The following is a 141,502-nucleotide window of genomic DNA, read 5'->3' as shown; positions in this document are numbered from 1 at the left end:
GCGAAATCTCTGTGGCACAGATACAGGAAGTGAGTTGAAGTTGAAGTCTCTTGCTTTGATGTCCCATTGTCTTTGCCCTGAGATGAGTGCTCTGACTTACATATAGCATTATCTTGATGAGCACTGTTTCATTTTCTCTCCTGGTCAGTGACTAATCCATGTGACAGGAAGAAGTGTGAATGGCTGTGTCTGCTCAGCCCCAGTGGACCAGTGTGTGTCTGCCCCAACGGACGGACACTGGACAATGGCACATGTGTGGAGTTGCCCACCCCCACACTGTCTCCCCTCGGTGAGTACACACACACACACACACACACACACACACACTGACCTGGGCACATGAATCCTTCTACTGTAGGGATGACGTATTTTTGTAGGCCAACCCAGAAGTCATGCACTTCCTGGTTCCCTCGTCCGGAAGGCAATGGGATTTTTGTATGTGCATTTGGGGTAAATGCCTGAAATAAGGTCTGTGGTTACTTACTTGGACAAAGGTCTGTGGTTGATGAAGGTTTCAGCGAGATCTTCACAAATGAGGACCCCCCTTATGATTTTTGAATGTGATTTTCAAAAAAACGCTTCAAAAGTCATAGAAGTGGTCCTCATCTGTGAAGATTATCACGCTGAACACAAGGGTCGTTTCATGAACGCTTGTTAACCACTTATTTCAGGCATTTAACCAAAGTCCCCATACAAAAATCCCATTGACTTTGAGACTAGGGAACCGGAAGTGCTCACATCCGGGTCTGGACTCATTACTGCGGTACTGTATTCTTGAGAACCTCCTGTGGTCCACAGCTCCTCCCAGTGGTCCCTGCACTGTGCAGTGTTTGAACGGGGGCAGCTGTTTCCTGAATGCCCGCAAGCAGCCCAAGTGTCGCTGCCAGCCCAATTATGGAGGAGACCGGTGTGAGATTGACCAGTGCAGAGACTACTGCCAGAATGGAGGCACATGCACAGCTTCCCCTACAGGTGAGATATTGACATCACAAGCTGTTTTTTTCTTGTCTTGTCTGTCTTTGTCTCATATAACCATAATAATGACATAAGCCATGACACAGAAGATTCTAATGTTATAGTTTTAGTATGAAGAATATTAATAGGACAAATCAGCGTGACATCACTTGACACCCAGAAATGCTGAACCCTGCGGCAGTTAATAGTGTGAGTTGTGCCAAACAAACGTTAATATCTCAAAAACTATACATCACATCGCTTATATTTTGACATTCTGAGTGAGAGCAGAATTAGCTCAAGAGTTTGATGTATAATATATGCATGTCGTCTTAAAGTTGTGTGAACTGTCGCAGTTTTAAAAATGTAAACAGAGTTAACTGGCTAGAGTCAGACACACAAGCCTCGCGCCACTTGGGCTCCATAGGGTTCCATTGCCGTTGCCACGCAGTGATGCGTTTGTTTACCAAAATGCTGCTCGGCTGACCCCTCGTATACTCCGAGGCGATTCAAATTGCTTTACAGAATAATAAAAAAACAGTAAAAGATGTACAATTAAAAAGTGCAAAAGTACAGACAAGAGATACAAATGATAAAAGAGAAGAAAAAGTTAAAATGCATATAAAAGATCAAACAAAATTCATTGCATTAAAATAATCAAATCAACTCAAATAGAAAGCTATTTTTACCCCCCTAAAGGAAGCACAGAATGAAGCACTCTCACACTGGTGACACTGTCAACCAGTAGACATTTAAGTGTGCGGCCTTACCAAAGATAACCCCAAATAAACCTTTTGTCGGCCTACAGGATAATGACATACACTGAAATGCACTGTTTATACAACAATAAGTAGGCTCAAATGTGTTTTTTTAGAACAAGCCTAATTGTTTGTGGTAGAGCTGGTCCAATAATATACAGTACAGGAGGAGTAGTTTGACAAGTTAAAGCCAGCCTTGTCTGTCTGCCATGTCTAATGAGCTTTTCCATCATGTCTCCTCCTGTCCTGTCTGTTCCTCTCCATGTCTCCTCCTGTCCTGTCTGTTCCTCTCCATGTCTCCTCCTGTCCTGTCTGTTCCTCTCCATGTCTCCTCCTGTCCTGTCTGTTCCTCTCCATCATGTCTCCTCCTGTCCTGTCTGTTCCTCTCCATGTCTCCTCCTGTCCTGTCTGTTCCTCTCCATGTCTCCTCCTCTCCTGTCTGTTCCTCTCCATGTCTCCTCCTGTCCTGTCTGTTCCTCTCCATGTCTCCTCCTGTCCTGTCTGTTCCTCTCCATGTCTCCTCCTCTCCTGTCTGTTCCTCTCCATGTCTCCTCCTCTCCTGTCTGTTCCTCTCCATGTCTCCTCCTGTCCTGTCTGTTCCTCTCCATGTCTCCTCCTCTCCTGTCTGTTCCTCTCCATGTCTCCTCCTGTCCTGTCTGTTCCTCTCCATGTCTCCTCCTGTCCTGTCTGTTCCTCTCCATGTCTCCTCCTCTCCTGTCTGTTCCTCTCCATGTCTCCTCCTCTCCTGTCTGTTCTTCTCCATGTCTCCTCCTGTCCTGTCTGTTCCTCTCCATGTCTCCTCCTGTCCTGTCTGTTCCTCTCCATGTCTCCTCCTGTCCTGTCTGTTCCTCTCCATGTCTCCTCCTCTCCTGTCTGTTCCTCTCCATGTCTCCTCCTCTCCTGTCTGTTCCTCTCCATGTCTCCTCCTCTCCTGTCTGTTCCTCTCCATGTCTCCTCCTGTCCTGTCTGTTCCTCTCCATCATGTCTCCTCCTGCCCTGTCTGTTCCTCTCCATCATGTCTCCTCCTGTCCTGTCTGTTCCTCTCCATGTCTCCTCCTGTCCTGTCTGTTCCTCTCCATCATGTCTCCTCCTGTCCTGTCTGTTCCTCTCCATGTCTCCTCCTGTCCTGTCTGTTCCTCTCCAGGCTCTCCTGCGTGTCGCTGTCTGACGGGCTTCACGGGTCCAAACTGTAACGTGCGCACCTGTAAGGATTACTGCCAGAACGGAGGCAACTGTACCGTCAGCGCCGGGAACCAGGCCAGCTGCCGCTGCCCCCCGGACTTCCTGGGAGACCAGTGCCAGTATAGTGAGTGTTCCCACTTCCCACTCTATAGAGAGGCAAAGTGGAACGTCACTTCCTGCTTCAGCACTGTACCAGAGATTTTCATCCGCCATTTATTTTCCCATAGACATTTCGTAAGATGCTTATAAAATAGTTTTACTTCGTCGAACCGAACGGTTCAGCTAACGCTATAATCGGGAGAGACCATAGAACATTTCACTCGGACCAAAACTTTAAAAAAAACAACATCGAAAAAATATTTTCTTTAAACCCGCTTTTTTTTAACGTTTTGGTCCCAGTGAAATGTTATGCGATCTCTCCTGTTTCTAAATATATCTGTACCATTTGGTTTGAACCAGTATTTTTATACGCATTTTACGAAATGTGTATGGGAAAATAAATGGCGGATGAAAATCTCTGGTACAGTGCTGAAGCAGGAAGTATGCGGTCACTTTGCCTCTCTATATGGAATGTTTCTGTAACCATTTCCTCCTCCTTATAATAAAGTCTGAATTGCAGTTATGTGCCAAGTTATGATGTGGTGTGCAAGGAGTAAACTGACATGTGTCTGTGTGCGTGTGTGTGTGTGTGTGTGTGTGTGTGCGTGTGTGTGTGTGCGTGCGTGCGTGCGCGTGTGTGTGTGTGTGTGTGCGTGCGTGCGTGCGTGTGTGTGTGTGCGTGCATGTGTGCGCGTGTGTGTGTGTGTGAGCAGGCAGCTGTGAAGGCCACTGCCTTAATAGGGGTACATGTCTACAGAGTGCTGATGGCTCTAAACAGTGCCGCTGTCTGCCCAAATACATCGGCAGCAAATGTGAGATTGACAAGTGTCACTACTGCCGTGACGGCAAGTGCATCCCCACCAACATCTACCAGCCCACAGGGGCGGTCACCTGCATGTAAGTGCACACACAGAGACACACTTACATTATGCACACACAGAGACACACTTACATTATGCACACACAGAGACACACTTACATTATGCACACACAGAGACACACTTACATTATGCACACACACAGAGACACACTTACATTATGCACACACAGAGACACACTTACATTATGCACACACAGAGACACACTTACATTATGCACACACAGAGACACACTTACATTATGCACACACAGAGACACACTTACATTATGCACACACAGAGACACACTTACATTATGCACACACAGAGACACACTTACATTATGCACACACAGAGACACACTTACATTATGCACACACACACTAGAGCCCGACCGATACTGGATTTTTGAGGCCGATGCCGATACCGATATTAGGGAGTAAAAAAATTCCGATATTGATATATCGGCCGATACTCTTATATTATATATACCCATTATATTACACAGTTTTTTGCAATGATCCCTCAAATATCAAACACTTGACAAAGATATGACTTGACATGACTTGAGATATGTAATGTAGACAGGATATTTTACAGCTTATCAATACACTTTATTGTCCAGAATTACATCAATGCAATGAAACTGTAAACTTCACTGGGAATTTAATAATTATAAATAACTAGAAATAGAAAAACACAAATAGAACAAATATAAAATATAACTTGAGTAAAGAAAAAATATCAAATATACACAACATGCTGTCTATAACTTAAAAACAAAAAAGAATATCGTCAATATCGGCCAACATATCGGCCGATACCGATCTATCGGTTATCGGCCAATTTCGGTGGACCGATATAACACACAGAGACTCATGCATACAAAGTTGTCAAGTCAAATGTTATTTGTAGCACACGACTGATCAAATAAAATGAGAACGTAAATGTTATCATACATAAAACATACATACTGTGCATACATGCATTCCATTTGTTGCAAAAATAGAAACTAATCATGCGTTGTCCATCCTGGTCTACTCCAGCACATTGTTACACATATTATTTTCTGTCTCCCACACATGTAGCTGCACCAACGGCAGAGTCCAGCCCAGCTGCTACACATGTGATACGAACGAGTACTGTGCGAATGGCCAGTGCTCCCTGAACCCCCTCACTCACCTTCCAGAGTGCAGGTGAGGTGCAGCAGACCAGACACTGTGTATACATTCACATTTACATTGCACCTCAATGATTTGTCACAATGAAGTCCAGGTATCTCTGTGAGAGGTCCCACGTGTCATGTGTTCTTCTTCTGTCTCTTCCTGTGTGGAGGTGTTCACCTGGCTGGACGGGGCGTCGCTGTGAGGTGGTGGCCACCACTCAGGACCCCACGGAGTCAGGTGGACGTAAGTCGCCTCTTCCACCATGACATCAAATCATCAGAATTACAAAGAGATTTGATTTGAATAATGATTCTCTGTGGACCATCTAAGTATATATATATATGTGTGTGTGTGCGTGTGTTGTGTGTCCGTGTGTGTGTATTTTGTGCGTGTGTGTGTGTGTGTGTGTGTGTGTGTGTGTGTGTGTGTGTGTGTGTGTGTGTAGGCACAGCCTCCATAGTGATCCCTGTGCTGCTCCTGTTGCTGCTGGTTCTGTTGGCTGCAGGAGCGTTGGTCTGGTACAGGAAAAGGATGAGAGGGTGAGTAACAGTCTAACAAGTTCAGTCCTGGAGCGAATCTCTTGTTTTTGTTTTTTATCAAGCCCCCCATTTCTCCCCAATTGTTGCTCCACCCCGTCTGCTGATCTGGGTAGTGTTATATTCCCACATACTGCCTCCGATAATTGTGCAGTCGCTAGTCATTTATTTTACCTGACAGCGAGGAGTTTCGCTGGCAGGACGTCACGTGTGGAAGAATCACGCTATTCCCCCCTAGTTCCCCTCCCCCCAAACAGGCACCCCGACCGACCAGAGGAGGCACTAGTGCAGGGACCAGGACACATACACTTAATCCGGCTTCCCACTCGCAGACACGGCCAATTGTGCCGATATGGATGCCCAACCAAGCTGGAGGTAGCATGGGGGCTCCAACCTGCGACCCTTGTTTTGGTAGGCAGGGAATCTGCCTACTCTGCACCTCTCCTCTCCTCTCCTCTTCTCTTCTCTTCTCCTCTCCTCTCTTCTCTTCTCCTCCTCTCCTCTCCTCTCCTCTCTTCTCCTCTCCTCTCCTCTCCTCTCCTCTCTTCTCTTCTCCTCCTCTCCTCTCCTCTCCTCTCCTCTCTGTAATGGCGTCTCTTCTGTTCCTCAGGTCTAGCAGGCCCGGCAAACCCGGCTCCGGACGCTCGCGGTAACGGTTGCCAGGGTTACGCTTCCTCTCTATCATCTCATCCAAATCGACATGCCGTCTCTCTCTTTCCTTCACCCATGAGTCTTGGTTGCTGTGCAGTGTTTGGTCCTGTGGTGAACATATTGAAGCAGATCTATTGATTAGTTGCTATGAATAGATCTGTCTGTCTGTGGTCCCGGAGTTCCAGTCAGTGCTGTAGATCCCCCATACTGTTACCCATCATATTGTGGCAGATTGTACTGTACCGTGCTGTGGTTTGTACAGTGGTAGAGTCTCTCTTAGTGAGAGGTTGACACTGCAACAGCATTCTTCCAAGCTCATATTGGAAAATGCAACGTGAAACCCCAGCATTTACTAAGAGGTAGACATTTACAGTATATTTTAGAGTATCCAGGGTTTTATTGTCTGCTTACTTTGGTCAACCCCTACAGGTTGGTCTGTACAGTAAGAACCCATATGCAGGACCAGCGTGTCTGGATCTGTCTCTGGCTAGATGAATGCTGGGTTTGTGTGTAGGTGGCTGTGCTGTGGCTTATTTCCATAGCCTGGATGGTGGTGCGAGTCATTCATCACATGGCTGTATCCCTGCTTGCACTGTTGAGACTCCTAAACTCCATTGATAAGAGACGGGCTTATGACTGTGACCTTCATGTCTTGTGTAGGGCCAAGTTATGACTGTGACCTTCATGTCTTGTGTAGGGCCAAGGGCTTCCAGCACCAACGCATGAGTAATGGTGCCATGAACGTGGAGATTGGAAACCCGGCCTATAAGATCTACGAGGGCGAGCCGGACGACGACGCTGGGGAGCTGCTAGATGCAGACTTCACACTAGACCCAGACAAGGTACAGAGAAATAGGAGGCGTGCGTGCACACACACACACACACACACACACACACACACACACACACACACACACACACCTGTTTGTTTTTATTTATTTAACCTTTATTTAACCAGATAAAAGCTTGAGATCAAATACCTCTTTTTCGAGCAACACCTGGCCAAAAATGGCAGCATAAAAGCAAGAAACTAAAAAACAAAAACAAAAAACAGACCAATAAAAAAAACACAGATGGACAAAACATCAGGATGGACAGTGAACACAAAAGTAGGGAGGGAAATCAAATAGAGCAAGCAGTAGCCTAAGCATTTTGTTGTGAAGCAATTACACACTCCCAAGTCAGCTGTTAAAAAGTCTGTAAGTTGTGCTTTAAAAACCTGCACTGTTACGAGCGACTGAAGCTTCAGAGTTTTTTGAAGTCCATTCCAGGAAGAGGGAGCAGAAAATGTGAAGGCCCCCTTCCCAAACTAGATCCACTAGAACGCAGGCTATAAGATACATTCGATGTGGGGGTCAGATGTGAACAGAGATATAAGGGTAACAGACCAATGAAAGCCTTATAGATAAATTTGGTGATGACGTTTATGTAATGGTCTGTTCTGGACTCTCCCCAGCCCACCAACTTCACAAACCCAGTATACGCCACTCTGTACATGGGAGCTCACAACAGCCGCAACTCTCTGGCCAGCACGGACGAGAAGAAGGAGCTGCTGTCGCGTGGGGATGAGGAGCCCCTGGTGGACCCACTGGCATAGACTGTCCACTGGCATAGACTGTCCACTGGCATAGACTGTCCACTGGCCCGGGTCATGCTTTTCCAAACACACCACCCCTCTTTTGCCTTTTAACAAACAAATGGGAAGGAAAGAAGAAGAAAAGAGAGAAAATCAACAAAAAGTGTGAACACTGTATAAAATGTACAAAAAAAAATGAAGGACTACTTTTGTATGTGATTGCAGTATTATATTTTGTTCTTTTGAGATTCCTCTGGTCAAAAATGAATAACATTTTCTACGAGAGATTTTTAATTTACACTTGTCCCTTCCCTTTTACCCAAATAGCCACTACCTCTGTGCAAAATGAAATGGAAACAAGAAAATCAGAAGAAAAGATGTTATCATTGGAGCAATTTTAATTTTTTATTTTTGTATGAATTGTATAGAGAAAAAAAAAACATTGTTCCATTTCACCAGTGCCAACTGTTTGTTGTTTGTGTTGACTTTGAGCGGGGAAGGCAAACTCAAAGTTTTATAAATCGGTACCAATGCTGTCTTGATGACAGCTTGTTGGCAAGACTGTGTGAAACAGAAATCGCGTTTGTGTATAGCACATGCAAAATGTCAATACCAGATGGCAACTACAGTATTTCCACATCATTTTCTCAGAGAACAATGTTCATGAAATGATTGTGTTTCATTCCTTGCACAGAATTCATATTTTACGGTATAGCACATCCCGTAAGATGTAAAGCAGGTCGATGTATGTATGTTTTTTAGTACATCCTATGGTGTTTAGAGCTCATGTGTTATTGAACTGAGAGGGAGGCATTTTGTTAGAGTTGGAGAATGAGGAAGTTGATAAGGGGTTAAACATTCCAGAGGGGTGGATGGGGATTTGAGATTCAAAGAGATGATAATGGTGAATGCCTCCATGGGGGAGGGCAGTGTACGCCCTGACCACAGCAGGCCAGCACTAACCATGAAGGGGACAAACCACAAATGAACAGTGTTTTTGTGTGTGCACCCTTTAGTTGACTGTTACAGGGGTCTTCCTCAAGCTGAAGGAGAGGAGGGCTATCGGTAATGGGAGGAGCAAGGATCAAGTTGTCGTCTTTTAGTTCTCCAGTCTGTTTTTGTGTAGACCAGCATCAAATGTCCCATCTGGTTTTGGGGAGATTGATATTTCTACCTTTAGAAGATCGAGGACTGTGCTTTCTCAGTTCTGTAAGGCCTCAGTAGATTCTTTTCTTTTGGTCTGTAGCATCACTCTTGTGTTCTTCTGCCTCTCCTCTGTGCCCTGCTGCTGCTAACGCTACCGTTCTGGTCGCTCTGACGTGTCCTTATGCTCGGCCTCTGTCCCAAAATGCTGCTTCTGTCAGAAGGTGGTCAGCCATATCTTAATGCATGTGAAAAGTAACAACAATCGTTAACGTACCGAGAATAACAAAGTCCTTATTTCGCTTACCTGTCAGCAAGTGTTCTTTTGATTTATGCTGTTGCGAATGTTTTGTCTTTAATTGAGAGAGAAGTACAATCATTTTACCTAAAGAACATTTTTGCAAAATCATACATGCATTTTTATTTTAATTAAGTTGTTTTTGATTAGTCCTTGTTTTTGTTTTTTTTTATGAAAAATGACACATAGCTTTTATAGTACACAATGCATGGAGGCTCAGACTTTCTTCTGGAAAGAGAATAATGTTTAATTTTTGCTGGAGTACTTTACAAACTAAACAACAGATATTGTTATAAATAAAATTTTAAAAATTGTACAGAAATGAAACGGATGCCTTTTTGTCTCTTGTCTGCAAGCTTTGATGATATAGTTGTATGTACGAGTACGAGTAAAAGGCAAAGCAAATTTTTTTACTTTCTTTTATGTATAATTAGTACTCATGTCTTTTCTTGGTGTTTGTGTTCAAGATGGGAACCTCTACAAGACCCAGGCTTTGTGTTTTTGCAGTGCACAGTGCTTTGGGGATTATGGTATCCATGCTTTAGGCCAGGGGTGGGCAACTATTTTTCATGGGGGGCCACATGAGAAATCCAGATTGTTGCCGGGGGCCGAACAAATATTGTCATGCCGTAACCCAGGGATGGGCAACTTTGATGATAGAGAGGGCCACAAAAAAAGTCCTCGCTACCAGATTTTGCTGAGGGCTGAACGGCGCCAGCGCGAAAAATTTTGGGCATTTGAAGCCAGGTTTAGAGGAATAACTCATTTTAAATTAACAGTTGTGATGTCATTATTCAGTCTTAACCACCAATATTTGATCCTTTTCTCACTCACTCCTATGTCACCACACTCTCCCTGCAGGGCTTGAAATTAACTTTTTTCACCACCTGCCAATATGGCTGCTAGATTTTAAAGTTACCAGCCAATTAGAATTTCCACTATCCGAAATGTTTTTCTTGAAATAAACCAGCATATGAGTGGGTTAATTTAAGCATAAGTATCAGTAAGTGGCCGGGATTCTCAAAGCCTGTGTTGAGGGTCACACGAACATGCACTCTTGAAGCTAAATAAATCCAAAACCAACAAGTTAATTATTTAAATTTCTACCTCAATGTAGAACAGCCATTTCTTACACATGAGATTACTTTTGGCCTTTTAGTCATAAAGATTATTGAAAGATATTCCATATTCCAGACTGAAATGCTATAACAGAAGAATATTGGCCAGAATGACATGAACATTTGGACACTTATTCAGCGGGTATCTTGCATGTTGCGTTCAGGTGCACTGTAAAAAAGGGAAAAAAAAAGGAAAAAAAAGCCCATAGTTAATGAACTAATCATGTACAAAAGACACACAGTCACATATTTTATATACTGTATATGTTGTAAGCCAAATTTTTGCCATCACAGCTGCTTTTTACATGTATGGGATAATACAGGCTAATATACAAGGTGTCCCAAGCTCTGAGTCATTATAAACTCAATTAGCTACAGAAGCTAATGTTCACATTCAGTCCTTGTATATTTCTCTCATGTGTTCATCATTCCTTTCCTCCTCTGTGTGTGTGTGATTGAGAAATGAGATGCAGGTGGTGTTCATCCTAATTGGCCTGGTCAGGTGTCAGATTGCTGCTGGCTGATTGGCTGGTGGAGAGCATTTAAGCCAGCTGATGCCATCCTGTCGCCCCTTGCTCTCCTCATTCCCAACGATGATGGCTGCTGTGCTGACTGCTGTGTTCTGTCAGGTAGGAACTGTGTGTAGACCTACTTTAGTAGTTCTGCAGAACTTTATTAAGATGTGTCTTTATCTTGGTAGACCTGTGCAGTCTAAACTGTAAATAGTTACCTTCCAGATCTACACTTTTGTACACTGTAAATAACACTTACCAAAGTAGCAGAAAGTAGGGGGAGAAGCCCTTTAGTTTTTTGTAACATTTTCTCATGTTTATTTTGTAGGAGCTTATAGGTAAGAGCTGTGTCTTATTTAATCCATCATTTTCTTTTCTTAGGTAAATAAGGTTGGGGATTAGTTTGATTGGTTAGTTGTGTTGGGGCCATGCTGTGCTCTGAAACTAAACCTGCTACTTGTGAACTTGTGATGGTGGTTTGGCTGATCATCCTTGGGAGTGGGAAGAGTGGGGGCACTTTTGTGTTGCGGTCCGGTTCCCCGAGGCCGGTTCCTAACATAATTGGGTGCTCGTCTGCTTTTCTCATTCATCAGCACGTCGTCTGTGAGTGTGTGTATGTATATATATATTTTATATGTTTGTCTGATGGCAGTCTTTGTGCAGGTGGTAAATGGTGTTAGTAAAGGTGCCTTTGCATGGAGCTGAGGAAGCTCATGGTGGTAAAGCTGGTGGAGATGTTTGTTGGAGGAGGAGCTGGTCAGAGGGGATCAGTAAGACTAAGGAGGGGCATGACAAGGCAGGGCCGTCAGTAGCACCGTTTCTCCTTTCTGTGTAGACTGCTACCCTACAAGAGTCTCCGTACATAGACTTGCCTGTCACTCTGACTCCCAAGCCATCTAAATCAGCGATACAGATGTATTTACAAGTGTCACAGAAACATTTCAAAGCCACGTATTGAGAAGAAGGGTTCATAGCTTCTCGACGTCGGGGTTAGAAAGCTCGTCGCTGCTCATAAATGCCTCTTTTCATCTGAAGTCTGTGCTGGTGATATTTTTACCGAGCTTTCGGCCAGAGTGGCGCTGTTGAGCGCTCTGACGGCTGGGAGCTCTAACCTGGAAAAAATATCACCAGCACAGACTTCAGATGAAAAGAGGCATTTATGAGCAGCGTCGAGCTTTCAAACCCCGACGTCGAGAAGCGATGAACCCTTCTCAATATGTGGCTTTGAAATGTTTCTGTGACACTTGTAAATATGTCTGTATCACTGATTTAGACGGCTTGGGAGTCAGAGTCACAGGCAAGTCTATGTACGGAGACGGGACTCTTGTAGGGTAGCATAGTCTACACCAGGGGTGGGCAACTGTTTTTCATGGGGGGCCACATGAGAAACCCAGATTGTTGCCGGGGGCCGAACAAATATTGTCACGCCGTAACCCATGGATGGGCAACTTTGATGATAGAGAGGGCCACAAAAAAATGTCCTCGCTACCAGTTTTTGCTGAGGGCTGAACGGCGCCAGCGCGAAACATTTTGGGCATTTGAAGCCAGGTTTAGAGGAATAACTCATTTTAAATTAACAGTTGTGATTATTGTTGTCTCACTGATTAATGTCATTATTCAGTCTTAACCACCAATATTTGATCCTTTTCTCACTCACTCCTATGTCACCACCCGCTCTCCCTCTTCAGTGCTTGAAATTAACTTTTTTGACCACCTGTCAATATGGCTGCTAGATTTTAAAGTTACCAGCCAATTCGAATTTCCACTAGCCGAAATGTTTTTCTTGAAATAAACCAGAATATGAGTGGGTTACTTTAAGCTTAAGTATCAGTAAGTGGCCCGGGATTCTCAAAGCCTGTGTTGAGGGTCACACAAGAACAAAAATGCACTCTTGAAGCTAAATAAATCCAAAACCAACAAGTTAATTATTTAAATTTCTACTTCAATGTAGAACAGTCATTTCTTACACATGAGATTACTTTTAGCCTTTTAGTCATAAATATTATTGAAATATATTCCATATTCCAGACTGAAATGCTATAACAGAAGAGTATTGGCCAGAATGACATGAACATTTGGACACTTATTCAGCGGGTATCTTGCATGTTGCATTCAGGTGCACTGTAAAAAAAAAAAAAAAAAAAAAAATTTTTTTTTTTTTTTGCAATTCCATCGCGGGCCACACAGGGGGCGCCCGCGGGCCGCATACGGCCCGCGGGCCGTATGTTGCCCATGTATGGTCTACACAGAAAGAGGAGAAACGGTACTACTGACGGCCCTGCCTTGTCACGCCCCTCCTCAGTCTTACTGGTCCCCTCTGACCGGCTCCTCCAACAAACCTCTCTCCACCAGCTTTACCACCATGAGCTTCCTCAGCTCCATGCACACCATTTACCACCTGCACAAAGACTGCCCACCAGACAAACAATATAAAATATATATATATATACTCAGACGACGTGCTGACGGAACGAGAAAAGCGGACAAGCCCCCAATTATGTTAGGAACCGGCCTCGGGGAACGGGACCGCAACACATGTGCCCCCACTCTTCCCACTCCCAAGGATGATCAGCCAAACCACCATCACAAGTTCAAAAGTCGCAGGTTTAGTTTCAGAGCACAGCATGGCCCCAACAACACACTAATCCCCAACCTTAAACTTACCAAAGAAAAGGATGGATTAAATAAAAGACAGCTCTCACCAAGCTCCTACAAAATAAACATGAGAAACTGTTACAAAAAACTAAAGGGCTTCTCCCTCCTACTTTACTTGGGTAAGATGTTGGTGTACAAAAGTGTAGAGCTGGAAGTAGCTCTTTCCAGTTTAGACTGCACAGGTCCACCAAGATAACACATCTGTAAGTTCTGAAGAACTAAGTAGGCCTACACAGTTCCTACCTGCCAGAACACAGCAAAGAGTCAACAGAGAGCCATCATAGTTGGGAATTCGGAGTACAGTGAGTGGACTCATAGTTCAATCACACACTGAGGAAAGGAATGACGTGAACACATGACAAAGACTTATCAATTTTAATTCTGTAGCTTATTGAGTTTTGAATGATAAACCAAACATTATATTTCACCAACTTCCTGTTTCTGCACTGTTGAATGTGTTTGGGGATGCCAACAATGATGGCTGCTCTGCTGACTCTTTGTTCTGTCAAGTAGGAACTGTGTGTAGGTCTACTTTTGTAGTTCTTTCGAACATTTAGATCTGTCCTTGTCTACGTAGTCTTGTGCAGTCTAAACTGTAAATAGCTACCTTCCACATCTATACTTTCTTAAACTAAATAACTCTTACCCAAGTAGCAGAAAGTAGGAGGGAGAAGCCCTTTAGTTTTGTAACATTTTCTCATGTTTATTTTGTAGGAGCTTATAGGTGAGAGCTGTGTCTTTTTTAATCCATCCTTTTCTTAGGTAAGGTTAAGGTTGGGGATTAGTTTGATTTGTTGATGTTGGGGCTATGCTGTGCTCTGAAACTAAACCTGCTACTTGTGAACTTGTGATGGTGGTTTGGCTGATCATCTTTGGGAGTGGGAAGAGTGGGGGCACTTTTGGTGTTGCCGTCCCCTTCCCCGAGGCCGGTTCCCAACATAATTAGGGGGTCGCCCGCTTTTCTCGTTAGTCAGCACGTCGTCCGAGTGTATATATATATATATATATTTTTTCTTTTTATACGTTTGTCTGGTGGGCAGTCTTTGTGCAGGTGGTAAATGGTGTGTATGGAGCTGAGGAAGCTCATGGTGGTAAAGCTGGTGGAGATGTTTGTTGGAGGAGGAGCCGGTCAGAGGGGACCAGTAAGACTGAGGAGGGGTGTGACGAGGCAGGGCCATCAGTAGCACCGTTTCTCCTCTTTCTGTGTAGACTATGCTACCCTACAAGAGTCCCGTCTCCGTACATAGACTTGCCTGTGACTGACTCCCAAGCCGTCTAAATCAGTGATACAGACGTATTTACAAGTGTCACAGAAACATTTCAAAGCCACATATTGAGAAGAAGAGTTCATAGCTTCTCGACGTCGGGGTTAGAAAGCTTGACGCTGCTCATAAATGCCTCTTTTCATCTGAAGTCTGTGCTGGTGATATTTTTTCCCAGTTAGAGCTCTCAGCCATCACAGCGCCACTCTGGCCAAAGGCTCGGTAAAAAATATCACCAGCGCAGACTTCAGATTAAAAGCATTTATGAGCAGCGTCAAGCTTTCTAACCCCGACGTCGAGAAGCTATGAACTCTTCTTCTCAATATGTGGCTTTGAAATGTTTCTGTGATACTTGTAAATACGTGTGTATCACTGATTTAGACAGCTTGGGAGTCAGAGTCACAGGCAAGTCTATGTATGGAGACGGGACTCTTGTAGGGTAGCATAGTCTACACAGAAAGGAGAATCGGTGCTACTGACGGCCCTGCCTCGTCACACCCCTCCTCAGTCTTACTGGTCCCTCTATGACCGGCTCCTCCTCCAACAAACATCTCCACCAGCTTTACCACCATGAGCTTCCTCAGCTCCATGCAAAGGCACCTTTGACTAACACCATTTACCACCTGCACAAAGACTGCCCACCAGACAAACATAAAATATATATATATATATACACACACACACTCACAGACGACGTGCTGACGAGAAAAGTGGACTAGCCCCCAATTATGTTAGGAACCGGCCTCAGGGAACCGGACCGCAACACAAAAGTGCCCCCACTCTTCCCACTCCCAAAGATGATCAGTCAAACATGGTCACAAGTTCACAAGTAGCAGGTTTAGTTTCAGAGCACAGCATGGCCCCAACACAACCAATCAAACTAATCCCCAACCTTAAACTTAATTAAGAAAAGGATGGATTAAATAAAAGACGGCTCTTAGCTATAAGCTCCTACAAAACATGAGAAAATGTTACAAAAAACTAAAGGGCTTCTCCGTCCTACTTCCTGCTACTTGGGTAAATGTTATTTACAGTGTACAAAAGTGTAGATCTGGAAGGTAGCTATTTACAATTTAGACTGCACAGGTCTACCAAGATAACGACACATCTTAAAGTTCTGAAGAACTACTAAAGTAGGTCTACACACAGTTCCTACCTGACAGAACACAGTGCAGAGCAGCCATCATCGTTGGGAATGAGGCGAGCAAGGGGCAGCAGGATGGCATCAGCTGGCTTAAATGCTCTCCACCAGCCAATCAGCCAGCAGCAATCTGACACCTGACCAGGCCAATTAGGACGAACACCACCTGCATCTCATTTCTCAATCACACACTGAAGCACACTGCAATACACACACACACACACACACACACACAGAGGAGGAAAGGAATGATGTTAAATCTTAAAATTGGAAGCCTTACTTCCAAAATGCCCAGTGAAAGAAATAAGATGCATGCTTTTTATGATGACATCTGAAGGTACTTACGGTACAAGGTTTAGCCCGACCCAAAATTGAAAAAGTAGTTTTAGTTTTCAAACCAAATTTAATCTATATTAGTTAATCGATCAAAAATGGTCAATTAACTAAATTAACAGCTTTTTGGGACAGTACAAAAAATCCAAGTCTATCAAACTCATTAGAAAAAAATTCTCTCATTCTCCCCCTCTCCTCTAATCTCTCTCTCACTCTGCCCCCCTCTCTTGATGAGACAGAGGCTTCATCAGCAGATAAAAATCAAGTCCTGTTTGTTGCATGGACTATGAGGCTATGATTAGGCGACTTTTGCAATTTAGTAAAATCTAACATTTTAAGATGTGGTGGCGCTGATGGTAATAATAGCTCGTGGAAATGTCCTGCCCGTAGCTTTCTGACAATGTGACCCCCTGAACAATATAGTTGAATAGAAAGAGCACACTGGTCCTGCCAGAAAGGGAAGGATGAAAAAGTGCCAAAACTAACGTGCTGGCACAGGGGAAAAGAAGATGACTCAGGACCTTCGACACACCCATACAGGAAAAGTGCTGTAACTGTCCAATCAGTTCCGAGCTAACAGCCTCTGACAACCCTGTAAACTCTGTGTACACAAACGCCTAACCAACCATTCTGTTTATAAACTAGCCCATAAAACAGGCAGAATGTTATACAAGTTACATGTTGTTTGCAAGGGTCACTTCAACTGGATTTCTCAATTAGTATGAGGCATATTGAAAACAAGACTTACACTGAGTAAACAATATATGAGGAGACTTTATTATCAATAGCAGACACTACATTAACACATAACAGTGACAAAAAAAATCCAATCCAATTGAACTGAATGGGAATGTTAGGTGTGCTCTCAAACAAATGATAAATATGCCAGTCCCATATGAATGGCAGTTGTCAGCACTCCATATGCATCCTGTGTGAGACACTAGAGACTATAAAAATTACCAGGGGATCATCTCATTTCAGATATTAAAAGATTTTTGGTTGACATGAGTGACTGACTGTGAAGATGGAACACCAGATTATGATGAAAATCAAACAAGGAGCATATTCAAATTCAAGCATATTCCTATCCTAACCTTGAAAACATGATGGTTAAAATCAAGCATTTTCCAAACTTTCAAGACTGTATATCTCAATGGTATGAACCCATAAACACAAGACAGCACAAAAAGCACAAAACATCCAGATACATAAACACTCAAATCCCCCCTCCATCCACGGGAAGATTACTGTAACGATTTCATTTAAGTGTAACTTACCCCCAAAACACTTTTTTTCAGCTTTTAACCAATATATATGACTTTGGGGGTGGTGTGTGAAGAATTCTGGTCAGAATTTCCATATTTGAGACCATACTGTTACCATTGTACCATTTGTATCATTTTCAGCCGCATAAGTGCTCTCTATGGGTTCAACCCTGCTTTTTTTTTGCCCTCAAAACTGCACAAAATGTGGTATATGACAAAAACCTTTACCACAGACTGAGCAATTAAATTGTTTATCTCCTGTGTGGATTATCATGTGTGTCTTCATGCTTTCTTTACGGGTAAAACCTTTACCACAGACTGAGCACTTAAATTGTTTCTCACCTGTGTGGCCTTCTATCATGTGTGTCTTCATGCTTTCTTTACGGGTAAAACCTTTACCACAGACTGAGCAATTAAATTGTTTCTCACCTGTGTGCGTGGACTATCATGTGTCTCTTCAGGTTTGTTTTTCGACCAAAACCTTTACCACAGACTGAGCAATTAAATTGTTTCTCACCTGTGTGGACTATCATGTGTTTCTTCAGGTTTCCTTTTCGACCAAAACCTTTACCACAGACTGAGCAATTAAATTGTTTATCACCTGTATGGCCTATCATGTGTGTCTTCAGGGTGCTTTTTTGACCAAAACCTTTACCACAGACTGAGCAATTAAATTGTGTATCACCTGTGTGGACTAGCATGTGTGTCTTCAGGGTGCTTTTTCGACCAAAACCTTTACCACAGACTGAGCAATTAAATTGTGTATCACCTGTGTGGACTATCATGTGTGTCTTCAAGTCACTTTTACAACTAACACCTTTACCACAGACTGAGCAATTCAATTTCTCTCCTGTGTGGACTATCATGTGTCTCTTCAAGCTTTCTTTAAGACCAAAACCTTTACCGCAGACTGAGCAATTAAATTGTTTATCTCGTGTGTGGACTATCATGTGTCTCTTCAAGCTTTCTTTAAGACCAAAACCTTTACCACAGACTGAACAATTAAATTGTTTATCTCCTGTGTGGATTATCATGTGTGTCTTCAAGTGTCCTTTATGCCCAAAACCTTTACCACAGACTGAGCAATAAAATTGTTTCTCACCTGTGTGGACTATTATGTGTGTCTTCAAGTGTGCTTCATTACCAAATCTTTTACCACAAACTGAGCAGCTGAAGCTGTTTTTCTCTGAGTATAAACCTGACTGAGGTTCACTAGTTTCCATCCATTCATCATCACTGTCTTCAGTCTCAGAAGAGTCTTTAGTCTTGTCATCACTAGTTGGTTCTGAATTACTACCTGGATATAAGTTCCTGGCTGGCTCTGATACTCCACAGTCCTCTCCATCACCCTCTGTTTTCATATGTTCAGCTGAGCTGCTGGGTAGAAGCTCTGCCTCTCTGTTCTCCTCAGTTCGCCTTTGATGAAGCTGTGAGGACTGAGGTTTCTCTTCCTCATCTTCACTCTTCACAGGGACAGCAGTGAATGGGAACATGGTGATATCAGCCTCCTCCAGCCCTTGAAGCTCTTCTCCCTCCCGACTGGTCAAGAGTTCCTCTTGTTCCTCTTTAATGTGTGGGGCCTCTGGGTCCTCCTGAAGCTGCTCTCGCTCCTGACTGATCCAGAGTTCCTCCTGCTCTTCTTTGATATCTGGGTGCTCCGGGCATTCCTGGTCCAGACTGGGGCTCCACTCCTGTAGCTCATGATAAACGTCTTTAATGACCAACAGCTGCTGGAAGTCTGGAGGTATGGCTACTCTATGTAACCGCACTACAGGATTTAAAACAGTGTCTCGCAGCTCTGCCTCTCTGTTCTCCTCAGTTCGGCTTTGATGAAGCTGTGAGGACTGAGGTTTCTCTTCCTCATCTTCACTCTTCACAGGGACAGCAGTGAATGGGAACATGGTGATATCAGCCTCCTCCAGACCTTCCTCCTGTTCTTCCTTAATGTGTGGGGGCTCTGGGTCCTCCTGAAGCTGCTCTCCATCCTGACTGATCCAGAGTTCCTCCTGTTCCTCTTTGATATGTGGGTGCTTTTGGCATTCCTGGTCCAGACTGGGGCTCCACTCCTGTAGCTCATGAGAAACGTCTTTAATGACCAACAGCTGCTGGAAGTCTGGAGGTATGGCTACTCTATGTAACCGCACTACAGGATTTAAAACAGTGTCTCGCAGCTTTCGTTGTTGCTCGTTCTTTTTTGAATGAGGAGATTCAAGCCTGACAGACTGAATTGTTAACTCGTCACGCTCCATTTCTTTCTTCAGAAGCAGTTAACTCAGTGGAGTGGGAAGAACTGAAGGTCTGGACTCAGGCAAAAAAGCTTCCTCCTCGTAGGCTACTCTGCTATTATTCTTTCAAACAGTCCAAATATCTCTTCAACGGCCTCAGTTAGTCACCAGTTCACCAACGCTGTCAGGTTTTGGACATTAGACATTTCCATAGTGACACAGGAACTTTTCCTCCTGGACGATTTACTGATAAACGCTGTTCTCAAAGCTCCCACAACGTTAGCTCGAATAGCTCCACAGCTAACTAAACCATTCATCTGAGTCCATAAGAGTAGCGTCTTCTTCCTCTCCGTGCTAAACGGAGCCTCGACTCCAGTTCGTGATTATATAATCCATACAGTCTTCTGGTGGTCAATTACAGCTGTAAACTATGAAAGGGGGGACGTACGGTACCCAGAACAACGCGGTAGCTTGAGCGAACTAAAAAAACTGGCGAGGTTAGCCCATTAGCCTCATTGTTAGCCTCGTTGCGATTCTGCATTCGCCATCAGCCTCACCAACAAGGCCCGGAAACCCCTTCCACCAGGACCTCACCAGCCCCCCCCCCCCACACACACACACAAACTCACTACCTCCTCCTAAACTCAGCTGCCCCCCCCCCCCATAAAACTGTAGCCTAACTCATATCTAATTTAATGCCTGTTTAAATGGGACTGTAAATTCATGTAAATTCCCTGCACATTTAATGCCTATTTAACTTAGACTGTAAATTTCATGTACATTCAATGTAACTCAACTCTGACTGTAAATTCGTGTAAATCTACTGCCTATTTAACGCCTACTTAACTCTGTAAATCTTTAGTTATCTTTCCTACTTCTTATCTCTGTATATTGATGTGACCGGCATAGTACAGACAGACAAGACAAATTCCTCCTATGTAACTTACTGTGGCAATAAAAGTGATTCTGATTCTGATTTGTTCTGCTGGTCTATTTTCATTCAAACTTTAAACTAGATGTTCATCTTAGTGTTCTTATGTTCATTATTATGTTGGTCTCATAGTTAGATTTCTACTTGGATTTAGTACAAAAAACAAAAAAACAAACTTGATCATGCTTTTACTTTGAAGGCAAAATCACTAACCCGGAAGTAAAATTTCTGCTGGAGCTGAAAAAAAATCGCACTTGACGCTGCTTCGTTCCTTCCTCAACAAAACACGTCACCACCACAATACCCAAAGTTCCTTGCGGCAAGACATCAATATGGCATAATAAAAGCCTGATGTTTGACACACAAATCTCTCTGTTGCAACATCAGCGCGCAGCGCTTGGCGGCAGCAGAGCAACGCGTGCGACATCTTGGCCCCTGGAGACAAACCAATGGTTAAACCTGTCTGTCAGCATCCAGTAAAACGTCCCGCATATAAAAGTGGGCTACCTCTGCCAGTTGAACAATGAAGAAATGTAATAAATAGCCTATTGCATACTATTTTATTTACTTAGGCCTACTTATTCATTCAATCTATGAAAGAATCAAAGCAGAAACATGTTGGCTGTTTGTAAACATTCATTCTGAATTTAATTTATTAAATAATAGGCCTACAGCACTTTGAAATCATGGGTTCAGATTTACAATTTCAATTGACTGATTTATTTAGGCTATTTATTTTTTAAAGAAAACATAGCCTACATTGAAAGCTTGGCTCCAAGTGTCCTTAAAGCTGCATTACAGTTGCTGTAAAAATTAATTGACTACAACAGTGTATCCAGACCATTTCTAGAATCTAAAAAAGAAAAATGTCAATGTAGAATTTGCAATCATGTAACCTATAAATCTACCCATAACAAACATTCAAGTAAATGTAAATTAATGTAAAAACGTAGCAGAAATGCCTGGAGAAACTAAACCTGGATAGAAAAGTTTCGTGATTCTAATTTGAGATTATACATTTTCTATGTGACATCAATGTTTGAAGCTTATTGGATCTAGATCAGTGGTTCTCAAACTTTTTTGGCTTCAGGATGCCCTTTCCCTCCAAGTAGGCTACCCCCTTTACCCAACTACAACATTGTGCTTAGAAAACTGCAAGAGAACACTATAGCGCAATTAATTTATGATAACCTACCTTTTGAAGAATACAACATTAATAACATTACAAAATAAGAAATGGAGTGAAAGAGTTGCAATAAGTGTCTCCTAGACACTTTGATTTGACATTTGATTTATTCTTAGATTTTTCCATTTTCAAAGAACTCCCTGTACTACCGACATGTAGCCTACCCATAGGGATATGTGTATCCCATTTTGGGGACCACTGATGTAGCTTATATATTTTATAGTCTAAACCACCCAAACTTAGGGTCGCGAACCTAAGTGGGGTCGCCTGGAATTCAAATAGGGTCGCCTGATTATGATTATTTTTTTACACCACACACAATTTAATATTACCGAACATGATTAGGGTCACTCACTTGCGATTTATTTCTTTTAGTCTTGAGTTTTAAGTGATAATCTCTAAGATGTCAGTTTTGTTCTCTTGGGTGACACCTATGGCGGTGGGTGGTAATTGCAGGTGAGAGCCAAACAGTGTAATGTCACATATTATGTCACTTTATACTGCAAAGGCTTCATCCAAATGGACATAGCCTCAATCAACATTGTGAGTGACTTTTTTTTAGATGAAAATCTTTTACATTATAACTTTAAATCAGGATTCTGAGAATAAAGTCAGAATTCCAAGTTACTGTCAGAATTTTGAGAAAAAATTCATCATTTTTAGATGTCATAATTTTCAGATTAAAGTCACAATTCTGCAGGGAAAACGAACCATATGTGACATGTCACTGATGACATTATCAATGGTCTACCGGAATTTGAAATATCTAGGGTCCCTAGATTTTTGTGACGTCAAAATAGGGTCACAAGCCAAAAAAGTTTGGGAACCCCTGGTCTAAACAGTGAAATCCCTCTGTCTGCATCAAATACAGGTTTTCAATCAATCAATTCAATCATTGTGCTGCAGTTGTTGATGCAAGGGAGCCCGGCCAATATGGCGGCGGTGCTGCTTTGACCAGCACCTCTAGCGTCAGAGGAATCCGCTCTTTCCTTCCATGCTCTTTGATATGGGTTCAATAAAACTTAAGATATTCACATCCTGTAAATGAGACCATGTGTAGGCCTACTGTAGACACACAAATACAAACTGAATTTATATAACCACATTTTATTTTCATTCTCTTCTTCTGAGAAAAAGGTGTATTGAATCAAGAAAAAACACAGCTCACAAAGGAAGATAATTATGCACTAATAGTTTAAAATCAACATTCTGTATTTTTAGACATATTATCAAGCTGTTACATTATGCAAGTGAACTTCAAAACAATGCTTACTGAAGAAGAATTTAGAAGAAGAAATAACACAGTACATAAATTATATTTTGATTTGGACTATTACGTATGTATTATATTCCAAGAATAATTTTGAAAAGAATCGTCCCTGAATTTCTTTAATATGTATTCTTCTGTGTGAAATGAGCCATGCAACTACAACCCTTGTCAGCTTTGTTGAATCAAGTGTTCACTTGATGCCTTTATCCTTCAGCTCCTCTGTGACTCTGCTCAGGTAGGTAGGGTCAGGGTATCCAAAGCTGTGGAAAGACAGTATTGGTTAATATGGCCGTGAGTCAAATTTGGAGTCAAACACATTTACAACACATCTGGAGACTTGATACTAAACAAAAGTAACTGATATTGAAAAGATTTGGCTTCTGTACCTCTCTGGTCCTCCGTGAGTGCTGGTCTTGTGGTGAATGTCGTTCCAGGTCACCTGGTCCTCAAATCCAGTGGTTCTGGAGGTCCCAACTGTGAAAATTAGCTTCTGGTCAAACGCTCTCTTCAGTAGCCGCGCCACCTCTCTGCCCTCCTTGTTGTCTGGTAGATAAGCTTTTCTATTAACCCCAGAATAGTGCCTTCCAGGGTTGGGATGTTTTTCCTGAAAAGGAAGTGAGGAAGGGGAAGACATGGGTGACATCTATTAGATAAAGCTAATATTAACCATGTTAGAGATTAAGGATACAAAATGTACATACAATGGACATTATAGTATGATGCTTTAAACAAATAAGTGATGATATTTACCGTCTGTTTTCCACTTGGAATATCATAGCTGATGACTAGTGTGCCACAGTCTGGGAATCCAGGGAGGCTTCCCAGTGTGCGATCTCTAGAACATAACATGCGCCCTTCAGGCTGGTCTCCCTCCACCTTCCCAAAGACAGCTTTACACACAGGACAGATGGGCCCCCGGGTCTTCACTGCCTGTGTCAGACATTCCTTGCAAAATTCATGGCTACATTTGAGTTTTTCCTTGTTGGTAAATGTATCCATGCATATAGGACATGTTTCTTCTTTATTCTCTCCTCCACTGCCTCCTGCTGTGGCACTTCCCTCTTCCATGGCTGCTCCAACACTGGACACGGTGTATCTTGAGTATCCAATCCTCTGCTTGTCTTCCTCTTTAAAGACAGGTCCACCTAAGGTCTTCTCTAGCTCATAAACAGCTGGGCCCAAGGTTTCTGGGACGCCAGTGATCGTCCAGGTACCATTTTTCCTGCCTGCTTCAATACCAGGGTGTTTAGACCGTATCTCTCCTACTTTGGCCTTGTCAGGGAGCAGAAGGGAGCATCTCATGGTTGATGTTGCAACCTTCTGGTAGAGGCGCAGCAGAGCTCTGAGGGCGTGGCTCTCCAGGGCTGCAGCTTCAGCACTGGTACTAGGGTGAGCTTTTATGTTGACTTTACCCTGAGAGATGTCTGAATCGTTGAACGACACGCGGAACTTAGCGTTGATGTCAGCTATTTTCTGATGAAAGACAGTAGTCATCACCTTCCAGTGGCTCTCATCCATGGTTAGTCCAGCACGAACCAGAGGGTCTTTGATGTCCATGCCAATCTTCTGCAATGTGGCTTGCGGACCCCAGCCAGATGCTCCAAAATAAATGTCAGCATTTGTTTTTGGCTGGATATTTAAGGACTTACGGACGGATTCTTGACTCTTGAGTGGCCCGCACACAGTGACTTCTTCAGAGGATACAGTAAGCACAAGCTTGGCCTCGTCTCTCTGGGTGATTTTCAGTGTGTCTTTCCAGCCGTTTGGATCTGCATCCTTGAGGGGGAAAGTGAAGCCACTGGACTGACCTAAGCAATTCTGGACGAGGTTTGTGAACTCGGAGAGAGCACTGTTTGGATCTCCTCCAACCTTCTGCTCTGCTTCAATGGACACGTTTACGTCAGCTCTGATTCGAACTCCATTCTTTCTCTCTATACGTTTCAGTTCCGCCTTGTAGACCTGGTTCACATACATGAAATGGCCCAGTGAAAGACAGCATGTCGCTGTCTCCTGTCCTGCAGCAGCTGTAGGAATCCCTTCCTCCACTTGGACTTTCACCTGGATAAAAATACAGTGTATGACTTAACTAAAGAACATTCATTTTTGTGTATTTACATTTTAATTGACACTAATTTGCTACACAGTACATACATCTGGTGTGGCTGATGGTAATGCAGATGTAACATTCATTGAATTACGGTCTGGTATGTCATCCTGGTATGTCAGCTCTGATGCCATTGGATGAATAGATTTTATTGTGACTGTTTTCTGGTCTTTGCGAGTCAGTATTGCTCCTCTAAGAAGTGTGTCCTGGGCTTAAAACAGAAGAGAAAAACATGATTAATTTGGTCCAAAAGACATAAAAGGATAATCTATCATACTCAATTACAAAACCAATATTAAACCTGCGATTTAGGACCTTGTAACTAATCCTGAAACTAACGCGTGCTACGCGGAGATTTCCACGAGGCGTAATGATGTAAACAAACAGCCACACAGGGACAGCTGGTTTTCACCTCTTTCCAAAAGCTTGTTGTCAAAGTCGGCCTGAGTCATGTCAAATCAATGAGAGCGAGCAAAGAACGCTTTCAACCAGTAAACTTACGACCTACCTCTTCACTCCTCATTGAGGGACATGTACTGTAACCTTCAGTGGGAGACAAACCTGGCAAAGCGAGACTGGTAGCTGCCAATATTTCTCTGTAGGTATGTTTATTTTAGCCATTAGCCTTTATAACTCTAACCCTATTATTAGGCTACTAACACTAACCCTATTATTAATAACACTAACCCAAACTCTATTATTTATAATTGACTGGAGCACACAAAATCACTGGCAAACAAATTTAATAAGGTACAATAACTAACTAACCTTTCGACGCGAGCAGCGTCTTTTTCAGAGTAAAAAAGAACAAAAAGACACCTTTTTGACTCTGAAGAAGACGCTGCTCGCGTCGAAACCTTAGTTTTTGCACCTTATTCAATTTGTTCGCCAGTGATTTCGTGTGCTCCAGTCATCTTTACCTTTCCAGTATTCTGTCCTCGTCTGAGAGCACCGACCTCCCTTTGTGGAGGGGCTGTAGCACAAGAGATTCCTTCTACTCTATTATTTATAACCGTAACCTATTATTACTAACCCTAACCCTAATATTCATAAATCTAACCCTAACCCTAATAGGGTTTGTCCTTAAGGGCTTCCGTCACCAGTAGTTTTGTATGTGTTGATAAAATGCGTTGCTGTTACAATCTAGTGTTCAGGGAAAAAATTGCTTAGTGCAATTAAATGAAACAAATTGACCAAGATTTTTTTTTAGAGTCCACATAAAACCGGCCGGTCACGTGAACTCACATTTCATTTCGTTCTACCAGACCATCTGGCTCACTGTTTTGTAACACCTTAGAAATAAACATTTGAACATAGACATACCTAAAGCAGGTGTAATCTACATACCTAAAGCAGGTGTAATCTACATACCTAAAGCAGGTGTAATCTACATACCTAAAGCAGGTGTAATCTTTATCACAGCGCTCCCATCTTCTGAGACACTTAGAACAGAGCAATCGGTGGCATTTTCTGTCTTTTTGTTGAACCATCTCTGAAGAGCCGTTTCAAGCTCCACTTTACTTTTCTGCGGTTGACTTTTCTCTGACCACTCGACGTAGACCGTAAATAGAGCTCCCTCTGTCGTCTTTCTTGAAGTCTGTACCTGAAAACATGTAAATAAATTACCATCTTACAACTTGCACCACAGCACAAAATCCTCAATGACATCAAGTGAATAAAAGGTCTGGCTTGAAAATGATCTGCAATTTAATTAATTCAAAGAGTCAAAAGGCATGACTCTCAAACTGGTTCAAGTTGAGTTCCTCTGAAAATATAGTGCATTTTAGTACTGTAAAAACGGAAGAAAAAAACGATGGTGAAAGATACCAACAGAAACCAAAAATTGCGTAATTGATTAATTTTGTTCCTAAATCCTTATTTCATCATTGTAATTTAATGACTGTGAAGTTAGTTCCTTAGTCACAGCTTAATATTTATAAGTTACACCTTAAGAAAATGTAAAAATGTGAATACAGCAGAAACCAATGACTAACTTGATGCACACCAACCTGGTTGCCATGCATGTGGATCTTTTTAAAGGTTAAGGCAAACGTTTTGTAATGCATTGCTTACCGTCAACAAATCCTATGAAATGAACAAACCGGACAGTTACTTACAGGTTGACGGCTAAAACCGCTATGTGGGAAGACAAAGTAACGGGAGTAGAGAAAATGCATTGTTGATTTTGTTATTTTCATAGGATTTGTTGATGGTAAGTAATACATTAAAATACACCATTAAAATAAAGCTTTTAAAACTGTTTTTAAACAAAGTGCATTAAATTTGACTGGAAGTAACATGCCACTTGAAAGGTTTGTTTGATCAAAGCTCTCTTTTGGCTAGAAGAGCATTACTTTATCACAATAATTGGGTTTCCATTCAAATGTATCGCAGAAATAATGCGCGTTTCCATCCACTGCTATTATGCGAATTATAGAGCTGTCAATCACCTCGTGTTTGAGGCTGTCAGCCTCTGCTGATCTGTCTGCATGTGAATAAGGGCTCGGTATTGTAAAACTACATAATATTTTTGGATGCTCTTGGTCCCTATCAAAGGAGAACAACATTGTGCGTCGGTAAGGTGCATTTTTATTGTGATTGATAATGTGTATGTCGCTAGAGACCATTCCAAATGATAAGTGCAGTTGATTGCTACGGCGAGACGGAGTCCCTGCACCAGACTGGTAAAGTGAGCACTGCACAGTAGGCAGTTATGTCAGTAGATGTGCCTAGATGAGGTGGATCTCCATTGTAATGCTTTACTGGTGCATGTGACGCAGCAGTAACTTTATTCAGGGTATTAGATGACTGACAGACACCCACCTCAGCAAGAGGCCCATCAAAGTTTGCTGAAGGTTGTTGGGTTCTACTGTTGTCTGATGCTTTGGCTGTAGAAAGGTCTGGCTGCTACACCAACAAAGAGAGAAGAAGAAGTAAAAAACATAGAACACCATTGTTTCAGACTGACATACTGCAATACCTTTAGACCTCAAATAATAACTGTTGTTCTGAACGTTAATATCTCCTTAAGAGATTCACTGTGAGCTTTGCAGCTACAGCATGGCCTGGCTGAATGCTCGATTCTGATTGGGTCCATTTGAAAAGGTGGTCTGAGGAACGATTGGTCGTGCCCGGGGATGGAACACTTGCGACCGTACCGAACCACGTAGACAACACACGGGCGAGGATGCACTCCAGTTGATGACGCAAGTGTACTCTGCAAGTGTTCCGTTCTGTTCCCAAGCATGGAAACAATTTGGTAATGTGAAAGCTGACCAGAGGGGTGAGAGGGGAGGAGGGGCAATCATATTCCTACTCGGGCACGGAACGGAACAACAGTAATCGTTCCCAGTGAGAAAGCACCATAACACATCGCTGCTAGGAATATCAGACCAGTGACATGCACATACCCACGTCAGTCATATCAATTCCCACAAGGGTGCCGTGTGTAGTGTCGTGCTGCACGATTTGGGGAAAAGGTGCGATTTGCGATTATTGTGGACAATATTGTGATTTGCGATTGTGATTGCGATATAATAAACAAATGGTATCTAGGGATGTGCCGGTATGGGTTTTTGACGGTATAACCTTGGACAAAAATACCACGGTTTCATGGTATCACAGACGAAAATACATGAAATCTATTAAAAAATATTAAAAATAAATAAATAAAACAATTTGAAATAAAATTATCTTTAAAAAAAAATTTTTTTTTGGATCAGAATACAGCATATATTTTTTATAATAAAATCTTTACAAATTATATAGCCATGTACTCTTCACAACATCCTGTGATATCAGTCTGTTGTTTGAGACATTTGCCTGCCTCAAACATAGAAAAAAGAAACACAACAGAAAAATATAAACTGCAGCACGTGTTACAGCACATAGGCTATTTAAGATGGCTCAGACTGCAAAGTTAGTTACATGTCTGTCCAGTAATACAATGAGTAATACACACCCAGTTTATTTCTTTTGTAGTGACAGATTGCAGATGGACTTAAACACCACACTCACGTTACCTTTTTTTAAGAGAACCTGGTGACGCCGTTACATGCAGACTTTACGTGCAGACACTGAAGGCGTCATCTGCAGGCTGACTGACAGGAGTGTTTTCATTTCTCTGCTCTCAACACGGTTATCTCTTCATTACATAACATTACATTACGTCATTTGGCAGACGCTTTTATCCAAAGCGACTTACAATAACACATTTTTGTCAGCAATAGAGAAATCAACTATGCAACACAGTCTATGACAGGTGCTTATATGCAGAACTAGTGCATCTAGTTCATCACAGCGGCTCATTACGTGCTGTTCACTTAAACGTGGACTAGTTCTTCATATAAGCACCTGCAGCTCTCTCCTTCTTTTACCGACTTTCTCACTAATCACATGGCTGTTTACATGCTTTTCTGATCAGCTAGTTACTTAGCTTAGGCAGCTGTTAGCGACCATGGCTAATCTCTCTCGGTAAAATGATATATGTTTTTGTGTTAACGTTAGGCATAACATTACTGTATAATTGGAGGAGTGGGAGAAGTCTCCCGCTAGTGTTGATGTCCAGTGTGATGGCAGAGAAATGTGTTTGTTTATGGGGGGGCGGGGGTGGGGGTTGGGGGGAGAATAACTAAACTAATATCCATAGAAGAAATGAGGTGAAACAGCCATATGTTGTGTAAAGAAACACGCACGCACAGAAATCCCCTGCACCTGGCTGTTATGTGATCTGATCTCTATGGTAATGGTTTGAAGCAGGAGTGTTCAGAATGTCGGACACCTACCTCAGGAGGCCCAAAGCTTGCTGACGGTTGGGTTCCACTGTTGTCTGACTCATAGGCTGTATAAAGGTCTACCTACACCAACAAAGAGAGAAGAAGAAAACCAAATCAAATCATAGACCAACACTGTTTCAAACGGAGATAAATGCAATACCTTTAACATTACAGCTCAAATAATAACTACTGTTCTGAACTTTAGTACCAGTATACGGAGCCAGTGTGATCTTTGCAGGTATGTAGCACGTTACCACATAAAACATAAATCTTTAAATTACATTGGTATTCTAGTGTTCACAATCATGTTTACAATTAAAGCTTTTTTAGAAGCATTTCATGTGTTATGTGAAAGTATGTGACTAGATGAGTTGGATCTCCATTGCAATGGTTTACCAGCTCATGGGAGGCTGCACCCGATCATATTCAATAACTACAGATACCTACCTCATCAGCAAGCTTATCAGAGTTTACTGAATGTGGCTGGGGTCCACTGTTGTCTGACTCTGACTACACCAAAAAAGAGAGAAGAATTTATATATCAACCGCTGTGCAGGCTCACTTGCTCTTATGACATCACTGATGATGTCACAACTTTGCATCACTGATGACATCACAATTGCTCTTATGACATCCCTGATTATGTCATAATGCCACGGCCGAGCCCGCCCAGCAGCTCGACCGCAGGGCGGGCTCAACTGCTCTTATGACATCTCTGATGAATGACATCACTGATGATGTCACAACTTCACATCTTATGACATCACTGATTACATCATCAGTGATGTAACTATGACATAATCAGTCAGACAAAAATTGAAACAGAGAACATCACTGATGATGTCACAACTTCACATCTTATGACATCACTGATTACATCATCAGTGATGTAACTATGACATAATCAGTCAGACAAAAATTGAAACAGAGACACATTGCCAAATTCATATTATACTGTATTTTATATATATATATATATATATATATATATATATATATATATATATATATATATATATATATATATATATATATATATATATATACTGTATGAGAGAGAGATATATAGAGAGGCCAACACTGTTGGTGGCCACAGCTTGAAACAGTGTCACTGTTTCAACCTGAACTTTAGTATCCTCTAGTCACTGTTGTAATCTTTGCAGGTATGTAGCGCATTACCACAGGCAGCACTAAATATTTGGTTCATTGGCAGGCCTGTCTACCAGTGTTGAAAGAAACTCACAGTATCCATGGGCTCCACGTCGTCTGACATTTTGACACGTTCAGTATTCTTCCTTTAAGACACACAGAGTAAACATTTGGGACATAAGGTTACATGATTACACTTGAGTTTGATCAAGAAATCCTCTCTGACGTGAGCTGTCAACAACAGTTCAAACAACAAACTTGAAAACTCAAATTTCGACATGTTGAAGAAATATCGCTACTTTCGGTTATGCCAGGCTCTGTAGACTCCTGACAGTATCCAGGCGTCCCATTCCGATCCCGTACACTTTTAACACGTTCTGACTACTCGTAAAAGTCTTAACTTTTGACGTCTGCAGGTAGCCCGGTTAACGGGGCTAGTCTGCAGGCTGAATAAATATAAAATAGACTTACTTCACTCCACCTGGCGTTAAATGCAGTCTCTCTGTCTGGCTGGTCTGACTCACTCTTCCCAATAAATGAAAGCGAAAGTATGTCGCACTAGAGGTCGCCACTCCCCCAGGTTGATACGTCACTTATTTGCAATCTTAGCTCGCCTTATCTCCCTCAAACATGTCTAAAGACTCAAATATCCATGCACTGTAATGAGTCCATAATGGGATATTTGAATAGTCCATTTAAATTAGACATTTTTTTCAATTGTTTTTCTAAAGTATACACTTATTTCTGGACTAATACATGCTCTATTTTTTTTAAACAATCTATTGTTTAAATATATGACTTATTAGTCCCAGCAATATTTAAAAGCTGATAAAAGCCAAAAGTCATTGAGATGTGCAAAATCTATTTATTGTGATTTTATTATACCATCTTTCCACAAACAGTACATTCCATCTGATCCACAATCTCTGCAAATATACACAAAAAGGAGACGCATACTGTAATTTAATGGTGACATAGGTTTAACAAAATACACGTCTTAACTGTAGAAAAAATGAAATAAAAATCAATTATTTTCAAAAGCATTTTCAAACATATAAATGTTGCATTGAAAGACAAAGCAAAGTGCTGTGAAATATAAAATAATGTAGCCCTGTGATAGCACAGATCTAAAATACTGAAATGGCATTTGCATTCATGGATAAATAAGTTAGGCTCCGTTTGAAACAAGAAATACCGTGGTTGTATGCATCTGCCAACAAGTCAGCAATCTACATCCATGTCTGTCCAGACTCATACAAGCACAAATACCTTAAAGCCCACAGCACAGTGGTGTGGCCATTTAGCCTTATGAGACTTTAGGCAATATTTGGGAGTACCTCAACAACACGGCTAATCGTTTTCAATATGGAAAATGGTCCTACCCCTATACCCCAAAACCACCCACATCCCAGAACCACTCCCTGGACCCGCCCCTCGAACCTTGACTCTCTATGACAGGGGTGTCAAACATGCGGCCCGGGGGCTAGATCCGGCCCCCCAAAGGGTCCAATCCGGCCCAAAGGTTGACTTTGCAGTCGGAATTATTTTTTGACTTTGCAAAATTGCACTGAGAAGTCCTTCAATCCAATGTGATGCACTTGTGAAGGCTAAGAGGTACCAGGTTTCAGGAGCAAGTTAAATATTAAGTCGCCTATTCATGTTATCTGTATTAATCTCTAAATGGTCAGCTATTTTCATTACCTTTGCTATAGAGAATTACACAGTTGCCATCAATTGTAATCAGGGGTGTAGTGATAAATACAGAGGTGGGTAAACTATCCAAGGTGAGTAGTTTATCCACCTTGTTTGCCCTCATTGATTGATATAGTTGATCTGAAAATCTGCCTCATTTCAACGGGGTGGGTAAATTGCGTTTAGCCCCCACTGCATGCACCCCTGATTGTAATGTACAGTACAGACAGTCAATGTGCTTGATGGTAGCTGAGATAACCCTACGTGTTGTGTAGGGTGTTGTACCTGTAATTCTTTACACTAAAATAAACAGGGGAATTTTGAGGTTTTGTCATTTATAGGTTAATTTTGATTATTGATTTTCATTGTCTGTCCCACTTGACACCAAATTGGGTCTCATGTGGCCCCTGGACTAAAATGAGTTTGACACCCCCCTGCCCTAGATTGAGATTCCCTCAACCCACCCCTCGAATCCTGACTCTCTATGACCTTCGTATCCCTAGCTACAGCCCCTTTTCCCCAGCCCAGCCCAGCCACCTTCCTTGACGCCCACACCCCCTCCCACCCCCCACATCCCTTACCCACCCCTCGAATCCCAACTCTCTACGACCTTCCTATCCTTAGCTAAGGCCACTTTTACTTAGCCCCGCCCCCGTTCTTTGATGAAACGGGCAGTCATGAGGTCCCAGTGACCTTGAACTTTGACCACCAAAATCAAATCAGTTCCTCCTCGAGTCCAAGTTGATGTTTGAGCTAAATCTGAAGAATTCCCTCAAGCCGTTCCTGACATATCGCATTAACGAGCATGAAACGGGCAGTTGTTAGGTCACAATGACCTGGAACTTTGACCACCAAAATCTACTGGTCATGAGGTCACAGTGATCTTGAAATTTGACCTTTTTTGACCGCAGAAATCGAATCAGCTCATCCGGCTTGAGTCCAAGTGGACATTTGAGCCAAATTCGAAGAGATTCCGTCAAGGCGTTCCTGAGATATCACGTTAACGAACATCGGACGGACGGACAACCCGAAAACATAATAATGCCTCCGGCTCGGCTACCGGCGGCGGAGGCATAGGAAAGTCAACAGAATTCTTGCAGAAACGAGAAAAGCAAACCGCAAACACAACATATACATTTATAACAACTCTCTGGGACTGTGCATACTTGCTCCACCAAATCGTGCAACTCTTTCTCTCTTTGCAACTCAATTTCTTCATTAAATAAAATAAACTTCAATTAAAACGAGCTAGTCATCCTGATCAGAACCAGGCAGTTCAGCCTACCTTTCTTTGATATGGGAATATACTGTATCAATGGAGTATTGATGCGTGTGAATATAGTACAATCCAATTCTATGCTATATGTTAACAGACAGACAGGTGAGTGCTATATGTTAACAGACAGACAGGTGAGTGCCATTATGTTAACAGACAGGTGAGTGCAGGTAAGGCTGCCACAGTGCTATGTGGAGGTGGGAAGGAGAAAGGCATCAGCGTGAGTTGCAGCAGTGGCACAACGCCAAGGTGACCGATGACATCATCATCATACCACGACATCAGCAGACAGATCCACTATTCAGCTTCGTCTTTCAGATCAAACCTGGGGCAAAACAGACAGACAACCGTTATATCAAAACAGCAGCAAATTAAATCATCGATCAAACTATGAAAAAAAAGAAGACGAGGAAAGCGTGGGCACAGGTAATAGTCTGGGGAAGGTTCAGTCTGTTCTGAGGCTGCAACCGGCGGTTTGAAACTCACCACTCTGTGACACCAGAAGCCAGGTCCATTTGAGCCAGCTCTATCTGCACCTATAAGGAGCAGGGATGGCATGTTAACATGTGTATAAGCAATATTTCTGCATGTTATATCAACACACTGCACGAGTCATTCAGAGAGCTTATTAAAGGTGAAAGAAATCACACTGCTAAGGCTGGGGACACTGGATACTTATTATCATTAGGATTATTAGGATTTATACCCGATTATTATACCAATCAGAGGCTTGGTCCATGCAGATTATCTGGTGGTGTGAGGAGTTTACATTCTTAACCTCACAGACTGATTTGAGCCATCCTGATAATATCAAACATGTGTGATATTTACAACTCAACATCTGGACGTGTCCTGTGGTGTTTGGGAAGCATAGATTCAATCCAACAGTGAGACTATAGCCAATAAGAGCCGAGCTTACAGTGAGGTGAAGCCGAAAAGTTGTATTACAAACATTATATCAATGATAATAATGCATACCAATTTATGGTCCTTGATATGACGTTCTTTGAGAACCCCTGTGAGTGTGCTAACTGGCCTAGCTAACATTACCTTTTTTATTTTTCTAATGGTCTAGTAGTGCGAGCATATTTATGACTGGGTCTTCCAGTGTGTCTCCAGCCTGGAGGTGCGGCCTCAGACTGACCTGTCCAATGAGGTCTCTGCTCCTGAACGAGGCAGAGTTGTTCTTCACTGATACACTGAGGTGCCTGAATCTCGCCTCCTCCACAGGCAGATCATACTCGAACCTTCAAGAAGAAACCACCAATACATTATCAGTAATTAGACTGAACATATACTTTGTCAAAGCCTAAGAACAGCCAATACAATCCGTTACCTCTCATTGTATTCGGGGTTGAGGTCCCTCTTCTTCACGGCCGTCTTCTTCTTGGTGGCCTTGCTTTTGTCTGGCAGCAGCATGAGGGAGACGTAGGTGTCTACACCATCCTTACTTTGAGACAACAGACCTCTGCACACAGACATGGAAAGCTTTAGCTAAGGCAGCTTGCTAGTTAGGAGTAAGTACCAGTATAGTAGTATAATGCCTCTGGTTAATACGAATACTTGTTTTAATGTGTTGAGATACTTGATTGAATGTGATACTTCTGGGCCTCCTATCACCAGTCTTATACTTTTATCATCTTTAGTGTGAATACAATATGACAGAAAATAAAGCATTTCAGTACGCTATTTGAGGAAGCAGACCTGCAGGCGTGGACAATGATGATGAGCCTTCCCTCCTGCGACGCATAGGAAACAGACAACTTCACCTGCCCATTTCCAGATCCACCAGCAGAGGCAGCACAGGGCAGAGAGCCTGCACTGATCATGTCCACCATTTTGGAATCCAGAATCTAATGAAAACGCAAATGGCTCAGAATCATTGTTCATTAGGTAAAAGTGTGAACATGAATGTGTGTGCGCTCGTTTGTGTGTTCTCCCACCTTGAGTTCAGCCCTCATCAGGATCTGACTCTCAGGTGAAGCGCCATCCAGATGGAGCCACTGATCCAGGACCAGCTGTGGTTCTGACAGCAGCTCTCTGACAGGAACCACCAGGGATCCCATTGGCTGGTCCCAGCCACTGGACAACTACAATGTGTGAGAGACCACAAATGTCACTACAACATTAATACTGCAACACAATACTGAACAAAGGTATAATAACAAATAATGAAAAAACAGCAGCGGAGCTGGAGAACTTTCAAACGATGACACAAATAAACGTCTCACCTTCACAACAAGCATCTGAAGTTTGGGGTCACGGACCAGGAAGTAGAAAGACTCGTTCCACTGAGGAGTGATGGTCCGATCACACAACTTGAGACAGATGGTGAAAAGAGAGAGAGCGTTCTCAGCATGTGAACTCATCAGAGACAGACTGAGAATGGAGAAAGAGACAGACTGAGAATGGAGAAAGAGACAGCACGCGTCTCCACGCGTCTCACCTTGGTTCTGTAGGTCGTTTCACCAAAGACCAGCTCGGCTCCTGCTTTGGGCTCCTTCCCACTCTTCTTCAGCTATAAAGGAAAGAAAGAGGCACTCGAGCTTTATTCTATGAGCCATAGGGAATCTTTGTCAATTGTACAGTTTAGGCTTTTGCACACCAAGTCCGTATTTTCGTCCGAAATTGACGCACGAAAAAAAGAAAGAATACGACCTCATTTGTGTCAATCATCATTGACACACCGAGTCCGACAATTACGTCCGTCGTTTAAGTTTTCGGACGAGGTTCGATTTTCTGCGTTTTTCGCATCAGTCAATAGATTTTTGCGAGCTGGGACCCGTCTGTGTTTTCAGATGACGGATTAAAAAACACGCATACGAAAACAATCGGACTGTGTGTGCAAAGACCTTTAGTATAAAAAAAAAAGTATTTACTGATGATGATACACAAACATCAAAACAAATCACAGTCACATGATTCATTGCGGGTGACTCACAGGCAGTGAGTGTGCTCGCTCCAAATGGACAAAAAGCAGCGCAGCAGAGGGAACCGCCTTGTTGCGGTAAGACTGGAGAGACTGCAGCTGCAGAACCTGGGAAATGGAATATAGCCAGTTAGGCCTGCATCAAAATAATCTGTGGAAATGTGAATCACGTGGCCTGTGTATCTGGAGTGCCCTGTGTATCTGGACTGCCCTGTGTATCTAGACTGCCCTGTGTATCTGGACTGCCCTGTGTATCTGGAGTGCCCTGTGTATCTGGACTGCCCTGTGTATCTGGACTGCCCTGTGTATCTAGACTGCCCTGTGTATCTAGACTGCCCTGTGTATCTGGACTGCCCTGTGTATCTGGACTGCCCTGTGTATCTGGAGCCAGTGCTGGAATGTGACTCAGCAGCATTATCCACAGAACCTATAAAGAAGGAAGAGCCACTGACTGCACCATACCAACGTTCTATGGGACCAGACATTGATGCCAGTTCTACTGAAGCCAATGGGAGATGCATGGAGGAGCACACCCAAGTTACTATTTATGTCATATGACCTTTGATGAAGGAATGCCTCTACCAGATGAAAGAACACACTTAGAGAAGAGGTTCCTGATGGAGTTTTCCTAATGTGCGCAATCGCGTATTTGCTGTTGGTCTCCGGATAGAATCCAAACATGATTTCAAAATCAGTCAGTAGCCTCTTCTCTGAAGTGTGCTCTTTCATCTGGTAGAGGCATTTCTTCACCAAAGGTCATACAACGTAGATATGTTGGCTGTCTAGTGTGCTTCTCCATGCATCTCCCATAGGCTTCAATAGAACTGGCACCAAGCAGATCATTAGAACGTTGGGACGATGTAATGTCTCTTCCTTCTTTATACGTTCCTTGGCATTATCCAGGAAACGGCTTTCTTTAGAGCCACTTCAATATGCCACATTTGGAGAATGTTGGAATACAGAGAGAGGGTGAGGCTAAAAAAGGCAGGTCAGAAGGGTTTAAACGTGGGTGAGGAGGACTGACCTGGTCAAGTCGAACTGAGTGTGAGACTGTAGGAAGCCACTCCAGTATCAAGTGAACCCGGCCAGACTTCACGTCGTTCAGAGGGTACCACTGAAACACAGTTCATGTCGTTCAGAAGGTACCACTGAAACACAGTTCATGTCGTTCAGAGGGTACCACTGAAACACAGTTCATGTCGTTCAGAAGGTACCACTGAAACACAGTTCATGTCGTTCAGAAGGTACCACTGAAACACAGTTCATGTCGTTCAGAGTGTACCACTGAAGCACAGTTCATGTCGTTCAGAGGGTACCACTGAAGCACAGTTCATGTCATTCAGAGGGTACCACTGAAACACATTTCATGTCGTTCAGAGGGTACCACTGAAACACAGTTCATGTCAGATGCAGCAGTAGGGCAACACCCTCTATATGCACACAGGCTGAAGAGGAAAAGGAAGTGGCACACAACAGATCTTATAAAACACCTGGCATGGCTTCAAGTTGCGTTTTATTGACTCACCTGGTCTGTGTACTGGGATCTGATGACCTCATTTAGCCTAATACTGAATCTGTAAAGAAAAAGAAAAAATATATAATATCAGCTTTTTCATGTGCGATACTGTACTATAAGTTGACATACAGTACACGTGTACGTTACTTCGTGATTAAATCTTGCTCCAAATATCCAGGAAGCTCCTTCTTCTCTTAATTGTTATACTTTTGGCTGCTAACCCAATGGGCCAGGAGAGTGCGGGAAAAGATGGAAAACGTGACTGTGACTGATGATCTGATCACTGGCGATCTGATCTGATACCGGGAATGAGGGAACATTTTGTGTTTCAGAATCAGAATCAGAATCACTTTTATTGCCACAATATGCAAGCTGACATACGAGGAATTTGTCTGAGTGTAAGTATGCAGCGTAGCGGTCATATCAATATCAATAGTCAGAGATAAAAAGAAGATATCTCAAAGGCCATTTACACCTGGCGTTAACATGCGTTTTCTGCCATCAGATTGCAATCAGATTGTGTTTTATCACTTGAAATGCCAGGTGTAAACACCCCCAAAACGCATTGAAGAAGGATTGCAATCTGATCGGCCAAACCACCTCCGGACGTGGTCAGGGATGCATTGTGTACACATTGAACACAAGTGTAAATGCAATGTGTCCTCTCAATCTGGATACAGCAACTTTATGCGGATTGAGAGGACAACCATTTCTGCAATCAGATTGCAATCAGATTGCAGAAAACGCATGTTAATGCCAGGTGTAAATGGAATCAGGCTGAAGTGATAAAATACAATCTGATTGCAATCTGATGGCAGAAAACGCATGTTAACGCCAGGTGTAAATGGCCTCGTAAAGTCACAAAGGAAAACTATTCAGGGTGAATGATTCAGATCAGATTAGAGGCATGTTCTTCTGGTTTCCTCTGGAGAGATATGTTCATGTTCCTAAACACTGACTGTACTATAGGCTACCAATCTATAAAAACAAATACATCTGATAAACAGTATTCAGTTTATGTGGATGTTAGGCAACTGTGGAAAATCATTGCAATTGGGGCAAAGTGTTGCTGGGACCAACGGGAATGTTTTTTCTCTCTCTAAGAATATTAACTGACATGAATTGACCTAATGTCCCAGAGTGCTGGTTTTATGTGAACCACTTTAGTTGTTCTCAATCTTGTAATGTGTTTACAACCTGCGATAATGCCTGCCACTAAAGGTCAAAACTTCAGACCGTTCTGGCGCCTGGCTGTGAGAGCTTTACATTCAGTCAAGAAACAGCCTTTTAACTCAAATCTCTGTGATTGTGAAACATCACATTCTATTTTCCCCTTGGTTTGCAATGCGATCATATGAAAAGTCACAGGTGTATCTCTGTTATAATTGTTGCCCCATGCAGATCAATGTACATGACACAGTACTTTTTTATATCTTCAGTACTTAATATAAGTTACTGATTAAACAACACTGTGAAGTAGACGTGGCACACACCTGCCCAGGAAGTCATCAGAGTCTAAATCTTTATCGTAGGCTTCAAACTGGATCTCCTGGACTCCTTGTGCACTCACAACCACCTGGACAAAACGAAACAAACATTCTCAGCTGTACAAATACATTGAGTCCAATCCAAGCTACACACCCAAACCTAGAATATCCCATACCTCATACATCTCGTTCCAGGTCGGGTTGAGATTCTCCTTGATCACGTGACTCTTGAATGCGACCCCCCCGACATTGATCTTGCCATAGGGGTCGCTCTTGCCCTTCACCATGCCCCCCATCAGGTTATCCTTGGCGATCAGACTCTGGGCCTCCAGCAGGTGGATTCTCAGCACCCCCTACAGGACAAAGATTAGAATTGCTGTAAAACGTACCAAGGGCCATTACAGTAGCCTATTGTTATTCTCAGCCAATAGCCAATAGCCAAGATGAAAATCTAGCATTAGGTATTTCGCAGCCATCCTGATTATCCAGCTTGTGAGAGCTGTGCCTAACAATTGTGTGTTATGGTGGACAGAATATGAGAAATCACATTGAAACACTCAATGGAATGAATTCATATCAAGCATATTGCCCATGTACAATGTCATGGGCAGCCAAAAATATAAACAGCAACACCAAAATTATTCCAGACAACTTGTAAGGGGACATTCAAACCAAAAGCGTTTTTGGAGCTGCCAGCGTCTTTCTGCAATACATTCTCTAAACGTGCTCCTCTTTTAATGAACGCACCTGGCGTTTCAGCGCTGGTGGCGTCTGTTGTTTTTGGAGGAGCGCTGTGGGCGTTTTGAAGCTGAAAAAAGTTTAACTTTAGAGGAAAAGCGCCCTGAACGTCTTTTTCACTCCACCTACATTTTATCCTCCCGAGGGATTTTCAACCTCTGCTGCTGCCAGAATTGGCAATAATCTGGCTTTCATGTTGACAGTGAACAACATCAAACAGACAAAACTAGCTGGCTACCATCCTTGTGGTCGTGTTCTGATCTGTACTGCACGCGACTACAGGGGAAAACAAACGGAGCACAAAAAATCGCTCCGTGCGCTGTGTTTTGTGCACAATGGAAGCGCTCTCAACATGATTTTCATAGCGTTCTGACTGAAAAAAACGCTTTTGGTGTGAATGTCCCCTAAGGGTGTCTACTTTCTTACAAATGTGTATTTTAACCATTTGTGCACCCCTGAATAGATGGCATCTTGCATGGGCCCATAGGAACTGGAGATGCTATTCTATAGCATTCAGAAACAATTGTGCCAGTTTGATGTTTCAGAATTTGTTTGTATATTTTGGCAGTCGTGTATTTATAACATTTTGCATTGGCCAGTATGATATAGGCTGTGAAATGGACATTTTGCATAAAACAACAATTGTTTGTCAAACAATGTTTGTGAAAGACATGTTCAGTTTTATTTTGAAAGTTATATGACCTACTCTTATATTCTACCTGGCTTGACACTGTTGGCCATGGAGAAGTTCAATGGACCACATATGTCAGAATAGAGAAATACAAAAATATCTAAAGCAGAACTCTGTATTTTAAAAGAAAAGGAAGTGGCATATTTTGTGTGTGAAAATGGCATGAGGCTTATTCATAAAGACACCTTATGGGCTTAGACCTGTCATCAGTTCCCTCAACTCTCAACTATGGCAAAGTGCTTCTATTGCCGACAAAATATCCAAACCCGCTTATATCCACTAGATCTCTAGGGATAAGTGTTGTTAATAACTGATGACTTTTATTTAGTCAATGTGATACATTATTAGACACACTGCTTAGAGGTGACATTTGCCCTGAATGCTCCTCAACATTTCGAGTAAATATCCACTGTGATGATAAAAATCACAAGATCAAATTTGGCTACACTAAGAGATGGCAAGTCAGCACTTACCCTCTCTTAGCCTAAGTCTAATTTTGGTGTGTGTTTATGAATTGCTTATGGGGCATGCAAATAATCAAAAAGGGGTGGTGATGCTGAGGGGGGGGGGGGGTGGAAATGGTAAAACCAACTGACCTGGTAATCCACAGTTAGAAATAAGAAATCACTCCTGTGCCATGACAGTCACATGACAGTCACGGCCCATAATGTCACACTAACCTTGCTGGTGAGCTGTATGAATAACCCCCTCTGTATCGAATCTGTGAATTCTATCTGCTTCAAATGATTGTTCCTTCATCATCTTTACCCGTTTATTCCTACTCGGGGTCATGGCGGGCTGGAGCCTATCCCAGCATGCATTGGGCAGAAGCACATCATTATATTAATAATCAAGGAGATACAGTAAGCCAAATGCACCTCACTGCCAAAGTCTGGGCCGGGGCTGGTGTGTGGTGGCAGAACTTCACCCGGTTTGGACTCTTCGTCAGAGGGAAGACTAGTCACTGTGCTGTGGGCAAGGTTGTCTATACCAGTCCTACATGCATGCACACGCACACACACACACACACACACACACGCACACACACACACACGCACGCGTACGCGTACGAGCACACACACGCGCACGAGCACACACACAGCGCAGATTTAATAATAATAATAGAGACGGCCGCGTGGTGCTCAACTCAAAAACCCAAAAGACAAACACTAATTGCAAAAAACTAGCTAAAAATAGCCAGTTTCTCTAAGAATGAATCGTAACTTTATTCAGCTATACCGCCTTCATCATCTGTTTACTCATTATTCATTCATGGCTATTTTCCAGTTTGTGTCTTTTTGAAGTAAAAGGGGAAAACAGGGAAAAGCTACAGTATGTGGGCCTCAGTGTAGAGCTCACCCCTCTGTTGGCATTTGCCACGGCTGAACCTCTCCCGGAGCTTCTGCTGTGGCTGACTGTGGGGGGAGCTCCTCCACATCTGACGGCTCCTCCACCAGCTGAGCAAAATCACATTCACGTTACGAAGCTGACAATATACAGTCAAAACATTCACGTGACGAAGCTGACAATATACAGTCAAAACATTCACGTGACGAAGCTGACAATATACAGTCAAAACATTCACGTGACGAAGCTGACAATATACAGTCAAAACATTCACGTGACGAAGCTGACAATATACAGTCAAAACATTCACGTTACGAAGCTGATAATATACAGTCAAAACAGACAGACAGACAGACAGACAGACAAACTGCACTGAAAACATAACCTCCTTTGGCGGAGGTAACAATGATCATGCTGTATGACTCACTGGAGCAACAGGGCAGGTATCAGGGGCAGGTGGAGGCGGTTCGGTGGGGGAAGCCTCTTCCATGGGGGGCGCAGCATCCTCCTCTACCGCTTCAGTGTCTGGAGCCTGGCTGGATACTGCAGCACACCTGACAATACACACTGCTGTTACAAACTGCCACAGCCTGACAGGCACTCAGATGAGACAGCATATTACCCTCCGTTTTAGCTTCACTTCACTGGCTGTGAGCGCTATTCGGTATTGATTTAACAAGTGTATTCATCCCTTCTCTTGAGGACATGTTTTGGACTCGTGCCCAGCTGTCTCTCTGAGCTTTTGAACCGCTTATGAGCCCAACAAGTGTAACCTGAGATCGCTGGGCAGGGATCTTTTGTTTGTTCCACGTAAGCCTGATGTTTCTCCATCAGGGCCCCCCTCCTTAAAAACACTTAAAAACAGCTGGCTTTTACTTTGCACTTTTGTTCGTGTTTTTGTTCACGTTTCACATTTTTATTTATTGTTTACTTTTTGCTCTTGTAAAACCGTTTTGATGAGCGCTCTATAAATAACTGTTAATATTACAACAGGTATCATTTTGTCCTTGCATTTGTTTTTACGGAGTTCTGATAAATGTATTGTCAAGTCAGACACAGTGACATCACTCACTCATCAGATGGCAGCTCAGAGCTTTGTTCCTCCTCAGTGGCTGCTGTGAGTAACTGATCGGTGGCGATGACCGTCTCTTCTTCTTCTGACACAGGCACAGATCCCAGTGGCGCTTCGATCATTTTTGAGTTCAAGATCTGTCAACAATGAATATCCCATTGGCTATTCTGTGTCTCACTGACAATGGAAATAATCGTGTATGTTTGTGTTTGTGTGTGTGTGTGTGTGTGTGTGTGTGTGTGTGTGTGTGTGTGTGTGTGTGTGTGTGTGTGTGTGTGTGTGTGTGTGTGTGTGTGTGTGTGTGTGCGCGTGTGCGTGCGCACGCTCTCCCACCTTGAGTTCAGCCCTCAGCAGGATCTCACTCTCAGGTGAGGCTCCATCCAGGTGGTGCCACTGATCCAGGACCAGCTGTGGTTGTGCCAGTACCTCTCTGACAGGGACCACCAGAGATCCCATTGGTTGGTCCCAGCCACTGGACAGCTGGTTGACATGAGGACAGATTTATAGAGTGAGAATATCAGTCAGAGCTTGAGATGTTCCTGATAATGGTAACGGTTTTCAGTACACTAACCTTCACTACGAGCATCTCCTCTCGGGGGTCACGAACCAAGAAGTAGAAGGCCTCACCCCACTGAGGTGATCTGGAGCGATCGCACACCTTCAGACAGAAACATAGGAGTGGTAAGGCGATAGAAAGCTCTTAAACCAGGCATATAGTGATGTTTAAGGCAAGTGTGAGTTTAGAGTAAAATAGATGATAAAAAAAGACTGTTTTGGCCGTGATTGACAGGTCGCCTGTCCAGTGATCGCGCAGCACCCCGATCACGGACCAATAGCAGGCGGCGCTGTGGCTCTGTGGGAAACCCCTGGTCTCACGTGAGACCCAAGAGGATTCAAGATGGCAGCGGCCAAAATGCCAAACTAGAGGCTTCAAAAACGGAGTCCACAAAACAACGAGTGATGTAACGGTGGCTACGTCCATACAGTCAATGGTTCCAGCAGTATAATGTTAGCTGGGATAGCCAGAGAGTGTGTGTGTGTGTGTGTGTGTGTGTGTGTGTGTGTGTGTGTGTGTGTGTGTGTGTGTGTGTGTGTGTGTGTGTGTGTGTGTGTGTGTGTGTGTGTGTGTGTGTGTGTGTGTGTGTGTGTGTGTGTGTGTGTGTGTGTGTGTAATAATGTGTGATGTCTTGATGAACAGTGTCACACCTTGGTTCTGTAGGTTGTGTCACCAAATACAAGCTCAGCGCCAGCCTTGGGCTCCTTGCCACTCTTCTTTAGCTGCACACACACACACACACACACACACACACACACACACACACACACACACACACACACACACACACACACACACACACACACACACACACACACACACACACACACACACACACACACACACACACACACACACACACACACACAGATACAGATTATCTGAAGGGTTTGAATTCATCGTCTGTGGATGTGAGGTGACCTCCGCCCCAAACAGGGCAAAATAAATATAACTTCCATTCATTTAACAAATTACCACATCACGGCATCATAGTAATAACAGTAAATCTAATAACAGCTACCAACAGCTACAGTATGTTCCACTACAGCCATCTGTGATTTTGATTCCCTTTTTTAAAAAGATGACAGCTTAAAAAAACCTAATTCCGTTTATCAACATATGCTGAAATTACTAATTTTTTTTTTTTTTTATATATTCCCCCCCCCCCTGATTTTTTATCCTATTTTTATCCCCCATTAGTGCTAACGTAATTTCTTTATCCTGGTTGCTACTCCACCCTCTGCCGATCTGGGGAGAGCCGAAACTGGCTCCATGCTTCCTCCGAGACATGGGCAGTTAGCCAGCCGCTTCTTTTCACCTGACAGGGGAAGCTTCACCGGTAGGACATAGCACGTGGGAGGTTCACACTATTCCAACCAGTTCCCCTCCCTCTGAACAGGCGCCCTTAACGACCAGAGGAGGCACCACATTAGCAACCAGGATATTGCATGTTTTTGGTGAAGGGGGTTCCTATATGAAGGAAACCCCCGGGAGGCACGGGGAGAACATGCAAACTCCACACAGAAAGGCCCTAAAGAAAATTACTAAGTTTGACAAACTCTCGTACATCGATAACTAGGACAGAGCACCTATAGACGCTTTTAATTTGACAACATAAACATTCTAAATTGCTCCTAGCTTTACTTCCTGTTGCAATGTTTGCTAATACAATAGCTGACAGGAAATAAGATAGGGTTCAAACTGTTCCCATAGCAACACAATTCCGTGAAAACCGTCTATAGAGTGCCAATCAGACAAGACATTAAAGTCCCTGGAAACCAAAATCCACAAAAACGTTCTAACTATGTTATTTAGGGTCTTATGTTAGTAATTTTGTGCCTCCGAAATTATTATACATTACTTTCAACCCAAAGCCTTAAAATCGACACTTTTCTACAAGATTCTACAAAGTACTTCCTCATTGAAGACAGCAGTGCGCGAGGTGCTAAAACGCAGGAGCTTATGACGTCATAAGCTCTATATAACCTTTGTACACGCGCGCAATCCGCACCCACCCTCCTTTTGTCCGTTCCAGTGACAGCGCTCCCTCGCTGTCCGTCTCCCTCCCACTCTGTGTGCCGTCTGCCAAGCGCTATGCCTCTCTCTCTCTCTCTCTCTCTCTCTCTCTCTCTCTCTCTCTCTCTCTCTCTCTCGGGACTAGTGAGAGAGAGCACAGAGAGAGACACACAGGCTGTTGACGAGGTTACTCTCTCTCACACACACACACACACACACACACACACTCATGCTGGTCCACAGCACGAGTGCTGTGTAACTCGATCTCTTTCTCCGTTTCCCTCCCCCCCCTCTGTCTCGCGCTCTCTCTCGGAAAACCTGCTGCAGATGGGACACGCCCACACAGTCCGCGGGAGAAATACACTCTAAAAAATAATTGATTCCCCATGAGTTTTGCCACGACTGTCAAACCTAAATTTATATACTTTGCGACGTTCATCATCGTTCAAATTTGGCTGGTGGCTTATTAACATAGGGTCCTGTGATGTGATGAACTCAAAATGCTAAATAATAAAGAAATATTTCTGGTTTCCAGGGACTTTAAATAAAATGGGAACAGTGGTGGTACAAACATCTGTTTTTTCCACTGTATGACGTAGGAAGTGACTCACCGGCAGTGAGTGTGCTCTCTCCACGTAGACAAAGAGCAGCGCAGCAGAGGGGACAGCCTTGTTCTGGTAAGCCTGGACAGACTGTAGCTGCAGAACCTGCGGCGGTGAATCACATGGAAATCATGTTAGAATGATTCAGCATTCATGGGGACAGTGAGTCGAGAACAGAGGGGATCATATTTTGAATAGTATAGATGGGGGCGTGTCAAACATACACATTGGCCAGAACGTCAAATCCGGCCGACAGGATGACTTTGCAAAGTGTAAAAAAAATGCACTGAGAAGTCCTTCAATCCAATTTTATGCACTTGTGAAGGCTAAGACAAGAGGTACCAGGTTTCAGGAGCAAATAAAATATGAAGTATTGTAGCCTATTCATGTTTTCTGTATTCATAAACTAAATGGTCAATTATTTTAATTAGAAAAGAAATAAAGTCTGCACGCACTGAAAGTTGACCAAACGGGGGTTCATCAGAATGATGAATTACCCTTGACTATAGAGAATTGCACAGCTGCCATCAATTGATAGTTTGTTTGATGGTAGCTGAGAATGACTTTGACACCCCTGATAAAGGATGAACAGACGAGAAGATTCACCATGAATGAGAAAGATGAATAGATATACAGTACTTAAGAATAAGAGAGGAGAAACAAACAAAAGATGGAGAAAGTCATACTAACTTGATCCAGTTCGTCATTTTTGGACACTGTAGGAACCCACTCCAGTATCAGATGGACTTGACCGGACTTCACATCATTCAGAGTGTACCACTGAAACAAAAGTGTGTCCCCATTGAATCATAGCCCATTATTACTCAATACTCATATGATATTATATATCAAATCATATCATGTCATATCATCATATATCATATCATATAAGAGCAGCATGCATGCAGAGCTCACCTGGTCTGTGTACTGGGACTGGATGATATCTGCCAAACTGACTTCAAGTCTGCTCACGAGAAAGAAGATTGTACACATTTTAGACACAGTTGAACACATTGATCTACTGCAGTGATTCCCAAACTGTGGGCCACGGCCCACTGGTGGGCGTGAGAGTGATGCTTGGTTGGCTTTAGGGGTTGGCTTTTTCCGGAGTGATGATTGTTTGGGGTTAGGGTCAGAGGCGGAGTTAGGTCCCTCCACCCGATCCATTCTAGCATCAACCAACTGATATTTCCCCCATCACTAATATTATTTGCTCAAAGATCTCCCACATTAAATTGCTTGCAGCCTAGGAGACCAAAGCTGATTCCAGGAGTCTCCCAGCAACCCATAAACCTCAGCCTCACCTGCCCAGGAAGTCATCTTTGTCCATGTCTTTATCATACAGCTCTGCCTGAACCTCCAGGCCCGACTGCGGCCTCAGGACCACCTGGGGGGGAAAACAGCAACACAAACACTGAGACGAGGTAGCTAACACTGAGATGAGGTAGCTACTAGCTACTAACACTGAAATGAGGTAGCTAACACATTATATTAACACAAATATTCACATTTCCACCCCTCTGGTACAGCGTACTAGCAAGTGAAATTGCACATCCCTCCCTCCATACCTCATACATCTCGTTCCAGGTGGGGTTGAGATTCTCCTTGATCACGTGACTCTTGAATGCGACCCCCCCGACATTGATCTTGACATAGGGGTCGCTCTTGCCCTTCATGCCCATCCGGCTATCCTTGGCGATCAGACTCTGGGCTTCCAGCAGATGGATTCTCAGCACCCCCTACAGGACAGATGCTACTTAATACACATACATCACTGCAAATTCAAAGGCACTATAGAGAAGATCTGAACCGTTTGGTTTGACGAAGTAAAACTATTTTTATGAGCATTTTACGAAATGTCCATGGGAAAATAAATGGCAGATGGAAATCTCTGGTACAGTGCTGAAGCAGGAAGTAGGCGGTCACTTTGCCTCTCTATATATATATATGGTACCGTGCAGCCTAGAACAGAGCATAAAGTATGAGGCACTACAACCAGCATTAAACATTGGAATGATAACCTTTTTAGAGATGGCATGGTGTCACACCTGTTTCCGCTATGAGCTGCACCACTATAAGTGATCTTACCTCACTGGCAAAGCTGTGCTCTGGGGAGGTATGGGGAGGTTGTACTATGGGAGGGCTTTGGGATTCTTCCCCCTCCTCTTGAACCACTTCAGCTGCCGTCTGCTGTACGTCAACATCCTCAAACACAGAGACTGGCGGAGCAACAGTCGCAGTCTCCACAGTAGGAGTGTCTACTGAACTTGACCTGAAAATAATTTACATAGAGGGAGGGAAACGTAAAGTAAAGGAAACATATAAGACAGATAAGGAAGGTGAGGTTAGAGTGTTTGGATGGACCATCTCACCTCTGCACCGCGTCGGCCTCGGGTCTTCGCTGAGCAGCGGAGGGCTCTGAAGCGGAGGAGGACTTCGCCTTAGCAATGGCACCAGGACATTTGCTGGGGATCAGCATCTACAGTTGAACAACAGAGTCAATATTAACCTGATTGTTTCACTTCACTGACCAGCACTGCAATTGCCCTGATTGTGAAAATCAATATCAGTGCAACCAGGACAAATTACAGGATTGCCTACAGGGTCCCTACACCTTTTACAAAGTCAAATTCAAGGACTTTTGAAGCATTTTCAAGCTTTCCCAGCACCTTACAGCTGTGGTCAATTACAATACATATTTATATACCTATCAAAATGATCATTTCACTTCTTCATCACATTAAATCAGATGTTATTGAGCTATAAACAACCAAAATTATGTTTTGTGACAGCAATGCTGTAATGATTATGTAGTGACCATTAATACCGCAGATGTACACTCACTGAGCACTAAACACCTGTACACCTGCTTATTCGTGCAATTATCCATTCAGCCAATCATGTGGCAGCAGTGCAATGCATAAGATCATGCAGATACTTCAATCATGAGAGACTCGTAATATAATTTTAACAAACTTTATTGAATCAGAATAGACAGTTTGAGTATGGCGTATGACTCCATGATGTGACGCTCCTCTTGCTTATGAGAGAGGGGCGTCAGTGCTGTATGAGATAGGACATCCCGCTCCTCTTGCTTATGAGAGAGGGTGTCGGTGCTGTATGAGATAGGACATCCCCCCTAAGGGGATTTGTTTCCAACAGGAGTCATGACATTGGTGGTGATCTGGGGAGGTGGTGGGCTGAAGCTTTTTGCTCTGGAGATGCTGGATGAATGCGTGATGCTGACACAAGGTGAGTGATGACTGCACAAGTGTGATTTAAGCTGTGGTGATGGGGGCTTTATATAGTACCAGGAGAAGGGCATTTATGATGTCATAACTGATGTCATTTATGATGTCATAACTGATGTCATTTGGGAGAAGGGCATTTATGATGTCATAACTGATGTCATTTATGATGTCATTTATGATGTCATAACTGATGTCATTTGGGACGTCATGGAGAAGGTGACGTCGGAGATGGAGACGTCATTTAGTGACGTCATTTGGGCTGAGGGTTATGACAGCATGGGGTGCTCTATTAATGCCTTATTTGGTCTTCCATGATTGAACTACAGTCTGCGACTACACAGGTAAGCAGCTTCAGGTGATGATGTTCACATCAAACATCAGAATGGGGAAAAACTGGGATCTCAGTGACTTTGACCGTGGTTGTTGGTGCCAGGCGGGCTGGTTGGTTTGAGTTCTGAAACGGCAGTGACTCCGGTCTTTTGTGAGATCAGCAGTTTAACTGCTGATCTCACAACAGTCTCTAGAGTTCACACAGAAGGGTGTGAAAAACAACTGTGGTGAGCAGAAAAGCATCTCAGAATGCAACACGTCGAAATACTTTGGTAGCCGGTTGACACTGAGCTGAAAGCTGATACCTACCTACACTGTATTAGTATGCTGTTCAATTGCTCGGTGAGTGTATTAGAAAATAAACAAGATGTTTTTCTTAACAAGTTTTGCTACTCCCCTTGCTCTCATATTAAATTCAATCAATATCAATTTACCCTCACTGGTTGAACTTCTGAATACAGATTTTAATAGCCTACAGTACACCCAGTGGACACTACCTTCTACCTTTACAAAGTTTATACTGTTCAGTTTCGTTGAGATTTTCGAGAATATGTAGCATAAAATTGAAATATTCAAGTAAAGTACAAGTACCTCAAAATTAAGTACAGTATTTGTATAAATGTACTTAGTTACTGTCCACCTCTGGTCATCATAAAAGTAAACTTTATGGCGGAACAATAGTATTGGATTGTAGTATAGTAAGAGATGATGACAGGACAACATGGGGGTAAATGATGCAGCGCCTGTAACTTAGTTTACATTTCCAAACTATCTGTAAAGCGTAAATAAGCCAACAGTTAGCTACTCGCTGGCTGGCTATACATGGTCTACCTTTTTTACATTTTCAGTTGTGGGAAGCTACTATGGCATTTAAAGGTAATGTTAGCTGTTACGTTGCATATTCCATAAATGGGCGTGTCGTAATTGACATGCAATATACCAGTACTACCATATTGTAACACCCTCAATCCCTCTCTAAACTCGCCTATCATTTATTAACCTGTCGCTAGTCTCTCCCTAGACTCAAATATTACATTGGATCGCTGTGCTCTGCATGACATGCACCTTGAAAACACCACATTAAAATTCAAGTTCAAATTCAACGATTTCCAGCCCCCGTAGGAACCCTAAAAAGCCTGAAGTCTTATGGCCCCTCGATATGTATGGCATATAGGGAAAGAGGGGCGCATACAGACAGAAAGACAGAGAGAGACAAAGACAGAGAAACAGACACAAATAAATGCAGATATACTGTAGATACGAAGGAAGAGACTGAGCGAAAGAGACAGAGCGTTTCCCCCACCTTGAGTTCAGCCCTCAGCAGGATCTGACTCTCAGGTGAGGCTCCATCCAGATGGAGCCACTGGTCCAGAGCCAGCTGTGGTTCTGACAGCAGATCTTTGATAGGAACCACCAGGGAACCAATGGCCAAGGTCCAGGTGTGGGACAACTGGAGGAAGACAAAGCAGTATGGATGCACATAAACATGATTTCTATCTGTACTACAACTACAACTACAACACAACAACAACAACATCATCATCAACAAAAACGTACTTTCAACTTTGATTATTATCTAATATGTACTGAAGCCAGCTTACCTTAAGTACAAGAATATCTTCTCTGGGTTCACGAACCAGGAAGTGGAATGCCTCATTCCACTGAGGTGATGTGGTGCGATCACACACCTTCAGAGATGTCAGAGACAGTCAAAATTACTGACAGATATGATGTCACTCTTGCAGTATTACAATTAGTGCTATAGAATGTACCTTACAACCGCACTCTATCCTATTCACCTTATTCACCATGCCCACTTTTTCTCTCTTCCGCGTTCAACGCAAACGTATTTGTTCTTCCGGTTCAGCGCTAGTTGCCTACTGTGGCTAATATTAGCCGCTAGTTAGTTATGTTATATGGCAGTAAAATGCCACTGAATGACCAAATTGATATAACTTTTAACCATTTCGAGTAACACTGTTTCCATACGGATCACCAGCGTTAGTTTGTTGTTTATAACGTGGCTATATTCATACCGTTTTCTATCTCGGATGCGTTATTTCGAATCCCACATAGGTTACGCCTGGCGCAACCTATGTGGGTTTCAGGAGAAACACTCTCGACTCCACTAACGTCATCTTTAGAGCACAATATTCCTGGAATGCAAGTTTAACTAAACAGTTACATGTCCTCTGCATTCTACATAAAATTAAGATATTACGGGTTGTTTTATTTTGTATGTTACATCTTATTGGCCAAGATATGTTAGTTTATGGGGGAGTAATTCTGCCAGTTTAGGAGGGGAGTGTGGGCGGCCATCTTGCCTGCGGGGTTTTTGGCAAGTCTAAAACGGAAATACTATTACGAAATGACGTAAGGCGGAAGCGTCCATGTGTGGGCAAAGAATAAGGTGAATACTGAATGAGGTTCAGGGTCTTACTGTAGTTTTGTGTGAGGTTTCTCCAAGAATAAGTTCAACTCCTACTTTCGGCTCCTTGCCACTCTTCTTCAGCTGTATACAGAGAGGATAGGCAACAATAAAAGCAAATGTATCCTGAGTTTCAAATAACAAGTGTATTATTGCTTGTCCTGATATCCTCCTTCACCAACTGTAAGAAAAAAACTCACGGGTAGTCCATCTGCTTGCTCAACATATACAAACAGTAAGCCTGCTGAGGGAACCACCTTGTTCTGGTAGGACTGTCTGGAATGGAACCGGACAACCTGAAGACACAGGAACCAGTGAGCGAATCTGGATTAAGTGTACCCGCAAACGCCCCAAAAATCAGGGACTTCTTTGGGGATACTGACCTGGTCCAACCTGTCTGACTCTGAGGCTGTTGGAACCCATTCCAGCACCAGATGAACCCGACCAGACTTCACATCACTTAGATTGTACCACTGAAAAGTAAATGGCACACACAGAGAAGCAGTTGGGCACAGACACTACTGGGTACGGATCAAAAAAGGGAAACACCAAGATACAGACTTCCCTCAGTGATGCTGGTTCTGTAATGATGTTGAAACTAAACTCATTTTTCACAGGGACACTCACACTTTTTCTCATCACTTTCCAACATACTGATTGATTATGACGCAAATCTCATCATTGCTTCACTATAGGTCTACTCAAGTCTTGCTTGCCTGGGTATGCGGCTCTCCAATACAATCCTACAGCTATAGGGCCAAATGGACACTCTAAAAAACAACCCTGAAAGCACCCAAACCATGTCCTTTTCAACACATTGACAGTAATGCTGTAGTGAGACATGTACATATTTAATTTGATTTAATTTTCAGTTTATCCATGGCCTGATATATTCCACTGTTTATCTTACTACTTTGCACAGCTGCGCATGTTGATAGACAGCCACAGACAGCCGGCTAAAGAGTAAACAAAGAGGTGCTGAAACTGTTGCTAAGGTAGCATCAAAATGGTATCAGAAAGGCAGGACTTTGAATTATTTTCATTTGCATTTTGCTAGCGACATAGCTCAGTCAATGGAATTATTTGCCTATCTAAATGGAAGAGGTCGTTCAAGCAATTTCAGAGCATGATTGATCAATTTCACGTTCAGATTTTGCACCCTTGGACTCAAAAAGACCCCGCCTGTGCTTAGAATTGCTCTGCTTGTTCTCAAACTATACGCTCACACTCAAAGGTTTTCTGCTTGGACAGATTTCCTGCACTCGCACTCAAAACTCCTGTGTTCACGCTTACATTCGCTCTGTTCGCGCTCAAACTCGGTGCCTGCATGCAAATGTCCTCCCCTCCCCCTTCAAACTGCTGAAATGTAGTTGCAATACCAAGCCGGAAGTGTGGGGGGAATTAGTGAGTAAACAGTGAGTCGTATTTCCGCGTTTTGACCAACTATGAACTTAGACTTCAGAATCAGAATCAGAATCAGAGTTTTGTCTCAATTGGACTTTTGTCTCATGCTGAAGGATCCTCCTACCTGATCAGTGAACTGAGAATCAATGATGTCCTTCAGACTGATCTTCAGCCTGTAAATTGAGATATGGGAGATTAGAACGCCTTTTAAGATCAATTTAACGACCTTATTCTAGAAGTGAATTGTAGGTAGCTTACCTGCCCATGAAATCATCCTTCATGTCCATGTCTTTATCAAACACCTCCATACACAGGTCCTGACCGGGCAGATTGGTTAGAACCACCTGAGGGACGAACAAAGCTGTACATTTCAAAGGGCATTCCCACTCAATCACAATTATAAATATATACGTAAATCAATTCCATTTATTTAGCAATAGTCACTATAATGTCATGAAACCTGGCGTCTTTCATACAAAGAAGCAGCATTTCTCGAGACACCGTCTGCTATTTACCTCATACATCTCATTCCAGGTGGGGTTAAGATTGGACTTGATAACCCGACTTGTGAATGTTTCGCCCCCGATGTTGACCTTCACATAGGGGTCACTCTTGCCCTTCACCATGCCCCCCATCATGTTATCTTTAGGAACCAGATTGTGGCCTGCCAAAAGGTGAATTCTAAGCACTCCCTGAAAAGAAACGACAGACGTGAAAAAGAAGCAATGTGCGACACCATCCTTTCATAAAAACACGTAGTTGCATGTCCTGCAGTACCTCTGTGGCAAAGCTGGAATGCGGGGAGGTCTGCTGGGGCAGCTGTTTGGACCTTCCAGCCTCCAGCTTAGATGACACTTCAGCTGAAATGCGTTCCTCATCCAACCACAGGACCTAAGTTATGGAAGAGAGAAGGTGAGAGGTAAGGAAACTACCAGGGTTCCCACACCTTCTTCAACATCAAATTCGAGGACTTTTCAAGGACTTTCAAGACAGGGATCGAGGTTAATTACTGCTACATCACTGAGAATTTGATAATGAGAACAAGTCTAGCAGGCTTTACAGAAACTCACAAACAATTAAAATGAGAAGCTTGAACGTGTGAACACTTCCTCAACTGTGTTCTGTTCAGATGACAGAACAATGTGTATTTTTTTCTGTCATAATGTCAGTTATCTAGGAGCTGGGACATCATATGTCATCACATATGTGCCATTTTCCCCCACGGGGATCAAGAAAGTGTCATCTAATAACGATTAGTGAGTCCAGACATCCATTACCCTGAGCACTGTGTTGATGTAGATGCGACTGGCGGGACCAGACTTGTCCAGCTGGAACCACTGGTCCAGTGAGAGGCGAGGACTGGACAGCAGGCGGGACAGAGGGATGGTCAGACTGCCCAGTGTCTGCACACGGTCAACATCCTTCACCTGGTCGAGTTGACATGAAGGAACATTTTAAAAAGACGTCAACTGAAAGAAAGCACTCGTGTGACTGGCAGAAAAGACCATTTAGCCAACGTCAAACGCAAAGTCCAGTGCGGATTATTGCTGACTCATTTTATGAGTTGTTACCTGAATGTCTATGTCCTGTTTGCGTGGGTCCTGGATGAAGAAGGTAAAAGCTTCCTGCCACTCTGGATTGATGGTGGTGTAGGAAGTCTAAAGATAAGTGTAAATAGTATAGATCAGAGTACAACATAGAAAGAGGTGGAGCAGGATTGATAGTATTTTAATCAGCTTTGCCAGTCGGTCATACCCTGCTCTCTCTAGTGATGTCCTGCACAGAAAGCTGCACCATGGGACTGGGCTCCTTATTCCCCTTCTTCATCTAAAAGATACACAGATACAGACAAATATGAATACACAGTAATAGAAGACGCATGTAGCAAACAAGAGTATTTGTAACATTTCAACTGCATATTAGTTGACATTCAACAATTCAACTGTTTTGCTTTTGTCTGTAGATGATTGATAGATTCTGTTTGCTCCCCGTTCCACACCCCTGATTCTCATCACCTGGAGCTACTCAATTATTCTGAGAATATGTAGCTATGTTCATGTCATGACTTGTCACAAAGAGGCCATTTACACCTGGCGTTAACATGCGTTTTCTGCCATCAGATTGTATTTTATCACTTCAGCCTGATTCCATTTACACCTGGCGTTAACATGCGTTTTCTGCAATCTGATTGCAATCTGATGGCAGAAATGGTTGTCCTCTCAATCCGCATAAAGTTGCTGTATGCAGATTGAGAGGACACATTGCATTTACACTTGTGTTCAATGTGTACACAATGCATCCCTGACCACCTCCGGAGGTGGTTTGGCCGATCAGATTGCAATCCTTCTTCAATGCGTTTTGGGGGTGTTTACACCTGTACTTTCAAGTGATAAAACACAATCTGATTGCAATCTGATCACAGAAAACGCATGTTAGCGCCAGGTGTAAATGGCCTCATAGACTCTATAGATAATCTGTTAAACACCTACAGACGGAAGCGAAACTATTGAATTGTTGAGTGTCAACTAATAAGCTGTTGAAATGTTACAGCTACTCTGTAGACTCTCTGTAAGCGGACTATCCAAATAAAGTGTTACCAACGCGGTCATTCTGTAACCAAGAGCAGAGCCATAATTAAAGATGGTTTCAACTTCCTCGCTTACTTCATGTTGCAGTGTTTGCTAGTACAATAACGGACAGGAAATAAACAAGAGTCCAAACTGTTGCCTAGCAACAGAATTGTGGTGAAACCGTCTATATATGCATCGCCCATTCTGACTAACACCTGGTTAATATGAATAACAATGCTTCAGGCTGGCATAGCAACAGCACAAAGAACTGGAAGGAAGCAACCCATTTGTCCGGCTTTATCAGGAAGTACAAATCTGAACTGAAAAAAGAAAACACACACACACACACACACACACACACACACACACACACACACACACACACACACACACACACACACACACACACACACACACACACACACACACACACACACACACACACACACACACACACACACACACACACACACACACACACACACACACACAATGGGTGAGCTTCATTCCAAAGAGCCTGTCACTCTGCTCTGCCCTTAAAATCCCCAGTTGTGCATCTAAAATTACAGGCAAAATTCACATGGTATAAAAATGCCACGTGTTTAATGATGCTGGATCAAGTTACACTCATCCGACGGGGAGTGGAGTGAATGAGGTCAGAGGCTAAGGCAACAACTCTGTGGAATGTCAGACAGATGGTAGTCGCATCTCTGCCTCAGGCAAAGCACACACAGGAAGCTCTGAGCGGAGCGCGCACGGGGGCGGAGAGAGAGAGAGAGTGTGTGTGTGTGTGTGTGTGTGTGTGTGTGGGGGGGGGTGTTGTTGACTCACAGGAAGTGCCTCAGCCTTGTCCAGATAGATGACCAGCATGGCTGAAGCAGGTGGGTCAGCGTTCTTACTGGTCACACTCTCGTTCCTCTTCAGGACCTGGGACAGACGTGGAGGAGTGTGACTGTGTTATACTGTGGCCTTACCTGTGAGCTCATGTGTCAGTGTGAGAAGAAAGGAGTCCCACCTGCTCCAGTCGCTCAGTGCTGGGCAGCAATGCCAACCACTCCAGCTTCAGATGGACTCGTCCTGAACGGACGTCTTTCAAGGTGAACCACTGAGAGGACAGACATAGACATACAGTACATTTACAATCCAAATATATATATAAAAAAATATATATATATTCTTATTTTTTTCTATTTTTTATTTCTTTTTTAATGACTGAGCTGACTCACATCATCGACAAGTATGGATTTCCTCACAATGCCCAAATCCAATTTGGTCCTACGTGGAGGAAGAGTGAAGGATAGACAAAATGAGCAAATGCATTTTCAATATAAAAATCAAAGGAACACAGTGTGGAGAGCAGATTAACTGTTATGGTACAATTCCATGGTTGAGAAAAGGTTAGTGCACCCTTTGACCTCTATGAGGCTCTGAAAGGTGACAGGTGACAGAGTGAGAGACACATGGGACATAGAGAGACACATGGGACATAGAGAGACACTGTATGAACTGTACGTATGTACCTGCCCAGGAAATCATCCTGGTCTGGGTCTTTGTCATATACCTCCACCTCCAACTCCTGACCCGGGACTTCATGGACTATAACCTGATGTAGCGGACACACACACAAGGACATGAAGACTGATGGGGAGATTTGAATGGAGGCTGGCTGTGGCCTGTGACATTTTTGCTTTTGTTTGTTTATCAGTTTTTTTTTCCGGATTTCTCTCCCATTCTCTCCCCAATTGTACTTGTCCAATTCCCCCTGCTGTCCCGGTCGTTGCTCCGCCTCCTCTGCCGATCTGGGGAGAGTTGTAGACTAGCACATGCTTCCTCCGATACATGTGCAGTCGCCAGCCGCTTCTTTTCACCTGACAGCGAGGACTTTCACCGGCAGGACGTAGCACGTGTGAGAGGATCACGCTATTCGCCCCAGTTTCCCTCCCCACCGAACAAGTGCCCCAACCGACCAGAGGAGGCACTAGTGCAGCAAACGGGACACATGTTAACATGTTACCGGAGGTAACACAGGGGCTCAAACCTGCGACCCTCGTGTTGGTAGGCAGGAATCTACCCGGACGCCCTCCTGTTACGTTCACCATGAATGAAAATGAGCATTCCCATGTGACAGCCTAATCCATCAAATATAAAACACAGTGAAATGAAATATGATATCTAATCAATGCATCCATGACAAACACAGAGGTCTCCGACAACATCCCCACAGATGCATTCCTGGTGATGCTAGCTGACCTGGCCTCTCCTTACCTCATAGATCTCTCCCCACTTAGGAGAGAGTGTGTTGTCGATGTGTTTGGAGGTGAAGATCTGCGGGCCAACCCTCAACATGGCGTAGGGGTCAGACACGCCCGCCATCACACCCCTCACGTAGTGGTCCTCAGCTGCAAGACTGTCTGCTTCCAGCAGGTGGATGCGTACCACTCCCTGAGAGAGAGAGAGAGAAGAGAGTGAAGGTATATTATAAAACGGCTCTCTCAAATCAAGCTATCTGATTGGTTCACAGCCATTGTATAAATACCGTAACCCATGGCCATAAGTTATGAGACGCAACTCTCTTACTAAAAGGCTTTGGTTACCTCAAATGACAATGTAGAAAAAACAAAATGGCGGAGACAGCTGTCAGATCCTTGTGAATCGATCTTCGCTTATAACTTTACTAATACTTCACAGAAAATTATGTTTTGTACAAGAATAGACGCGGGCTAATGTCTTCTTTGCAAAAAAAAGGCTGTTAACCCCGCATTTCTAAATAAGACGTAACGTTAGTTGGTGTCGGGCTTTGCAGAAAGCTCTCAGCTTCTCAGCAAGCGCCAGGATTGGCCAATGTCAACTTCAGTCTCCAGAACGATCCAATCAAATCACCCGCACGTCTATCTTCTTGCTAGAGGTCCCGCCTTACAGTAGTGTTTCAACTGACTCTATCAGAATGCCATGCCAGTCGGACTTATAGTATTATTATTATTATTATATTATCATACTTGGAAACCGTTTTATAAAAGCAATATAGCACTCGAGCAGCGTGTGTTGTGGCATATATCCTGCTGCTCAGCAGTTATCCCAACAGCTGATCAGCGGGATATATTTGCCACAACACACTGGCTCTCATGCTATATTGCTTAAATATACTCTGGGGCTTACATAGATATGTACTGTAAACAGAATAATCTCTCTCTCAGGGTGCTTTCACACTGGCGCCCCGGTATCTTTCCCGAGCACACTTGTCCCCAAATTGACCCCAGTTTTGGAACGTTTGATGAGTGTGAACATTGCGGCCGGGCACGGAACGGGGAACCGTGACAGGGTCCACTTGAAAAAGTGGTCTGAGGAACGCTTTGGTGTGTCCGGGCACGGAACATGTGAAAGCCAACCATTCCGAACCACATAGACAACACACGGGTAAGGATACACTCCAGGCATAGTTGATGACAGTGCACTCTGGTCCGTTGCCGAGAACGGTTGTCGAAATGTTGTAATGTGAAAGCTGACCAGCGGGGGGAGAGGAGGGGGGGCTATCGTGCCCGGGCGCGGAACGGAACGGAACGAAAGCAATCGTTCCCAGTGAGAAAGCACCATCACTCTCTCCCTCTCTATGTGAGTCCATATTCAGGCCTTTACCCTGGGCAAAGGAAAGCGTAGTTGGGCCAATTGCAGGTCTGGAACCAGCGGGACCGTGAGACGGTTGGGCAGCACCAAGCAGGAGGCGATGGCGTCCATAATCATGCTGTCAGACATGACACTGAGACAAAGGAGAAAGGGTATTAGAGGGGAAATGTATTGCTGCATTGCATCATGTACCCTATTAACTGCAGGTGTATCATTAAATCCACAGTGTCCACACATTGTCTTTCTTTCCTGAGGATGGTACTCCACTCATCCTGCTGGGTGATTTCAACATCCAGCCAGTAACCTTAAATTCTCTCCCTTTCCTTAACTTCTTCTCATCCTTTGACCTCTACCTCTCTCAATCTCCTCCTACTCACAAAGCAGGAAATGTGCTTGACCTGGTCTTCACCAGATCCTGCTCCACCTTTAACCTCACTGTGACCCCTCTTCCTGTATCTGACCACCACTTTATCACCTTCTCTCTTCCCATCCCCATCCCCTCCTCCCTCCCATCACCCCCTCACTCTATCACCACCCGACGCCACCTAAAAACTCTCTCACCTGACTCCCTCTCTTCTACCGTCCTCTCCTTGCTTCCCTCAGCCGAGCAGTTTGCTCTCCTGTCCGCTGACAAGGCTTCCACCACTCTTCTATCCTCTCTCTCCTCTGCTCTTGATTCTCTCTGCCCTCTCACCACTAAACCTGCCCGATCCTCTCCCCCTGCTCCCTGGCTAACCGAAACTCTGCGAACTCATCGAACAGAGCTTCGGGCAGCTGAGAGAAAATGGAGAAAATCACACCACCCTGAAGACCTCTCTTCCTACCATCTTATTCACTCCAACTTCACCTCTGCTGTCTCCAAAGCAAAAACCTCCTTCTTCATCTCTGAAATCCAGTCCTCTGCATCCAACCCCAGTAAAATGTTCTCCACCTTCTCTACGCTCCTCAACCCTCCCCCGCCCCCCCCTCCCTCCTCCCTCTCTGCTGACGATTTTGTAACCTTCTTTACTAAAAAGGTGGATGACATCAGCTCCTCCTTCCATCCTCCAAGCACCCTCACTAACACTCCCGACTCCAATCCTGCTCCTCGGCCCGCGGTCCCTGGATTTCCTTCCTTCTCCCCCCTCTCTCCTGATGAGGTGCTTAAACTCATCAGCTCAAACCGAGCCACTTACTGCCCCCTCGATCCCATCCCTTCCTCTCTCCTCCAAACCATCTCACCTGACATATCTCCCTTCCTCACTACCTTCATAAACTCCTCTCTGTCCTCTGGTCTTGTTCCGCCTGATCTAAAGGCTGCAAGAGTCAAGCCTCTGCTTAAGAAACCCTCCCTTGACCCTACTGCTATTCAGAACTACAGACCTGTCTCTCTTCTCTCATTCCTTTCCAAAACCCTTGAACGAGCAGCGTCCGAACAACTTTCTCTCTATCTCTCCCAGAATGACCTCTTGGACCCTCTGCAGTCCGGTTTCAAGGCTTCGCACTCCACTGAGACAGCTCTTCTTGCTGTCACAGAGGCCCTTCACACTGCTAAGGCCTCATCCCTCTCCTCTGTCCTTGTCCTCCTTGACCTGTCTGCTGCCTTCGATACAGTCAATCACCAAATCCTTCTTTCCACTCTGTCTGATCTCGGCATTTCAGGTTCTGCACTATCCTGGTTTGCTTCCTATCTCTCGAACCGCTCATACCAGGTCTTATGGAGAGGGTCCGTCTCCAGATCCTGCCCTCTTACCACTGGTGTCCCCCAGGGCTCAGTCCTGGGCCCCTTACTTTTTCTTCTCTATATCAGATCTCTTGCCTATGTGATCTCTTCTCATGGCTTCTCTTATCACTGCTATGCTGATGACACCCAACTTTTCCTTTCCTTCCCCCCCTCAGACACTCAAATCGAGGCTCGCATCTCTGCATGTCTCAAGGACATTGGCGACTGGATGTCTGCCCACCACCTCAAGCTCAACCTTGGTAAGACAGAGCTACTCTTCCTCCCAGGGAAAGACTGTCCTCTCACAGATCTCTCCATCTCCATCGAAAACACCACTGTACTGCCCTCCCAAACAGCTAAGAACCTTGGGGTGATCCTCGACAACCAGCTGTCTTGCTCTGCCAACATAGCTGCGACAGCACGCTCCTGTAGGTTCTCCCTCTACAACATCCGCAAAATCCGTCCCTTCCTCACAAGAGAAGCGACTCAACTCCTGGTCCAGTCACTTATCGTCCCTCGCCTGGACTACTGCAACGTGCTCCTGGCTGGCCTACCTGCCACCGACATCCGACCGCTTCAGCTCATTCAGAACGCTGCAGCCCGTCTGGTATTCAACCAACCCAAATTCTCTCATGTCACTCCCCTTTTCCGGGACCTCCACTGGCTTCCCATCTCAGCTCGCATCAAATTCAAGACACTGGTACTGGCCTACAGGGCAGTACACCAGTCAGCTCCCCTGTACCTGCAATCTATGGTCAGGTTCCAAACCTCTCACCGCTCCCTTCGCTCCTCTACCAGTGCAGGTCGCCTCGCTCCTCCTTCGCTACGGGCGCTCAAAAGTCGCTCATCCCGATCTCGACTCTTCTCCTCCCTGGCACCCCAATGGTGGAACGAGCTGCCACCTTCGGTCAGGACTGCTGAATCACTGCCGATCTTTCGGAAAAGACTAAAGACTCACCTTTTCAGGCTCCACCTGGGCCCCTCTTGATCTAACTTCTTTCTCTCTTCTTTCTCTCTCTTTATTTAATAAAAAAAAAAAAAAAAAAAAAAAAAAAAAAAAACTAAACTAAAAACTCGTACCACTGTTCCTTCAGGATTTGTAGTTGTCATAGACTGTGCTCCATAGTTGATTGCTCTATTGCTGACAAAAAGTGTGTTATTGTAAGTCGCTTTGGATAAAAGCGTCTGCCAAATGACGTAATGTAATGTAATGTAATTGTGAGGATGTTATGTAAGTGAGGTTATTTCCGTAGAACTCACTTCAGTCCAGGAATGTCCAACAAATTAGTCAGTCCAGTCCAGTTGATGTCCAGTTTCTGGGAAGAGATAAGAAATGTGAGCCGAAAATCAATTGGGATTGATGGGGGAAGGCAATAAAAGGCATAGGACACAAGACCACACTTTGGCCGTCACTGGAGTGGGGGTTGAGGGGTAGCTAGAAAAGGAGAAATGGAGCCAAACGGAGATGGACTCACCGGCCTCCGGATGAAAAACATGGTGACCGCGCCCACTATTGGCACATCTCCAATCAGAGGCTCCAGAATCACCCGCATCATCCCATGCAGCTTAAGACAAACAAACAATGAGGATGACTGAGAAAATCACTGCTAAATGCTCACAGAATGAATCTCGATGCATCACTTATCATCACAACATCTCATAACTCTGTCATTATGAATGATAATGCTTCAAATAGCTTGGCAATGAGACATACCTGTATTCCTTTGACTCCTGCCTTGCAGAAATATCTCTTGACCTCGACGTTGATATCGACATTTCCAACGTAGCTGAAGAGGTAAAAGGCGAAGTGTCACCCATTGAGAGGGGCCACCTAAAAGCTGTATTTAGAGCAGTGACAGTGACCCTCAATTCCAGAGAGTAACGGGTAAATATTCACCTGATATAGACGTCTAGCAGGACTTGTCCCTCGTCATTCTCTGTGTGGGCCTTGATGCCCACAACCTTCATGGCCTGGAGGAAACAGAAAGCACCTTCAGTTGCAACTCTATCTCACGCTGTGCGTGATAAGGAGACGAATGATGATGGAGTTATGAGATGGAGAAGCTGTCTGAGGCATCACCTTGTTGCCCATGTCCACCTTAGTGAAGCTGAGGGTCTGGAGGTGGGTGCTGGAGGCTCGGATGGACGGAGCGATGGTTTCCACCAGCAGCTTCTCCAGGTACTGGCCGACAAACGGCCACACCTGCTGCAACACCTGGGCAGAGCCAGCGCACGCACGTCACATCACAATCTCAGAATCAGAATCAGAATCAGCTTTATTGGCCAAATATGTTCACATACAAGGAAATTGGCTCCGATTCACTTAACTCTCAATGTACTCTCACACAAAAGAAAAGAAAAAGTAGACTCAGGCTAAAACAAACAAGAATCACAAAGGATAATTAAACATTAGCATTAACTACTATATACAATGCAATAATAATAATCATAATAATAATAAGTGTATGAAAGAGCGTCTATATTGAAAGTGTGTGTATGAAGGGAATATATGTACAGTATACTATATGGATATATAGAGTTATAGGCAGTTATTGATATAGGCAGTATTAATACAGTTATTTATGTGTATAAATAAGCTACATGTATAAGCAATCAGGTCAGGTGTTGCACCGTTATTTACCGTTCAATAGAGAGCCAAAGTGAACGTCACTTCCTGCTTCAGCACTGTACCAGAGATTTTCATCCACCATTTATTTTCCCATAGACATTTTGTAAAATGCTTATAAAAATCGTTTTACCGTTTACTAACGGTTCAGATATATTTAGAAACAGGAGAGACCGCATAACATTTCCCTTGGAACAAAATGTTAAAAAGAAATACGGGTTTAAAGAAAATATTTTTTCTGAACTTGTAGGATTCCCCTGTAGACAAAGTGCTGTTGGATATGCTGGGGGGGCTCCTCCTGAAGTCCACTGTCATCTACAGTTTTCAGTTCGTTCAGCTCCAGGTTGTTCTGACCGCACCAGAGGGCCAGCTGTTCCACCTCCCGTCTGTCAGCAGACTCGTCGCCGTCCTTGATGAGACCGATGACCGTTGTGTCATCTGCAAACTACAGGCGTTTGACCGATGGGTCCCTGGATATGCAGTCGTTCATGTAGAGGAGGAAGAACCAGGGGGAGAGCACACACCCCTGGGGGGCGCCAGTGCTGATTATCCGGATGCTGGATGTGATTTTCCCAAGCCTCACCTGCTGCGTCCTGTCTGTCAGGAGGTTTATGATCCATTTGCAGGTGGAGGATGGCACACCAAGCTGGGTGAGTCTGGAGCAGCAGAGGATTTCTGGGATGATGGTGTTAAACGCCGAAACTGAAGTCCACAAACAGGATCCTAGCATATGTCCCCGGGGAGTCGAGATGTTGCAGTATGTGGTGCAGTCCAGTGTTGACTGCATCATCCACTGACCTGTTTGGCCCGGTAGACAAACTGCAGGGGGTCCAGCAGGTGTCCTGTCACGTCCTTCAGGACGTCGCTGGAAGCTTGATGACGTCGACGGTGGGTGTGACTACGTGAGAGTAGTTGGGGGGGTTGTCCACAGTGGGGGGGAGGATCATCTCTTGTAGCAGGATAGCTCTCCATGCTGACGATGATGGGCCGTTAGCAGAAAGTCTCTTCTGCAGCTTTTCATCGTAGTCACGTTTCTTTTTATCAGTCATCTGCTTTTACCAACGAGATTTGATGCCCTGAACATTCCTAGAGTATGAAACCAGACACTATATTGTTTTAAGTCAACTTTGCCATTCCAGCTCTGCAAATATTAGCCAAACTATTTTGTCACATGCCTGGACTTCCATAAAGCAATGCGTGACACAGACAGCTGCAGCCAGTTGAATCTCCTCAGCTGTTAGCCCGCTTCCCTACATGTGCTACCATGGAACATGTGCCCTACATGTCACTGCTTCACTGTTTACAAAATACCACTGTTCCTATAGAGACGTGTTTGATCTTCGTCCCTATAGAGTGTTTGTCTAAAAGCAGAAGCAGTGGCTGAATGTGTACTTGTGTGCCAGGGTTTTTCCTGAGGAATTTTTGCCGACCCACAAAGAGGTTTTAGCCACCCGCAAAAGGCCTGATATTTTTGAGTTCAGGACAACCTGACTGCATACTAACTCAAAATCAAGCCGTTTTACTGTATCGTTTTAGAGCATTTAGTTAAAGTCCCACATTTGCGCCTTTAAATAGCTTCCTTTCTAAAACGTGGGGTGCTGTAAAAACACATTGCTCCATAGGTTCTGACATTCAGTGCGTTTACATGCACACTAATAAACTGTTTATTATCGGATTTCTAGTTACCGATGATTCAAGTGTCATGTAAACAGCATCCTATTTGAGAATCGAGATCGGGACAACTCTGACTACACACCAACTCAAAATCAAGCATTATTTCTGTATTCTTTTCGAGAATGTCAAAGTTAAAGTCTCACATGTGTAGGTTGAAAGGAAATGACTTTATGTCAGGAGCTTTCTCCACTCTGCCATAGCAACATGGAACAGCCTTCCCCCCGTGGTTGTTGGAGACATTACATCAAGCAGCGTTGATGCCTTCAAGAAGAGACTGAACAAGCACCTCCTCAGCACGAGACCCTAAAACTCAAGGACTTTTATTTATCATACTTAATCAGTCTCACATATATGTATGAGTAGCTGCAGATCAATGCTAGGCTCTCTGAATGTTGTTCATGAAGCCTGTATCTGTAATAGCATAATAAAAAATAAAAATAAAAAAATAAAAAACTTGGGGTGCTGTGAAAACGCATTTCTCCATCATTTCTGACGATGACTGATGTTTGCCGTGACACAAACCCAAAAGGCTACGCATGATGATAATGCTTACTGCCGTGCGTAGTCAGTCAGTCACTCCCCAAAGGCCCGTTCTGAGCCAGGAAAACGCCTGTGAGCTGAGCTCTACTGCAGACAAACAGTTGGTTACAGTGTGGCATAAGTAGAGAGTGAGTCATAAGCCGGCCTGCTCCTGGGGAGGAGGAGGTCTGCACTCTGCCGCCTGCTCCAGGGGGGGGGGGGGGGTCTGCACTCTGCCGATCACCCCTCCAGTACAACACACTCAAGTCTCTGCTTTGTCCCTCTCGCTCAAAACGCTCACATCTCGTGCTCCTGTGAACATCGTTAACTCTGACTTGCCGGAGGATTTCTATATTTGGAAAAGCTCGTGTGTGTCTGCCTTCTCTGAGCTGGAGGAGTGAAGTTGGGGGAGGAAAGTGTTGTAGTTTGATGGGGCAGTCGCACAGCCCCTCCCCCTTCCTGTGAGCTACTGTAGCCTGCAACGAGATGGAAATGTTGAGAGGGTGGCCTGGCGCTGGGCCCACTCTCTCTGCAGTACAGACAGGGTGGCTACACTGGTGTGGGGGGGAGTGGCCTTTTTCCTGCAACATGGAGGCAACAGCAATCTGCTAACAGCAGCTATGAACCTAGCATATGCAGCCCGGCGTCAATCAACGCAGCAGCTGGGCCGCCGCAGAATGGAAAGAGCCGTCTTGTGCTTGTGTTTTGTGCGATGAGAGAACGACGAATAGTGTCTTTCTGTATTGTAGGTCAGACATTGTTGTGTGGGTGAGGGGGGAATAGGAAAGCATGGGGGAATTACCTTATTCAGCCATTCGACTTTCTCCACATCTGGAAAGTTCACCTGCCAAGAAAAAGAGGAGGTATAATTGTAGCTACATAGAGCCTTCAGAAGTGAATGAACTCACAATCGCTACTGCTAAATATGGATGTAGCCGATCTGTGGTACAGGGTATGATTGTGCTTGTCCAAATCTCTTTCAGATGGGAGATTTTTTTCCCCTTTTACTTTTGCCATACTTCACCACAAGATGACGTGCTTGAGATGGATGTTGTTTACGTTATGTCATTACATGTTATTACATCTGTTATCAAAGAGAACAGATGGACACCCGAGCCGGGGCGAATCGTGCTATCTTAGAACCACCAGAACCGAGTGTAAATGTAGCAAAAGGGTCTAGAATAGATCCACTCATGGTTCAGGTCCAAAAATGTAAAAAAAAAAGAAGCCTTTAGCATGTCTGCCCTTTTGGCATAGGCCAGGGGTTTCAGTGACCCTAGTGAGCAAACACTTCCAAACACACTAAAGGAACTAAGTGCAGTGATGGTCGATTGCACCATCACTCTGAAAGATATTGTACTACAGTACATGAAGGCCACATCGTTGCAGGACATTCATATTATACTGTTAGGATGGGCCTTGAGGGACACACCTGCAGACATACAGTAGTGTGTGAAGTGTAATCGGTGCTGGAGAAAACCTTTATCATGCACAGCGGATCACCTTTTCGAATAACATGCGCATAAAAGGAGACGAGTGATGTCTGTCAGGTCACACTACCACTGAATTCATTTCAGCATTCACTTAAAAAAAAAAAAACTGGCCACAGCAACCTGATTTTGGGTGTGGCCAGAACTTCAGAGCCAAAACAGGACCATGTGGGTTTTGCACTTCAATTGTGGGTACATGTCTCAGCATGCACTTATTTACCCACAACTGTATTTCAAACAAAGTACATGGAAACTTTTTTATAAATAGCCTATATCTACTTTTTCATCATGCAAAATCCTTAAAAGCCAGTTTAGGACATATCCAAACAGATTTAAAATAATTAGCTGTCACATGGCTGAATGTATGCCCTCATTGTTGTAGTCTGTGGCAGTTTTAAATGTGGATTTAGGATTAGAACTTGAAATTTGAAACGTAGCCTATTCAATGACCCGAGTTAAAAAAATAAAATAAGTCATAGTTGAATATATTTTAATAAATCCAGAGTCCAAATTTTAGAACTGTTAAAGAAAAACTGTTACACTGTAATATAAGCAAGCAGTGTCTGTAGGATTATGGCTACCATTCTACTGTACAGCTAGGCTATTATGTCCCCACCCACCAGAGATATACAGCATGTGGGGAGGTGGGGGTGCGTTTGGGGTTGGGCTCATTCATGCCTTACCCATGCGGGGAGATCTCGCTTGCTTTTGGACACTTGCATTGAGGTGTAGCACTCCTGCTCGTTACCGAACAGATGAATGGCTGAGCGCAAGCGCGCCTCCTTGGCTTCTCGGGCATGTTTCCATCCCGTGTAGACCATCAGGCCGAACACCAGCAGACTGGTGCTGACCCGGTAGTACCCGGCCAGGTAGACGGGCAGCAAAGCACCCAGGCACTTCCCAAACGTCCAGAGCACCGCCACTGCGTTCACCCCCTGGACTGTAGGAGCTTCTGTCTCCGTCTCCCCGCTAATCGGTGCTTTCTTCTCGGCTGCGCTCGGACACTCTGCGCCCTTGGATCCACTCGGGCCCGAATCATCGCTTTGCATCGTGGTAACGGTGGATAAAACTATTCGGTTTAAAGTGCAAACGATTGGAACCCGCAACACCTTCTGAAAAACACTGTTTTTTTTTTTTTTTAGATCGGTTTGTTTCGTCTCGCTGTAGCATAGGCCTATAGGCTACTTTTAGTGTGTTCTCGCCAATTCTCTAGTTTCTTCCGCGTTCCATCTTCTCTGATTACATTATAAAAGCCAATAGATGAATTTGAGCAGCACAGTACAGCGCAGGCCTCTGGATGTTATCCGAAGTGGCCGACAGCAAGTTGTGGTCCAGTCCCGTTAGCTCAATCAAAACACGCCCATAGGAGGGGGAGAAAAAAAGAAAAATGCATCTTTGACTCTTTCAGTGCTGCAACAGTGTCATCGTTTTTTGTTGGCTTTGATGTATTATTACTGCACCAGGTTGAAAAATCAACATTACCTTTTAACGAGAATAAATTAATAAAACAACATTTAATTAAATACATAAAACGCCCCCCTCCCCCCGTTTTTATTTAATTGGTTTGTCAGTCAGCTTTTCTTTTCTTTACAATATAACTTAACCTGGCTGATGAAGGTTAAAACAGCTGGATGTGAAGGGGGAAATACTTTGATAACCCCATAGCCACTGCTGCGTGTCAAAACAGTGAGCCCCTATAACTCTGGTGGAGCTGGACAATGCTTTCTGCTGCTCTAGTTTATTTTAAACATGCGGACTGAGCATTCTCTTCAATCCCAAAACCCTGCACACGTATGCAATATTATTCTTGTGTTGTGTTAAGCATACACAACCAAGTGTTCCATTTTGTTTGTATAGCTACACGGATATTAGCCTACTGAAGAAGCAAAGAGAAGTCTTCTTATGTTGACACAATGTGCCTCCACCCGAACAAGGCAAGCATAAGTTGCAACATGTACAGCTGGTTCACAACCTCTAGAAACGGAGTCCTTTCTTTTGCAGTTTGACTTCATTACCATACTTGTGTAAACAAAATGCATACAAATATATTCTTTACAGTACAGCTGGACAGTACAGCTGGACAGTTCTAATCAACACATGATTATTTGTTAGAGTGGTTGTTATTCTCTCGAAGTGTGCAAAATACCCAAAGTTAATTTACACAAGAGCAAACGACAAAAACAGAAACTACTGCCAAGTGTTAAAATTTCCCCACGATGACAGCACAACACTGACTTACGGAGAATTTGCTTGAAACCCTGGGGATGACTTCACATATTTTCAGTCTGACATTTTTTGGTGCCTATGTTTGAAAAGGTCCTTTTGGCACCGAGCCCTTGGCAAAGTTCATAGGTCAGTCCAGAAAACTTCATTTGTCATGTTGCCACAGAACAGAGTGGAAAAAGTCTGAACACAGAAGTGTTTTCCTTGACCTCTTGGAGATGAGTATCAGGGTGGACCTCCTTGCTGAACTGTAGTCAGAGGCCACTAGCTTCTGTAATGACTTGAGTCTCATACACATGAAACAGTGTTCAAAATCCCCCTAACTTGAGGGTCCTACAGTCCCGACAAGGACTCAGTCAGTGAGGCAGAGTGGTGATCCTCATGCTCTGACTAGCAATGGGGTACGACACCATTGGGGTGGTGGCATGGCTCATAGTGATGCCAGGCAGTGGTTGTGCCATGGATACTGCTACTGGTGCCACAGACACAGCCACTGGTGCCATAGAAACAGGGGGTGCCAGCCCTTGGGCAATGGTCTGTACAAGGGCAGCTGAGAGGGGGGTGATCTCTGGATTGAGGTGGGGTATAGGGGCAGTGGGCAGGGCAGAATTAGTGGTGCAGGTTACAGTAGGGGCCCCGGTGGGGGCTACCAGGTCCAGCTGGGTGACAGGCCGATGCAGTAGTCCAGCGCTGCTGAGGGTGGTGTGGGTCTGGGCAATGCCGTGGTTGTAGGAGCTCACTATGCCCACAGGGGGCACCAGACTGTTGTAGGAGCTCACTGTGCCCACAGGGGGCACCAGACTGTTGTAGGAGCTCACTGTGCCCACAGGGGGCACCAGACTCTGCTCAGTGGGTGCCGGAGTGGAAGACAGTGTTATCACCTTGGTCTGGCTCCGGAACTGGGCATTCTGCTCCAGCAGAACCTCATTAGTGGCAATGAGATTTGAAACCTGACAACCAGAGAAAGAGAGATTTATTTATTTTTTAGCAAAGAAAAAAAATATTTCAATTTTTCCCCCCCAATCACTTGCTCACTTAAATTGTTTTCATTCTAACCTGCTTCTTCAACTCATCCACCCTCTTCCTCAACAGGGAGTTTTCTTCTTCCAGGAACCTGTACTCTAGAGAACGAGGTGGCAATGTAGCCTGGACCCCCAGCTCATAGTGCGCACCTCCACTCCCGTCTGCCAGTCGCAGGCCCTCCAACCTCCGCCTCTTCAACTGTAGAGTGGTGTGGTCCATAGAAGCCTCCAGGGAGCCGGTTTCAAACAGCCCGCTCTCAAACAGGGGATCATACACGGAGCAAGAGCCCCTGTCATAACGGCGTTGTCCTAAAGAACTTAAGGACAAACAACCACTCATCCCTCCTCCCCCTCCAACTCCTGAGATACCGGGGTCTCGGCAGCCGCCCAAGCTGGGGCAGCCCATTCCCATCATATTACTCCCACTTCCACCCCCCACAAGCCCCACCATTCCTCCACAGGTACCTGCTCCACCCACACCGACCACCCCACCAGCATTCACCATTCCACTGGCCCCCGGCCCCATGACACCACCCACTCCTACCCTGGAAGGTTCATATTCATAGTCCTTCTTAACATGCCGGAATTTACATTTGTTGCCCCTCTGGCACTCTCCCTTCAGGAAGTCTCTGCAGATGGGGACCTCCCCACGACTATGAGGGAGGTCCATAGGAGACAGACCCAGTCGTGCTGCAACTTTCCCTCTGAGTCTGGGGGGCAGCTCTCCTGTCTTCTTGTAATAGTCCTCATCCTCTTTGGAGCCATGGACAAAGCGGCAGTTGGACCGCATACACTCCTTATTCTGATAGTCATGGCAGAAGACGAACTCATTCTTCTGCACGCCTAAATCTGGCACCTCGTTAAAGTCTGGGTGTTTGAAACGACAGCGCTTTCCTCTCTTGCACACGTTGCGTATGAAGTCCCTGCAGACGCCGTCCAAAGCCAGTCCAGACCCCACAGTCCCACCGCCGCCATTTCCACAGCCATTGCCGTTCCCAAGAGCCCCTCCGCTCCCCATGCCGCCAGAGCCCCCAACACCTCCCCCTGATCCCACTCTGCCCTCTCCTGCGCCCCCACCTAAACTAGACCCAGAGCCTCCTTCCTCACCCAGACTGCCACCGCTCCCGCTGCCGCCTGACGGGTAGGAACTGTCCCGGTCAGGCATGGCACCGGGCCCAGCGCAAGGAGAAAACAGCACTCATGTGTGTGAGGGGGGTCGACGTAGCCTGGCGAACATTTACATGACATGGGTCATGACAAGGACTGACTCCTCTTGGGTCACTGCAAGCTTCTACTCGCAGATCTGTAAGACAAATACCAAACACAAGTTAACACAAATGGTAAATGAGGTACAACGGATATAAGATATTATGTCAAGTGGTGATATACGGTTTAAATGGACGAGTCTACGGTCGTGATGTTTGCACGTAATAACCGGATGATAGGAAGCACGAGTGCTGCTGTTTATAGTAAGGAGACCAGATTTCTGAAATGAAAATCGGGGACGTTTTCAGTTCTGCAGTCAATATATCATTAAAATATCCAATGTTATTATCTGTGAAATAAAAAGGGGGACAATTGTGGTTTCGTGTATTTTGACCATGGTACTATAATAAACTATGCTGCAGGCTGACTGATATCCACCATAGAAGAATGCATTCTCTGATTTCATATCAAAAACGTTTGACATTTGGAGATTGCATTAAATGAATAACATCTGTAGCATGACATGGTTGGGACCAATGGAGGCTGTAGGTCTTCTAGTTTCATATGATATCAGTTCTTCACTATACTTTTTAAAATTAGCCCGCTATAGAGCCTCTGAAAGACAGTACTGTCGGCTGTGGACGAGGAGTAGACAATCGGGGACAGCTCCCAGCCGGGGACAGGTCCCCAAAAACGGGGACTGTCCCTGGAAATCTGGGACGTCTGGTCACTCTAGTTTATAGTGCCATGGAGGAAGTGCAGCATGTGCTTTGAGCAGAAATGACTTGCCTTTGTATCACAACAATTCAACAATGTAATAATAGATGTATAAGATGGTACCGTTAAGTTATTATACATAAAGGTACACTATTTCCACCGAATTCTTGAATAACTACCGTTAAGCCTAATCTGCTGCAAAGCACGCAGTGATTTAGAGCTTTGTGCAATTGTGCTACTATAGGCTAGCCTAGTGCTAATTATTAGCTAGCTGGCTAGTCACGTTACACACTAGGAAGCGAACATGATCCTGCTAACGTTAGCTTAACATTGACTGGCTATTGCTTGGCTTACCGACCATAGACCTGGAGCAGTATCCAGAGAATACAGTAGACTGCCTCCCTTTCAGAAAGTACTAGCTCCGATACACGGAATAGTATAAGCTATTGTATAATACAATAGCTTATAGCTACTGGGTTTGCAAATCCCCCCAGGCCCAGTCCTGTGTGTTGCGTTGTTTACCACAGTCCACCACTAGCGAAGAAGAGGAGACCCTGCTTTGGTGTGTTTTTCTACCCTCTGCCGCCATCTACTGGTGAAGTGGTTGAACCCATTGGAGGATGTTTTCGGTTTGTTTTGTTTTACACGGGAACTGGGACTGTCGGCACAAGTAACAATCTTCTTAAAATTCCAGTGTAACACTGCATCCCGTGGCAACAGCTAACAGAGTAGAAGACTAGAAGAATAACGTTAGTAGTTACAGTCTCAACATGGCAGCCATACTGCTTGACAGGCAATGAGAACAGGGAAGAAGAAGCCACATTTGACACACCTCTACAACCGCGTTTTGTAAGTAGCCTAGCACTAGTACTTACTGACAGTACTGTAAATTACCATTTTGAGCTGCTTTAAACAACGTAATGACAACCAAATGATTGAAAGAAGGCTGTTGAATCACCAAAGCAAGTTTGTGTGTGTGTGTGTGTGTGTGTGTGTGTGTGTGTGTGTGTGTGTTGTGTGTGTGTGTGTGTGTGTGTGTGTGTGTGTGTGTGTGTGTGTGTGTGTGTGTGTGTGTGTGTGTGTGTGTGTGTGTGTGTGTGTGTGTGTCTGTGTGTGTGTGTGTGCGTCTGTGTGTGTGTGCGTCTGTGTGTGTGTGTGCGTCTGTGTGTGTGTGTGTGTGTGTGTGTGTGTGTGTGTGTGGTGCCTCATTTTAATACATCTGTTTCTCCAATAGCTATATTACACACAGAGTTCTGCTATGCTGACGTGTGTTGACTATAGCACTATGTACATTATGATGACGAGCTGTCAAAGCACAAGGGAGCGGCACTTCCAGATCAGCTTGTCTTAAGTCCCATGCCTGTCCTCTCTCACACACACACAGGATGGCAATGCAAGGTGTGTCCCCCTGGATGCTGGCCAGCATGTGGGTTGCTGTGGTCCTGCTCTGCTTATCTGGAGGTCGGACTGACGCCTCTGAGACGAGCAGAGATTACTATGACACGCTCAATGTTCAACGGACGGCAACTGACAGACAGATAAAAAAAGCTTTCCACAAACTGGCCATCAAGTACCACCCTGACAAGAACAAGAGCGCGGAGGCAGAGAAGACTTTCAGAGAAATTGCCGAAGGTAAGCAATGGCATGCCCTGCAATATGCTTTCCATTTTTCCCCTCTATGTTAAGTTGTAATCCACATCAGTAATATGTATTCTACCGCTTAATCACTCACAAAATAGATGACGTCCACATGCATTTGATAGACAAACTGTCTTCTACGTATTGCTTAGAATTGCCGTTAAAGCAATAGCTTCAACAGTCATTTTCTCCACCCTCAGCCTATGGGGTGCTCTCTAACAAGGAGAAGAGGAGACAGTACGACCAGTTGGGCCACGAGGCTTTCCTACAAAATGAGAGCAGCCCAGAGGCTGAACACGAGAGCAGCTTCTTTGACTTTGGCAACCTTGAAGACCTGTTCCAGGACCTTTACATGGATGACGATCCCTTTATGGAGGAGCCGCACTACCACTGGAGATTCCCCGTGGACTTGGATGAGGACGACCCGTACGAGCAGCAGTACAGTTTTCCAGGGACTGACTTTTTTGACCAACAAGATGTCTATTATTCTGAAGAGGAGCAAGAGCGTTTCTATTAAGATAAAAAAAAAAAAAGCAAGCAGATGGCACCAGTGATGACGTGTGTGTGTGTGTGGGGAGGGGAGGGGGGTTCCTGTATCTAGGGCTGGCCGATAATTCAATATTATCATTTTTCAGTGGAATCATATTGTGACAATATGGTGATTTTTGGATATTGTGACACACGATTCTGTCTGACAAGTCTAAATTGACGATAAGCAAATTACTCACTTTACTTATGGTACTTGGCAAAAAGAAGTATGAAACATTTTTTTTTACAGAGAATGTTATTTTAATATTTCTACTTCACAGTTCACACCTAACATTGCCGTTTAGTTCAATTGGATTTAACATTTGTTTTTATCACTTTATGTGCTAATGTAGTGTCTGCTATTGATAATAAAGTCTCCACATATATTGTTTACTCAGTGTAAGTCTTGTTTTCAATATGCCTCATACTAATTGAGAAATCCAGTTGAAGTGACCCTTGGAAACAACCTACATTATGTGTATATTCTGCCTGTTTTATGGGCTAGTTTATAAACGCAATGGTTGGTTAGAGGTTTGTGTACAGAGTTTACAGGGTTGTCACAGGCTGTTAGCTGGAAACTGATTGGACAGTTACAGCACTTTTCCTGTATGGGTGTGTCGAAGGTCCTGAGTTACTGACTAACACAGAATTTACTCATCTTCTTTTCCCCTGTGCCAGCACTTTAGTTTTGGCACTTTTTTCACCATTCCCTTTCTGGCAGGACCAGTGTGCACTTTGACCTAGAGGATATCCTGTGCCTTCTCAGCAGTTGGAGCTTGTGAGGGCACTGAAGCCACCGGGAGACACGGATCTTTGCAGCTTCTACACTCTTTTATCCAGATACTAGGAGATTTAACCATTCCACACGCAGAGGAAACATACAGCAAACGTTTGCTTACAAGCTTGGCCATGATGGTAAGTGTGATATAGTGCTTGGAAAAGGTTGTTAAACTTGCAACTTCTGAGTATCATGTGATGTGCCTGTGTGCCAAACAGGCATACATATTCAAGTGGTGGTGTTTTTCAGTGTTAAAAAAAAGTTTTGTAATCATGCTAATTTGTCCTGTCTGGATTGAGAATTACAGCTATTTCATTGCTTGTTGGTTCTGTTGGAAGTTTTTTTGTTTTTTTTTGTTTTTTTTAGGAGGAAGAAGTGACACCAACTGCTCTGAGCGTCAGTTCTCATAGCATCAAGGTTATGGAGGCAGTGAAAGATGGGGAAACACTGACTTTCTTAGTTGTATCTCAAAAGGTGAGAACGTGGTTCATTGATTGGTGGCTATTTGCTGCAGGCATCGCTAACATTATTCCTAAATTAGCAGTAGGCTACACCAGTGTTGGGAGGGTTACTTTTCAAATGTATTCCACGACAGAATACATGCCGTAAAATGTATTTTGTATTTTGTAACATATTTTGTAACGTGTTGCTGAGCCCATTTGTCTGGGTCACTCTGAATGTAATGAACAGATATTCAGAATACCACCAATTTAAATGTAACTTAACTGTAATAGAGAGGCAAAGTGATCGCCTACTTCCTGCTTCAGCACTGTACCAGAGATTTTCATCGGCCATTTATTTTCCCATAGACATTTCGTCAAATGCTTATAAAAATAGTTTCACCGGGGGCATGGTGGCTCAGTGGTAGAGCTGTCGCCTCACAGCTAGAAGGTCCTGGGTTCGATTATCACCTGGGACGCTGTGAGCGCTGAAGGAATGTGTGCCCGTCCGCATGGCCTCGAGTACCCACCGCCCGGGTGGGGTCATCAAAAGGGCCTTTCTGTGTGGAGTTTGCATGTTCTCCCCATGCCCCCTGGGGGTTTCCTTCATATAGGAACCCCTCACCAAAACATGCAATATCCTGGTTGCTAATGTGGTTCCTCCTCTGGGGCCGGTTGCACCAACTGGTCTTACGACTGGTCTTAAGCTAAGTTGGTCGTAACTTTACGACCTAACAGCTACGCCGGTTGCACCAAGATGGCTTAAGCCTTATTTTCACTACGCCCAGGCGTAAGAGTTACGCCTGGTCAGGAGGAGGCGTAAAGCCTGCCTGTAACAGAGATCTCCGCGGAGACCTTTTTGACCGTCATCGTCGTAACACAGCCAGTTCTCCGTCTTTGAAGCACGATGTTAAGATGATAACTAACTAGTTGTGTGGCTTAGCGTTCCCAAATGTTGCCGTTATTTTTTTTAGAATTTAATACATAGAATTGGGAACGTTACATTCAATTTCATTCAGACTGCCTGACACTAATCGCCGCCGCCATTTTCCCCAGGGGCTTCTACAGGAGGAGGGGGGTGGGAGGAGGGAGGGTGTAGTGACGCACATACAGTAGTGGGTGACGGCGCGAGGCACATTTGTGGGCCAATCAGAGGGCATTCCCTGACAATTCACATGAACGCGCATTGCTACGACCAGCGTAGTTAAGACCAGACGTAAGCCGTGTTGGTGCAACAGGCGTAAATCCACTCTAAAGACTGGTCTTAACTAAGACCGACGTAGGAGTTACGACCAGGCATAGTTAAGACCTGGTACTGGATGGAATAGCGTGAACCTCCCACGTGCTATGTCCTACCGGTGAAGCTTCCCCTGTCAGGTGAAAAGAAGTGGCTGGCTAACTGCCCATGTCTCGGAGGAAGCATGGAGCCAGTTTCGGCTCTCCCCAGATCGGCAGAGGGTGGAGTAGCAACCAGGATAAATAAATTAAATTAGCACTAATGGGGGATAAAAATGGGATAAAAAATCGGTAAAAATATATATATATATATTCTTTTTTTTTTACTGGTTCAAACCAAACGGTTCAGATATATTTAGAAACAGGAGAGACCACATAACATTCCACTCGGACCAAAATGTGAAGAAATTGCAGATTTAAAGAAAATATTTTTTCGATGTTGCTTTTTAAGTTTTGGTTCGAGTGAAATGTTTTATGGTCTCTTCCGATTCTAAATATAGCTGAACCGTTTGATTTGACAAAGTACAACTATTTTTTATAAGCATTTTACGAAATGTCTATGGGAAAATAAATGGCGGATGAAAATCTCTGGTACAGTGCTGAAGCAGGAAGTAGGCGGTCACTTTGCCTCTCTATTGAATACAGTTACTCATATTGTATTTTAAATACTGTATTCCGAATACATGTTGCGTTACTCCTCAACCCTGTATACACCACTGAGAATAGATTGGTCAGTTGATTTGTTTGAGTTATAATATTGCAAAACGGACTATATTGATGTCATATCTGTCTGTGTTGTCTCTGTTCTCTGTGCCAGCTGTCTGGGACAGGAGAGTACCATGTGGACCGGACCTATGATGACTTTGAATGGCTCCAGCAGCACCTCTTCTCTCAGGAGGACGTGCCTGGCATACAGGGGCTCATAGTCAGTGCTCTTAATGCCACCTAAGCACACTCCTATCTATGGCTAAAGAAAATATTAGTTCTGTGGTTCAGGCTCAGCCAGTGAAGAGACACACTAGTTTGCATAATGTGGATTCCACTTCTGTTGAAACCTTTGTTGTATGGCATCCTCTCTGTATTTTTTCATACTTATGCACTGACTACTGATTCAAGTCTTTTCCGGGGTGGGTGGGTGATATGCATGATTGGAGTGATTGAAACTACGCTGACTTTTAAAAACTCCTGCTGCTGTGGTAGCACAGTGTTGTGACTAAGAGATCCGCTGTACAACGTTCTTAACTCATGCATTGACACAGAAACGACAGTTAGAAAACCACCCAGCTGCTTCCTGGTATGCAAAGAAGCATAGAGCTGACACGTTTGACTTCTACTGTAGCTGTACTGGCTGGGGTACGAGTGCACTGCACACTGTATACAGGGCTCTGCACTGCACACTGTATACAGGACTCTGCACTGCACACTGTATACAGGGCTCTGCACTGCACACTGTATACAGGGCTCTGCACTGCACACTGTATACAGGACTCTGCACTGCACACTGTATACAGGACTCTGCACTGCACACTGTATACAGGGCTCTGCACTGCACACTGTATACAGGACTCTGCACTGCACACTGTATACAGGGCTCTGCACTGCACACTGTATACAGGGCTCTGCACTGCACACTGTATACAGGGCTCTGCACTGCACACTGTATACAGGACTCTGCACTGCACACTGTATACAGGGCTCTGCACTGCACACTGTATACAGGACTCTGCACTGCACACTGTATACAGGACTCTGCACTGCACACTGTATACAGGGCTCTGCACTGCACACTGTATACAGGGCTCTGCACTGCACACTGTATACAGGGCTCTGCACTGCACACTGTATACAGGACTCTGCACTGCACACTGTATACAGGGCTCTGCACTGCACACTGTATACAGGACTCTGCACTGCACACTGTATACAGGGCTCTGCACTGCCTAAAGCATGGATACCGTAATCCCTGAAGCACTATGCACTGCAAAAATACAAAGCCTGGGTCTTGTAGAGGTCCCCATCTTGAGCACTCCAAGAAGTTATATACTAGTAATTATAAATACAAGAACGTATAAAAATGTTGCTTTGCCTTTTACTCTTTTTTTCATTTTGCTCTTTTTCAAGTTCCCTCCTCTTCCAGCAAAGGCTCAGGTGAATGCATCTGCTAAAGTGATCAAACAGCTTGGTACGTATAATAAAAAATAAAATAAATATTTCTTTGACACATGCAAATATACTGAAGTGCTCTTTTAAGGCAGCTGTTTGTACGATCAGACTGTCATGTGATGTGGTTAGAATGTTGATGGTCTCCGTTCTCTTCTGTAGGGTTCCTGGCCATGGGACAGGAGTGGCAGCCCTACTGCAAGGCACTGGAAGCGTATCTCTGCCAGGTTGCTGCACACAGCACACTCAGTAAAAACAAAGCCCTGGACAGCTTCCTTACTAGCACAGAAGTAAGTCCACACTAAGAAAATAGAGCTTTACACAATTTCCATGGATACAGTGTGATACACCTTTATGAGAGTAAAGGACAATAAACTGTTAAGCATTTACTGACAGGAAAGATAAGAGATTCATGTCAAACTTGTCTCAAACATCGACTTGGACTCGAGGATGAACTGATTAGATTTTGGTGGTCAAAGGTCAAAGGTCAAGGTCACTGTGACCTCTCAAACGCCATTTTCAAGCTTCTTAACGTGATATCTCAGGAATGCCTTGACGGAATTGAATCGAACTTGTCTCAAACATGGACTTGGACTCAAGGATGAACTGATTCGATTTTGGTGGTCAAAGGTCAAGGTCACTGTAACCTCTCAAACGCCATTTTCCAGCTTGTTAACGCGATATCTCACGAATGCCTTGACGGAATTTCATCAAATTTGCCTCAAACATCGACTTGGACTCAAGGATGAACTGATTCGATTTTGGTGATCAAAGGTCAAGGTCACTGTGACCTCTCGAACGCCATTTTCAAGCTTGTTGGCGCAACATCTCAGAAATGCCTTGACGGAATTTCATCAAATTTGCCTCAAACATTAAGTTGGCCTCAAGGATGAACTGATTACATTTTGGTGGTCAAACTTCAAGGTCACTGTGACCTCACGAACGCCATTCCCAAGTTCGTTAAAGCGATATGTCAAGAACGGCTTGATGGAATCTCTGCCAATTTGGCTCAAACGTCGACTTGGGCGCAAGGATGAACTGATGACATTTTGGTGATCAAAGGTCAAGGTCACTGTGACCTCTCGAACGCCATTTTCAAGCTTGTTAACGCCATATCTCAGGAATGCCTTGACAGAATTTCATCAAATTTGCCTCAAACATTAAGTTGGCCTCAAGGATGAACTGATTACATTTTGGTGGTCAAACTTCAAGGTCACTGTGACCTCACGAATGCCATTCCCAAGTTGGTTAACGCAATATCACAGGAGCGCCTTGACGGAATTTCTTCCAATTTGCCTCAAATGGCAATTTGGACTCAAGAATGAACTAATGGCGGAGGCATAAGTCCACGTTGCGGTCGTTCTAGTATTTATTTATTTCCTGACCCTTGGTTTCACACACGCACACCACACGCACACTGAGTCATCGTAATGCTTAATTCCAGAGATGATTTAATATAGCCTACTGTACGTCAGGCCCGTAGCCAGGGTTTGAGAAATACCGAGGTCATTTTAGCGCGGCGTGGGGGGTCCAAGGGGTTAGAAAATGTTGTCCATTTTAAAGTAAAATACTTCAATCTGGTGCACTTTGAGAGCAAAATTAAGAGGCTAGATCTATAAAGAACTACAGACATCATGTTAGATTAATATCCTATTTACTGTGCTGTTGCTTTAAAATGATACAAAAAATAAATGTCTACCATATAATATAATTTTTATTCTGCATACAGGTCACAATCACATGGTAGAATACCGCTCTATTAAATACAATGGCCCATCATGGTCATGGTATGGTTGGCAGACCTCGGTGTCCTCAATGGTAGCTACGGGCCTGCTGTACGTACTGTGCCTTTATTACTGAACTGTGTGTGTGTAGGAAAATCAGACGTTGAGACCTGTGTGTGTTTTTGTGTGCAGCCTCCAGGCCGCCAGAAAGTCAGGAAAAATATCTTCAACCGTCTAAGTCAAGCCATGGAAGGGATGAGGAAAGAGGGCCACAAGGTGCAGTACGCCCCCCCCCCCTCTCGAACTCATCCCCTCTCGTCTCAAACTCATCCCCTCTCGAACTCATCCCCTCTCGTCTCAAACTCATCCCCTCTCGAACTCATCCCCTCTCGTCTCAAACTCATCCCCTCTCGAACTCATCCCCTCTCGTCTCGAACTCATCCCCTCTTGAACTCATCCCCTCTCGAACTCATCCCCTCTCGAACTCATCCCCTCTCGAACTGTAGGTGTGGTTCTGTTAATCACACTGTAGGTTCTGTAGGTGTGGTTCTGGAAGTGGAATAACTCAGGTTTGGTGGTAACGGGGATCTGCTGCTGCAGCAGCAGTAGTAGTGGTGTTTATGTTGCCGGTGCTAAAAGCTGAATGGGTTTCAGAGCTGTTGAAAGCATGGTGGAGGAGGAAACAGCTGTTTGGTGGTGCTGTATGACATAGAGAGGCAAAGTGACCGCCTACTTCCTGCTTCAGCACTGTACCAGAGATTTTCATCCGCCATTTATTTTCCCCGTAGACATTTCGTGAAATGCTTATAAAAATAGTTTTGCCTCGTCAAACCAAACGGTTCAGCTATATTTAGAATCGGGAGAGACCATAGAACAAAGACCAAAACTTAAAAAAAAAAAAAAAAAAAAAAAACTTTAAATCTGTGATTTTTTTTAGACGTTTTGGTCCGAGTGAAATGTTATGCGGTCTCTCCTGTTACCGAATTGCAACACAGGTTTATAGGTGCCTTTCGGTACCAATATGCTTGAGCTGCTGAGTGGTGCTCCGAAAACCAGCACTGCTGCATGCACCTTCACTAACGTCATCGTTTGGAGTGATGCAGCTTCAAATATTTTAAATAAATTAAAAACTTTAACTTTAAATCCACTTAAAATAAAAATAAAAAGTATCGGTTCAGGCAGTGTGATGGGCTTTAACTTCATGACTGTGTCTGCAGGATGTGGACGAGTTCTTTCAAACCGAGCGTGATCATAACCTGACTCTAACTGGGAACACCAAGACAGCTGCTGAGGTGAGGCACACACACACACACGCGCACACACACACACACACACACGCGCAGAGACACACACACACACACACACACACACACACACACACACACACACACACACACACACACACACACACACACACACACACACACACACACACACACACACACACACACACACACTTTGCCTTGGGTCTTCTGGATTCCCCCTTCAGAGCCTGGCTGCCACCTACCAAAGCCCAAACATCAAACCACCAAACCAGAAACTGCACCCAACTTAACATGACCAAAACAAGAACAAAAAGATATGAAAAATCACCCATCCCATTCCTCACATCTCTCCTGAATGCTAAATAATATAGAATGAACAGCCCTACACATCACTGCCATAGACTGTTGATAAAATACAAAAGATTAACCAATTTATTATTATTTTATTCTAAATTGTGGTTTTTATATTTTTATGTTGTACTCCATTGATGTTATCCATTGTAAATATTCTCGTATTTCAGTTACATAAACTGCCAAGAGAATATTCAATAAAGAAAACTTGAAACTTGAAACACACACACACACACACACACACACTCACACACACTCCTTTTTATTTATTTTTCTTTACACACACACAGTCCTTTTTATTTATTTTTATTTTTCCTTCCAGAGGTTCCTGGATGTGGTTCAGACTGAGCAAAGTAAGAAAACCGCTTTATTTACAATTACAATACAATTTCATTTGTAGAGGCTGGAATTAGAGAACGTTTTAATTCGCTGGTGTCATTTGTGATTTAAGTGTGTTTAGATTCAGTAGTCGATATTTATAGGAGCACATGTATTAATCGGACCTTATATTATTTCTAACTAGTAATTATTTTTTTGCTTGAACCTGCTGGGAGTAGCAGGTGTGCAGGGTTTGTTTACTATGTCAGGCAGTTCAGATCATGTCAGATAAGTTATTACGTGGCACCCTTAAAATGAACCGGGCTCAACGTCATCATTTGACAACAAGGCTCAATTCGTACAAAGCAAAGCATACGTGTGGTTTTATGTCTGTTCAGCCTTCTTCTTCCTCGTGTCCGACTTTATCGCCATTGACTACCGTATATCGTATCCTTCCAATGGTTGGCACATGCGAGCGCGGCAATGTTTGGCTCGGCCAGATCAACTCCAGTGCATTGTGGAGCAGAGCTGCAACTCATGAGATGTTCCATGGTTTGGGGGTCGCCACACACACATGCATCCGAGCTTGTCACTCTCCATTTCTTCATGGACACTTTGCAGCGTCCCTCCCCAACCCGCAGGCGGTTTAGGGTTTTCCAGATAACCCAAGGTTGGTCATGGCCGGTAGTGAGGCATTCAATCTGTTCAGCCTATACTCACTCTTCTACTTCCAGAAAGTCTCTTAAAGGGACACAGTGCTCTAATAAATGCAACATGCTCTAAGAACAAAATGTAGCACATTCACAATGCTATAACCTTGTGAAGGTCTACGAAACTTACACAAAGTGGGGGGGGTCCGGGGACCCCCAGGGCCAGGGGGTCCATGAGGGGGTTTCAAGGGTTCCCCAGTGTAACCGGCATTGTGTTGACAGTCTGCACTGCGACCCTGGAATGGAGGTCTGTGGTCGACATTTGTGTCAGTTAAGGGGTCGTTGACATGGAAACGTTAAGAGAACCACTGCTCTAGCCAAGTTAAAATAAATGCTATGAATGATTTGCAAGTGCTGTTTGACCCACGTCTGACGTTACAGCGTGTCCCGTGTTCCATTTGTGTGCAGAAATAGCAGTGGCCTGTGGGCACTTCTCTACTGCTCTGCAACTCTGTGTGGAATCAGGGGAGCAACCTGAGAAACAGGCCTTCAACAAGTGAGACACATTGGTCCTATGTAGCTAAATCACATGTAAAAACTCATTGTGTGTGCAGTACATACTCTACAATACAGTAGAAGACAATGAGACTTCCTTCTTACAGGATTTGTGTGAAAATGTCCGAGGTCTTTGATTCAATGGGGGTAAGATTTCTGCCATAGAAATTCATCATAGAAATATAATTATATTCCGCTATATTCCTTTAGCAAATCATCTGTGTGTGTTGTGTTGTGTTGTGTGTTGTGTTGTGTTGTGTTGTGTTGTGTGTGTGTGTGTGTGTGTGTGTGTGTGTGTGTGTGTGTGTGTGCAGAAAAACAGCGCGAGTGTGGCTGAGAACAACGTGAGCACTCTGGGTCTGGGCCTGGACCTGGAGTCACGCTACCAGGAGGCAGAGAAGGTCTGTCAACTTTTTTTTAATCATGCTTCTAACTGGAAAAGATCTAGACAATATGAGGGACATTTTTGAGAAAACTCGAAAAATGAGTCTGGGTGACAGAATGGACAATATTATGATTGCGAGCACTTTGGGTGGACATCGTTTTGTGAATATTGTGTAACTGCTGAAATTCAGAAGGTGGCAGTAATGCACAAAATGGTGTTTACCAAGCGCCATTTAACATCATCAACATGTGTGAACCCTGTATGTATCACCAATAAAAAAGAAATGTGCTTCCCAGCTCGAACCTTATTTCATACGCTCTCTCTTCATATACTATACTTATAATCTCAGACTTCTCTTGATTTGTGACAGGCCATATTTAAACTAGGGCTGTGAATCCTCAATGGCCTCACGATTTGATTAGATCACGATTAATCTGTCAATGATTCGATACCACGATGCATCTCGATACAGCTCAAAGTATCTTGGTTCCAAATATCACATCCTCAATTTTCTATATTATTACTGCACAGGACTACTTTTTCATCAATTAATACAAGCAGTCAGATAAATATCCACTCCTGTTTATTTATAAAATGCTTTAAAATCTGAATGTCAACATAAATGTTAAACAAACAATTCATCTGTCAATGATTCTATTCCATCGTGTTGTATCTTAAAAAGGATGAATTTTTACACCCCTACTCGAAACATCTGACCACTATCGCTATCCTAGTATTTCTGTAGTTTTTATGACATTTTCTGGAGTATCATCACAAATGTCTTTTCATTCAATGTATTTATTCAATGCAGGAAATGCTGTTCAGGAGAACCTGTAAACTAGTGGAGTTGGAGACGGCCAGCAGGAACGCAGAGAGGGCCAAACCTTTGAAGAAGGCTGTTGTGAGTGTCCATGGCCTCATACGGAGTGTTTTCTTGTGACGATCAGGTGTCAGCAACGTTCTGCTCAGCTGAATCAGTACCATCACAGCTGCTAGGGAAAGCTGATTTTAGGACACGAGATGCCATTATAAACAGTACATTTATTTTGATGAACACCAAGTGCATAATGATGATGGCATGCTCTCCATATTCATCAGATGGAGGAGGTGAAGAAGGCAGCAGAGAAGGAGTTTGATCACATATCTGGAATGGCTAAACAGGAGGTAAAAACAACACTGGATTTCCAATTTTCTCATCACCTACCTGCCTAACCACCTCAACTGTAATACCTGCAGTATTATGCTGTTTCTTTGTGCACATGCAGATGCAAACATGTATTTGTGTGTGTGTGTGTGTGTGTGTGTGTGTGTGTGTGTGTGTGTGTGTGTGTGTGTGTGTGTGTGTGTGTGTGTGTGTGTGTGTGTGTGTGTGTGTGTGTGTGTGTGTGTCAGATATCACGGCTCCAGCGTGCACGTGTGGAGATGCTGCAGCAGGTTCTGGTTCAGTGGTGTGAAAAGCAGCTTCTTACAGCCAGGGAGAGTGCTGACCGCTACAGCCAGCACCTACAAGCCTGCAGAGGGCTGGCCTAGTGGCCCCGCGGACGTCCCGGACTTCCTGGTTCTTCACTGTTTCTGTCTATGATTTGATGATAGGATAGGATTTTTGAATGGGTTTTTGGCACGATGCTTCTAATAAGGTCTCTGGGCAACGCAAGCTTAATCAATCGCGAACCAGTGTTTAGTAATATCATCTTCACACATGAGGACCACTTTTATGAGAACCAGGAGTGTTAGCATCGATGATTTCCAGACTCGTTCCTGCGGCTCTCTATAAAGCATCGGCATATCTAAACAGAGCAGTGTATAACCCAAACATGTTCCTAGCCCTGCCAGCTCACTATGTTACAATGTAGCCTACAGTACAGGGTTCCCATTGGTCCTTGACATCTTTGAAAGTTTGTGAATTTGACAGAGAAAAAATCAAGGCCTTGAAAGTTTTTTTTAAATAGACATAAAAGACATGGATCAGCATGCTTGAATTTATAGATTTTGTGCAAGAATAGAAATTTAAGTTCTTTTTTTTACTTGTGTAACAGCACAGTTGAGATGTACACACATTCAAGCCTCTCTTTTTAATTGTCTGTGAGCTTCTGTAAAGCCCGCTCTTTCTCATTATAAGAATTCTCAATACTATAATAATTTTATTATAATACTTAAATCATGCTGTGTTGGGTCCTTGAAGTTGAGGGACAAGAAAAGTCCTTGAATCTGATGTTTGAGAAGATGTGGGAACCCTGAATGTAAGTCTAAATTGATGATAACAAGCAAATTACTCACTTTACTTATTGTAGGCTACTTGACGAAATGAAGTAGCCTATGAAACTTTCTTTTTACAGAGAATGTTATTAGAATATTTCTACTTTGTTTGAGATCACATCTAACATTACCACTCAGTTCAGTTTGATTGCACGATTATTATTTTTATAATCACTCGCAGTGTCTGCTATTGATAATAAAGTCTCCACATATATTGTTCACTCAGTGTCACTTCTTGTTTTCAATATGCCTCATACTAATTGAGAAATCCAGCTGAAGTGACCCTAGGAAACAATCGGTTTTCACCAGCTGCAACCCCACAGCACTTCCTTTTTCTCAGCTTCTTCTTCTGTGTTTTATGGCGGTTGGCATCGTTAAATGTTGCATTACCGCCACCTGAATTGTATCAGCTTCACAGTGCTAACTATTGACAGTGTCCACTTTCTCAGCTATTCGGGGAAAACACTGACATAGCCTACTTCTATTTCTATTTCTGCTATGTAAACGTTTAAATGTAAAGATAGGCCTATGCGTGCAATAACGTACTGATAGTCAGCTTACTCTGTAACATGTAGCTTTTATTAGCCTCTCAGGCTAGCTCCGGGACGCAATCTTTTTTTTCCCATGATGGCGAAGGCATGACCCGCCCCTCTCTGCCTCTAATTTGCTGACTGCACTCGGCTGCTCTCGGCTGCTTCCCAGGCGAGCCAGAAGTCATCTCAAACGAGCCTATACTTTCATTCAATGTCACGATGCTGCGGGGGGAAGTAGGCTACTTCATAGCTTAACTATGAAAATAGTGTCCGCTGTTTATCTCCCTTTCTGCTGCAGCATGTTGAAGAAATAAATGTTCAGTTTGAACAACACCCATTCTGGTCATTATAGAGCAAGATGATCGCTTCCACTACCAGGGCCGCCCAGAGGGATGGCAGTGCCCCTGGAGGGATCCAGCCCCTCTCCTCTCCCCTCCTCTCCCCCTGGTTCCCCCCCTCCTCTCCCCCTCTCTCCTCTCCCCCCTCTGGTCCCCCCTCTCTCCTCTCCCCCTGGTTCCCCCCTCCTCTCCCCTCTGGTGCCCCCTCTCTCCTCTCCCCCTGGTTCCCCCTCTCTCCTCTCCCCTCTGGTTCCCCCTCTCTCCTCTCCTCCTCTGCTCTCCTCTCCTCTGGTTCCCCCTCTCTCCTCTCCCCTCCTCTGGTTCCCCCTCTCTCCTCTCCCCCCAGGTTCCCCCCCTCCTCTCCCCCTCTCTCTCCTCTCCCCCTGGTTCCCCCCCTCCTCTCCCCCTCTCTCCCCTCTGGTCCCCCCTCTCTCCTCCTCTCCCCCTGGTTCCCCCTCTCCTCTCCCCCCTCTGGTTCCCCCTCTCTCCTCTCCTCCTCTGCTCTCCTCTGGTCCCCCCTCTCTCCTCTCCCCCTGGTTCCCCCTCTCTCCTCTCCCCTCCTCTCTCCTCTCCCCCCCTCTCCTCTGGTTCCCCCTCTCTCCTCTCCTCTCCCCCTGGTTCCCCCTCTCCTCTCCCCCCTCTGGTTCCCCCTCTCTCCTCTCCTCCTCTGGTTCCCCCTCTCTCCTCTCCCCTCCTCTGGTTCCCCCTCTCTCCTCTCCCCCCCTGGTTCCCCCCCTCCTCTCCCCCTCTCTCCTCTCCCCCCTCTGGTCTCTCCTCTCCCCCTGGTTCCCCCCCTCCTCTCTCCCCTCTGGTCCCCCCTCTCTCCTCTCCTCTCCCCCTGGTTCCCCCCCTCCTCTCCCCCTCTCTCCCCTCTGGTCCCCCCTCTCTCCTCTCCCCCTGGTTCCCCCTCTCTCCTCTCCCCTCCTCTCTCCTCTCCCCCCCTCTCCTCTGGTTCCCCCTCTCTCCTCTCCCCCCCTCTCCCCCTGGTTCCCCTCCTCCTCTCCCCCTCTCTCCCCTCTGGTCCCCCCTCTCTCCTCTCCCCCTGGTTCCCCCCCTCCTCTCCCCTCTGGTCTCTCCTCTCCCCCTGGTTCCCCCTCTCTCCTCTCCCCTCCTCTCTCCTCTCCCCCCCTCTCCTCTGGTTCCCCCTCTCTCCTCTCCTCTCCCCCCTCTGCTCTCCTCTGGTTCCCCCCACCCACCCCCACCCGCGGTCGCCTTTTATACACGTCTCAAACAACGCAGGACAACGTGATTGGCTGGCTCAGATTTGAACAGATCTGAGCCAGCCAATCGCGTTATCCTGTGATGACGTAATGTCCTATGACCCATGACCGGATGGACCATATATGGACTTCCTCCCCCCCCTGGCTGCGCTATCATAGCTGCTGACTGTTACTGCACTATCAGTCAGATCCGTGACATGGACGTTACTCTGCAGAAACTACAGTAACAAAATCACGAATTGCTCTGTTTTTGGAGCTCTGCATGTCTGTGTTTGTCTAGTTAATGTGTTAACGTTAGCTAACGGCTAACATTCGCTAGTTAGCCAACCAACCAGCAGCTAACATTAGCTAGCTAGCTAGCTTACCGGAAGCGATATTTTTTTGGGATGACGGCGAAGGCATAACCCACCCCTGGCCCTCTCTGCCTCTGATTAGTGGCAGCGTTATAAACCAATCAGCCAATCAGAGGCAGAAAGGGGCGGGTTATGCCTTCGCCATCATCCGAAAAAAGAATATCGCCTCCGGGACAACAACGCTTCCTACCCAGCGTGTGCACGTCTTTCCGACAGGGGTGGTTGTTATGGCAACTATCAACAACAACAACAACAACAACTACTACTAACTACTACAAGACATAAAGACCGAAATAGGCTACCTTGTTAATGTGTCTGTCGGAGACACGGCCTAACGTTAACATTTAATAAGAGCCGAATATCAGCCTGCGCTCAGCTATGTATACAGGAAGTAAACCGGATATTCAGGTGGGTTGTGACGGTTGTTATTGTTGTCAAGTTAAAACTGTCTATATTCTGCCTGTTTTAAGGGCTAGTTTATAAACGCAATGGTTGGTTAGAGGTTTGTGTACTGAAGTTTTCAGCGTTGTCAGAGTACGTGGACCAGCTGGGAACTAGCCTGGATGGAAAAACCTCGCTCCGAGTTTTCCGGCTATGGGCGGAAGACCGTACTGTGCTCCAGGCAAAAAAATCCGCTAACTTCTTGTGTTCCGTTTAGAAAACACGAGTAACTAGCGTTAGCTCAAAACAAACACTTCGTTTGGTATGTCCATGCTTCTTATTTTTTCTCTAACTCGTAGCCTACTGTTGCATTTCTGTGGGGGGACGAAAACACTACAGCACAGGCCACCGGAAGACGGGGGCGGGTATTCTTCTGTCTTCCTGCCTCAGTACGCAGCCTCTCCCCCATGCTCTCCCCTCTGAGCCTGAGGTTATCTGAGCCTGCGGACGCAAGGTTAGCTGGGAACTGATTGGACAGTTACAGCACTTTTCTTGTATATGTGTCGCAGGCATAGTATACAGTAATAGTCGCAGGTCCTGGGGTCCTGAGTAGCTTCGCCATCATGGGTGGGTCGTCTCTCGCCTTGGTGTTTCCGGTGGTGTTTCCGCTTTGTCTGGGGCAGTAATTTTTCGTTCCCCCATAGAAATGCAGAAACGCAACGAGGCTAACCTCGCCAGTTAGGTCGCTCAAGCTGCCGCGTTGTTCTGGTTTTACGTCCCCCCTTTCATGGTTTACAGCTGTAACTGACCAACAGAAGACCGTATGGATTATATAATCACGAACGGGAGTCGAGGCTCCGTTTAGCGCGGAGAGGAAGAAGAAGCTACTCTTATGGACTCCGATGAATGGTTTAGTTAGCTGTGAAGCTATTCGAGCTAACGTGGGAGCTTTGAGAACAGCGTTTATCAGTAAATCGTCCAGGAGGAAAAGTTCCTGTGTCACTGTATGGAAATGTCTAATGTCCAAAACCTGACAGCGTTGGTCAAATGGTGACTAACTGAGGCCGTTGAAGAGATATTTGGGCTGTTTGAAAGAATAATAGCAGAGTAGCCTACGAGGAGGAAGTTTTTTTTTTGCCTGAGTCCAGATCTTCAGATCTTCCCACTCCACTAACCTCGCGTCACCAGGCTCTTCTCGGCGAGAAAGAGCCTGGCTCCCGCCCACAATTGATTTTGTCACCCTACTGGCTCCGGCCTAGAGCCCGCCCTAGACCGGATGGCAGCGTTTCTAGCTCGTCAACTTTCACGTTAACTTGACAATTTGACCCAAGTATCAGAATCCTCTTTCACCGTTTTGACCGGTGTGTCAGGCGGTGGTGGCGGAGATGCCATATTGCATAAACGTTTTGTTTTATGTAACGCTAGCTTTGTTTTGATCAGACTCTAGTTTAGGTAACATCACCGCGTCAAGCTAACGGCAACAAAGACGTTGTTAGGCGCATTGCCATCCGGTGTTAATTCTGGGTCCGGGGTTTACGCCCCCATGACAAAAAGCGGGGTGGAAGGTGCCCAGACTACACTCCACTGAGTTAACTGCTTCTGAAGAAAGAAATGGAGCGTGACGAGTTAACAATTCAGTCCGTCAGGCTTGGATCTCCTCATTCAAAAAAGAACGAGCAACAACGAAAGCTGCGAGACACTGTTTTAAATCCTGTAGTGCGGTTACATAGAGTAGCCATACCTCCAGACTTCCAGCAGCTGTTGGTCATTAAAGAAGTTTCTCATGAGCTACAGGAGTGGAGCCCCAGTCTGGACCAGGAATGCCCAGAGCACCCACATATCAAAGAGGAACAGGAGGAACTCTGGACCAGTCACGAGGGAGAGCAGCTTCAGGAGGACCCAGAGCCCCCACACATAAAAGAGGAACAGGAGGAACTCTGGACCAGTCACGACGGAGAGCAGCTTCAGGAGGACCCAGAGCCCCCACACATAAAAGAAGAACAGGAGGAACTCTTGACCAGTCGGGAGGGAGAAGAGCTTCAAGGGCTGGAGGAGGCTGATATCACCATGTTCCCATTCTCTGCTGTCCCTGTGAAGAGTGAAGATGAGGAAGAGAAACCTCAGTCCTCACAGCTTCATCAAAGCCGAACTGAGGAGAACAGAGAGGCAGAGCCTCTACCCAGCAGCTCAGCTGAACATATGAAAACAGAGGGTGATGGAGAGGACTGTGGAATATCAGAGCCAGTCAGGAATGTATATCCAGGTAGTAATTCACAACCAACGAGTGATGACAAGACTAAAGACTCTTCTGAGACTGAAGACAGTGATGATGAATGGATGGAAACTAGTGAACCTCAGTCAGGTTTATACTCACAGGAAAACAGCTTCAGCTGCTCAGTTTGTGGTAAAAGATTTGGTAATGAAGCACACTTGAAGACACACATGATAGTCCACACAGGAGATAAACAATTTAATTGCTCAGTCTGTGGTAAAGGCTTTGGTCATAAAGGACACTGGAAGACACACATGATAGTCCACACAGGAGATAAAAATTTTAATTGCTCAGTCTGTGGTAAAGGTTTTACTCGTAAAGAAAGCGTGAATACACACATGATAGAAGTCCACACAGGTGAAAAACAATTTAATTGCTCAGTCTGCGGTAAAGGTTTTGGTCGAAAAAGAAACCTGAAGACACACATGATAGTCCACACAGGTGAGAAACAATTTAATTGCTCAGTCTGTGGTAAAGGTTTTGGTCATAAAGCAACCCTGAAGACACACATGATAATCCACACAGGAGATAAACAATTTATTTGCTCAGTCTGTGGTAAAGGTTTTGGTCGTAATGGATGCTTGAAGAGACACTTGATAGTCCACACAGGAGATAAACAATTTAATTGCTCAGTCTGTGGTAAGGGTTTTGGTCATAAAATAAACCTGAAGAGACATATGATAGTCCACACAGGTCATCAACAATTTAATTGCTCAGTCTGTGGTAAAGGTTTTGGTCGAAAAAGCAACCTGGAAACACACATGATAGTCCACACAGGTGATAAACAATTTAATTGCTCAGTCTGTGGTAAAGGTTTTACTCGTAAACAAAGCGTGAAGACACACATGATAGAAGTCCACACAGGTGAGAAACAATTTAAGTGCTCAGTCTGCGGTAAAGGTTTTGGTCGAAAAAGAAACCTGAAGACACACATGATAGTCCACACAGGTGATAAACAATTTAATTGCTCAGTCTGTGGTAAAGGTTTTGGTCAAAAAACAAACCTGAAGATACACATGATACTCCACACAGGTGATAAACAATTTAAGTGCTCAGTCTGTGGTAAAGGTTTTACCCGTAAAGAAAGCATGAAGACACACATGATAGAAGTCCACACAGGTGAGAAACAATTTAAGTGCTCAGTCTGTGGTAAAGATTTTGGTCGAAAGTGCAACCTTAAGACACACATGCTAATCCACACAGTTGATAAACAATTTAATTGCTCAGTCTGTGGTAAAGGTTTTGGTCAAAAAACAAACCTGAAGATACACATGATAGTCCACACAGGTGAGAAACAATTTAATTGCTCAGTCTGTGGTAAAGGTTTTGGTCAAAGAAAAAACCTGAACATACACATGATAGTCCACACAGATGAGAAACAATTTAATTGTTCAGTCTGCGGTAAAGGTTTTGGTTGTACAATGTACTTGAAGACACACATGATAGTCCACACAGGAGATAAACAGTCTGTGGTAAAGGCTTTGGTCGTAAACAATGCGTTAAGAAACACATGAAAATCCACACAGGAGAGTAAACATTTAATTCATGGTTCCCACAGCCATGGAAAACCTGGAAAAATTTCAAAATCTTGTTTTCCAAGCCTGGAAAACTCATTAAATTGGTAAAATCCATGAAAGTTTAGGAAAAGTCATGACATTGTGTTGTGTGTAATGAAATGGTGACCGTAATCTTCCCGTGGATAACCTTCCATGTAATGTAATAAGACGGCACATTTATTCTCTGTAGCTGTTTACGTAACGTAGCTCTAATATGTGTCGCTTTTAGTGCTTCTTGTATTTTATATGAATATTTTTATGGAAAATTCCTGTTTTAGTTCAATAGCTTCTATGATGCAGTGACACTAAAGCACTAAAAACCCATATTAAGAGCAGCTGTGTCCTATTTGTCCTACGTAATAATTTCTGGTATTGATTCAGAGTCACCGCCTCACATTACATGGAAATTATATTATCGATCTTTCAAAAGTCATGGAAAAGTTTTGAAATTGTATCCATGAAAATGTGTAGGAACTCTGTTAATTGCTATCTGTGGTGGAGGGGGGATTTGAGTGTTTATTTATGTGGATGTTTTTGTTTTTGTGCTTTGTTGTGCTGTCCTGTGTTTATGTACAGGGTTCATACAAAGTCTTGAAAGTTTGGAAAATGCTTGATTCTAATTTGTAACCATCATGTTTTAAAGATTAGCAATATGCTTGAATTTGAATATCCTCCTTGTTTGATTTTCATCATGATCTGGTTTTCCATCTACACAGTCAGTCACTCATGTCAACCAAACATATTTTAATATCTGAAATGAGACGATCCCCTGGTCATTTTTATTGTCTCTAGAGGGTCTGAGGTGGTCGGGACACCCCACTCCCACGCCCCATACCTAACAATAACTCAGACCCTAGTCTCGCTGGCCAGCCTCCTCTCCCTTCCGTCCAAGGAGTCTGGCGCCGCAGGTCTCCATAACTGGGATAAACCCTCCCCTGCTCTACTCGGTTCTCCCATGGGAGCGACTGTTTCGGTGGCAGCCGGATGTCCGCTCCCGGCTTATTACAAGCTCTGTCATTGGCTCCGACCATGTCAATCAGAGCGGCTTCCGCTCCCTCCTCCCTGTGTGTCGCTGTAAATAGTGCCCTGCCGCCGCAGTGAAAACAACAACACTAACTAGCTAGCAAGCTAACGGCAGAAACCTACACGCTAGCTTGTTGCTACACGCTGAAGTTGGATTGTTTGAAACTATTTTCGAGGGGCACTGCCGCTAAGCGCCGCCCATCGCAATCCCACTGTGGAGACCTGCGGCGCCAGACTCCTCGGACGGAAGGGAGAGGAGGCTGGCCAGCGAGACTATGCAGACCCTAACCTTTCCCACCTTCTATCCATAAACCTAACCTCTCCCACCCCCGACGCCTAAACCTAAACTCTCCCACCCCCCACGCCTAACCCTCCCAGACCCTAAACCTAACTGTTGTGTTGTATGAGGAAGAATGAGAGGTTCTTTACTGAACTATTTCAAGACAAGTGCAGTGTGCATGTACATACATTCAGCCTAGTCTAGTAGGGTGATACTGCCACCTACTGGGATGATATAGGAATGCATTTACAAGCCTATACCACACTAACCTCTCCCACCCCCCATGCCTAAACCTAACCTCTCCCACCCCTGTAAAAACTCACATAAAAAAAGTTTCCATTTAACAATTTTAGAGCCAAAATTGTGAAATGTTTTTGACTGTGGACCAATGTTACTATTTCAAAATTTTCTCAGAGACTGTGTTGACCATTATCATTATTTGGAAAATAAACCAGCAGCACTATTAACCAGCTTTATTGCACTTTACTATTACTTGCTTTTTAATTTAAGTAAGACAATGATTCCACAATTACTGAAATTATTAGTTGTTCCACAAAGTATAATACTGTACAAATCAGGTGAAGGAAATTAAGGTATAGTCTCTGTTATTTTGCAACTTCAAAGTAGGCTACCTTCTCTATAATTTCCTATCAGCTTTTCCGCTGACAGGAAACGAAACCCACAAAACCTCAAGTTATATTCACATGTAGAAGTACGCTTAGTATGAAAGCATCCTGTTTCCAGTGACACGATGCTGCTTGGACTCTTTCTCCTTCTCTACTTTACTGAACATGTTTTTGCCAGAAAACCCCCAGGTAAGAACATTTTGAAACCTCCAAGCAGCGCTTCTTTTAATTTATATTTATTATTACATTGAAACATTTGTGGGATGTGCCAGATCAAATCAAAGCTATTCGACTTGTTCAAGGGCTTTTCTAGCTCTCAGTGTGCATTCAATTTCAAATTCTGACACTTGTTGTTTTACTCTAATTTGTATTTGTATATTCATTTTTATTAATCGTATAATGTTCCACTGTAACATATCTATAGGAAACAATTGTAATCTATGTTTTACTACATCCTTTACATACAGTTTATTTTGGGGGATTTCCACAATGTTTTTAAAATTCTTTCTTGAAAATTATTGGATATAGAAGGAAACAAAAACTACAACTGTATTGAAAGCTGATCAAATGTTAGCAGTGCTATCAATAATAAACCACTGTGGAGCCATATTGAATTAAATTATCAGATTAAACAAGTACGCATTGGGTTACTTCCTGTAAAGTCCCCATTTTGTTTGTAAAATAACTCCCTTTGACGTCAACATGCTACCATTTCCTCATTGTGTGTGTGTGTGTGCGCGCGCGCGCATGTGTGTGTGTGTGCGCTTGTGTATTCATGTGTATCTTGGCATATAGGTGCAACCATGCATGTAACAGTGTGTAACCAAGTTTTACAGGTAGATTTACATGTACAGCGCCTCTGAAACTCATAGTAAAGAGAAGAGTGAAAGAGCAGATTTTTGGTTCATTTTCATTATGAAAGACTTTGCTGGTCTTAACTCTCCTCTGTCTGACAGATGTGAAGTGTATGGTGATGAACCTGCAGTATGTACACTGTATGTGGAACGGGGATGGGACTCCAGACGTCAATTATACCTTCTCCAGCAGGTCAGTATATGAACCTAATTTTGGAAAGGAAAAGAAAAATACATTTTAGATCTTTCATTTGAGAATATACTGTATAATCATATGCCTTTTTGTATCTTACTGTTGGGTGCTGTTAAAACTGGTTATCTTATTGTTGTGCCAGCGCTGTGGCTCCTGTGTTACATTGCTGGCTTGCTGGGGAAGCTCGTAAGCAGGTCTGACTGTGGTTACCATGGGATGGGAGACCATCTGGTCCTGGAAGTGGTGTTGGAGGACCAGTAGGAGGTGCTCTTCCCCTCTGGGCTCATGAATACAACAACGAAAAAATACACCCATAGGAGGCGCTATGGCCATAACTTGCACACGATTGCTCCGATCGCCTTCAACTTGGGGAGGGGGGGGGGGACCTGACAAAGTGCCATGCTGCATAGTCATAGTGCCACTTACTGGCAAGTGGCAACACAAAAAGTGGGTTATCTTGAGAACCGATATCCAATCAACTTGAACCTTGGGGCGCTGCCGGGAACGCGACGGAGTGCGGTGGCGAATTTCGGACACGCGGATACGTAGTCATAGTGCCACTTACTGGCAACACACACTCACATGCACAACTAGTGGCAACACAAAAAGCGGTTTATCTTGAGAACCGTTCATCTGATCGACTTGGGTTGGGGAGTGCGCTGCCAGGAACCCAACGGACTGTGGTGCCGAATTTTGGACACGCGCATAGTCATAGCTCCACCTATACTGGCAACACAAAAAGCGGTTTATCTCGAGAACCATTCATCCAATCGAATTCAGCCTTGGCGAAACGCGCAAATCTCTAGTTATTATTGTTAGGTACTGTTGAACCTGGGCGTCTTACTGTTGGGTGCTGTTGAAAGTGGGTATCTTGTTGTTGGGGGCTGTTGAAAGTGGGTATCTTGCTGTTGGGTACTGTTGAAAGTGGGTGTCTTTGGGTGCTGTTGAAAGTGGGTGTCTGGGTGCTGTTGAAAGTGGGTGTCTTTGGGTGCTGTTGAAAGTGGGTGTCTTACTGTTGGGTGCTGTTGAAAGTGGGTGTCTTACTGTTGGGTGCTGTTGAAAGTGGGTATCTTATTCTTGAAGGCTTTTGAAAGTGGGTATCTTACTGTTGGGTGCTGTTGAAAGTGGGTATCTTATTGTTGGGTGCTGTTGAAAAGTGGGTGTCTTTGGGTGCTGTTGAAAGTGCGTACTGTTGGGTGTTGTTGAAAGTGGGTATCTTATTGTTTGGTGCTGTTGAAAGTGGGTATCTTATTGTTGAAGGCTTTTGAAAGTGGGTATCTTACTGTTGGGTGCTGTTGAAAGTGGGTATCTTATTGTTGGGTGCTGTTGAAAAGTGGGTGTCTTTGGGTGCTGTTGAAAGTGCGTACTGTTGGGTGTTGTTGAAAGTGGGTATCTTATTGTTGGGTGCTGTTGAAAAGTGGGTGTCTTTGGGTGCTGTTGAAAGTGCGTACTGTTGGGTGTTGTTGAAAGTGGGTATCTTATTGTTGGGTGCTGTTGAAAAGTGGGTGTCTTTGGGTGCTGTTGAAAGTGCGTACTGTTGGGTGTTGTTGAAAGTGGGTATCTTACTGTTGGGTGCTGTTGAAAGTGGGTATCTTATTGTTGGGTGCTGTTGAAAGTGGGTATCTTATTGTTGGGTGCTGTTGAAAAGTGGGTGTCTTTGGGTGCTGTTGAAAAGTGGGTGTCTTTGGGTGCTGTTGAAAGTGCGTACTGTTGGGTGTTGTTGAAAGTGGGTATCTTATTGTTGGGTGCTGTTGAAAAGTGGGTGTCTTTGGGTGCTGTTGAAAGTGCGTACTGTTGGGTGCTGTTGAAAGTGGGTATCTTATTGTTGGGTGCTGTTGAAAAGTGGGTGTCTTTGGGTGCTGTTGAAAGTGCGTACTGTTGGGTGTTGTTGAAAGTGGGTATCTTATTGTTTGGTGCTGTTGAAAGTGGGTATCTTATTGTTGAAGGCTTTTGAAAGTGGGTATCTTACTGTTGGGTGCTGTTGAAAGTGGGTATCTTATTGTTGGGTGCTGTTGAAAAGTGGGTGTCTTTGGGTGCTGTTGAAAGTGCGTACTGTTGGGTGTTGTTGAAAGTGGGTATCTTATTGTTGGGTGCTGTTGAAAAGTGGGTGTCTTTGGGTGCTGTTGAAAGTGCGTACTGTTGGGTGTTGTTGAAAGTGGGTATCTTACTGTTGGGTGCTGTTGAAAGTGGGTATCTTATTGTTGGGTGCTGTTGAAAGTGGGTATCTTATTGTTGGGTGCTGTTGAAAAGTGGGTGTCTTTGGGTGCTGTTGAAAGTGCGTACTGTTGGGTGTTGTTGAAAGTGGGTATCTTATTGTTGGGTGCTGTTGAAAAGTGGGTGTCTTTGGGTGCTGTTGAAAGTGCGTACTGTTGGGTGTTGTTGAAAGTGGGTATCTTATTGTTGGGTGCTGTTGAAAAGTGGGTGTCTTTGGGTGCTGTTGAAAGTGCGTACTGTTGGGTGCTGTTGAAAGTGGGTATCTTTGGCGAAACGCGCAAATCTCTAGTTATTATTGTTAGGTACTGTTGAACCTGGGCGACGTGCGGCTGTTGAAAGTGGGTATCTTATTGTTGGGTGCTGTTGAAAAGTGGGTGTCTTTGGGTGCTGTTGAAAGTGCGTACTGTTGGGTGTTGTTAAAAGTGGGTATCTTATTGTTGGGTGCTGTTGAAAAGTGGGTGTCTTTGGGTGCTGTTGAAAGTGCGTACTGTTGGGTGTTGTTGAAAGTGGGTATCTTATTGTTGGGTGCTGTTGAAAAGTGGGTGTCTTTGGGTGCTGTTGAAAGTGCGTACTGTTGGGTGTTGTTGAAAGTGGGTATCTTATTGTTGGGTGCTGTTGAAAAGTGGGTGTCTTTGGGTGCTGTTGAAAGTGCGTACTGTTGGGTGTTGTTGAAAGTGGGTATCTTATTGTTGGGTGTTGTTGAAAGTGGGTATCTTATTGTTGGGTGCTGTTGAAAAGTGGGTGTCTTTGGGTGTTGTTGAAAGTGCGTACTGGTGGGTGTTGTTGAAAGTGTGTATCTTATTGTTTGGTGCTGTTGAAAGTGGGTATCTTACTGTTTGGTGCTGTTGAAAGTGGGTATCTTATATTTGTGTGCTGTTGAAAGTAAGTGTCTTATTGTTGGGTGCTGTTGAAAGTGGGTATCTTACTGTTTTGTGTTTGAATGACTGATCTGTGATGTATTTTCTATTCAGGTTCTTTAATGATGAGAGTCCAGAGTTGAGTGATTGCAACACCTACATCTCAGAAAACAGCAGTGTCACTGGATGTAAGCAGCCCTATAAGGAACCATCCAGATTTGAGACCTTTTACACAAAGCTGCAGCACGGCAGCGACAGTTTTCAGCATGAGCATAAGGATCTCAAATCGAAAGGTATGCTTATTTGTTTACTACCGTATACGTTCATGGGTGTCTTAAACTCCTGGGAACCGAGGGGGGCAAAGTGCCTTCCAAATTATTTTTATGTGATTTCCTACCTATTTATGGCCATTTAAAAAAACATCTTACCATTTAGACTTTTTAATGTCCACTGTGGTGGACCACGGGACAATAGAGTACCGCAGGAATGAGTCCGGAAAACATGGATGCTAACACTTCACTGTTTCTGCCTATGGGTTTTTTGAATGTTTTTTTTGCGCAATGCTTAAAATAAGGTCTGTGGTTAACGCTAGCTTATTCAAACGCGAACCTGTGTCCAGCAGGATAATCTTCTTCCAGTTCCTTATGTATTTTCATTCAACATTTTTGGAGAGTTTGTAAACTATACATTTTTGGAACGCTTAGAGAATCTGTGCAAAGATCGGCGCGGCCTGGGGTCCTTCAGGCTAGAGCGAGCTGCTCGCCGCAGGCGAATGACGTGCAGCGCACAGGCCTCCCAAAACTGGAAAATGGCTATAATTCTGCTTCCAGTTAACTTAGAAAGATGATCTAAGAGTCCAACTCCACGTTTGTTATGTGCAGGAATTCATCTATTACCACAGTGCAGTCATGCAACCTTTCATAATTAGCATAATTAGTATACATTTTGTTTAAAAAAGGTCACAATCAGGAAATCATCTGTCTTAGTCAACTTAGAATGATGATCTTAGAGCCTGAGTCTATGTTTTGATTTCTAGAAATTAATCTCTTGCCATAACTAAATCATGCAACCTTTGTTCATTAGCATAATTTGCACAAATTATATAATTAGGCTGAAACCAGGACTTCTATATTTTTGCTTTAGTCAATTCCATTTTGGATTTAAAAAACAAGGGCCCTATCTCCCCAAAAGCGCTAATTTAGCGTTTGCGCTCGTTTAACGCCGTGGGCAATGCAAATTGGGGGCGGACACAAGCGCATGCCTGTGATAATTGTACTGGGCATAGGCTGCCACTTGCCAAAGCAGGCGTTTCAGTGCTAAAATGTGGGAATGGATGGCATTATCCTATCATCAGCAGCGCGCAATTACTTTGTGCTAAGAGCTTTGAAGAGGACCTTTTACGCGCAAATACCTGGCTGCGCTGGGAGCTGCCTACTTAACAAATACAACAAAAATCTCTATATGTCAAGGCATATTGAAATTCAGCAAATGCATTTATAACTAACTTAGTTATAAACTCATCTCATTCATCATCTTCAGCATCACTGCCATCTGAATCCCAGTTTTCAGATCTTGAGTTCTCATCGTTCTCACATTGTGTACTGCAAAGGCAAAGGTCAGTGCATTGTAAGTTTCTCTTCCTACAGGAACATCTTTGTGTTGAACAATCTCCTTTGCAGCGGCATCTCACCATTTCAATGGTGGACTCAGGAGCTGGTAGTACATCAGTGGTAGTGGGTCTCAACTGGCCTTTATCATCCTTGAAGTAGCCATTTTGGAGAGGATCCAAAGGTACTTGCTGCTCATGTTTATTCCTTTTGGGCTCTTGGTTCAAGATTTTCCTCGAAGAAGATGACATCGTTGCAGCTCTGGGGATGCTTTCAGATGACTCCAGAGTAATGGAGGAACAACAGAAATGCTTGGCTAGGTTTGTGTGTGCTGCCTACTGCCCAAAAGGGATAAACATGAGAAACATTCCAGAGCTGCGGTGACACATGTTCTGCAAGTATATGGCAGAGAGTGAAAAGCTAAATCAAAATAGAAAAAGGCCTCGTGACACAAAGTTGATTTTTGCTCCCATGGACAACATTTAATAGACAGAGACAAACAGTTTCGATCCGATACGGATCTTCCTCAGTGTCATGTGAAGCACATACATTTCAGGAAGTGTTTATATAGGTACCGGTACATATAGGTGCATACATCCGCCTACTGGCTTGGAGGTAGCCCCAGGCTCACTTTAAAAAGGAAGTGCTATCTAAGAACAAAAATTGTAAGTATAACGAAAAGGTGTACATATATCAAAAATGTATATATATCAGAAGACACAGGCTTGAGTTTAAATTTCAAAGCTGATTCAGTTAATCAATACTTTTTAGTATACTAAGGAAAGACACATCAGGTATATTCAGTATTCTTTTCTTGTTCTCCATATCATATGTGCAAAAAACAGTTTCAAAGCACTCAACCACATACTGTAGTATACAGGTACATAAGAATATTTTTTAAGAATATATATTTGAGTCCAATTCTTCCTCCATAAAAACAGCAAAGAAATAGGGGATAAGGAATAAAGAAACATGCAGCACAGAGGCCACTCACAAGTCAGATCTGATATCGAAACTCTTCATTCTACATTCTACATTACGAGAAGAGGCTACTACCTATTAGATGGACCTTCGTTCAAATAAGAGAGATGAAATCAGATATTGGCGCATATAGTTGCTTTTTATTTTAGCGTCATAGCAAAAAGCCCAGCACAATTGCAATCTCTTATACAGTTCTAAATCATTCATGTAATACACACGTAAGCATACATAATAACATTTGTCCTCATCCCTAACCTTAAATTGAATAAACACTTTCAATCCCACCACAACTAGCCCCTCAAACTTATTGAATATCATTGCTCCTTCACACCAGACTAACATTTCAATTCGGACTGAAACAGCATATATTTCACATTTGAATTACACAACACTTCGTATTCATCAGATCCCACTGCCCACTAAGATGCATACATCAGTACACATCTCACTCCAAGCATTGCATCTCAGACAGCTCCCCAAAAGTTGTATGGATACAGTACATTTAAATCAGTTACTGTAACCTTATAAATTGTCTGTCGCTGTATGTGGCCTCCTGCACCCATTCTAATAATAGCAGTCGGCTAGTGAAAAGAGGAAGGGTTTCCTTTCTCCTTCTCATCTACATGCGGGTTGCTCCACTTGTGGTTCAGAAGGAGGAAGCAACTAACTTATATTCTGAACTAACTTTAAACAAACACCCCCGTTAACCCTCATTCCCCAATGAATCATTTTCCCATCCCATGCCAAATTGTCAACTATGCATTAGAATCATAATTACTATGATCCACAAAGACTTTTCTTTAATCTGACTTCATCATCAGTTCCTGCGTGTGTGGACAGACTTGTTCTATGCGTATCGGAGTGAAGCGACGCTGTGGCTGCGGAGAGTGAAAAGCTACCACCTACAGAGAAAAAGCACATTGTTAGGGTACAGTTGGGCATGTTGTTGGGGACAGGCAAGCGTTGAGCAGCAAGTACCTTTAGATCCTCTCAAAAATGGCTACTTCAAGGATGATGAAGGCCAGTTGAGACCCACTGCACTGATGTACTACCAGCTCCTGAGTCCACCATTGAAATGGTGAGATGCCGCTGCAAATGAGATTGTTCAACACAAAGATGTTCCTGTAGGAAGAGAAACTTACAATGCACTGACCTTTGCCTTTGCAGTACACAATGTGAGAATGGAAAAAAACTAACAAATTATAAATGCAATTGCTGAATTTCAATATGACTTGACATATAGAGATTTTTGTTGTATTTGTTACAATCCATTTGTTATGGATGCTTGAATTCTTATGTTGAAATTATGTTATGTATATTAAATATCTTTACTTTATATTATATCCAATTGATTTTCCTTTCCGTTTTCCTTAAAAATGTTTTGAACATTTGTTGTTTTTAAAATCCAAAATGGAATTGACTAAAGCAAAATATAGATGTCCTGGTTTCAGCCTAATTATATAATTTATGCAAATGATGCTAATGAACAAAGGTTGCATGATTGCGCAAGAGATTAATTTCTAGAAATCAAAACCGGCTCTAAGATCATCGTTCTAAGTTGACTAAGACAGAAGATTTTCACTAAGATTTGTTTTTCCAATATATCTGACAGCACGTGAATGGGACAATGACGATCACAATTTGAATACTTGTAATTTTCCCTGGGGCTCGTAAGGCTTTATCATCACCTTCCTTCAAGGGCGTGTTAGTTGTGAGTGAGTTGGTATTATCCCAGTAATTCTTCCCCACTATGTCGTCACATTGTATTAAATGTCTAATGTTCTGCTCTGCATTCTCTCCAGTCGAGCTAAATCCACCAACCAACCTGACTGTCAAGAATGGAACTGACTATAACCTGTGGTACTACTGGAACCACACCGCTCCTATAAAACCTGACTGTGTGGCCAGTGAGGTTCGCTACAGAACCAACAACAACAAGTGGGAGGTGGGTAAATGGTCATGGAAAAGCCTATGCTGGAATTAAATACATAATAATAATACTGAGATTTATTTGACATAATCTAGCTCCACCTCTCCTCTCATTCTTCCTCTTTCTCTTATTTGCTCATCATTTGTTTTCTTCTTCTTTGGGCTTCCCGTTTCACTCCCCTCTCCTCTCTCTACTCCATCTTCTGATATATTTTCCACAGGACTCTCAACTCGGTAGTGGCAAGCAGAACTACTGCATCAATTTGCCCTCCAGCAGCTCCCTGTATGAGCTGCAGGCGAGGAGCAGTATCGCGGATCACTGTGGTGGTCGGTCTCAATGGGGTGACTGGAGTCAACCTGCCTTCTGGGGTTCCATGAGGCAGAAGAACGGCAAGGGTAAAAAGAGAAAGAAATGACCACAATACAACTTTTGTTTTTACATTAAAGTCACACTGAAATTAAAATGACTTTTTATATACACCTATTTGACAATTTATGCTAAATTACAAAAATATATTCGAATTAGGTCACAATCTCATTACTTTTACTTCCTGGAGAATGGAAGGACATCATCGACACGATGACCATCGTTGATCATGATTGTCACGACAAGAAGAAATAACATTCCCAGCGATAGCTGGACGTCACAGCGGTGATGTCACCAGAGCCACAAGTATCTCATGACATCAGGAGTGATGTCATAGGTTCCGCACTGATTACATCATCAATAATGTCATAGATGCCAGGATTCGACAGCTATAAATAGAGACAGGTGGCAGAGATTAGAGGGCACGAGGAAGAGTATAGAACACCAAAGAAGATGGATGGATCCAGAAGAAGGCGATAATGCAACATTAAAGGAACATTCAGCGATGTTTTTGTGTTAAAATAAGTGTTAAATGGCTCTATATTCTGACAGCAATCACTGAAATACAGTGTTTGGTCAGTGACTTGAAACCCTCAACCCCCCGCTGTCCTCTCTCTCCTGTAGTCCTGCATGCAGGATGGACGTATCTCCACAAGCGTAACCCGTAGAGACTCACGGATGGTGGCGTAGGATTCGGGGTGAAGAAATACATGTAGTCCTTTATAGGCATCACAATCTGACCTTCTGTTTCCCAGAAAATGTCAACTTTTCTCTGATTGGATAAAAATGGGTGCCGACCTCAAACTATCCAATCAGAGAAACGTTGCATGAGGACAGCGGGGGGGGCTGGGGGTTTCAAGTCACTGAGCAAACTTTCTATTTCAGTGATTGCTGTCAGAATATAGAGCCATGTAACACTTATTTTAACACAAAAACATCGCTGAATGTACCCTTTAATGTTGCATTATCGCCTTCTTCTGGATCCATCCATCTTCTTCTTCGCATCACTGATGACATCACAATTGCTCTTATGACATCATCATCAGTGATGTCACAATGCACAATTACTCAAGTGACGCATTGTGACATCACTCAACGACAAAAATCGCAGAGCCCACTTGCTCCCTTTTAGTTATGATGATGATGATGATGACGACACACACACACACACACATATATATACTGTATATATATATATATATACACACATACATCGCCATATTTTTTACAGACCGCCAAGGCTTAATATCACCCCTTCATTACTTTCTACTGACATTGGACATACAATACTGTGAAGGTGCACCGATAACATGCTAACATGTTAACATGTTAACATGTTAACATGCTAACATGTTAGCATGTTAACCTGTCAATCCTCTCTCTCTCTCTCTCTCTCTCTCTCTCTCTCAGACAATCATGCTATGTCCATGTCCGTGTCCGTGTGGACTCCAGTGCTGGGTGTGCTGGGTGCCTGCACCCTAATCCTTCTGGTCCTGATGTTGGTGCACTCTGAAAGGTGGGTTGGCTCATTCACTTCAATTCAATTCATTTATTTGTTCGATAGGGGACAGGTGTACATTAATGAACATTTAAAAGAAAATGTAAATGCACGACAATTGCAGTCACAAGACTGATTTCCATTGTTAGTCCCCCTGCCAGATGATACAGGCTTAGAGTCCTGATAGGGGTAAAAAGTAACATAGTGCAACAAAAACATATTTAAAATGTAAACACAATACAAAGTGCAAGTATGCAGAGAAATAGTCCTAATAGGGGTAAAAAGTAATATAGTGCAACAAAACATATTTAGTTATGCTTGACGGTTCTATTTTGGGGGCTGGGAATTGATTGGTGATAGTTACTGTATAGTGGAATGGATGGTCACAGCATCAATGAAGTATACTTAGCTCAGCATTTTGTCATCAACATTGTTATTCATGCAAAGCCCTTTATTTGCTCAAGAACTCAAAAGCTGCTTGATATTTCCATTGTTACGTGTGCATTTCTCTTTATAATACACTTTCAATCATTTGACTGAGCAACTGTCAAGAAAAATGACATGTGTGGAACAGTGTTTTCTACTCATGAAAGACTTTGTCTATTATAGTCCTTATGGTAGAAAAGAATATTGGCGCGAAGATGCTATGATGTGTTCTGTATAGAAAGAGGCCATACAGGAGCATGGACAATAACACTTTGAATGAAATCAGAATGACTTCTATAACTCCATCCTGATATTAATGCCATGTGCCAATTGATCCAGGTAGATGACTAGGCTTCATCAATCTGGGAACCTATCGGTTAAACAAAAAAACAAAAAAAAAATCCTCTAACCTCTGGGGGCAGCAGCCCCGTTTTAATGTGGAGCAACAGGAAGTCAAGAGGCGCGGTCGGCAGCGGAAGAAAATCCCTTTCCGCTCCCTGCAAGCTCTGCCATTGGCTCCAACCGACCGGCTCCGCCCATTAATGGATTTATTTTCCACTGCCTGCGTGTCGCTCTAAAATCCATCCATCGCTATGAAACAACAATAACAACTCTAGCTCGTTGCTAGTAGCAAGTAGCAACTTGCTATACGCTGAAAATGGTCAGTTTTGACGACACACCGGTTACGTTCACTTCATTTTGATCGGGTGAAGCGCAGCATGTGTGCGAGCACTGTTACACCCCTTTTGACGGAGCCTGCCGACAGATTTTTCGATGCAAGTCGAAAGTCTGTCTCGAGAGATTAAGGCTTCATCCACCCCAGTACAGTGTTAAAGAACTGCAGAGAAACAAGGTCATGTCAGCTGTTGTCTCTGTCACCTGTGAGACGTGTCTCTATTTCCCCACACAGGGTCAGAATCATCTTCATCCCCATCATTCCCAAAATAGGCATCCTGGATGAAATCCTGATCCATGACAATGTAGAGGTTAGTAGATGCAGAGCCTTCTTGTGCCTAATATCACTTTCAACGACCAGGGTTGGACCAGGGTTACTTGACCCATGTTCAATGGGTTTTTGTCAATTCACAGTTTCACACCAAGTCAGTCAACACAGGGTTAATCCCTGGTCATGACAGTTCAGATAGGACCCAGGTCACAACATACATGGTCACAACCAGGGAGAGATTCATAACACTTAGCATAGGCTATTAGCATAACAAATAGCAACCTGGGTGATTCATAACACTTAGCATAGGCTATTAGCATAACAAATAGCAACCTGGGTGGTGCCATTCACATTGAAACAAACCCAGGCAACCCGGGTTAACCCTTTCATACCACCCAAAATTACCTTGGGAATGTAACCCTGGGTGGACCCTTGGTGTGAAAGGGGTATAAAAGATGCATGAGATAGAAATCCCTGGAGTCCCAACAAGATTTGTATTTAAATTTAGTGCCTTATTTGGCAGCCAATTAGAGATGTAACGGTATGAAAATTTCACATCACGATTATCGTGGCCAAAATGATCATGGTTATCGTATTATCGCGGTTTTCTTAAAAAATTGGGTAACACTTTATACACTATAAAGCATTAATAAAGCATTAGTGAATACTTAATTCCCCATGAACTCATCATTTATAAAACATTATTCATACATTACTAAGCATTAGTAAGTAAGTCATAAACACAGTTATAAACGTTTGATTCCCAATTAATAACCTAATCTGTAACGTGTTTAATGATTGTATTCTCATACTTTGTAAATGATAGATTCACCATTTATAAATAAGTATTATATTACAAACCATTTATTTATGAGTTGTTAATGGTTCATAAGATCATTTAGAAAGTGTAAGTAAAATAATAATTATCACTTTTCAAACTGAAACCCCCCAATTATCCTATTTCAATCATGAGAGACCAGAGGGTAAGGTTAATCAGCAAGCTTTATTAAAGTATGGCATGGCGATGGGATTCATGGCCTGAAGCGGTATGGCATTAATTCTGATGGCGTGGCAGCATGGCAACTGATTCTTTGGCGTAGTGACTCCGTGGCAAGATGCCTCTCTTCTTGAGGCGGGAGGGCATCTGCTCGGGTGGGGTCGCTATGTCACTAGATTACGTGTGGCGTGTGGCAGCGTGTCTGGTCTTCATCTTGAGACTAGGTCGAGACCATCATTTCCCCAAATCCTAGAAACTCACAGTTGATCCCAAGTGAACCGCCCCATCCGAAAACCCTTAGCCCCATCCGCAAACCCTTAGGGGAGTAACCCAACCCATCTACTGTTTAGGGAATAATTATTACACCTTTGACAATTAAAAACCTATAAAAATACACAAAAACGTCAATTTCACCCACTTCCCGAGGCCGTAGGGACGGTTTAGTTGGAACGCCCATGCTCAGTTCCTGGATAAGCGATGAAAATGTCAGAAAGAGCTAGTGTCTAGAGAGAGAGTGGCGTCAGCGGAGGACCAAAATGCAAGACTCATTAGCCAATTAACAGCCAGGAATGGGTCTTGCGCTACTTTTGCATGCTAAAATAAAGCTGATAATGTACAATTTGATTCAAGGGGGGAAAACCCCTTTCAGAGTACAACACAAACTGTCTATTTTGCTGCAACTCGACAGTGCTGCTTAATCCAGGACCTTACTTCCTGGAACTCTTGAGAGTAAAAAAACTGGTCCATCGGAGTGAATGGAGATGTCGGGACTCTTCTATCTACACGGCTCTGGAAAGAGCCAAGCATCGGTTCCAGAGTTATTCAAGAAAAACCTCCTATTGGCTGTTTAGAAGGCTCTGGGAGGCTTAATTCGCATTTTTGTCCCATCATGCAATTCTGACCCTCTTAGAGACACAAACCCCTGAGTGAAACACACATCTCTCAGAATCACCCCCCTGGCCGTTTGGGCATTCAGACATCTGTCTCCATTGGTCAAGGTTAGCTGAGACCTTCTATCTCATTTATTAAATGCTTTATAAGGCGTAGATAGTCCTCACTTTAGATGGGCTCACACAAAATAACTAATGACTAGTAACTACCTTAATTAATCATGAGTTTGAGTGTCAATAAGAGTTTATAAACCATCTATTAACACTCACTAACCATGTCTAAATCATATCTACAAATGTACACATAAATGTACATACATATAAATAGTTGTTTAATCATTTACTTACACTTTCTAAATGATCTTATGAACCATTAACCATTGTATGAGAATACAATCATTAAACACATTAGAGATTAGGTTATTAATCAGGAATAAAATGTTTATAACTGTGTTATTAATGCTTAGTGATGTATGAATAATGCTTTATAAATGATGAATTCATGATAAATTAAGTATTTACTAATGCTTTATTAATTCTTTATAGTGTAGTTATTATAAAGTGTTAACAAAAATGGGTGAAAAAAAGTACTGAGAATCACTGAAATCATTTGACAATGTTTTATATTGAAAACTGAGACCCAAAAAGCATTGATACACTCACTGAAATAATTTCTGCAAGGCTGCATGTTGGAGACGGTTGCCAACTTTGGTTGATGATGGACAGCTTTACCATGTTTTTCAAAGCACTGTAATCACAGTACTGTACCACGGTAATCACGGGTACCACGGTTATAATGATAATTTGAAACGGTACGGTTATTGTAAGGAATATTACCATGTTTATCATTAAAACCGGTTATCGTTACATCCCTACAGCCAATACACTGCTAATTGTAATATTAGCAGGGTCTGTTTTAAGCCTCCAGTGATGTACTTTCTATTTCTGAGACATGAAATTGTTGTATAATAGTTTTAGCCAAACTAGGTTTACTGTCTGTATTGCGTGCCTGTATGCCAGCATTAGCATTAAATACAAATCTTTTTGTAATCTGGAATCTGTAACCTGGAAGCTCGGGTCATTTCCATATAGTCATATCTGATGTTCATACTCTTCCCATTTGGTGGAAGAGTGAGTGAGTAATGTACTGTATTGTGAAGTTACTGCAAGATATGAAGGGCCAAACAAACCATAATTGTATGGCTGCAAGACAAGTCATGTAACATGCTTTTGTTTTGTTTTTAAAGAAGTGGCTTCCCATCAACAAAGCCCTGAAAGAGGGCTTAAAGGCTAACTTCACTGAGCGTGCCTGCCCCGTCCGCGAGGACAGCCAGGTTTCTCCATCTGATAGTGAGAGCTCTGACAACTCCAGCTGCTCCACCACCACCACCACCGACCAAACTGACTTCTCCATCTCTATGCCAGCTAAGCAATCAGAGGGCCTGTCTACCATGCCAGCTAACCAATCAGAGGGTCTGTCTACTTCCTGCGCCTCCTCTTGCTCCACCTCCATTTTACCTGTCTTGTCTGAGAAGGGGGAGCATGCCGTTTAGGACTCATGTTCTCACACTTTTTCATGTCAAGGACCCCTAAACTGACACGAATTAGACCACGGACCCCCATCTGATAAGATTTTGTCCCCCATGATCTGATATTTTATTTTATTTTAGATGTTTTATACAGAAAGTGCATGACATGACCAAAATAGTCATACATTCTGTCAAATAAATTATCATCCCTTTACTGAGAGTGTCTTACAATACAGTCAAATTGTATAAATGAGTATTCCTACTACAAGTAGCAGATGGGGGGTACTGTGTAAATATCAGGCCTGAGTTGAATTCATCTACGTGAAAAGAAGAAAGCACAAAGCATAATATACAATACCTTTTTAAGTCAAATAAGGAATTCATTTCAAGTGCCTCTTAAAAATTGCTATCAATTCAGAGTCTGGCTTCACCATCTTCTAATAAGAATTGTAACAGAACAGAAGAGTTCTTGATGCAAAACTGAGATGGGATTAACCCTCAAAGGAAAGATATGATAAGGCACAGCTTCACTGTTCTAATGATTGTGTGATTGGTTAAATTGTATTTCTCTTGACTAAAGTAACTTGATTAATTCTTGCTTCAGTCAAGTAACTTTTTTTTCTGCAACGTGTAGCCTATTAGGTTTTTTGAACTGTTGAATAGACCTGAAGTTATAGCCAGTGGGGTCAGCTGTCCCTAAATAGAGCTTGTTGATATGATGTTGATGTGTATTTCTCATTATTTTTAACCTCTTGTAAGCTTGTGTGATTATGTGAGACCACATCCACATGCAGCAAACTTCAGATTGACTAATAATACTCAGCCCAAGATCAGGTATGCCGAATTTGATCATTAACATTTTAGAGATGATCTATTCTTGGCATTTGGCTGAGATAGCTAACTAGTCACATTGTTTATCAAAATGGGCCAGTTTACAGAATATCAACTCAGTCCTGGCCATGGGAATATAGGGTTTCAGTCTTACAGGCATATATAATGCCAGTGGCAATTCTGAGGTTCGGACCAAAGTGTTAAATATTTTTTTAAATGCTAGACCAGTTCACCTCGATTCTTCCTCTGTTCCACTATTTCAGGAAATATAATATAGATATAGGCCTATAGATCAGCATTTGAAAGGTTGCTTGGAGGTTCATTACAACATGTACAGTATATAGGCTATTTTGTAGAAAAGGTATGCAATGTATTTCAGCATGCCACAAGAATGTTTTGTTTTTCCCCGCACAGCCGAGGGCATCATGAGCTAAATTCAGGCGATGCAGTCAGTCACGGCCCTGCTCCACTACGGCGATCAGCCCTAAGCCATCAAAAGAATGATTCCTTTACCAGCACTGAAAGATACTCCACTGCTTGTGTTGCGTCCGATGGCTGCGTCCAAGCTACAAAATCACCGAAATGCCATCCTCGATGGCTGATGTACGCATTCGGAATAGTTGAATTGATTGTTTTCTCAACGCGTTCTCCCTCTGTGTGGAGCAGGGAGAATGTTACATTGGCACAGTGCTGATGGCAATGCAACGCAATGCTGTAGTGGAGCCCAGTGTCTACTAGATGTGGTACGGCTCCTGTACTGCTGTCGGAACAGACTTGCGTCCATGTAATGAGTGGACAGAAATCTATCCATCTCTAATTGTGTTTTCTGCTGCAGCTCGTGGCATTCGACACATGCGCCATGATGGGCCTGTACAGGATCTGTACTTGTTAAGCTAAAGGCCATAGGCCAGTGGTTCCCAAACTGGGATACCCGTACTCCTAGGCGTACGTGGAGGTAGGCTACTACAGGGGGTACTTGAGAGAAAGGGGGAAATAGAAAAGAAAAAAAAGGAAATAAATTAAATATTAAGATAAATCTGCTCAGGAGGCACTGCAACTCTTTCACTCCATTAGGCTACTTATTTTGTTATTTTATATTCTTCAAAAGGTGGGTCATCATTCATTCAGTGTGTCATTATGCTATTTTCTCTTGCAGTTCTCTAAGCCAAATGCATAGTCGGGTAAAGGGGGTACTTTGATTCAGAAATCAGGGAAAGGGGGTAGGTAGCGTTAGTAGCCTACTGAAGCCAAACACGATTGAGACCCACTGGCCTAAATTATTTTATCATAATAATCTTTGAGTAAAGTTTATTGTCATGCAATCATTTTAAGAGTAGGGTTGAGAGTAACCATTGTTTTTGTTATTTTAGAGTTGAACATTTCATTTAGTTGGATGTTTTGTAGGCTATAATTCCAATTTCTATTTTTTTAATTCTTTGTGTTACCTGCTGCCATTACCTGCCAATTTGCATTTGAAATAAACAGAAACTGCTTTATTTGCGTCAACATTATTTTTAGACTACTTGGTGTGCAATGCAACTACAAAGGTTGACTTTTAATTTAAACCGGTTTTTGGTAGGTTTTTGGGCTATACTAGTACTCTTGTCCATAAGTGTCACACGCACGCACGAACGAGCAACAACGATTAGATCTAATTTTATTATTCACCTCGCTCGCCGGTGTAAGATCCGGTGTAAGATCCGGATTAGCGCAAAAGGAACTCTGCAGGTCATTATCCGCAGATCCGTCTGGTGAGTGGGCGGGTGTGGCTCTTCCTGACTCACTTCACTTCACGTTCACTAGTTTATTAATTAATGAATCGTTCGGGCAATCGCTTAGGCCAGTGGTTCCCAACCTTTTCCAACTCAGGGCCCACTTTTATGTCTCAAAAATGTTCGCGGCCCACCTCCGACCCCATAAATACAAAGGCCATATAATGCGTTCTCAGAGCACTTTTTTATTGAAAATTGAACATAAATGACTGAACTGAATACAGGAGAAACATGTTGGAAGCTCCACAGTCACTAACACAGCACCTGTAACATGTTGCAACACCTTCAGTATTACAGTTTTCAAGGAGCTGTCCACACACACACACACACACATACACATACACACGCACACACACACACACACACACACACACAGACACACACACACACACACACACACACACACACACACCAATCATTCAAGGAGCTGTCCATCAGCACCAAACAGATGTCAGAAATGACAAGCAAGGGGCTGTCTGTAACAGGCTAATTAACAAATGATTAATAAATAACGGTATCCTTCAACAATGGAAAAATGCATTCTCATAACAATTTGACATCCAATATCAGATCCAAACAAAATCCAAATATCAGAAGAAAGCCCATTAAATCGATAGGGTTACAAATAAACACAAACCCAATATAAAGATGATGTAAAGATGAAACTTCAATTCAAGCAAAAGCAATAACATCAAAGAAACAAAAATCATACTTTTTCAAGTATGATTTTTCAAAATCTTTCAAAAAAATTTTTTTTTTTTTTTTTTCAAAAATCATACTTTTTTGGAAATGATTTGGCGGCCCACTTGCAATACCTTCGCGGCCCACCAGGGGGCCGCGGCCCACAGGTTGGGAATCACTGGCTTAGGCTATAGACAGTTTTAACTTGACAACAATAACAACCGTCACAACCCACCTGAATATCCGGTTTACTTCCTGTATACATAGCTGAGCGCAGGCTGATATTCGGCTCTTATTAAATGTTAACGTTAGGCCGTGTCTCCGACAGACACATTAACAAGGTAGCCTATTTCGGTCTTTATGTCTTGTAGTAGTTAGTAGTAGTTGTTGTTGTTGTTGTTGTTGATAGTTGCCATAACAACCACCCCTGTCGGAAAGACGTGCACACGCTGGGTAGGAAGCGTTGTTGTCCCGGAGGCGATATTCTTTTTTCGGATGATGGCGAAGGCATAACCCGCCCCTTTCTGCCTCTGATTGGCCTAGCGTCAAACTTCCATCCAAACACATTCGCTTGGCTATCCTGCATTACATCTCTTTCTACAGTCTGTGGTCAGACCGTCAAACTCAGTGGGTCAGACTCAGACATACAGTAGTTACGCTTGCTAGCCTGCATGAAAGACGCCAGTGTGTTTATGTTTTTAATATAGTCATATCTATGGTTTATAACGCTGCCACTAATCAGAGGCAGAGAGGGCCAGGGGTGGGTTATGCCTTCGCCGTCATCCCAAAAAAATATCGCTTCCGGTAAGCTAGCTAGCTAGCTAATGTTAGCTGCTGGTTGGTTGGCTAACTAGCGAATGTTAGCCGTTAGCTAACGTTAACACATTAACTAGACAAACACAGACATGCAGAGCTCCAAAAACAGAGCAATTCGTGATTTTGTTACTGTAGTTTCTGCAGAGTAACGTCCATGTCACGGATCTGACTGATAGTGCAGTAACAGTCAGCAGCTATGATAGCGCAGCCAGGGGGGGGAGGAAGTCCATATATGGTCCATCCGGTCATGGGTCATAGGACATTACGTCATCACAGGATAACGCGATTGGCTGGCTCAGATCTGTTCAAATCTGAGCCAGCCAATCACGTTGTCCTGCGTTGTTTGAGACGCAGGACAGAGGAGAGGAGAGCAGAGGGGGGAGAGGGGGAACCAGGGGGAGAGGAGGGGAGAGGAGAGAGGGGGGACCAGAGGGGAGAGAGGGGGAGAGGAGGGGGGGAACCAGGGGGAGAGGAGAGGAGAGAGGGGGAACCAGAGGAGGGGAGAGCAGAGGAGGAGAGGGGGGGTGGGTGGGGGGAACCAGAGGAGAGGAGAGCAGAGGGGGGAGAGGGGGAACCAGAGGAGAGGAGGGGAGAGGAGAGAGGGGGGACCAGAGGGGAGAGAGGGGGAGAGGAGGGGGGGAACCAGGGGGAGAGGAGAGGAGAGAGGGGGGACCAGAGGGGAGAGAGGGGGAGAGGAGGGGGGGAACCAGGGGGAGAGGAGAGAGGGGGAACCAGAGGAGGGGAGAGCAGAGGAGGAGAGGAGAGAGGGGGAACCGAGGGGGGAGAGGAGAGGGGGAACCAGGGGGAGAGGAGAGAGGGGGGACCAGAGGGGAGAGAGGGGGAGAGGAGGGGGGGAACCAGGGGGAGAGGAGAGAGGGGGGAGAGGAGAGAGGGGGAGAGGAGGGGGGGAACCAGGGGGGGAGAGGAGAGAGGGGGAACCAGAGGAGGGGAGAGGAGAGAGGGGGAACCAGAGGAGAGCAGAGCAGAGGAGGAGAGGAGAGAGGGGGAACCAGAGGGGAGAGAGGGGGAGAGGAGAGAGGGGGAACCAGGGGGAGAGGAGGGGAGAGGAGAGAGGGGGGACCAGAGGGGAGAGAGGGGGAGAGGAGGGGGGAACCAGGGGGAGAGGAGAGGGGGAGAGGAGAGAGGGGGGAGAGGAGAGAGGGGGAGAGGAGGGGGGGAACCAGGGGGAGAGGAGGGGAGAGGGAGAGGAGAGGGGCTGGATCCCTCCAGGGCCACTGCCATCCCTCTGGGCGGCCCTGGTAGTGGAAGCGATCATCTTGCTCTATAATGACCAGAATGGGTGTTGTTCAAACTGAACATTTATTTCTTCAACATGCTGCAGCAGAAAGGGAGATAAACAGCGGACACTATTTTCGTAGTTATGAAGTAGCCTACTTCCCCCCGCAGCATCGTGACATTGAATGAAAGTATAGGCTCGTTTGAGATGACTTCTGGCTCGCCTGGGAAGCAGCCGAGAGCAGCCGAGTGCAGTCAGCAAATTAGAGGTAGAGAGGGGCGGGTCATGCCTTCGCCATCATGGGAAAAAAAAGATTGCGTCCCGGAGCTAGCCTGAGAGGCTAATAAAAGCTACATGTTACAGAGTAAGCTGACTATCAGTACGTTATTGCACGCATAGGCCTATCTTTACATTTAAACGTTTACATAGCAAAAATAGAAATAGAAGTAGGCTATGTCAGTGTTTTCCCCGAATAGCTGAGAAAGTGGACACTGTCAATAGTTAGCACTGTGAAGCTGATACAATTCAGGTGGCGGTAATGCAACATTTAAGGATGCCAACCGCCATAAAACACAGAAGAAGAAGCTGAGAAAAAGGAAGTGCTGTGGGGTTGCAGCTGGTGAAAACCGTCTATATCAACGAATTAAACGAGCAAACTCACGGTTAGCCTATAGTTGATTTAGAGTGTAGTTTGGCATGGGTATTTATTCAATTTGTGTGACATCACTTCAATTTGTGTATTTTATCGATTTTGTATGACAGCTTTTATTCTGAAAAATCCTGGCCGGAAGTAATAAAGACCAGACGTAAGAAATTCCTGCTCATGACACCCCATAGAAATGCAGAATCGCAATGAGGCTAACAATGAGGCTAATGGGCTAACCTCGCCAGTTAGGTCGCTCAAGCTGCCGCGTTGTTCTGGTCTTACGTCCCCCCTTTCATAGTTTACAGCTGTAATTGACCAACAGAAGACTCAGACTGTATGGATTATATAATCACGAACTGGAGTCGAGGCTCCGTTTAGCACGGAGAGGAAGAAGAAGCTACTCTTATGGACTCAGATGAATGGTTTAGTTAGCTGTGGAGCTATTCGAGCTAATTTGGGACCTTTAAGAACAGCGTTTATCAGTAAATCGTCCAGGAGGAAAAGTTCCTGTGTCACTGTATGGAAATGTCTAATGTCCAAAACCTGACAGCGTTGGTGAACTGGTGACTAACTGAGGCCGTTGAACAGATATTTGGGCTGTTTGAAAGAATAATAGCAGAGTAGCCTACGAGGAGGAAGCTTTTTTTTGCCTGATCTTCAGATCTTCCCACTCCACTGAGTTGACTGCTTCTGAAGAAAGAAATGGAGCGTGACGAGTTAACAATTCAGGCTGTCAGGCTTGAATCTCCTCATTCAAAAAAGAACGAGCAACAACGAAAGCTGCGAGACACTGTTTTAAATCCTGTAGTGCGGTTACATAGAGTAGCCGTACCTCCAGACTTCCAGCAGCTGTTGGTCATTAAAGAAGTTTCTCATGAGCTACAGGAGTGGAGCCCCAGTCTGGACCAGGAATGCCCGGAGCACCCAGATATCAAAGAGGAGCAGGAGGAACTCTGGATCAGTCAGGAGCGAGAGCAGCTTCAGGAGGACCCAGAGCCCCCACACATTAAAGAGGAACAGGAGGAACTCTGGACCAGTCAGGAGGGAGAGCAGCTTCAGGAGGACCCAGAGCCCCCACACATTGAAGAAGAACAGGAGGAACTCTTGACTGGGAGGGAGGGAGAAGAGCTTCAAGGGCTGGAGGAGGCTGATATCACCATGTTCCCATTCACTGCTGTCCCTGTGAAGAGTGAAGATGAGGAAGAGAAACCTCAGTCCTCACAGCTTAATCAAAGCCGAACTGAGGAGAACAGAGAGGCAGAGCCTCTACCCAGCAGCTCAGCTGAACATATGAAAACAGAGGGTGATGGAGAGGACTGTGGAATATCAGAGCCAGCCAGGAACTTATATCCAGGTAGTAATTCACAACCAACGAGTGATGACAAGACTAAAGACTCTTCTGAGACTGAAGACAGTGATGATGAATGGATGGAAACTAGTGAACCTCAGTCAGGTTTATACTCACAGAAAAACAGCTTCAGCTGCTCAGTTTGTGGTAAAAGATTTGGTAATGAAGCACACTTGAAGACACACATGATAGTCCACACAGCTGAGAAACAATTTAATTGCTCAGTCTGTGGTAAAGGTTTTGGACGAAAACACAACCTGAAGACACACATGATAGTCCACACAGGTGATAAACAATTTAATTGCTCAGTCTGTGGTAAAGGTTTTACTCGTAAAGAAAGCGTGAAGACACACATGATAGAAGTCCACACAGGTGAGAAACAATTTAAGTGCTCAGTCTGTGGTAAAGGTTTTGGACGAAAAAACAACCTGAAGACACACATGATAGTCCACACAGGTGATAAACAATTTAATTGCTCAGTCTGTGGTAAAGGTTTTGGTCAAAAAACAAACCTGAAGATACACATGATAGTCCACACAGGTGAGAAACATTTTAATTGCTCAGTCTGTGGTAAAGGTTTTACTCGTAAAGAAAGCATGAAGACACACATGATAGGAGTCCACACAGGTGAGAAACATTTTAATTGCTCAGTCTGTGGTAAAGGTTTTACTCCTAAAGAAAGTGTAAAGACACACATGATAGGAGTCCACACAGGTGATAAACAATTTAATTGCTCAGTCTGCGGTAAAGGCTTTGGTCATGAGCAATATGCGAAGAGACACATGAAATTCCACACAGGAGAGTAAACATTTAATTCATGGTTCCCACGGCAATGGAAAACCTGGAAAATTCATCAGATTTCAAAATCTTGTTTTCCAGGCCTGGAAAAGTCATGCAATTAGTAAAATCCATGAAAGTTTAGGAAAAGTAATGACATTTTGTTGTGTTTAATGAAATCGTTACAGTAATCTTCCCATGGATATCCTTCCATCTAAAGTAACATAACAGCAAATGTATTCTCAAGATTCAAGATTTTTATTGTCACTCCATGGTACAAGTATCACGTGTGAAATTCTTGTGCTGTGGACTCCGTTTACAACATAGTACAAATATAACAGGGCATATGAGTGCAAAAACAGCAAGAGACACAACAACAATAAGGCAGTATAGTGATAAGACAAGTCAGAGACAGTGGCATATTCACTGCACATAGTAGGTGCACATGTCATGTGCATACTTTTGCCCTGACCGCATGACCACCTTCGACCCTCCCTATAGGGCTGACCGTGGGTAGCTACTGGGACGTAAGTTGGGGCTTGGCCAGCCCCGGCTGGGTCACCTGGGCGAGGGTGTATGATGTTGCGAGACCCGAAACATCCTATGACCCCAGGGTACATCACTGAGGATACGTCCCAGTTATGCATCCATGCGATGTTTTTCTTTCTTTATTAGTTAGCCTGGCCTAGCCAGTGACTCATAGGAATAGACTACGTGACAACCAGGAAAGACTGGTGACTACTGGAGAGTCAGTTGACAGCCGGAACAGGGACGGCACCCGGGTAGCAGTATGGGTTAGCTCCCCAGCCTGCGTCTTCCGTGAGGAAGAAGCCCAAAAACCCACGAGAGGCCTTTTAGGAGGGCCATTCAAGCCGCAAGTGGAGACTGCAGTGCCACCAAGTACTGGTACTGCATGGTGTCCACTAAGATACCATCACCTCGGAATGAGATGTTTGGAGCGGGGGACTCTGGTGCAGCGCACAGGTCGTAGACCTGGTGAGATGAGGGAGGAACCCGGCCGGGTGGCAACCCACAGAGCCCGGTCCCTCTACGTACCAGAGCCCTCTCCCTCCCCCGGTCCCGGCAGAGTAGTTCCGGAGCAGCGTATTGAGTGGCCCTGACCGCATGACCACCTTCGACCCTCCCTATAGGGCTGACCGTGGGTAGCTACTGGGACGTAAGTTGGGGCTTGGCCAGCCCCGGCTGGGTCACCTGGGCGAGGGTGTATGATGTTGCGAGACCCGAAACATCCTATGACCCCAGGGTACATCACTGAGGATACGTCCCAGTTATGCATCCATGCAATGTTTTTCTTTCTTTATTAGACGTGCTTAAACATTTTAAATTTGACGTATTTGACATACAGGTGCAAATAGCATGTACCTTATTAAACATACAATTAAACATTAGACATACGTAATGGTAGCAGCTACAGTACGGTACAGTACGGCTACTACACTATTTGTGTATGTTAAGGAGTCTTGTGGCCTGCGGGAAGAAACTGTTCCTCAAGCGATTTGTGCGTGCTTTTGGAACCCTGTATCTCCTCCCTGAGGGTAACAGGGAGAACAGGCTGTTGTGGGGATGGTTTGTGTCTTTGATGATCTTCAGGGACCTCCTGAGGCACCGATGTTTATACAGTTGATGCAGTTCTGGCAACTCACATCCTGTTACGTGCTGGGCCGTGCGTCTCACTCTCCGTAGCGCCCTGCGGTCCATGGTGGTACAGTTCCCGTACCAGGTGGTGAAGCAGCCAGTCAGCAGGCTTTCAATGGTGCCTCTGTAGAAGTCCCTAAGGATTTCTGTCCTTAGCCCAAATTTCTTCAGGCGCCTGAGTCTGTGTATTCGCTGTTGGGCCTTTTTGACAACCGTGGCGGTGTGACCGGCCCACGTCAGGTCCTGGTGGATGTTGACTCCCAGGTACTTGAAGCTGTCCACCCTTTCCACCACTGTGCCGTTGATGGTAATTGGGAGGTGTGCGCCCCCCCCCCCCCCCTCCTGTAGTCTACAATGATCTCCTTGGTCTTGGAGACGTTCAGAGAGAGGTGGTTGTCCTGGCACCATTGTTCCAGGGCCCCCACCTCCTCTCTGTAGGCCGTCTCGTCGCCCCCCGAGATCAGCCCCACGACTGCTGTGTCGTCTGCAAACTTCACGATGGTGTTCGAAGTTTGAGTCGCCACGCAGTCGTGGGTGTAGAGGTCGTACCAGAAGGGGCTGGAGACGCACCCCTGGGGCGCTCCTATGCTGATGGTCAGTGGGGAGGAGGTGAGGTTGCCCACCCTCACCACCTGGCGGCGGTCTGTCAGGAAATCCAGGATCCAGTCACACATTGCTGTGTTTAGTCCCAGGTCCTCTAGCTGTTGACGTAACGTAGCTCTAATATGTGTCGATTTTAGTGCTTCTTGTATTTCATATTAATATTTGTATGGAAAATACCTGTTTTAGTTCAATAGCTTCTATGATGCAGTGACACTAAAGCACTAACAACTCATATAAAGAGCAGCTGTGTCCTTTTTGTCCTAGGTAATAATTTCTGGTATTGATTCAGAGTCACCGCCTCACATTACATGGAAATTATATTATTGATCTTTCAAAAGTCATGGAAAAGTTTTGAAATTGTATCCATGAAAATGTGTAGGAACTCTGTTAATTGCTATCTGTGGTGGAGGGGGGATTTGAGTGTTTATTTATGTGGATGTTTTTGTTTTTGTGCTTTGTTGTGCTGGCCTGTGTTTATGTACAGGGTTCATACAAAGTCTTGAAAGTTTGGAAAATGCTTGATTCTAACCGTCATGTTTTCAAGATTAGCAATATGCTTGAATTTGAATATTCTCCTTGTTTGATTTTCATCATGATCTGGTTTTCCATCTACACAGTCAGTCACTCATGTCAACCAACAATCTTTTAATATCTGAAATGAGACGATCCCCTGGTAATTTGTATTGTCTCTAGTGTCTCACACAGGATGCAGAGTAGACAGCTAGTGGACCAGAGCTGGATTGACTGACATCATGTCAATCTGGCCCTTTTCATTTCAGAGCCCATGTCAGTGACATGTAGCCTGGTAACCAGCCCCAATGAAGGATTCATATGGAGTGCTGACAACTGCCATTCATATGGGACAGGATACCAGGCTAACTGACATGGGCTCCAAAATGAAAAGGGCCGTTTTTCTCTTCAGCTCCACTCCACTCTCCGTCATGAGGGCGACCATCTGCTCTCACTGCTTTGAAATAAAAGTGCTTGAGTTGAATTTTACTGTTAAAAAGCTGTAGGAAATCAAGTAGGCTATAAAACTTTTGTTTTAGCCTACAAAGAATCTTATTAGAATATTTCTACTTTGTTTGAGATCACATCTAACATTACCGCTCAGTTCAGTTTGATTTCACGATTATTATTTTTATAATCACTCTGTTAATGCAGTGTCTGCTATTGATAAAAAATAAAAATAAAAGTCTCCACGTTTACTCAGTGTCACTAAGTCTTGTTTTCAATATGCCTCATTGAGAAATCCAGTTGAAGTGACCCTAGGAAACAACCTACATCTGTGTATAGTCTGCCTGTTTTATGGGCTAGTTTATAAACGCAATGGTTGGTTAGAGGCTTGTGTACTGAAGTTTTCAGCGTTGTCAGAGTACGTATGGACCAGCATAACTAGCCTGGATGGAAAAACCGGCAACACTTTACAACTGGTGCACACGCATCAATTGATGGTTAACTCATCATGAATTAAGCCATTAATTGATGCTTACCACAAGTAAGGTAGCACAAGGTTTCCGTTTAGAAAACATGAGTAACTAGCGTTAGCTCAAAACAAACACTTCGTTTGGTATGTCAATGCTTCTTATTTTTTCTCTAACTCGTAGCGACTGCCTACTGTTTGCATTTCTGTGGGGGAACGAAAACACTGCACCACAGGCCACCGGAAGACGGGGGCGGGTCTTCTTCTGTCTTCCTGCCTCAGTACGCGTGCCAGGTTCTCTCCCTCTGACGAGCCTGGGGACGCGTAGTAGTTTCCAGACGTTTGGTGAGCGGCGCCAACAGCGCCACCTAACCACCAAACAGTAGTGAAACGGATTAGACTGAGAGCTGAGTCTAGGGGACGCGAGGTTAGTTGGGAACTAATTGGACAGTTAGCCTACACAGCACTTTTCCTGTATGGGTGTGTCGCAGGTCCTGTCCTGGGTCACTTCGCCATCATGGGTGGGGGGGAATCGTCTCCCGCCTTGGTGTTTCCGGTGGTCTTTCCGCTTTGTGTGCCGCAGTAATTTTTCGTCCCCCCATAGAAATGCAGAATCGAGTCGAAGCTAACCTCGCCAGTAGGTCGTTCAAGCTGCCGCGTTGTTCTGGGTACCTTACCCTTTCATAGTTTACAGCTGTAATTGACCAACAGAAGACCGTATGGATTGTATAATCACGAACTGGAGTCGAGGCTCCGTTTAGCACGGAGAGGAAGAACAAGCTATGGACTCAGGTGAATGGTTTAGTTAGCTGCGAAGCTATTCGAGCTAACGTTGCGGGAGCTCTGAGAACAGCGTTTGTCATGAAATCGTCCAGGAGGAAAAGTTCCTGTGTCACTGTATGGAAATGTCTAATGTCCAAAACCTGACAGCGTTGGTGAACTGGTGACTAACTGAGGCCGTTGAAGAGATATTTGGGCTGTTTGAAAGAATAATAGCAGAGTAGCCTACGAGGAGGAAGCTTTTTTTGCCTGAGTCCAGACCCTCAGATCTTCCCACTCCACTGAGTTGACTGCTTCTGAAGAAAGAAATGGAGCGTGACGAGTTAACAATTCAGGCTGTCAGGCTTGAATCTCCGTATTCAAAAAAGAACGAGCAACAACGAAAGCTGCGAGACACTGTTTTAAATCCTGTAGTGCGGTTACATAGAGTAGCCATACCTCCAGACTTCCAGCAGCTGTTGGTCATTAAAGACGTTTCTCATGAGCTACAGGAGTGGAGCCCCAGTCTGGACCAGGAATGCCCGGAGCACCCAGATATCAAAGAAGAGCAGGAGGAACTCTGGATCAGTCAGGAGGGAGAGCAGCTTCAGGAGGACCCAGAGCCAGCACACATTAAAGAGGAACAGGAGGACCTCTTGGCCAGTCGGGAGGGAGAAGAGCTTCAAAGGCTGGAGGAGGCTGATATCACCACGTTCCCATTCACTGCTGTCCCTGTGAAGAGTGAAGATGAGGAAGAGAAACCTCAGTCCTCACAGCTTCATCAAAGCCGAACTGAGGAGAACAGCAGCTCAGCTGAACATATGAAAACAGAGGGTGATGGAGAGGACTGTGGAATATCAGAGCCAGCCAGCAACTTATATCCAGCTAGTAATTCACAACCAACGAGTGATGACAAGACTAAAGACTCTTCTGAGACTGAAGACAGTGATGATGAATGGATGGAAACTAGTGAACCTCAGTCAGGTTTATACTCACAGGAAAACAGCTTCAGCTGCTCAGTTTGTGGTAAAATATTTGGTAATGAAGCACACTTGAAGACACACATGATAGTCCACACAGGTGAGAAACCATTTAATTGCTCTGTCTGTGGTAAAGGTGTTAGTCATAAAAGACACTTGAAAAGACACATGATGGTCCACATGGGAGATAAACAATTTAATTGCTCAGTCTGTGATAAAGGTTTTACTCGTAAAGAAAGCGTGAAGACACACATGATAGAAGTCCACACAGGTGAGAAAAAATTGAATTGCTCAGTCTGTGGTAAAGGTTTTAGTCGTAGTGGATGCTTGAAGAGACACATGATAGTCCACACAGGTGAGAAACCATTTAATTGCTCTGTCTGTGGTAAAGGTTTTGGTCATAAAGGATACTTGAAGTCACACATGATATTCCACACAGGTGAGAAAAAATTTAATTGCTCAGTCTGTGGTAAAGGTTTTACTCGTAAAGAGAGCGTGAAGACACACATGATAGAAGTCCACACAGGAGAGAAACAATTCATTTGCTCAGTCTGTGGTAAAGGTTTTGGTCATAAAGGAACCTTGAAGACACACATGACAATCCACACAGGAGATAAACCATTTAATTGCTCAGTTTGTGGTAAAGGTTTTGGTCAAAAAGGATCCTTGAAGACACACATGATAATCCACACAGGAGATAAACAATTTATATGCTCAGTCTGTGGTAAAGGCTTTGCTCGTGAGCAAGGCGCGAAGAAACACATGAAAATCCACAGGAGAGTAAACATTTAATTCATGGTTCCCATGGCCATGGAAAACCTGCAAAACCTGCTTTGTTGTGCTGTCCTGTGTTTATGGATCACCAATTAAAAAAAATGTTCTCTCTTCATAATACGACTTATAATCTTACACTTGATTTGTGACAGGCCATATCGAAACATCTGACCACTATCCTACTATTTCTGTAGTTTTGATTACATTTTGTTGAGTATCATCATCACAGATATGTATTTTATTAAATTTATTTATCCAATGCAGGAAATGTTGAGTGTCCATGCCCTCATACAGACGTGTGTGTTTTCTTGTGACCAGAAGGTGTCAGCAACGTTCTGCTGAGCTGAATCAGTACCATCACAGCTGCAAGGGAAAGACGATTTTTAGGACGGCCAGCCTAGAGGAGCCTCAGGGGCTGACTGACTGACTCACTCACTCACTCACTCACTCACTGACCGAGTCACTGACTGACTGACTCCCCATTGCTGAAACCTGCATGCGTGGATGTTGAGCACTAGACAGCAACCAAGCAAGCAAACCTTGAAATGTATTGAAAATAGACAAATACACATGGGTCATTGAAAGTGCTCGAATTTATAGACTGCAAAAATAGAAATGTAAGTTATTTTTACTTGTCTAACATGAGAAGTGTCAACACATTCAAGCCTCTCTCTTTTTAATTGTCTGTGAGCTTCTGTAAAGCCTGCTACTTATTATAAAAAAAAATCTCAAATTGTAACAAAATTAACCTTGATCTGTGTCTCAAATTATGCTGTGTTGGGTCCTTGAATTTGATGTTTGAGCAGGTGTGGGAACGCTGAATGTAAGAAATTAAATGGAACTAAGCAAAACTTTCCTGAGGTTCAAACCGTAGCCTCTCACACAATCATAAAGTCCCTGTGGAAATTAAGCTATTGAGATCTTAGCAGTTGTCTGGTAAGACCCTGGTGTGTAGTTAAGTGTGTGTATCCGCACTGTATGCATTTGTGCTGAGTGTATTGTGCTGCTCTCTAGCCACCACATCAGCTGGGGTCACACCAAATAAAGTGTGATGAATTGATTGCCAAACGACATGCTCGCCTGTGTGCGTGTGTGTGTGTGTGTGTGTGTGTGTGTGTGTGTGTGTGCGCGCGTGTGTGCGTTTCTGCGTTTCTTTCTCTTGGATCATTAATCAGTGTGGCTTTGACGGCTCCTGCAAGGACACGGCAACAAGGACACTCTCTGCTGACTCTATCTCTGGGTTTTGAAACAATTCTGGCTTTATTATTATCTACAGCCATATGATTTCTAGCCTGGTAAACCAGCCGGTCACATGACTGCTTTACCAGGCCATAGGCCTGCGGCCTCGTGGGATAACTGCTGAGCAGCGGGATATATTTGCCACAACACACGCAGCTCGACATGCCATATTATATTATATAAAGTTATAAGCGAAGATCGATTCACAAGGATCTGACAGCTGTCTCCGCCATTTGTTTTTTCTACATTGTCATTTGAGGTAACCAAAGCCTTTTAGTAAGAGAGTTGCCATGGCAACTCATAACCCATGGCCATGGGTTATGAGAGTGGGTTACGGGATTTATACAATGGCTGTGAACCAATCAGATTGCTTGATTTGAGAGAGCCGTTTTATAAATATATATATATATATACACACACACACACATAACAACAGATTTCATATGGCCCTATGATTACCCTGTATGATCTGAAACCCGCAGGCCGCAGTGGGGTCCAGCCTGAAACTGGAACACTAAAATTCCTGTCCATTTGATGTCTTCATGAGCAGACTTGGAGAGCTAAAGCACAATGTCACCTTCCCCTGGCCTTCATCATCTCATCTGTTACAGCCTGTAATCTCTCCTTTGGGTGGATAAGGTGGCGTAGTTCCCATTTCAGGGAGAAAGCCAGAGAGAGAGAGATGACTGGTCTCATCAGAACAGACGTTTGGCTCATTTGACAATGAAGGAGTGGGTAGATCAGGGATGTGCCATGGAGGTAGATCAGCGATGTGACATGGAGGGCCAGTGCAGGCTTTCATTCCAGCCAAACACTATGATGTGCCATGAATCTATATACTGTAGGCCAGGGATACTCAACTTGCTTTGCCCGGGGGCCACTTTCGTGAAATGATAGGCCAGGGGCCAGTTAATAAACAATCAATATACATTTTTCTGTAGCGGATTGTAGGTTTTTGGGGTGTCAGCCGGAGTTTAATCTGACAATGTTGTGCACACCGGATAGTTAGTTAGGTTAAGTACATACATAAGTGCCTGGGTAGCGAGCAGACGGCGGTATTTGACAATTTAGCAGCTAAATCATAGATTATTGAAAGATATTCCATATTCCAGACTGAAATGCTATAACAGAAGTGGAGTATTGGCCATAATGACATGAACATTTGGACACTTAGGCCATGTTCACATTACAGGCAAATCCGATTTGCTGATAAAGTCATTAATCATCATTATCTTGATTGGTTTCCCAAATCTGATTTGGGAGTGTGTCCGCACTGCCACAAATCTGATTCTCAAGTCGGATCTGTGTGTCCAGACCTAAACAGCCTATCTGCATGGGTTGCTATGGTAACGACGTGGGCGTCCGTAAATACATACGTTGGTGACGTGGTTTTCCTGCACAGAAGCATTTGATGACGAGTTGCGAGTGACGTTCAAATCAGATTTGGTGGATCTGCGCGTCCGCACTCAAGTCACATCAGTTGAAAGCAGATTGGAAACTACCTCCATATGTGGTTTGGGACAAGTGACACAAATCAGGCTTGGAGCGTCCAGACTCATAAAACCAATCTGGATAAAGTCATTAATAGGTCACTAAAGTACACAAATCAGATTTGGCCTCCTAGTCTGAACATGGCCTTATTCAGCAGGTATCTTGCATGTTGCGTTCAGGTGCACTGTTAAAAAAAAAAAACATGGGTTATTGGTTGCCATGGCAACTCTCTTACTAAAAGCCTTTGGTTACCTCAAAAAAAACAAATGGCGGAGACAGCTGTCAGATCCTTGTGAATCGATCTTCGCTTATAACTTTACTAATACTTAGCAGAAAATTATGTTTTGTACAAGAATAGATGCGGGCTAATGTCTTCTTTGCAAAAAAAAAGGCTGTTAACCCCGCATTTAACCCCGTAACGTTAGTTGGTGTCGGGCTTTGCAGAAAGCACTCAGCTTCTCAGCAAGCGCTGAGAATGCAGCGCTGCGCTCGAGCTGCCTGCCTGTCGGGCTTTCCAGAAAGCTCTCAGCTTCTCAGCAAGCGCCAGGATTGGCCAATGTCAACTTCAGTCTCCAGAACGATCCAATCAAATCACCCGCACGTCTATCTTCTTGCTAGAGGTCCCGCCTTACAGTAGTGTTTCAACTGACTCTATCAGAATACCATGCCAGTCGGACTTATAGTATTATTATTATATTTATATTATCATACTTGGAAACCGTTTTATAAAAGCAATATAGCATTCGAGCAGCGTGTGTTGTGGCATATATCCCGCTGATCAGTTGTTATCCCACTCGGCCTGCGGCCTCGTGGGATAACAACTGATCAGCGGGATATATTTGCCACAACACACTAGCTCTCATGCTATATTGCTTAATTATACTTCACTATACGCTGATCTGTTTGTTGCACTCTGATGCGTGTTTTGTGTTTCCTGTGTATAGCTCCTAAATTATTAGTAAAACAACATTTAGGCTACCTTTTATGCTAGACCACCTGCTAGTCACTGGAATGCTTGCCATTGTTTGTACTCTGCTCACTAATGTTTTTTTTTTAATACTTTTAATTGTATGTTGTTCATGTGGTCACAAAGATAAATATACTCTCATTATACCCCAAGTTATTAATTATACGACAATTTGGCCACTGCAGATGTTCCACCTCTCAATGCATTTGTGCCTTTGTTGGCTTAATGAGGCACAGTCAAAGTAAAGTGTAAGGGCTTTAATGAGGCACAGACAAAGTAAAGTGTAAGGGCTTTATGGACCAGTTTGATGATTCAGTGATTTTACCTCTTCATCATTCTCAAAGCTTCTATCAACACAAGGAAAATGCTCTGTGGATACAAACGCTGCAAGTGTGAGATGTGAGGAATAAAACGCATTATATTTATACGTGAGCCATACAGATGGATAAGGCCCTATATTTGTCTCCACAAGATGTATTGCCACAATAAACTTGCTGTTATTATTATTCATAGCTATGATGCTCTCATCCCTGCTGATTGTCACTGTATTATACAAGATTCATTCCTCAACAGGGAGCTATATTTTAGTGCTTTCATGGATTCTGCAGCAGCCAAATAGCGCACATCGCGTGCACACACACATACACGCACGCACACACACACACACGCACGCACGCACCCACACATACACACACGCACACACACACTAATGAGAGCCCTTCTCAACTGCTGGGAGCATGACCCGGATCAAGGACACGGAGAGCGTGGCTCTGTGTGTGTGTGTGTGTGTGTGTGTGTGTGTGTGTGTGTGTGTGTGTGTGTGTGTGTGCGCGCCGTGCGTGTGTGTGTGTGTGTGCGTGTGTGTGTGTGTGTGTGTGTGTGTGTGTGTGCGTGCGTGCGTCTGCGTGTGTGTGTGCGCCGTGTGTGTGACACAGGGTGTGTGTGCATCCCAGTGAAAACATGCACTTAAGGCTGATTTGCTAAAGTTGCTCATTACTAGTGGAGAGACAGCACTCGGCACACAACCCTATGGCCTGACCAAGACCGGGTTGTCAGTTCCAAAATGCAAGCAATATAATAATATAGTCTGAATACACCATCCAGCAGGCCAAGGACAGTACTGCACCTGCCCCCAGCACCCGCAGAGGCCACACCACAACAATGGTGGACTCTTAGGCCATGTTCAGACTATAGGAGGCCAAATCTGATTTGTCACTTTAATGACCTAAATATTCGATCCAGATTGGTTTTAGGAGTCTGGACGCTCCAAGTCTGATTTGTGTCACTTGTCCCAAACCACATATGGAGGTAGTTTCCAATCTGCTTCAAATGTGTTTTTGACTGATGTGTCTTCAGTGCGGACGCGCAGATCCACCAAATCTGATTTGAACGTCACTCGCAACTCGTCATCAAATTCTTCTACGCAGGAAAACCACGTCACCAACGTATGTATTTACTGACGCCCACGTCGTTACCATAGCAACCCATGCAGATAGGCTGTTTAGGTCTGGACACACAGATCCGACTTGAAAATCAGATTTGTGGCAGTGCGGATACACTCCCAAATCAGATTTGGGAAACCAACCAATCAATATAATGATGATGATTACTGACTATCCACAAATCGGATTTGCCTGTAATGTGAACATGGCCTTATACATTCTGTGTTACGCTATGAAAATATGGAGTTAGGCCACACTTGATTGGCAGTGAGTCCCTGAACTTTATAGTCTGGTGTCCCACCCCTATGAATCAGATTTGCATAGCGATTCACATGGGGCTGGATCAGGGGCGGACTGGGATCATAATTCAGGCCGGGCATTAGATACCAAGCAGGCCAGGCCGATACGGGCCGACACGCGCTTGCCCAAAAAAGTTGTGCCGTTTGAAGCCCAATTTGGGTCGTTTGAAGCAAGATTTAGTGAATATAATGCTAACGCGATGTTACCTATTTGTTCACTAATAGAAACATCAACATTGCCTAGATAACTGCAAGTATAATATGAAGAAGTAAAACCAAAAACATGCCTCTGTACAAACGCTTCACAGCAAACCTTATTTAAGGAAGAGTGATCAGATCGTGCATACTGCGTTATTCTCCACAGGCTTAAGAACTACACGTCATAACAATAATAATAAACATTGACATATTCTCAGTTTCATTAAACATCTTCCTGTTTAAGCAAGCCCCTAACATTAAAGACATGGTAGTGTCTTCTACTCAAGCCCCAACCTTTGTTTCTGAAAAATTAGGCCAACAATGGTTTCAGTCTCTATAGCCTATAGCCAAGTGTTGAGCAATGCAAAACTCAAGGCTCCAACACAAGAGTGACATCACGGTAGCTCTGTCCATATTTTCATACCGTCTATGGTTCCGAGCTTCTGAGTCCAATTTTACAATGAGATGCACCCACTTAACCCTGAGGTGTAGCCTAATTATTACTTCAGACTAACTAATATGTAATAAAACCACTAGTAAACCAGTACGCAGCGCCTGGCCTGCTGTTCAGTGAGTGGCCTGACTGCGGGCACACACACACACACACACTTTTTTTTTTTTGCAGGCCAGGCCACCAGGCATCGGCCCGACGTGCCCGATTATGCAGTCCGCGCCTGGGCTGGATACCAGGCTATGAACTTTATGGCTGCACGTTGATTCTTTGGTGATAAATCTAAATCTATAAATCTAAACAGGCTTCATAAAATGCTGTCATAAGGGCTGGATATGAATCCTTGGTAGCATAACCATGCATGGCCTTACAGCTGCCATGTTTTAACTTGATGAAGATTCCAATAAGAGATTAGTATGAATGATGACAGGCCCAGGTGCTGATAGCTGATTGGTTCTTATGCCTACTGTCATGCCTTCTTTAATTTAGTTGGCAGTTGCATTGCAGCATCTGTTGCAGTGAAACCAGGTGTGTGTGTGTGTGTGTGTGTGTGTGTGTGCGTGCGTGCGTGCGTGTGTGTTGTAAGCAGGCAACTCTTTGATTACTGACTGCACCCCCCCAATGAAGATCTACTGGGTGAGAACCACAAGATAAATTCAACGTGCATATGATAATTCCATAAACTGTATAATTCTAATGAATGAATGAACAAATATGTGTGTATCAATGCAATGGCTGTTTTGTACCAGATTGCTGTTACATACGCCACTGTTCAAATGCAAGTTAATTTATTGATATAGCTCTTCATCACATCCCTGTCTCAGAAGAACTGGACGGACAAACCCGTCTTTATTTGTCACACGACAACCCAACACAGCGGCTTTAGCTCAGGAGGTAGAGCGGGTCGGCCAATGACGCAAGGGTTGGCGGTTCGATCCCCGCTCCCTCCCAGCTGCTGTCGCTGTGTCCTTGGGCAAGACACTTAACCCTCCTTGCTCCCGATGGTGTGTAGGCACCCTGCGTGGCAGCCTGCCGCCATCGGTGTATGAATGGGTGAATGTAGACTATCTACTGATTGTAAAGCGCTTTGGATAAAAGCGCTATATAAATGCAGGCCATTTACCATTTACCATAACACACGCATGCGGCCAGCCACACACACACCCATATGTTATGATCTCAAAGGATGTTAAAGACAAAGATCTAACTACATTTAACTAACAATCAATCAACTCAATCAATCAACTATAGAACTATAGAATGATATAAGAAATGTAAGGCAGCAAAACGAAGTACAAGACACACAAGTATTGTAATAAGCCTAACAATCCTACAGCTATTAGCCTGCCTGTCATCGCCAAACTTAGACCCTCAATGGCCTGCATACAAGAAGCAACTCCCAAGAAAAGCTTATTAGGGAAGAAATTGAAGAAACCTTGGTTGCTTCACGTCAAAGAGGGGTCCGTCCTCCAGGACAGCTGAGGTGGCTGTGCAGTAGTGGGACAGGCAGTATCTTGAGCCCCTTGTAGATGGGACAGGACAATGGCAGACTTTATTACAGTTGGGGAAATATGAAAGATACATGTAGCACTTTATTAATGCTGTTCCCAATGCGATTTTACATAGAATCTCACAACTCTTGCTCAGTAGATCGATATAGTACCGCAGCTAGGGATGACATATTTTTGTAGGCTTGAAGTCCCTGCACTTCCTAGGTGCACTTCCTAGGTGCAGTAGGTGTAAAATAAATGTAGGTAGGCCTACAACGCGCTCAACTCACGACTTTGCAGTAGGCTCGGTGCGCTCCACCAAATGCATGAAATAAGGTCTGTGGATAACAAAAGTTTGTGAAACAGCAAAGTTGTTGTTCAGCAAGATCATTTTCACAACTGAGGAGCATTTTTATGACTTTTGAAGCGGAAATGCGTTTTTCAGGAAACGCTTCAAAAGTCATAAAAGTGGTCCTCACTTGTGAAGATTATCTTGCTGAACACAAACCTCGCTGTTCCATAAACCTCTCTTAACCACAGACCGTATTTCATGCATAAATTGCCATGCAAAAAATCCCATTCACTTTTACACGTACGAGCTGGAAGTTCTAGCGTCCAGGTCTTCTGGACTCATTCCCTGCGCTACTGTATATGGACCAACTCTCCTAACGAAGAGTCCTCCAAGTGCTGAACGTAACACAGTCGTGTGTATGGGGTCCATGCTACAGCATCAGCTCTGACAAAGACTCATTACCTTCTTACAGAGCTCAAGGGCCACAGAGGTGACGTCCCCCAGACGGTGCCGTCACTACCTCTTGACTCATCACTGGGAATGGGAAGCCTGGGTTAAATGGAGAGAAACAAGAGGTAAAGAGGTGGTAAATGATCCCACAGCTGTAGGAAGAGATGCTGCATTAGTCCTGTAATGGAGCACTGCAATGCTCCAGCCCATAGGAAGCTTTCTATCTGAGAGGGAAGTTAAAACAAGGCTCCAGCCCATAGGAAGCTTTCTATCTGAGAGGGAAGGTAAAGCAAGGCTCCAGCCCATAGGAAGCTTTCTATCTGAGAGGGAAGGTAAAACAAGGCTCCAGCCCATAGGAAGCTTTCTATCTGAGAGGGAAGTTAAAACAAAGCTCCAGCCCATAGGAAGCTTTCTATTTGAGAGGGAAGTTAAAACAAAGCTCCAGCCCATAGGAAGCTTTCTATCTGAGAGGGAAGTTAAAACAAGGCTCCAGCCCATAGGAAGCTTTCTATCTGAGAGGGAAGGTAAAACAAGGCTCCAGCCCATAGGAAGCATTCTATTTGAGAGGGAAGTTAAAACAAAGCTCCAGCCCATAGGAAGCTTTCTATTTGAGAGGGAAGTTAAAGCAAGGCTCCAGCCCATAGGAAGCTTTCTATTTGAGAGGGAAGGTAAAACAAAGCTCCAGCCCATAGGAAGCTTTCTATCTGAGAGGGGAGGTAAAGTTGAGGCAACTCTAAATGGAACTTGGGGGGATTTACATTGGAGTGCGGCGCCGTGTGACAGAAGAGATCAAAGCAGAGCAGGTGTCAGAGTGGTACTGGCCATGTGGCTTCAGGGTCCTTCAATCATCAGGCCGTTATGTCATTATGACCTCTGATGACCTCACCCCATCCCTTCCATCAATACATCGGCCATGTGATTGGCACACCTCGTTAAGCTCTGGAGTCGGTTTAATCAGTGTAATGACAATAAACCCATTATGGAAAATGTATGTGTCGTTCCTGCGTGCAATTTATCATCTCGATAAACATCATGTTGTGATGTCATTCGTTTGTGAGGGCAGGTGCATTCATTACGATTTTGTTTACCACAGCGTTGCATGTACCAGTGCAAGAAAGCACTTCTTACTGAGCCAGCACTTTAGACAATTAACGTTATAGGGAACTGCCACAGGTAAAGCTAAGAAACGAATAAGATCATTTGCCTGGCACATAATACACATTGTAAGTCCACTACACTGCACAGGTCAGTTGATCAAGTCCTTTGTTGGTAGAATCACAGTGTTTCTATCATCACACAACATATATTGCAAAGGCTCAAACATGCACTTGTGCACACGCGCGCGCGCACACACACACACACACACACACACACACACACACACACACACACACACACACACACACACACACACACACACACACACACACACAGAGAGAGATGGTATGTATTTAAATGAGTGATGGACCTGTCTGTCCATCATCTGGTTGTTCTGTGATGATTGATTGGTTCCACTCAGTGCCCCACACCATCAGTCAGAGGGAGGGGCAACGGCCTTCATCAATATTCATTTCCCCCCTCATCTATATTCATATCCTCATTCATATTCATCAGCAGTTACACAGAGTAGATTAAGGAACTTTGTGTCTGTATTTCTATAGATATAGAACGTGGAGAACGCCGGTGGTCCTCCTAAGACGGACACTGTGCTGCGTAACCAGGTGGCCTCCAGATTTCTTCTGAGCCAAGAGCTTCTTCAATGCCAGTCACTCATACTGTACGTTGATGGACACCTGGCAAAGTCTTGAAACTCATTGGAGCGAAGCTTTATGATTCACTTGTTTATTTTGAGTTAATAATTTAATCGTGTGGTGTCAAACTGTGAAATTAATATTTACCGTTAGTTTAATATTATATATTTAATATTGACTATCGTTATGCACACACACACACACACACACACACGTTATGTCCTCCCCCACATTGTTTTATCATAATTTAAGTTGTCGAAGGTGTTAAAAACAATACTCACTCATCTGTGACCCAACCAATATTAGGAGCTTGGATATATTGGCTATTGATCAACCTGTACTACAGAGACAAATGGTGTCTACATTACATTCAACCCCACGAAGTTCTCCAGTAATAAGTGTGACTTTGGACAGGAATTAAGTCTTCATACCAGAGACAATTATGTCTTTATTTCTTTACAATATTGCCTCCCAAATCTTTCTGTCAATCCAGAAATTGATAGTGTGTCAGTAACGTCACTTGACTGTGTTTGAGAATCAATGATGAGTACTGAAATACTACTTTGTGACACCAAACACCCACCATCTTATCATTCATCTTACGGTGGTGACAGTAATAATGGCGGATCCCATAAGTAATTTCAATGTAATTTCTCTGGTAAAGAGAAACACTGTTATTGTATTCCCTGGTGCTCTGTAAGCTCCCATTCTCTAAAGTGGAGGAGGGGTTAATCTCTGTACAGACAAAGCCTATTCAAACAAGGCAGGACACAGTCTCCCCCATCACTCATTATCACCAGCAGAGACTTCTTCACTCAGCTGTCTGCCTTTGATTAATAACACCACAGCCACACAGACAGAGACCTGAATTCTGCAAAGATTGCCCAATTAATTTCCCTTCTCATGAAAAGCAGTGTGTGTGTGTGTGTGTGTGTGTGTGTGTGTGTGTGTGTGTGTGTGTGTGTGTGTGTGTGTGTGTGTGTGTGTGTGTGTGTGTGTGTGTGTGTGTGTGTGTGTGGGTGTTCCCCATCCTTCTCTCTCCCCTCTTCTCCCTCCTTGCCTCCTCTCTCCTAACTACCTCTCCCCTGCTTTCCAACTGTACAGTTCGTTTCCCCCCAATCAGGCTTTAATTGGCGGCTTCACACTATGAGAAAGTGAGTAGAGACAGAGCAGTGTTATCCACACGCACACGCACACCCCCCACACACACACACACACCATACACGCACACACACACACACACACACACACACACACACACACACACACCCCACACACACCACACACGCATACCCCACACACACACACACACATGCACACACACACATACTGTACACACACAAACACACTCGCGCCAACAGACACGTGCAACGGTGGAGAGTCTACAGGAGCCCGGCTGTTTAAGGCTTGTTAAAAAAAATGCTCCTTTGATACTCATCATTTCAAATGACTTTCCTACACTGACAGCCAGGCACCATGTGACGGTGTAGAGAGATCCTACACTGACAGCCAGGCACCATGTGACGGTGTAGAGAGATCCTACACTGACAGCCAGGCACCATGTGACGGTGTAGAGAGATCCTACACTGACAGCCAGGCACCATGTGACGGTGTAGAGAGATCCTACACTGACAGGCCAGGCACCATGTGACGGTGTAGAGAGATCCTACACTGACAGCCAGGCACCATGTGACGGTGTAGAGAGATCCTACACTGACAGCCAGGCACCATGTGACGGTGTAGAGAGATCCTACACTGACAGCCAGGCACCATGTGACGGTGTAGAGAGATCCTACACTGACAGCCAGGCAGCATGTGACGGTGTAGAGAGATCCTACACTGACAGCCAGGCACCATGTGACGGACGGTGTAGAGGGATCCTACACTGACAGCCAGGCACCATGTGACGGTGTAGAGAGATCCTACACTGACAGCCAGGCACCATGTGACGGTGTAGAGGGATCCTACACTGACAGCCAGGCACCATGTGACGGTGTAGAGAGATCCTACACTGACAGCCAGGCACCATGTGACGGTGTAGAGAGATCCTACACTGACAGCCAGGCACCATGTGACGGTGTAGAGGGATCCTACACTGACAGCCAGGCACCATGTGACGGTGTAGAGCAGAGGTGCCCAAATCCGTTCCTATGAATGGCCAAAATGTTATGTGAAATTACACTAAATTATATTATTATTATCATGTGACGGTGTAGAGATCCTACACTGACAGCCCATGTGACGGTGTAGAGAGATCCTAAACTGACAGCCAGGCACCAAGGAGGGGGCTTAATTCCTTCAGAGCAGCAAGCTATATATATATATATATATATATATATATATATATATATAGTATACATATATTACAACCTGGACCTTATTTCCAGCTGAATTTATGTTTTTAAGTCACCCTGAACAGAAATGTCTGAAAACAAAGTATTATAGAGCAGGCCCGCGCAACAGGCCTGCAATAGAGGCCATAGAGGCACCTGCTAAGCGTGCATGTACCGGCTCATATCCTTATTATATCATAGAGACAATGAGAAAATGTACATTTTATTTCCCTTGCTGTGTTCACCCTGCTGTCCGTCACATTGGTAAAGATAGAAGCTGCCGTTGACCCCGCTCTCCACATGACGTTAGTCCGGTTCAGATAAATACGGGCGGCCATCCAATTCAAATGCATGGTCCATATTCTTGAAATCAGATAAATATCCACGGTGTTTACTCCACACGACACATGGCGGCTTGATCCACTGCAGCTGAACTCTCAACTGATGTATGACTCTCTGGTGGGACTTGGTTACACACAGTCAGTCCCCGGAGGAAGCTAGCAGAGAGCAGGCTGACAAATAGAGAAATACAGTGGCTCACATTTATGCCAGTATCATATAATAAGGACATGAGCCGCTGCGTGACAGAAAATAAGTTATTTACAGAACGTAAATGCATGCTTAGCAGGTGCAGCATGGCTGTTCAATTTCTGTTCAAAGTGACAAAAAAAAAAAAAAAAAAAATCTCCTTTAACACCTTTCAGAGGATTCACATAAAGCCACTATCAGAAATATACAGCATCTACTGATAGAAACTATTAATGGCATATCAAACCTTTTCCTAATAAAGAATATGATCTATGGAATGGGCATTTCTAAGAGTGATGGTAGTTGCTTCTTTGTTGTTGTTGTTGTTGTTGTTAGTGGTGGTAGAGATGGTGTTGGTGGAAACAGCCAGGAGGGGAGAACGTTGTTTTCATACCTCACCTGATAACTCATTATGTGTGCTGTCCTCTCGCTCGTCTCACCCCCCCCCCCCCCCTGCTGCATAGACTCTGAGTGCTGTAATCAGCACCAAATCCTTTAATCAGGTCCAATTAGAAAGTCCTGTCTCTCCTGGGCTCAGCTGACTAAGACCCAGACAAGAATGGCTTCCCTGCATGTCTCCAGAGCCAGGACGTGTACAGGACACAGTGCTGTGAACAGGCCAGTCTACGGAGACTCTCTGCTGAGCAGGAGCAAACACCCAGCGGCTTGTTGTCCTCCAATAACGAGGCTTATGGGTAGAGGTGATGATAAATCACAGAGACTGAACCAGCAGGACGTTTCTGGACAGCTGCTGGCTCCTCTCAGGACCATCTGTGTGCAGAAGCACTACTTCCAATTCAAACGTGCCTATATGATCACACAGAAACGTACACAAATGCCCAAAGGGCTCTGTACTGTAGGTGACCTGCAGAAGACAAGCTAGAAGTTTATGCCCACTGACCTGACTGGCTCATATTTAATAATTTCATACATCTCGCTCCATTCAGCTTCCTCCTGATGCACCGAATTTAACCGATTGGACATTTAATCTACCCTTCTGAAGTGAGCAAGATACTGAATCTATACAAAGGGAGCAGTGCTGTTATATTACTATGTATCTCGACAGTAATATCACTCCCATAAATCTCTTTCCATTTCCTTTGCTTTTCTGATTCAAGTTCTTTGAGACGACTGAGGTCAAAATAAATGAATTGAAATCCTTGACTGGGCTTTGTCTGTTCATGCTCAGTTGAAAATAGATGAGAATGTGCTAGATACAGTGCGGATTAGTGTAAGTCAATGTACTGCCCACTCTACCCAGTGCGTATGTACTACGTACGTGTGTGTGTGTGTGTGTGTGTGTGTGTGTGTGTGTGTGTGTGTGTGTGTGTGTGTGTGTGTGTGTGTGTGTGTGTGTGTGTGTGTGTGTGTGTGTGTGTACTGTATGTACACACACACACACACACACACACACACATGACCTTACTCCCTGAAATTAGTTCCAAGAAGGGACATGGGTCAAGGTGTATATGACGCTCTATCTGGTCCATTACAGTTCGCTATCCTTGTTGTGTTAGGCTGGTGAAGATGAGTGTGTGTTGAGTGTGTTGTGTTGCGTGTGTCGAGTGTGTTGAGTGTGTTGTGTTGCCTGTGTCGAGTGTCGCAGCTGTAGCAGACAGCTATAAAACATGTCAAACACTGATGAAACACACACCTACACATATACTATGTATCACTATCACTGCAACACACACTGGTGACGTGCTCGTTTTCATAAAAACACGTCTCTGGGAGCGATATGCAAAAAATGGAAGGCCATCTATGTCATCCGTACTGATTGAGAATGAATCTGAGCACTTTATGGAATATGCAACTGTACCTCTGGGGACAGTGTGAGAAAGCACCGGACGTTGTGTTTGTAAAGAACACACTAAACAAGAAAAAGACATTAAAGTGAAATGCTCTTCTTGTTGGTACATTTGTTTCTGTTCCACCAAATTAATCTCTGCTGTCACACTGTAATAACTCTGAGCAGCTATTTCATTTAAGATACGCTCTGCTCTCACAAACTTTCATTATGCCAAAAAAAAACAGTAGGCTCCACACAGCAAGTCCCTCCTGTCCTCGCAGAGAGAGACTCCACACAGCAAGTCCCTCCTGTCCTCACAGAGAGAGGCTCCACACAGCAAGTCCCTCCTGTCCTCGCAGAGAGAGAGAGGCTCCACACAGCAAGTCCCTCCTGTCCTCGCAGAGAGAGGCTCCACACAGCAAGTCCCTCCTGTCCTCACAGAGAGAGACTCCACACAGCAAGTCCCTCCTGTCC

At 44.1% G+C, this 141,502-nt stretch overlaps 7 protein-coding genes across 8 annotated transcripts in view; 4 read left to right on the top strand and 3 right to left on the bottom strand.

Annotated features, from left to right (window-relative positions):
* The window catches only part of LOC310799432 (low-density lipoprotein receptor-related protein 1-like), a gene marked incomplete at its 5' end in the record, with an annotated part of 176,046 nt that extends 166,543 nt beyond the window's left edge, over positions 1 to 9,503 (top strand). The window contains 10 exons of the mRNA XM_083662014.1: positions 149 to 289; positions 799 to 972; positions 2,857 to 3,018; positions 3,707 to 3,890; positions 4,939 to 5,046; positions 5,186 to 5,259; positions 5,462 to 5,555; positions 6,163 to 6,201; positions 6,901 to 7,045; positions 7,660 to 9,503. Coding sequence (XP_083518140.1) covers positions 149 to 289; positions 799 to 972; positions 2,857 to 3,018; positions 3,707 to 3,890; positions 4,939 to 5,046; positions 5,186 to 5,259; positions 5,462 to 5,555; positions 6,163 to 6,201; positions 6,901 to 7,045; positions 7,660 to 7,800 — 1,262 coding nt within the window. The 3' untranslated portion in view covers positions 7,801 to 9,503. The remainder of the gene's footprint in view (positions 1 to 148; positions 290 to 798; positions 973 to 2,856; positions 3,019 to 3,706; positions 3,891 to 4,938; positions 5,047 to 5,185; positions 5,260 to 5,461; positions 5,556 to 6,162; positions 6,202 to 6,900; positions 7,046 to 7,659) is intronic.
* A 13,474-nt stretch (positions 9,504 to 22,977) lies between these two features.
* On the bottom strand, positions 22,978 to 31,673 carry dtx3lb.2 (deltex E3 ubiquitin ligase 3L b, tandem duplicate 2). Its single transcript, XM_083661868.1, has 10 exons — positions 31,618 to 31,673; positions 31,241 to 31,292; positions 30,445 to 30,507; positions 30,007 to 30,078; positions 28,046 to 28,129; positions 26,618 to 26,825; positions 25,270 to 25,433; positions 23,869 to 25,176; positions 23,505 to 23,722; positions 22,978 to 23,378 (listed from the first exon to the last, which is right to left on the bottom strand). Exons 2-10 carry the CDS (start codon positions 31,268 to 31,270, stop codon positions 23,309 to 23,311), a joined length of 2,217 nt encoding a protein of 738 aa, XP_083517994.1. The 5' UTR covers positions 31,271 to 31,292; positions 31,618 to 31,673; the 3' UTR covers positions 22,978 to 23,308.
* Positions 31,674 to 33,438: 1,765 nt separating this feature from the next.
* esyt1b (extended synaptotagmin-like protein 1b) lies at positions 33,439 to 69,848 on the bottom strand. Its single transcript, XM_083661544.1, has 52 exons — positions 69,367 to 69,848; positions 67,996 to 68,037; positions 64,455 to 64,589; positions 64,272 to 64,345; positions 64,089 to 64,161; positions 63,850 to 63,939; positions 63,635 to 63,690; positions 60,685 to 60,805; positions 59,317 to 59,493; positions 58,572 to 58,654; positions 58,278 to 58,326; positions 58,067 to 58,156; positions 57,883 to 57,978; positions 56,237 to 56,308; positions 56,053 to 56,139; positions 55,759 to 55,908; positions 55,259 to 55,372; positions 54,997 to 55,173; positions 54,740 to 54,825; positions 54,606 to 54,654; positions 53,461 to 53,550; positions 53,278 to 53,373; positions 53,090 to 53,161; positions 52,251 to 52,337; positions 51,953 to 52,099; positions 49,441 to 49,547; positions 49,157 to 49,340; positions 48,637 to 48,807; positions 48,373 to 48,455; positions 47,984 to 48,032; positions 47,759 to 47,848; positions 47,078 to 47,173; positions 45,101 to 45,172; positions 44,466 to 44,552; positions 44,228 to 44,374; positions 43,895 to 44,031; positions 43,250 to 43,376; positions 42,835 to 42,932; positions 42,354 to 42,471; positions 40,223 to 40,399; positions 40,053 to 40,135; positions 38,569 to 38,617; positions 38,068 to 38,157; positions 37,056 to 37,151; positions 36,561 to 36,632; positions 36,346 to 36,432; positions 36,058 to 36,204; positions 35,819 to 35,967; positions 35,451 to 35,582; positions 35,259 to 35,361; positions 34,601 to 34,650; positions 33,439 to 34,439 (listed from the first exon to the last, which is right to left on the bottom strand). Exons 1-52 carry the CDS (start codon positions 69,730 to 69,732, stop codon positions 34,412 to 34,414), a joined length of 5,508 nt encoding a protein of 1,835 aa, XP_083517670.1. The 5' UTR covers positions 69,733 to 69,848; the 3' UTR covers positions 33,439 to 34,411.
* Positions 69,849 to 70,724: 876 nt separating this feature from the next.
* Positions 70,725 to 74,364, bottom strand: zc3h10 (zinc finger CCCH-type containing 10). Of its 2 annotated transcripts, none has more exons than XM_083661556.1 (3): positions 74,210 to 74,364; positions 71,963 to 73,231; positions 70,725 to 71,856 (listed from the first exon to the last, which is right to left on the bottom strand). In XM_083661556.1, the coding sequence occupies exons 2-3, from the start codon at positions 73,091 to 73,093 to the stop codon at positions 71,263 to 71,265; spliced, it is 1,725 nt and encodes a 574-aa protein (XP_083517682.1). In that variant the 5' UTR covers positions 73,094 to 73,231; positions 74,210 to 74,364; the 3' UTR covers positions 70,725 to 71,262. The 2 variants fall into 2 exon arrangements, with proteins under 2 accessions (XP_083517682.1, XP_083517683.1); XM_083661557.1 differs by having other exon boundaries at positions 74,206 to 74,357.
* A 153-nt stretch (positions 74,365 to 74,517) lies between these two features.
* On the top strand, positions 74,518 to 76,390 carry LOC310799254 (dnaJ homolog subfamily B member 9). The gene is made up of 3 exons (XM_083661825.1): positions 74,518 to 74,700; positions 75,236 to 75,483; positions 75,690 to 76,390. Exons 1-3 carry the CDS (start codon positions 74,648 to 74,650, stop codon positions 76,004 to 76,006), a joined length of 618 nt encoding a protein of 205 aa, XP_083517951.1. The 5' UTR covers positions 74,518 to 74,647; the 3' UTR covers positions 76,007 to 76,390.
* Positions 76,391 to 76,793: 403 nt separating this feature from the next.
* On the top strand, positions 76,794 to 88,331 carry LOC310799136 (sorting nexin-6). The gene is made up of 14 exons (XM_083661702.1): positions 76,794 to 76,932; positions 77,162 to 77,269; positions 79,289 to 79,396; positions 80,593 to 80,653; positions 80,794 to 80,921; positions 82,548 to 82,631; positions 83,573 to 83,647; positions 84,294 to 84,324; positions 85,408 to 85,495; positions 85,602 to 85,641; positions 85,809 to 85,895; positions 86,691 to 86,780; positions 86,978 to 87,043; positions 87,272 to 88,331. The coding sequence occupies exons 1-14, from the start codon at positions 76,927 to 76,929 to the stop codon at positions 87,407 to 87,409; spliced, it is 1,110 nt and encodes a 369-aa protein (XP_083517828.1). The 5' UTR covers positions 76,794 to 76,926; the 3' UTR covers positions 87,410 to 88,331.
* Positions 88,332 to 96,802: 8,471 nt separating this feature from the next.
* On the top strand, positions 96,803 to 114,326 carry LOC310799212 (cytokine receptor common subunit gamma-like). Its single transcript, XM_083661779.1, has 8 exons — positions 96,803 to 96,906; positions 97,674 to 97,764; positions 100,950 to 101,128; positions 105,226 to 105,368; positions 105,574 to 105,748; positions 107,130 to 107,235; positions 108,554 to 108,629; positions 111,724 to 114,326. Exons 1-8 carry the CDS (start codon positions 96,843 to 96,845, stop codon positions 112,027 to 112,029), a joined length of 1,140 nt encoding a protein of 379 aa, XP_083517905.1. The 5' UTR covers positions 96,803 to 96,842; the 3' UTR covers positions 112,030 to 114,326.
* Positions 114,327 to 141,502: the final 27,176 nt, after the last annotated feature.

Source organism: Poromitra crassiceps, assembly GCF_964638095.1.
Source record: "Poromitra crassiceps genome assembly, chromosome: 27".
Lineage (NCBI taxonomy): Eukaryota > Metazoa > Chordata > Actinopteri > Beryciformes > Melamphaidae > Poromitra > Poromitra crassiceps.
Note: the sequence above shows the minus strand (reverse complement) of the source record. Positions and strands in the feature narration are given on the sequence as shown.

Excerpts from the sequence above, each read along its gene's own strand:
- dtx3lb.2 (XM_083661868.1), bottom strand. The coding sequence starts at position 31,270 with ATGTCAGACGACGTGGAGCCCATGGATACT. Across the intron at positions 30,079-30,444 it reads CTGATAAGCTTGCTGATGAG|GTAGACCTTTATACAGCCTA; the intron begins GTAGGTATCTGT and ends TTGTTGGTGTAG. Across the intron at positions 23,723-23,868 it reads TTCCAAGTGGAAAACAGACG|GAAAAACATCCCAACCCTGG; the intron begins GTAAATATCATC and ends CTTCCTTTTCAG.
- esyt1b (XM_083661544.1), bottom strand. The coding sequence starts at position 69,732 with ATGCAAAGCGATGATTCGGGCCCGAGTGGATCCAAGGGCGCAGAGTGT. Across the intron at positions 44,553-45,100 it reads ACACAACCTACAGAACCAAG|GTGTGCGATCGCTCCAGATC; the intron begins GTGTGACACTGT and ends TTCTGTCTGAAG. Across the intron at positions 40,136-40,222 it reads CCTGGAACGAGATGTATGAG|GTGGTTGTGAGTGCACAAGG; the intron begins GTATGGGATATT and ends CGTTTTGTCCAG.
- zc3h10 (XM_083661556.1), bottom strand. The coding sequence starts at position 73,093 with ATGCCTGACCGGGACAGTTCCTACCCGTCAGGCGGCAGCGGGAGCGGT. Across the intron at positions 71,857-71,962 it reads TGGATGAGTTGAAGAAGCAG|GTTTCAAATCTCATTGCCAC; the intron begins GTTAGAATGAAA and ends TCTGGTTGTCAG.
- LOC310799254 (XM_083661825.1), top strand. The coding sequence starts at position 74,648 with ATGAGAACAGGGAAGAAGAAGCCACATTTGACACACCTCTACAACCGC. Across the intron at positions 74,701-75,235 it reads CACCTCTACAACCGCGTTTT|GATGGCAATGCAAGGTGTGT; the intron begins GTAAGTAGCCTA and ends ACACACACACAG. Across the intron at positions 75,484-75,689 it reads TTTCAGAGAAATTGCCGAAG|CCTATGGGGTGCTCTCTAAC; the intron begins GTAAGCAATGGC and ends CTCCACCCTCAG.
- LOC310799136 (XM_083661702.1), top strand. Across the intron at positions 85,642-85,808 it reads AGGTCTTTGATTCAATGGGG|AAAAACAGCGCGAGTGTGGC; the intron begins GTAAGATTTCTG and ends GTGTGTGTGCAG. Across the intron at positions 86,781-86,977 it reads AACCTTTGAAGAAGGCTGTT|ATGGAGGAGGTGAAGAAGGC; the intron begins GTGAGTGTCCAT and ends CATATTCATCAG.
- LOC310799212 (XM_083661779.1), top strand. The coding sequence starts at position 96,843 with ATGCTGCTTGGACTCTTTCTCCTTCTCTACTTTACTGAACATGTTTTT. Across the intron at positions 105,369-105,573 it reads CCAACAACAACAAGTGGGAG|GACTCTCAACTCGGTAGTGG; the intron begins GTGGGTAAATGG and ends TATTTTCCACAG. Across the intron at positions 105,749-107,129 it reads GAGGCAGAAGAACGGCAAGG|ACAATCATGCTATGTCCATG; the intron begins GTAAAAAGAGAA and ends TCTCTCTCTCAG.